This window comes from Suillus fuscotomentosus (genome assembly GCF_016647785.1).
Source record: "Suillus fuscotomentosus strain FC203 chromosome Unknown F5891scaffold_16, whole genome shotgun sequence".
Lineage (NCBI taxonomy): Eukaryota > Fungi > Basidiomycota > Agaricomycetes > Boletales > Suillaceae > Suillus > Suillus fuscotomentosus.
Window position 1 is genome coordinate 66,786 of NW_024539528.1, and position 130,336 is coordinate 197,121.

The 130,336-nt window shown below is 47.3% G+C and overlaps 40 protein-coding genes across 40 annotated transcripts; 18 read left to right on the forward strand and 22 right to left on the reverse strand.

Moving 5' to 3' along the window:
* Window positions 1-1,721: 1,721 nt before the first annotated feature.
* F5891DRAFT_1142974 (terpenoid synthase) lies at window positions 1,722-3,077 on the forward strand (the record flags this gene model as incomplete). The annotated part of the gene is made up of 5 exons (XM_041364940.1): window positions 1,722-1,893; window positions 2,051-2,225; window positions 2,280-2,562; window positions 2,617-2,882; window positions 2,937-3,077. The coding sequence occupies 5 exons, from the start codon at window positions 1,722-1,724 to the stop codon at window positions 3,016-3,018; spliced, it is 978 nt and encodes a 325-aa protein (XP_041228096.1). The 3' UTR covers window positions 3,019-3,077.
* A 1,407-nt stretch (window positions 3,078-4,484) lies between these two features.
* Window positions 4,485-6,111, forward strand: F5891DRAFT_1214829 (terpenoid synthase; the record flags this gene model as incomplete). The annotated part of the gene is made up of 6 exons (XM_041369289.1): window positions 4,485-4,667; window positions 4,712-4,750; window positions 4,860-4,984; window positions 5,047-5,329; window positions 5,383-5,648; window positions 5,704-6,111. 6 exons carry the CDS (start codon window positions 4,485-4,487, stop codon window positions 5,783-5,785), a joined length of 978 nt encoding a protein of 325 aa, XP_041228097.1. The 3' UTR covers window positions 5,786-6,111.
* A 698-nt stretch (window positions 6,112-6,809) lies between these two features.
* On the reverse strand, window positions 6,810-9,321 carry F5891DRAFT_1171897 (general substrate transporter; the record flags this gene model as incomplete). The annotated part of the gene is made up of 15 exons (XM_041365559.1): window positions 6,810-7,038; window positions 7,090-7,192; window positions 7,256-7,307; window positions 7,360-7,576; window positions 7,629-7,673; window positions 7,726-7,822; window positions 7,873-7,912; window positions 7,965-8,215; window positions 8,272-8,406; window positions 8,460-8,547; window positions 8,600-8,772; window positions 8,824-8,832; window positions 8,886-8,998; window positions 9,063-9,097; window positions 9,174-9,321. 15 exons carry the CDS (start codon window positions 9,319-9,321, stop codon window positions 6,919-6,921), a joined length of 1,626 nt encoding a protein of 541 aa, XP_041228098.1. The 3' UTR covers window positions 6,810-6,918.
* Window positions 9,322-10,035: 714 nt separating this feature from the next.
* Window positions 10,036-12,240, reverse strand: F5891DRAFT_141436 (Dor1-like family-domain-containing protein). The gene is made up of 2 exons (XM_041370636.1): window positions 10,892-12,240; window positions 10,036-10,839 (listed from the first exon to the last, which is right to left on the reverse strand). Exons 1-2 carry the CDS (start codon window positions 12,086-12,088, stop codon window positions 10,204-10,206), a joined length of 1,833 nt encoding a protein of 610 aa, XP_041228099.1. The 5' UTR covers window positions 12,089-12,240; the 3' UTR covers window positions 10,036-10,203.
* A 37-nt stretch (window positions 12,241-12,277) lies between these two features.
* F5891DRAFT_1022014 (uncharacterized protein) lies at window positions 12,278-14,164 on the reverse strand. Its single transcript, XM_041361213.1, has 3 exons — window positions 13,976-14,164; window positions 12,703-13,920; window positions 12,278-12,648 (listed from the first exon to the last, which is right to left on the reverse strand). The coding sequence occupies exons 1-3, from the start codon at window positions 14,015-14,017 to the stop codon at window positions 12,559-12,561; spliced, it is 1,350 nt and encodes a 449-aa protein (XP_041228100.1). The 5' UTR covers window positions 14,018-14,164; the 3' UTR covers window positions 12,278-12,558.
* A 1,644-nt stretch (window positions 14,165-15,808) lies between these two features.
* F5891DRAFT_1186164 (uncharacterized protein) lies at window positions 15,809-17,303 on the forward strand (the record flags this gene model as incomplete). The annotated part of the gene is made up of 2 exons (XM_041366659.1): window positions 15,809-15,993; window positions 16,049-17,303. 2 exons carry the CDS (start codon window positions 15,809-15,811, stop codon window positions 17,301-17,303), a joined length of 1,440 nt encoding a protein of 479 aa, XP_041228101.1.
* A 114-nt stretch (window positions 17,304-17,417) lies between these two features.
* Window positions 17,418-21,389, reverse strand: F5891DRAFT_1171900 (ARM repeat-containing protein; the record flags this gene model as incomplete). The annotated part of the gene is made up of 16 exons (XM_041365560.1): window positions 17,418-17,546; window positions 17,590-17,763; window positions 17,814-17,941; window positions 18,007-18,036; window positions 18,111-18,929; window positions 18,980-19,200; window positions 19,247-19,409; window positions 19,462-19,616; window positions 19,667-19,773; window positions 19,823-19,921; window positions 19,972-20,280; window positions 20,333-20,560; window positions 20,616-20,837; window positions 20,896-20,967; window positions 21,015-21,097; window positions 21,158-21,389. 16 exons carry the CDS (start codon window positions 21,387-21,389, stop codon window positions 17,418-17,420), a joined length of 3,171 nt encoding a protein of 1,056 aa, XP_041228102.1.
* Window positions 21,390-21,493: 104 nt separating this feature from the next.
* F5891DRAFT_1106512 (uncharacterized protein) lies at window positions 21,494-24,586 on the forward strand. The gene is made up of 10 exons (XM_041363657.1): window positions 21,494-21,849; window positions 21,903-22,097; window positions 22,147-22,223; window positions 22,271-22,332; window positions 22,385-22,515; window positions 22,566-22,654; window positions 22,706-22,821; window positions 22,873-23,825; window positions 23,881-24,131; window positions 24,193-24,586. Exons 1-10 carry the CDS (start codon window positions 21,640-21,642, stop codon window positions 24,437-24,439), a joined length of 2,331 nt encoding a protein of 776 aa, XP_041228103.1. The 5' UTR covers window positions 21,494-21,639; the 3' UTR covers window positions 24,440-24,586.
* F5891DRAFT_1171902 (uncharacterized protein) lies at window positions 24,587-25,639 on the reverse strand. Its single transcript, XM_041365561.1, has 3 exons — window positions 25,567-25,639; window positions 24,940-25,521; window positions 24,587-24,883 (listed from the first exon to the last, which is right to left on the reverse strand). The coding sequence occupies exons 1-3, from the start codon at window positions 25,589-25,591 to the stop codon at window positions 24,672-24,674; spliced, it is 819 nt and encodes a 272-aa protein (XP_041228104.1). The 5' UTR covers window positions 25,592-25,639; the 3' UTR covers window positions 24,587-24,671.
* A 41-nt stretch (window positions 25,640-25,680) lies between these two features.
* On the forward strand, window positions 25,681-28,427 carry F5891DRAFT_1022027 (NGP1NT-domain-containing protein). The gene is made up of 8 exons (XM_041361214.1): window positions 25,681-25,979; window positions 26,031-26,179; window positions 26,227-26,386; window positions 26,442-26,701; window positions 26,751-26,993; window positions 27,055-27,802; window positions 27,851-27,912; window positions 27,964-28,427. The coding sequence occupies exons 1-8, from the start codon at window positions 25,733-25,735 to the stop codon at window positions 28,078-28,080; spliced, it is 1,986 nt and encodes a 661-aa protein (XP_041228105.1). The 5' UTR covers window positions 25,681-25,732; the 3' UTR covers window positions 28,081-28,427.
* An 870-nt stretch (window positions 28,428-29,297) lies between these two features.
* On the forward strand, window positions 29,298-31,298 carry F5891DRAFT_1022029 (enolase). The gene is made up of 8 exons (XM_041361215.1): window positions 29,298-29,425; window positions 29,473-29,527; window positions 29,583-29,678; window positions 29,730-30,161; window positions 30,212-30,633; window positions 30,689-30,726; window positions 30,781-30,954; window positions 31,003-31,298. Exons 1-8 carry the CDS (start codon window positions 29,396-29,398, stop codon window positions 31,082-31,084), a joined length of 1,329 nt encoding a protein of 442 aa, XP_041228106.1. The 5' UTR covers window positions 29,298-29,395; the 3' UTR covers window positions 31,085-31,298.
* Window positions 31,299-33,651: 2,353 nt separating this feature from the next.
* F5891DRAFT_1022036 (terpenoid synthase) lies at window positions 33,652-35,084 on the forward strand (the record flags this gene model as incomplete). The annotated part of the gene is made up of 6 exons (XM_041361216.1): window positions 33,652-33,955; window positions 34,011-34,049; window positions 34,109-34,283; window positions 34,346-34,628; window positions 34,682-34,947; window positions 35,003-35,084. The coding sequence occupies 6 exons, from the start codon at window positions 33,652-33,654 to the stop codon at window positions 35,082-35,084; spliced, it is 1,149 nt and encodes a 382-aa protein (XP_041228107.1).
* A 2,756-nt stretch (window positions 35,085-37,840) lies between these two features.
* On the forward strand, window positions 37,841-41,137 carry F5891DRAFT_1022041 (uncharacterized protein). The gene is made up of 11 exons (XM_041361217.1): window positions 37,841-38,570; window positions 38,625-39,034; window positions 39,216-39,321; window positions 39,640-39,876; window positions 39,931-40,121; window positions 40,185-40,274; window positions 40,327-40,355; window positions 40,408-40,468; window positions 40,520-40,569; window positions 40,622-40,731; window positions 40,785-41,137. The coding sequence occupies exons 1-10, from the start codon at window positions 37,949-37,951 to the stop codon at window positions 40,701-40,703; spliced, it is 1,878 nt and encodes a 625-aa protein (XP_041228108.1). The 5' UTR covers window positions 37,841-37,948; the 3' UTR covers window positions 40,704-40,731; window positions 40,785-41,137.
* Window positions 41,138-42,748: 1,611 nt separating this feature from the next.
* On the reverse strand, window positions 42,749-44,864 carry F5891DRAFT_1022046 (uncharacterized protein). Its single transcript, XM_041361218.1, has 2 exons — window positions 44,452-44,864; window positions 42,749-44,404 (listed from the first exon to the last, which is right to left on the reverse strand). The coding sequence occupies exons 1-2, from the start codon at window positions 44,813-44,815 to the stop codon at window positions 42,855-42,857; spliced, it is 1,914 nt and encodes a 637-aa protein (XP_041228109.1). The 5' UTR covers window positions 44,816-44,864; the 3' UTR covers window positions 42,749-42,854.
* Window positions 44,865-45,025: 161 nt separating this feature from the next.
* On the forward strand, window positions 45,026-47,393 carry F5891DRAFT_1143002 (ammonium transporter AmtB-like domain-containing protein). The gene is made up of 7 exons (XM_041364941.1): window positions 45,026-45,263; window positions 45,328-45,343; window positions 45,394-45,464; window positions 45,522-45,938; window positions 45,999-46,412; window positions 46,461-46,777; window positions 46,825-47,393. Exons 1-7 carry the CDS (start codon window positions 45,200-45,202, stop codon window positions 47,065-47,067), a joined length of 1,542 nt encoding a protein of 513 aa, XP_041228110.1. The 5' UTR covers window positions 45,026-45,199; the 3' UTR covers window positions 47,068-47,393.
* A 1,362-nt stretch (window positions 47,394-48,755) lies between these two features.
* F5891DRAFT_1186174 (uncharacterized protein) lies at window positions 48,756-49,363 on the forward strand (the record flags this gene model as incomplete). Its single annotated transcript, XM_041366660.1, has 2 exons — window positions 48,756-49,162; window positions 49,216-49,363. 2 exons carry the CDS (start codon window positions 48,756-48,758, stop codon window positions 49,361-49,363), a joined length of 555 nt encoding a protein of 184 aa, XP_041228111.1.
* Window positions 49,364-49,738: 375 nt separating this feature from the next.
* Window positions 49,739-52,382, reverse strand: F5891DRAFT_1186175 (glycoside hydrolase family 47 protein; the record flags this gene model as incomplete). The annotated part of the gene is made up of 17 exons (XM_041366661.1): window positions 49,739-49,860; window positions 49,916-49,976; window positions 50,031-50,220; window positions 50,276-50,317; window positions 50,374-50,466; window positions 50,522-50,725; window positions 50,776-50,888; window positions 50,939-50,965; window positions 51,026-51,044; window positions 51,096-51,170; window positions 51,219-51,277; window positions 51,325-51,609; window positions 51,667-51,872; window positions 51,922-51,940; window positions 51,993-52,121; window positions 52,172-52,255; window positions 52,317-52,382. 17 exons carry the CDS (start codon window positions 52,380-52,382, stop codon window positions 49,739-49,741), a joined length of 1,794 nt encoding a protein of 597 aa, XP_041228112.1.
* A 275-nt stretch (window positions 52,383-52,657) lies between these two features.
* On the forward strand, window positions 52,658-54,502 carry F5891DRAFT_141962 (Clavaminate synthase-like protein). Its single transcript, XM_041370637.1, has 5 exons — window positions 52,658-52,951; window positions 53,000-53,062; window positions 53,114-53,731; window positions 53,787-53,981; window positions 54,032-54,502. The coding sequence occupies exons 1-5, from the start codon at window positions 52,805-52,807 to the stop codon at window positions 54,209-54,211; spliced, it is 1,203 nt and encodes a 400-aa protein (XP_041228113.1). The 5' UTR covers window positions 52,658-52,804; the 3' UTR covers window positions 54,212-54,502.
* Window positions 54,503-54,511: 9 nt separating this feature from the next.
* Window positions 54,512-56,666, reverse strand: F5891DRAFT_142044 (uncharacterized protein). The gene is made up of 4 exons (XM_041370638.1): window positions 56,513-56,666; window positions 56,347-56,462; window positions 55,634-56,261; window positions 54,512-55,571 (listed from the first exon to the last, which is right to left on the reverse strand). Exons 2-4 carry the CDS (start codon window positions 56,446-56,448, stop codon window positions 54,793-54,795), a joined length of 1,509 nt encoding a protein of 502 aa, XP_041228114.1. The 5' UTR covers window positions 56,449-56,462; window positions 56,513-56,666; the 3' UTR covers window positions 54,512-54,792.
* A 5,328-nt stretch (window positions 56,667-61,994) lies between these two features.
* On the forward strand, window positions 61,995-62,592 carry F5891DRAFT_948884 (uncharacterized protein; the record flags this gene model as incomplete). Its single annotated transcript, XM_041374832.1, has 2 exons — window positions 61,995-62,412; window positions 62,465-62,592. The coding sequence occupies 2 exons, from the start codon at window positions 61,995-61,997 to the stop codon at window positions 62,590-62,592; spliced, it is 546 nt and encodes a 181-aa protein (XP_041228115.1).
* A 1,004-nt stretch (window positions 62,593-63,596) lies between these two features.
* Window positions 63,597-63,937, reverse strand: F5891DRAFT_1022066 (uncharacterized protein). The gene is made up of 2 exons (XM_041361219.1): window positions 63,741-63,937; window positions 63,597-63,688 (listed from the first exon to the last, which is right to left on the reverse strand). The coding sequence occupies exons 1-2, from the start codon at window positions 63,875-63,877 to the stop codon at window positions 63,631-63,633; spliced, it is 195 nt and encodes a 64-aa protein (XP_041228116.1). The 5' UTR covers window positions 63,878-63,937; the 3' UTR covers window positions 63,597-63,630.
* F5891DRAFT_1022067 (Ca2+-binding EF-hand protein) lies at window positions 63,597-64,825 on the reverse strand. The gene is made up of 4 exons (XM_041361220.1): window positions 64,504-64,825; window positions 64,189-64,336; window positions 63,741-63,977; window positions 63,597-63,688 (listed from the first exon to the last, which is right to left on the reverse strand). Exons 1-3 carry the CDS (start codon window positions 64,760-64,762, stop codon window positions 63,890-63,892), a joined length of 495 nt encoding a protein of 164 aa, XP_041228117.1. The 5' UTR covers window positions 64,763-64,825; the 3' UTR covers window positions 63,597-63,688; window positions 63,741-63,889.
* Window positions 64,826-66,340, forward strand: F5891DRAFT_1022069 (uncharacterized protein). Its single transcript, XM_041361221.1, has 2 exons — window positions 64,826-65,388; window positions 65,443-66,340. The coding sequence occupies exons 1-2, from the start codon at window positions 65,026-65,028 to the stop codon at window positions 65,947-65,949; spliced, it is 870 nt and encodes a 289-aa protein (XP_041228118.1). The 5' UTR covers window positions 64,826-65,025; the 3' UTR covers window positions 65,950-66,340.
* An 87-nt stretch (window positions 66,341-66,427) lies between these two features.
* On the forward strand, window positions 66,428-67,331 carry F5891DRAFT_1186181 (uncharacterized protein; the record flags this gene model as incomplete). The annotated part of the gene is made up of 3 exons (XM_041366662.1): window positions 66,428-66,564; window positions 66,625-66,838; window positions 66,900-67,331. 3 exons carry the CDS (start codon window positions 66,428-66,430, stop codon window positions 67,329-67,331), a joined length of 783 nt encoding a protein of 260 aa, XP_041228119.1.
* A 233-nt stretch (window positions 67,332-67,564) lies between these two features.
* Window positions 67,565-70,326, reverse strand: F5891DRAFT_1127539 (uncharacterized protein; the record flags this gene model as incomplete). Its single annotated transcript, XM_041364190.1, has 5 exons — window positions 67,565-69,077; window positions 69,134-69,191; window positions 69,259-69,925; window positions 69,985-70,149; window positions 70,222-70,326. The coding sequence occupies 5 exons, from the start codon at window positions 70,324-70,326 to the stop codon at window positions 67,565-67,567; spliced, it is 2,508 nt and encodes an 835-aa protein (XP_041228120.1).
* Window positions 70,327-72,804: 2,478 nt separating this feature from the next.
* Window positions 72,805-75,633, forward strand: F5891DRAFT_1127540 (copper amine oxidase; the record flags this gene model as incomplete). The annotated part of the gene is made up of 13 exons (XM_041364191.1): window positions 72,805-72,909; window positions 72,962-73,150; window positions 73,219-73,238; window positions 73,292-73,458; window positions 73,507-73,643; window positions 73,700-73,879; window positions 73,911-74,031; window positions 74,087-74,241; window positions 74,326-74,367; window positions 74,423-74,600; window positions 74,659-75,318; window positions 75,386-75,422; window positions 75,474-75,633. The coding sequence occupies 13 exons, from the start codon at window positions 72,805-72,807 to the stop codon at window positions 75,631-75,633; spliced, it is 2,151 nt and encodes a 716-aa protein (XP_041228121.1).
* Window positions 75,634-75,784: 151 nt separating this feature from the next.
* Window positions 75,785-76,701, reverse strand: F5891DRAFT_142300 (uncharacterized protein). The gene is made up of 4 exons (XM_041370639.1): window positions 76,571-76,701; window positions 76,344-76,517; window positions 75,911-76,288; window positions 75,785-75,862 (listed from the first exon to the last, which is right to left on the reverse strand). The coding sequence occupies exons 1-3, from the start codon at window positions 76,615-76,617 to the stop codon at window positions 75,988-75,990; spliced, it is 522 nt and encodes a 173-aa protein (XP_041228122.1). The 5' UTR covers window positions 76,618-76,701; the 3' UTR covers window positions 75,785-75,862; window positions 75,911-75,987.
* Window positions 76,702-77,318: 617 nt separating this feature from the next.
* F5891DRAFT_978463 (uncharacterized protein) lies at window positions 77,319-77,776 on the reverse strand (the record flags this gene model as incomplete). The annotated part of the gene is made up of 3 exons (XM_041376795.1): window positions 77,319-77,362; window positions 77,424-77,630; window positions 77,686-77,776. 3 exons carry the CDS (start codon window positions 77,774-77,776, stop codon window positions 77,319-77,321), a joined length of 342 nt encoding a protein of 113 aa, XP_041228123.1.
* Window positions 77,777-79,260: 1,484 nt separating this feature from the next.
* F5891DRAFT_142468 (dynein associated protein-domain-containing protein) lies at window positions 79,261-84,582 on the reverse strand. The gene is made up of 17 exons (XM_041370640.1): window positions 84,283-84,582; window positions 83,688-84,227; window positions 83,258-83,636; window positions 83,112-83,205; window positions 82,961-83,052; window positions 82,724-82,860; window positions 82,377-82,606; window positions 82,107-82,302; window positions 81,595-81,768; window positions 81,335-81,534; window positions 81,075-81,244; window positions 80,924-81,023; window positions 80,757-80,877; window positions 80,474-80,702; window positions 80,057-80,419; window positions 79,925-80,001; window positions 79,261-79,872 (listed from the first exon to the last, which is right to left on the reverse strand). The coding sequence occupies exons 1-17, from the start codon at window positions 84,520-84,522 to the stop codon at window positions 79,432-79,434; spliced, it is 3,783 nt and encodes a 1,260-aa protein (XP_041228124.1). The 5' UTR covers window positions 84,523-84,582; the 3' UTR covers window positions 79,261-79,431.
* Window positions 84,583-84,844: 262 nt separating this feature from the next.
* Window positions 84,845-89,792, forward strand: F5891DRAFT_1186187 (raptor N-terminal caspase like domain-containing protein; the record flags this gene model as incomplete). The annotated part of the gene is made up of 9 exons (XM_041366663.1): window positions 84,845-88,216; window positions 88,286-88,394; window positions 88,442-88,565; window positions 88,617-88,741; window positions 88,790-89,007; window positions 89,058-89,275; window positions 89,324-89,446; window positions 89,496-89,704; window positions 89,764-89,792. The coding sequence occupies 9 exons, from the start codon at window positions 84,845-84,847 to the stop codon at window positions 89,790-89,792; spliced, it is 4,527 nt and encodes a 1,508-aa protein (XP_041228125.1).
* Window positions 89,793-90,294: 502 nt separating this feature from the next.
* Window positions 90,295-90,903, reverse strand: F5891DRAFT_978466 (uncharacterized protein; the record flags this gene model as incomplete). Its single annotated transcript, XM_041376796.1, has 2 exons — window positions 90,295-90,458; window positions 90,513-90,903. The coding sequence occupies 2 exons, from the start codon at window positions 90,901-90,903 to the stop codon at window positions 90,295-90,297; spliced, it is 555 nt and encodes a 184-aa protein (XP_041228126.1).
* Window positions 90,904-91,870: 967 nt separating this feature from the next.
* On the reverse strand, window positions 91,871-94,255 carry F5891DRAFT_1276902 (uncharacterized protein; the record flags this gene model as incomplete). Its single annotated transcript, XM_041370248.1, has 6 exons — window positions 91,871-92,485; window positions 92,533-92,675; window positions 92,725-93,433; window positions 93,489-93,514; window positions 93,573-93,642; window positions 93,689-94,255. 6 exons carry the CDS (start codon window positions 94,253-94,255, stop codon window positions 91,871-91,873), a joined length of 2,130 nt encoding a protein of 709 aa, XP_041228127.1.
* A 196-nt stretch (window positions 94,256-94,451) lies between these two features.
* Window positions 94,452-98,039, forward strand: F5891DRAFT_1106556 (uncharacterized protein). Its single transcript, XM_041363658.1, has 13 exons — window positions 94,452-94,554; window positions 94,610-95,319; window positions 95,378-95,787; window positions 95,979-96,084; window positions 96,402-96,638; window positions 96,693-96,883; window positions 96,947-97,036; window positions 97,089-97,117; window positions 97,171-97,231; window positions 97,283-97,332; window positions 97,388-97,501; window positions 97,557-97,811; window positions 97,921-98,039. Coding segments are annotated over exons 2-12 (1,869 nt in total). The 5' UTR covers window positions 94,452-94,554; window positions 94,610-94,739; the 3' UTR covers window positions 97,558-97,811; window positions 97,921-98,039.
* An 82-nt stretch (window positions 98,040-98,121) lies between these two features.
* Window positions 98,122-100,702, forward strand: F5891DRAFT_1022138 (general substrate transporter; the record flags this gene model as incomplete). The annotated part of the gene is made up of 13 exons (XM_041361222.1): window positions 98,122-98,351; window positions 98,530-98,564; window positions 98,618-98,730; window positions 98,844-99,016; window positions 99,069-99,156; window positions 99,210-99,344; window positions 99,398-99,648; window positions 99,702-99,741; window positions 99,792-99,888; window positions 99,968-99,991; window positions 100,044-100,316; window positions 100,388-100,528; window positions 100,580-100,702. Exons 1-13 carry the CDS (start codon window positions 98,291-98,293, stop codon window positions 100,700-100,702), a joined length of 1,554 nt encoding a protein of 517 aa, XP_041228129.1. The 5' UTR covers window positions 98,122-98,290.
* Window positions 100,703-100,922: 220 nt separating this feature from the next.
* F5891DRAFT_1022147 (uncharacterized protein) lies at window positions 100,923-102,728 on the reverse strand. Its single transcript, XM_041361223.1, has 9 exons — window positions 102,585-102,728; window positions 102,387-102,537; window positions 102,209-102,331; window positions 102,114-102,151; window positions 101,727-102,055; window positions 101,603-101,674; window positions 101,458-101,546; window positions 101,185-101,398; window positions 100,923-101,126 (listed from the first exon to the last, which is right to left on the reverse strand). The coding sequence occupies exons 2-9, from the start codon at window positions 102,527-102,529 to the stop codon at window positions 101,070-101,072; spliced, it is 1,065 nt and encodes a 354-aa protein (XP_041228130.1). The 5' UTR covers window positions 102,530-102,537; window positions 102,585-102,728; the 3' UTR covers window positions 100,923-101,069.
* Window positions 102,729-103,734: 1,006 nt separating this feature from the next.
* F5891DRAFT_1186192 (uncharacterized protein) lies at window positions 103,735-105,267 on the reverse strand (the record flags this gene model as incomplete). The annotated part of the gene is made up of 5 exons (XM_041366664.1): window positions 103,735-104,269; window positions 104,319-104,464; window positions 104,518-104,652; window positions 104,700-104,808; window positions 105,005-105,267. The coding sequence occupies 5 exons, from the start codon at window positions 105,265-105,267 to the stop codon at window positions 103,735-103,737; spliced, it is 1,188 nt and encodes a 395-aa protein (XP_041228131.1).
* An 8,181-nt stretch (window positions 105,268-113,448) lies between these two features.
* On the reverse strand, window positions 113,449-114,005 carry F5891DRAFT_917619 (uncharacterized protein; the record flags this gene model as incomplete). The annotated part of the gene is made up of 3 exons (XM_041373736.1): window positions 113,449-113,677; window positions 113,722-113,829; window positions 113,875-114,005. Coding segments are annotated over 3 exons (468 nt in total), but the record flags the coding sequence as incomplete, so codon positions are not given.
* A 628-nt stretch (window positions 114,006-114,633) lies between these two features.
* F5891DRAFT_978472 (uncharacterized protein) lies at window positions 114,634-115,287 on the reverse strand (the record flags this gene model as incomplete). The annotated part of the gene is made up of 3 exons (XM_041376797.1): window positions 114,634-114,748; window positions 114,836-115,008; window positions 115,051-115,287. The coding sequence occupies 3 exons, from the start codon at window positions 115,285-115,287 to the stop codon at window positions 114,634-114,636; spliced, it is 525 nt and encodes a 174-aa protein (XP_041228133.1).
* Window positions 115,288-121,099: 5,812 nt separating this feature from the next.
* F5891DRAFT_948633 (uncharacterized protein) lies at window positions 121,100-122,053 on the reverse strand (the record flags this gene model as incomplete). Its single annotated transcript, XM_041374820.1, has 1 exon — window positions 121,100-122,053. One exon carries the CDS (start codon window positions 122,051-122,053, stop codon window positions 121,100-121,102), a length of 954 nt encoding a protein of 317 aa, XP_041228134.1.
* A 3,674-nt stretch (window positions 122,054-125,727) lies between these two features.
* Window positions 125,728-126,087, reverse strand: F5891DRAFT_948501 (uncharacterized protein; the record flags this gene model as incomplete). Its single annotated transcript, XM_041374812.1, has 1 exon — window positions 125,728-126,087. One exon carries the CDS (start codon window positions 126,085-126,087, stop codon window positions 125,728-125,730), a length of 360 nt encoding a protein of 119 aa, XP_041228135.1.
* Window positions 126,088-130,336: the final 4,249 nt, after the last annotated feature.

Sequence of the window (130,336 nt, forward strand, 5' to 3'; positions counted from 1 at the left end):
TCAAATATAAACATAAATGTGAGTAAGATGAACACTGCTCTTTTTTTGTAATTGGTGTTGTTTTTGATATGAGTTGCGACGTAATAAGACTGTATGTTTCTGTAAATGGTTCATTAGCTTCTATTTGGGAGCTTCTGTGTTCTATTCTATGACTAAAATCTAGACCGCGAGCTAATGCTTCTTTCTTCTGCGTGCTTTTTTGTGTGATAAGTGTGTGATGCAATATCGCGCTGGTTCAGATTCCCTCTGTTCACCACAATGGACTAGGACGAAAGCAGTGAGGGGAGAACTCGATGATGCGTGATGTCGTTCTACACTATGAACAGAGTTTGGCTATGTGCGCGTGTCGCTGACTAAGCTATGGCTATCGCCGAAGGACCAACTGCCTCTTGTCTATGTCTCTTCCCTTAGTCTATGCCTTGGGACCCCCGGTCCAACGGGCTTTCCTAGAATATTGGCGCAAGATCGAATCAATTTTGCCTCTTTTCGTTACTTCCTCATTCTCAGACTCACGTACAGCTATGGTAAATTCGTCAATGGACTCATACGCGCGTCGTTATAGTTAGTTATTCGTACATATTGTCACTCCGTTTGTTCAATCCAGCGCAATTTTGCTCGCATTTGGGGAGTCGTATGTTTCGAACACGACTATTTGTAAGCTTTGCTCGGATTGGGTTTGGTCGTGTTTCCGAATCATTAATCCAAATACCTCACACTCGAGGATTCGGTTGTTTTTGTTTTTCTTCTCGCAGTCTGCGGTCTCGTTTCGGCAGTCTCTCGGTCAGGATCCAGAGCTTAGAAAACCTCACGCAAACGCATCATTTCTAGCACATCACGTGATCGTCGAAAACGCGTTTACCTGGTTCAAGTTCTGATTCAATCCCTGAGTACGCAGAGACATCACCATTCTCGTTCGGAGACCTGCATCTTTCCACTCGGCAATCACCGAGTAAAACAACCGAAACCCCTCCCCCCAACTGGCGAAATTCGTTTAAAGCATAGCACCACGTTAACCTTTAACTCTTTGTTTACTTTTATAAGTTAAAACTTGTATCGCAGATCGTTAGACATACGCACTATACACACCGTTCGTTTAATGCCACTCAGAGAACCTGAACGCACATTCTCGCGCTAACATCGTCTAACGATCTGCCTTAGTCAGCTTCAGCAAGACGCAGCATATAGTAAGCGTGCAGTTTGAGTTCTAACGCGAGCCTGCGAGCATAGAGCTCAAACTAGTGCTTACTAAGCGAGTGAGCGCCATAAGCCGTAACGCGTAATTATACGCGTACCTTGTCTTTATCTGGTCACTGGTTTTATTCAAGCTCTACGTCATACGCCTTAAAACATAGACCCGTGGAGGTCCCACCTCGGTGCGAATTTCTACAAATTCTGACGAACAATTGGCGGATGCGGTACGCCTGGCGGTTGACCGAAGTTGTGATAGCCGATAGTATTGGCTAACCTCTGACTAACCAAATTTTCTCCTTTTTTACAAGGCCTCGGACCCTACCTTTACGGTCTAGCATGGTGGTCACACATGCCGTTGTCGGATAAGTACAACGTACTGCATTCATTTATTCCGGATGTATATATGAAATGGGCCGATTCTGACCTGGGCACGTATATAAGTTCTGCGGGAAGCTCTTGACTGGACCAGCAACAATCCGCCCCTCTTTCAACTTTTTTCATTCCTCATCAGAAACTATATTTCGGAAGTCATGGATGCTCGCCAAAAGACGATATACCTCCCAGACACCATGGTCAACTGGCCCTGGCCTCGTACCATCAATCCTCATTACGAAGATGTGAAAGCTGAAGTCGATGCTTCATTCCGTGATTTCAAGGCACTGAGTCCTAAATCACAAGAAGCATTCGACAAGTGTGATTTTGGTTCGACCTATATCACGAGCCCTAGATTCAGACGATGATTTAACACATTTTTTCTTATAGCCCTCTTAACAGCACTGCTTTATCCCAAGGCACCACGAGGTTCGTACTCTCGCCATTGACGCACCGCATGACCCTGATTCCGTTTCTGAAAAAATAGAACACTTTCGAATTGCTTGTGATTTGATGAATTTATTTTTCATTTACGACGAGTACACCGACTTCAAAAATGATGCACTCACGAAGAATATGGCGGACATCGTGTTCGATGCCCTACACAATCCTCATAAGAAACGACCAGAAGACGAATGCATTCTGGGCGAAATTGCGCGACAGTAAATGCTTCTGAATTGTTTGATGATCATTGAAGTTCAAGGGGTTTTGAATAGATTTTGGGCTCGCGCGATCAAATCCGCAAGCTTGTCTTCCCAACGTCACTTCCTCGAGACCTTTCCTGCATACCTTTATTCAGTGGTTGCCGAGGCTCTTGATCGTGGACAAGACCATAGGCGCAGTCTCGATGACTACTTGAAACTCCGGCGCAAAACTGTTGGCGTAATACCTTCTTTCCCAATATTGGAGATGGCAATTGACCTTCCTGATGAAGTGTTCTACCATCCCGTCATCATGGATCTTGCTGAATGTATCACAGACTTAGTTCTGATCGACAATGTAAATCGGTATGGAGGACGTCTTAGTTTGTAGTACGCTCACGATCTTCAACAGGACATGATATCGTACAACAAAGAGCAAGCAATTGGGAACGAAGGCCATAACATCATCAGTACTATTATGTTTGACCTTGGCCTTGACGTGAGCGGTGCAATGGCCTGGGCAGCGCACTATCACACCGAAATTCAGAAACGATTCATCGACGGTCTTTCAAAAGTTCCTTCGTGGGGACCTTCCGTTGACGTCCTAGTCAAAGAGTATCTTGACAGGACAGCAATATGGGCTCGAGGAAACCATTCTTGGAGCTATGAATCTCAGAGGTGATATGAATTTCTCATTGGTAGTCGCATCACTCAACCCGATTGGAATTGCAGGTACCTTGCCACCATGGGCCCGGAAATACAGAAAACCAGGCTTGTCCCGTTGTTACCAAGCCCCGAACGCAAATCCATGTGAATATATCAGATCTTTCCAGATACAAAGCTCTTTTTACAGAATCTGGCACTAGCTTTTCCTGTATCTCGCAAATTTTGTTGTGATATATTACAACCATACTTGCCACTCACTCGGTCTCTCACATATGCCACTCTTGTCCTCCCATTTCTCTAGCTTTTAGCTGACTAGTACTTTTCAATGTTCATACATGACTTTTGTGACCTACTGGCAGTCGCAGTTACTGTAATGATATTACACTTAGGTTAGTATGAGAACTTTTTGCTGATGTCATTATAAACTGTCATTGATCGAAGCCTATAAGTTTACCTGCGCAGCTTGGACATAGTCTAGCCAATGGCATGTTTGTGCGCTGTTACTTGAAGGCCTACTCCCGATGTTGCCTAACCTTGACCCAGCCACATGGCTAGTACCGAACTTTGAGCGCAATCTGCGCTCAACTAACCTGTTGGCATCCAAAGGCGTATCCTGAGGTAAATGGGGTCACTAGCAATATTCAATCGGCGGCTAAATTCACTTATATATCGGTGTGGGGTGTGCAGATAACTATAGTAGGCACAGTTTTCAACATTGATTCTTGAAAAATATGGTTTGTGGCCGCTCATCTTTATGTCCTGATTCGTTCTCTTATCTTGTTTGTTATCGTTAGTAGGGCTTGTATGTGAACTTAGCGTTCCACGAATCGCGGAACTCTGATTTCATTCGCGCAAAACACAACATCATGATGTTCGACTCAGAATTGGTTGTGGGTGCACAGTAGTATCAATGTAAAGCTGTGACGGCGCGGGTGTCACGGATATTAAGACTAGATAAGTATAGTCACCTCAACCTTCACAAAGGTTTTTCTGAAGACATTATAGCAACACGACCATCCTCTCCAGTGATTTCCTAACACCATCATGATGGCCAGTATGGCTATGTAGATGATCGACCGTCAGCCGGTGTCTGCGTTCCAGAATTTGAACGGTGTAGATAGCTCGTCCCAGAGGGCGCTTGGAAAGCCCAATCTGGGTTGCACTATAGTCAGCATCTGACCAACGAAGGTTCCAGTTTGTAAGGCTGAAACTGACTCCAGAACTTAATGATTTGGTTGATCACGCTGGCAGTCCGGTAAGCATATGTTCCGGCCTATCACCCCATTTCAACGTTCATTCAGGCCTATCAAAGCAGAAGCCGTTAGTTCAAAAAGAAGCCTTGCGATAAAGACGATGAAGACGCTTTAACTAACCTCTGACTAACCAATTTTTCTGATGTTTCATCAGGCCGATCCTACTACCTTTGCAGTCTGACGCTGACAGAATCGTGGTTATATACCACATTCATTTATTGCAGATGGATATGTGAAGTGGGCCGATTCCGACCTGGGCACGTACTATATAAGTTCTGCGGGAAGCTCTGGACTGGACCAGCGACAATCCGCCCTTCTTTCAACTTTTGCATTCCTCATCAGAAACTATATTTCGGAAGTCATGGATACTCGCCCAAAGACGATATACCTCCCAGACACTATGGTTAACTGGCCCTGGCCTCGTACCATCAATCCTCATTACGAGGATGTGAAAGCTGAAGTCGATGCTTCATTCCGTGATTTCAAGGCACTGAGTCCTAAATCACAAGAAGCATTCGACAAATGTGATTTTGGTGCGACCTATGTCACGAACCCTATATTCTGACGATGATTAACATATTCTTATAGCCCGCCTATCAGCACTGGCTTATCCCAACGCACCAAGAGGTTCGTACTCTGGCAATTGACGCATCGCAGAACCCTGATTCCGTTCCTGAACAAAATAGAACACCTCCATAGCAGTTTTGACTTGATGAATTTATTCTTCATTTTGGAGGAATATACCGACATGGAGAATGAAGCAGTCACGAAGGAAAGGGTGGGCATCGTGCTCGATGCCTTACACAATCCCCATAAGATACGACCAGAAGACGAATGCATTCTCGGCGAAATTGCGCGACAGTAAGTGCAAGTACTTCTGACTTGTTTGACGATCATCTGAAGCCCAAGGGTTTTTTGCATAGATTTTGGGCTCGCGCAATCCAATCCGCAAGCCTGCCTTCTCAACGTCACTTCCTTGAAACATTCGATGAATACCTTAATTCAGTAGTTGTCGAGGCCCTCGACCGTGAGCAAGGCCGTAGGCGCAGTCTCGATGACTACATCAAGCTCCGGTGCGCAACTGTTGGGTTAAAACCTTCTTTAACAATATTAGAGATGGGGATGGACCTTCCTGATGAAGTGTTCTACCATCCCATCATCATGGATCTTACTAATTGCATCACAGAGCTCATATTTATCGATAATGTAAAGTGATATTGAGGGCGTCATAATTTGCGGTCTGCTAACATCCTTCACAGGACATGACGTCGTACAGCAAGGAGCAAGCGGCTGGGAACGAATTCCATAATTTGATCAGCATTGTCATGTTGGAACTGGACCTCGACAGTGGCAGTGCGATGGCTTGGGCAGCACATTATCACACTGAAGTTCAGAAACGATTTATTGACGGTCTTGCGAAGGTTCCCTCATGGGGGCCTTCCGTCGACGTCCTAGTCAAGGAGTACCTTAACGGGGCAGCGAACTGGGTTCGGGCAAGCCATTCTTGGGGTTTTGAAAGTCAAAGGTAATAAGACTTTCTCGTTGGTATGAACCATCACTTAACTCGATTGGAATTGCAGGTACTTTGGCACCATGGGCCCGAAAATACGCCAAACTAGACTTGTCCCGTTGTTGCCAGGGCCCGATCGCAAAGCCATGTGAATCTATTAGATCTTTCCACAGAATCTGGCGCTAGCTTTTCTTGTACCTCGTAAATTTCGTTTTGATATATATGTCACTGCCATGCTTCTCATCTAGTTTCTCATATATGCCACTCTTGTCCTCCCGTTTCTCTAGCTTTCAGCCGACTACTTTTCATATGACTTTTGTAACCCCACTGGCAGTCGCATTTACGTCAAATTTACGGTTATTTTTTGTTGATTATCGTTGAAGTAGGGGTTCCGCGGGCATTGTGTGCTGCTCTAGAAGCTATCGACAATCTACCAGTGACCCTTTCAGTAAACTCTTCAAATTGAAGCTTTCGCACAACTCGAACTTCATTTCAAACACCGCGCTTCGCCTGCCAAATCTACATCAAACCCAGATGCACTACGTAGCTTATAATTAACTTGAAGCACGTCACTAGACCATGTTCGTACTTAGCCGTCATCATCGCAGCCTGCTTGCTTTGCTTTAGGCTTAGGCCGCTGGCTCCTGTCCCACCGTCATCTTAGATCCGCTCAAGGTCACCCACCTTGCAAGCAGACTTGAGTACGCATGGGGACTACTTCCGAGCCCAAAATAACTCGTGGACGCTTTTCCCAAATTGCGATGGAGGGCGTACATAGCACATGATGCATCATGATGCTCCTGGACTCTATCACGACCCAAATTCCTCATGTTTCACCTTCAAGCTAATCTGATCCTGACACGTCTCTCAAGGTCGATTTGCAAGCGCTTTCATATTCACCAATGTTTCTGCTGTGTCTGTAGACGCCTCGAATCGGTGAAAATTTCTGTGCAGTCCAGTTACCTCCAGTATGAAATTAGTACTACGAGCACTTTCTAAATCTGATCGTTCTGGTCGATCACTAGTAGGCGTTGCAAACAACGTGAACCCCAGCTTGTAAGTGGATCCGGATGGTGCACGTCCTACTTCGCAGTTGTAGGCTTATAGTTACTATTGCCATGCCTTATTATGATTGATACCTGCCTCATTCTATGCTGTCTTCCCTCATCGGAAATAAAGTCTGTGAAAAAAACATGACTCACTCATCGTTTAGAATAACATGGTCAGCGTGCAAGTACATGGGCACTATCATATCAATACGTAGTATTGCGATGCATATATATCTTCAGGGTTTCTCCACCGAGTCCGAAGTTCCTTTCTCATGCACTTCGTGATGATGCTTCTCACTCGGTTGCCAGCCTACTGATCGCCAGGGCGGAATGCCAGAGCGGTACAACTCGTCCACCTAGTTGTTCATTAGATGAGCAGAAATTTAGAACGTGCAATGAATTATTACCTCTTCTAAAGTTAAACCTTTGGTCTCAGGAATGGCAAAATACACGTAGATGTATCCAAAGACAAGCATGCCGAAGAAGACCATCATTATCATTGGACCGATCCTAGTGAGGTGTTCAGACAACCGAGAAATATTTTCAGAACATTTAGCTGTAGCTTAGACTCACCGATCGACAATCCTTGGAGAGAAGAATGAAAGCATGAAGTTCCAGAACCAGTCTTGGACAAGCGTGAGTAACGAATTCAAATAGTGAAAATGGAGCAATCGTACTTGTCGCGCTGCCGAGAGCAATTGACTTGGGGCGCACTCGAAGAGGGAAAGACTCCCCAAGGTACACCCACGGAGTAGGTCCCCAAGTCGTACCGAAGCTGAACACTTGAAATACTGCAAAAGCGATAACGACGTCGCCCCCAGCTCTATTACGAGCAGTAAGTGCCGAAGTTGGTGTTCCGGTAGGCGCAAGGGTGGTATACCCAACCACAGCAACCTAGTGGAAGTATCAGTCCAACGATGTTTGTCAACGGATAGTGTGCACGAACGATTAGTGCACAGACAGCTTGGGCAGCTGCGCCAAGTAGAAGGGACTAGAGGAAAAAGTAAATTTCTCCTCCCACCGTTCGACGGAAGAAGGAATACCTTTCGGCGACCCCAAGCCTCGATAAAGTACAGTGCGGGGAGAGTTCCAAAAACTGACACAGCTCCAAGAACCGTCTGGATGATGTAAGGTGAAAGCCTGACATTACATGAGCTAAATTGGATTAAGTAGAGAAATTCAAGACTCGCCCTGCACCTGCACTCTGAAAGAAGGTATCTCCATAGTAGTCTGTCGACAATAGCATTATTGATAAAAAATAAATCAGCATTAGGGATCTTACAGTAAAAGTTCTGGCCGTTAAGCTGCTGAATAAATTGAAGCATCATGCCATTGATTGTCCGACGCCAAAGTGCATTTCTCGTTGAAAAGCATTCTAACCAAGTCGCTTTGCCACCCTCATTCTCTGCTCTGATAGCAAAGTCGAGTTCCTCGACAATTTCAATGACAAGAGGGTCGTCCTCAGGAACTCCGTTGAGTTCTGCAACTACCTTGCGCGCTTCATTACTTCGTCCAGTTCCTAGAAGGTGTCGGCTAGTAAAGGTCAAATTCGTCAGTTTGAAATGAGAAATTTTCAGCATTCCACGTACGGAGATTCTGGAAGGAAAAACATTCCAGACAAAAGTATGATGCCCCAGACCATTTGCAATCCAATAGGGAGTCGCCAAGACGCAGAGTTTTTAATTGTGTGACTTCCGAGTTCAAGTACATAACTCAAAAATATGCTAGATAGCAAGCGTTAGCGAGTGTTCCGACAGAGGAGGAGGACTTCACGGACCCCGAGATAATTTGGACTTGGTAGATGACCAAGATCGTACCACGAATAGCTTTCGGTGCCGTTTCTCCGTTGTACAGGGGCACAATAGCTAAATAGATGTAGTTAGATTCACACAGTCTTATCCTGACATCAGCACCAACCTGATAATGAACCAACACCTAAACCTGCGATATAACGCCCTATTACCAACTGAACAAGAGAGTATGTCGTGCCAGTTTGGATAGCCACGCCAACAGTAAAGATAGCCGACCAGAATAAAATGGATCCACGGCGTCCAAGCCGATCAGATGTGAATGCTTGAGCGATTGCTCCACTTTAAGCATCGTCAGATTATTATAAGAGTAACAATATATAGTTTCCCCACCAGAATGTGCTACGACGGGTATGAGTGTCAGCACAGAGTAGAATCAAATATCGTAGTCTTACCCAGCCGACAGAAGAGAGACAATGATCGATTGTCTCGAACTTGATAGGTAGTACTGACCATCCATTCCTTCTTGGCCGAATCGGCGAATAAAGTCTGGCATAATCAAACATCCCTAGAGTAGACGAACAGTTTAGACTCGGATGTGCCGAGGACTGAGGAAGTATGAGAGTACATACGGAAATGACACCCATATCATACCCAAACAGGAAGCCTGTATCACCGTATGTGTATCAATCTACTGCCCATGTAAGCAAAGAAGTGCTTTGCAGTGCTATTGAACGACGTACGTTTTATAGTGTGTATATGAAAACCGCGCACCTCCTGCAAGGAAGAGTTCGATGAGCACAGGATGGCAGTGACGAGAATGGACCCACCAAACGCAATGAAAATGGCAAGCAAAACCGCTCTACGGCTCGTTGGAACATCTCTTGCCATGATCTAGTAGGACAAACGTCTAAGAAAAGGCGGTTGGAGAGTGCTCCTGCTAAGCAGGTAGGCTTAAGTACAAGTTCTGAATAAGCGAAGTGAATATTCATCCATCGTGACGTATGACAGGATCATGCGGTCCGGGATCAAAGAGAAGGAATTCTTCGATCCCCAAAGGTACAGGCTTGACACACCCCGCACACAAATGAGCCAAGGGGAACCGTTTTGTAGGTAAGAAATAGCCAATGCATAGAGTTTTCCAAGGCCTTCGCTGCGCGCACAAGCAACCACTTATCTGGCCAGTCATTCTGAGCATCATTCAGAAGCAGATTGGTGCACAATACCCGCGCGAAGTTTGTGCGTCGGTCGGACCTCGGTACATTTTGAGGGTCGGTTTTTATCCCTGACTCAACGCGTGACCTGAGAGCCTGATGACACAGCTCACGAGCGCGTGAAATAGGGTCACTGGGCAAGATCACTGCTGAACAAGCATACCAGTATGTTAAGGTGGTCAAGGTATACTAGCCTTGAGTGAAAGAGTGCTAGTGCACACGTGAGTGAACGACAAGGCACGTGTTCTCAGCTTAGAAATAGGTGTGCCCCTGTAGCAACTACACTTAGCATCACTTGGTCTGGTGTCGCTCCTTTTCCCGGGGAGTGCTACATGCAAGGCGGCTGCACGTCGGAGCACCGTAGAGCATTCCTAGCAAGACATTCCCGACAAGACGGACACCTCGTATTTCAATATATATTTCCAAACAGAAAGAACCACGTAACTATGTGGGTGGCAATGTCGTTTTGGCTCATTGGTTCATGGAATCAAGAACACTAACAATCAGAGAAACAAATCAAGATCAAGGGCATCGATCGCTTTGCCATCGCATCTCTACATTATATTCCTGTGGAGCCTAGCCAACTCTCCCACTCTCTAACTATGAAAGACAGCTCACGTTTACCTGTTTCGCCTACAACGGGGTCTCCAGCTCCGTCACCAACAGATTGACGATTATTGAGCGAGGCACTGAAAACACCCTCCACAATAGCGCGTTGCAGCCAAGGAACAAGAACTCGGGTATATGCTGCCCCAGCTGCTTGCAGAATCTGTATCTCTTTCGCATCCCCACCTCGCCAGTCTTTGGCATATTGCAGTAGACCGTCGCCTGTATTTGCAAGGCACCCTTCGGCACCATCCACGACGCCCCACAACGCATCGACAGGCGCAAGCATGCGTAGCCTGTTTAGCGCACGAATATATGCGTTCAACATTTTCGCAAGCGGCGGGAAGGCGGTTAGCACTTGCGGCGGAGAATGCGAAGCATTGGATGGCGAGAGAGCGAGCGTCTTGAATGCAGGCACACTGTTAGGTGTAGCAACCAGCCAGATGGAAGGAGTAGAGGCCTTAGGTTTGTTCGTGACGTGCTTGGCGAGCACGCCAGACCATTCATGCTCCGCACCGAGTCGTACATCTCGTACAAACCCGCTGATGACTGATCGTGAAATCAGTGGTGATAGTAGCGCACGAAAATCCTGTATGCGCACCAATTTAACGCGAGATGAATGAAAAATGTATAACACTTACCATCCCTACGCGTGCTAAAGCAGAACTACAATAGGCAAGCTGTGTCGCAAGTGGTGCGAGGTGAGGATAAGCACGTTCAAGGTACGATCGGAGAGTCGGAAGGAGCAGCTCCAGAAGTGTGGAAGGCAACGTTTGTCTGATGATATAAGAGGATGTCGAGGCATCCTGATCTGCAGGTGGTGCTATCCGTGCTCCAGCATGCGAGCGGTCGAGGAATATCGTCGTATATTGCGTGACAAGATCGTACGCGCCTTCCCTCCAAGTGTCAATGTACTTCTTTAAGAACCGGGCGACGTCATCAGCCTCTCTATCAATCTCTCGCTCTCTTTCCTCTACAGTGCTTCCAGCCGGGAACTTAAACTCCAGACTCCCAGCATCGGAAGGTATACCAGCATCCCTTTCAATACCATCCAAGGTATCACGAAGGCATCCAATTCGGGCGCTGATGAACACGAGCGCTAGTTCGTCCTCGTGCATGGCCTTCATTCGACGAAGAAATTGTACCGCTTTCCAGAATGCTGGTAGCTTGCGAGCGGGTTCATATAACGTGTTCAGGAGGATGAGTTGCATGGAATGCAGCGAAGAAGCTATCTCAGCTTGCAAGGAATCTGCAAGTTGAAGTGGCAAACCGTGCGTGGCTTCTTCGTCACTGCTGGAACTCTTCCTACTTTGAGCGATTAGAGAGGACAATGCAGATGACGCGTGGGCAGCTAGTGAGAGAGCTTCTGCATAGAGCCCGTTGCGGACGCATGTGTCGATGAGAACTGGAACATCAAGCAAGTCACATAGTTTGTCGTGCTGCTCCAGTACAACGCGTGCTTTCTGTCTTCCCTCGATAACCTCCGGACCAGTCTTCTCGCGAAAAACGCGTGCGGCGTCATCAAGAGCTGGTAGAGCAGTGTTGATTAGAGAATTGAGTGACGTGTCAAACGAAGAGAGTGATGTCAGCAGCGCTGTTGATGTGTGGTGAAGGGAGAGAAAGGTCGGATAAGATGTATGTGTCAAAGCAGTGAGTGAAGAAGTCAATGTATGAGATTGCGTCGTGAGCGCGGTCGGCGTTGACAGTAAATCTGAGAGTGCATTGGTAGGTAATTCGGCGAGGAAATGAATATTAGAAGAGCTTGACGCGAGCAGCGAGCCAGAGAGAACGTCTGGAAGGCTCGACAGCTCGCTGGATGTCGAGACCGCCGTAGTCATCGTCGACTGCTACTCACTTACATAGTTCATTACTGTTCCAGGACCAATAAAATGAAGAGCGCACCTCGCGGGGGTCGAAGACTCGAAGCTAGCGTGTGTATCAAGAATTCAAGCACAATAACCACTCAAACTGGAATTATCTTGGCCGTTTATGACCGTGACCGGCTGACCCTTAGAACAAGACCATAACCGTGATCAAGAAGATAATTATTGCATAAATCACAATGGTCGAGCCCTCGTTATGTGCGGTAGAGTAATAATTCTGTCATATTGATGTATGTATAAGCTGATACGTATTCCGACAGCTACAATAGAAAATATTCATGAATGAATAGGGTGTGATTAGAAGATGATCATGATAATGCAAAAGCCGACGTAGAATGGGAGTCGTGTCACAGTATTGACAAATATATTGGTACTCGTAGGTAATGGGATTCTTCAAGTGTCATGATGGAATCACAATCGTCGGATTATGCCACAAAAACAGGGCAGATAGCAGGTTGCATGCTCTCGAGAGTCTGAATGCGTGGGTACGTCGGCGGCACAACTGGATCCCCGCGCTATTCGGTCGATCAATGTCAATTTTACAGCAGGAAAGAAGGCTGTTTACTCACTACCAACAAGCGCATCCTTCGCACATCCCGCGTTAGACGGAGATCAACACCGCGGTATGCGCACGCCATCTGGAGAAATGCGAACTGCGGATGACGGTGGCCGTCGCGCCAAAGGTTAACTGTTACTGCTTGCAGGTCGTCCCGAGTCTTGACGAGATCAACGATAGGATTGAGAAGGGTATCCAGGTCCAGCCCGAATGCTAGGTGTTGTATAGTCTCTGGCATTTGACGGCAAATGACAGGAGAAGACCATGAGCTCTCGGTGCGAAGCTCACGAAGAGAGCGGCATCGCATCGCCGCATGTGCGTGCTCATGCGTGGCAAAAGATGGAATGGCTAGCGAGTGCAACGTTTCGCCGTGCTTCTCGACGAGGAAGTCTAAAAGTTCGGGACTTGGCTGACGTTCTAGGTCAATGACTCGTAAACTCTTTTCTTCCGCGGAGCGATGCAAGAGCCAGTCAAGAAATTCCTTGGCAGGTTCTCTTTGGCAGTTCAAGCGCAGTTCTTCCAGAGCGCAGGGGAATGGTGGATACGTCATGCCAGGCGATAGAACGGGAGATGTTCCAGTGATGGAGAGTGATTTCAAAGAAGGCCAAACTTCAAGAAGTTGGAGAAGGGACTGATTGTTCTCGGACCAGTTGCTGAAGTTCAAAGCCGTGATGTGCGGGCCAGCAATAAGTAATGCTAGGGAATGCTCGTCAAAAGACGGGGCGGGACGCCGCATGCGTTCTTGGGCAGGACTTCCAACGACATCTTTACCAGCAGCCACGTAACCGTACTGAGCAAGGTCTAGCTCGTACAAATTGGGGCAATTAGCCACTGCAACAGCGAGTGACGATTGATTGAGGCAACCAGGCTGGTTATAATCAAGGACAGCACGCATTTGAACAACGGCGTCACCGAGTATTCGCCCGCGCGGAGAATTCCGGTTGACAGCGTGAGTAAATGAAGCAAACGCCGAGTGCGAGCGGAGGCGAACTCGTCGAAACAAAAGCTTTTGAGCATGGAGCGACCATGCTTTGCAAACAAGTGTGCACTTGCTTAAGAGGTCGATGTCAGGACCACCTCTATCATCGAAGTACGCGGTCTCCAAGATGGTCAGCACAATTTCAATAGGAATGCCGCTAGCAGGCACGCGCGGTGTTTGAATGTTGTCGTAAACTTCCGAGTCATGAGGAGGACTAGACGTGAATTTGAGTGATATTTCGTGTTCCACAACCTGCAGATATCGTATGTCAACCGTGCGCCCCGACGACCTGCATCAAACTACTCACCATTGGAGGCCCGGAATATGGTAAGTATCCGCAAAAAGTCATGATATTAGATCACTGATTAAGATACGCGATGTATAGAACAAGTGCTATTCAGTCAGCACTTGGTCAGCTTTGGCAGGCTGAATATTGGTTTCAACGCATTCCGTGGAACCATATTTATATGAAGGCGGTGAAATGAAATGACCACAGCTCATAACAAATCTCTAACACTGCCGCCGGAGTATGATGACGAGACGCGCTGTTCCGAACCTTGCAATGATGGTAAGCAGATGGGCTAATTACCTCCGTCTACACGGTTCACACCTTCCATTTTTAAATCTCAATAAATCGGAACGTTAACGAAGCTTATACGTTTACTGAAACGAGACCCTACGAAGAGCCCACAAATTCTCCGATGACGGTCTGTACACATCATCGATTGGGAAGTCTTCCTTCAATTAGGAAGGACATAGTAGGGACATGTAGTTCCCTATGCCTTCAGGCGACTCGGATTTATCGATATTCCCCTGATTCCAGTGCCATTGGATTACATCCCACGACTTACGGTCACCGTCCGTCATTATGACTCATTTTCATGTCTTCCGTTCTGTCAAAAACCTTCTTCCACTGCTAGGGGCAACCCACTGTCGGTTGTTGCCGCGCGGACGGCCCTCAAGCTTCTGGCGCTCAGACAAAAGCAATCCACTCCAGTCAATCACAATCGATAGACTAAATCCCCCACAACCCCGCTCGATGCCGCGATGACAATGTATAAATTAATCGCAGACGGCACATTGCTTCAAATCGAGTCGGACGTGAAATGATGTTCTACTCAAAGGGTTCTGGATTCTGCTTCAACGAGTCGGAGGCGAAATAGTATTTTTTTCAGAAAATTTTGGTCCTCCCCCTGATTTACTAAGGCACCCGCGAGTTTACACAGGTTTACACGCGACGGTCGTGTTCTCACAAGTAATAAGTTGTAATGAAAGCTCATGAAGGGCCGCGGTTGCACCCGCTCATTGAAGGGAGTTAGGGAACGTGCATTGGTGGCCGATCGGCAATTACGTTCTTGCCTGGACTGAGATCGTGATTGCAGCAAGAGGCCGCGCGTTGAGATTATCTCACTTGATCAGAACGGAGTGATGGAACAGGGGGGGGATTGCGCCACATGTAACAACTCTCAAAGAGATTACAGATATACTGGGGAGCTGATCGTGATACCGCTGATAGTGACTGATCTCGGTGAGGTTGATCACAGAGTGCATCAGCCGCTTTAACGTTACTGACGTCAGCGATAAGGGGACGTACACTGAGTCTGGGGTATATCGTCGATTGCTTTGAGATACAACAACACATGTATGACCTTCCATGACCGAGTGTAAACCTTGCTATTGTATCGGATCGAGCAGGACCGATAAACAAAAAGGCCTTGGAGTTGAATTACCATAGAACTCTACAAGTTGATTTGAATCGATCCGCGGAGCTCCCCTGAGCATGTCATGCGTCGTCTACGGAGAAACAATCACGCGAGACTTACACGAGACCATTCATTCAAAGACCTTCTCGTACTTGGCCGAGTCTTTTGTTTTCGTCAAGTACTTAACTTAACAGATCAGGCAGTATGTGATCGAGCCGACGCCTGCGGAAAGTTTGATTTCGGAAGTGACAAGTCTCAAAATTGCCATGTCGTACTTGGGTCAATTGAAGTTCGTTCGCCTGTGAAGATGCATCCGAGAGCGAGTTATGATCCGCACCTAGGTCGCCGACGGACCGGGAGCCACAATAAGCCAAACAATGACAAATATAGCTGTGGGATTCAGATTGCCGAACACTCTCAGAGGGACGTTGTCAAACATGTCCAAGTCGTCGCTATCCTCCGTTGTTTCAAACCTCGTCCGGGCGTCCATGGGGACAGCCGTTTCTCCGTCCATCACTGACGACGACCTTGACAGACACGTTGCAGAACTCATATTGAGGGAAGCCAAACAGAAGGCCGAAAGCTACGGCACCGTAGGAATTAGGGCATATCTTCCACCTGCGTGAGTCTACCATCTAAAAAAAATCAAACCATCAACTTATCAAAGATTTGTTTAGGCCTGACCCAAATGCGCCTCGCCCGAACAAGCGTTTCCTCAGTTCAATCATTAAGAGCACAGACGATCACAACAAGACTATACTTCGCGCACAGGCGCTTGCTGCACAGGAAATCAAAAGGGAGAAAGATGAGCAAGAGCGCAGAGATAGGAAAGCTCGTGCGGAAGAGGCTGTCGCTGCCGAACGCATGAGGAGACGGAGACCTGACCATGATGAACATGGTTGGGGTATTCGAAGGGAACGTGACCGACGGAGGGATAAAGACCGGAACAAGGGGAAAGAAAAGAGTCCTGGGAGGCATTACAAAGATGATAAAGATGATGACAGTCACTACAGAAACAGGCCCAGCAAAAGGAGACATCAATCACGTTCACCATCAAAGGAACGGAATAGTGATACGAAGCACAGGACAAGCAGCCGGAGATCACCATCTTCCGAGAGAGCTAGTTCTTTCGATCACCGTCAACATATAAGACGTAGACGACATGATGACGACAATCCCAGAAGGAAAAGACGCCATACGAGCCGTTCTACTTCTCCACGGCGCACCGACTCGCTAGCACAGCCTGTTCCAGGGATTCCGGTCTCCAAGAAAAGGACGCGATCAGTATCTCTATCTGATGATGATCATAGAAAGACCACCAAGCAGACGCGGCATTTGAGTCGTCGTACCACTCGGTCCCCTTCCCGGTCATCCCAAACATCCCCAGACGATGAAGCTGTGGAATCCACAGGGGAAATTCTACCTTCTTTCAAGGGTCAAGCAGGAGCTCCCAACGAATTTCCCAAACCGCCCCCTCGTACCTTTTCACCTTCCCCTCCACCACGCCGACCCCAACACGCAGTCACTTCGTCAGGTTCATACCACAGCGTTCGGTCACCGTCTTCGTCACCCCCTCCTTTACCGCCCGCGCGGCTTCCCTCAAAGATGGACAAATACTTTCAAGAGTCTTACGACCCCCGACTCGATGTCACAACACTCCCTGTCCCCACCGTACCTGCTACTGGCTTGGTCAGTGACGCAGAGTTCGAGGGTTGGGACGCCATGCTTGAACTCATTCGGCAACGGCGAGAAGATAAAGCTGAAAAGAAACGTCTTGAACGTCTCGGAATATCAAAAGACAAGGCCAACAAGAAAGGCGCAGACAGTGAAGTTGCTGATCGTTGGGCTAGTGGAGGGGATAACATTATGGACATCGAGTACAAGAAGAGGGGGACTGTTCGAGAATGGGACTTGGGGAAGGAGGGTTTTTAAGAGTTGCTTGTCAGCAATACTAATTTGTATCTACGGGACAGAATACCATCATCACATAACGCTCCTGCTTTCATGTACAATATGATTTCGTAGTAGGGAACAGACCATCCAAACTCAGTGATCAATAGCGTGGCGCACAACCATAATCTCCTCAGCCGACAATTGTTCCATGCTTGCGGAAAAGTTGTTGACATTGTGTGATGCGCATTCTTTGAAGAATGTCACCAAGTGCGCCTGAAATATCTGTCAGGCACGTACGAGTCACCGTTAAGCCAGCAACACCTACCTGCATGTCAATCTGAGAGATGGCGTCGTTTCTAAGGTCTTCATCATCCGTCTCTTCAAGAATGTCGTCATTATCAAAGTTGACGCCGCGGGGACCCAGCATCTCAGAGAGGAAGGCAAATTCTTCTTGCTTGAAGCCCTGATTCTGTTGCTCTTCTTCTGTCCATTCTTCATCCTGTATATCGTTTAGCAGGACATATAAAGGAGCCTGCAAACAGTACGTACACCATCGTCCGAGTCCACATCAAACTCGGCTTTGGGGATCGTCGCAGAGTCGCCCCCAGCTCTGAGATCGTGCACGAGGAGTTTAAGCGCCTTCACAGGGAAAGGCACTGATGTAAATTCATGTGGTGCTGCGCCGCCAAAAGTCAGTACCAAACGGAGCAAAAAGAACAAGAGATAGGCAAATGATGCATACTCGTCTTCGTTCGCGACCGGGTCATGATCACTGTCCCGGAAGCACAAGCAGAAACCGTTGAATATCCAGAAAAGAGTAATTCTTTATGCAGAATGAAGACTCACCATTCTTTGTCTCCGGCTTCAAGATAATATCGCCCTTGACCATCAATGATTGCAGGCTTGGACGACCAGAGGCGTACAATTTTGTGAGCGCCAGTGTGCTAACACGCGACTGCCAGAAGCCCTGGAACGTCTCTGCGTTCTCACACCACGTCTGGATGAGGATATCGAGACCGTTCCTGCCATTCGTCGTAGTAGATTCCAGCAAATACAACACTGTGTCCTGCTGGTTATAGGCGAGGAACGCGAATGGAATGACAAGGCTCTGGATGAATGTGGCCGTCTTGGCCGATAGGATCCGCAATACCATAGCTTGAAGAAGCTCTGGAAGTACTGGGAGAACAGCTTCGCCTGCATGACGCAGCAAGTGGATGATGAGATCACCAATGACCAAACCACCGGATTCATCGTCGTTTTGCAGGAGCTTCGCAATAACTTTCAGAATATGATCGAGACCGGATTGACCGGATTGGCCCCGCCATTCTAGGATCTGCCTGCAGTCTTTGCGGACTATCAAAGCAAGGCACGCCATGCCGTTTTGTAGAACATCACGATCTTCTGCTTCACTAAGGCAGCTAAACAAGCTAGGTGCTAGGAGAGCGAAGAAGCCGTCTCCAAGGCCGCCTTCGGGTGCACCACGAACGAGGCTTGAGATCAAGTCAATGGCAGACCCTGCTATCCAGGCTTCTTGAGGTTTGGAATTCGCGATGGCAGTACAAAGAGTGGGAAGCGCCTGTTTGACAACCGTTTCGTACACTCCTGTGCCAATCGAGGAGGCCAGCGAGGTGAATATTTCGGTGAAAATTGATAGGAAGATGGGATCTATGATCTCCGATTAGTTTGTTGAAAGGTGGAGGTGAGGTCTATTCTACCTTTGTTGTTTTTCGCCCAGACTTCCAGGACGGCCAATACGAGAGAATTGGACAAGTCAGTGGTGAGCCATTGAGCCCTGTTGACATCTAGAACAACCGACATCGTCTCGAGAACCAAGGATAACGTGTCCTCAGTCGTTACCAGTAGGAATGGCCCCAGGTCCTGTGCAATCCGCGACACAAAGGGCGTAATAGCCGACTCCTCCGCGCCTTCACAGAAGCTGCTGAGGTATTAGATGGGTGCCATTCGAAGTACACAACACATACTTGTGAATGGCTTTGACAGCAGATATTTTCACGGGAATCCCAGCAGCATTCGATTCAATGACATGCATAGCAGCTTCCAAATACTGACCAGCCATCTGTAACGGCAATAGCCTGGCAAACTGGCTCGCGAATACGAAACCTCTGCCTTGCAAGAATGGAAAGTCTGGAGAGATATCAAATAACGTGAACCCCACGTGAAGACGCGTGATGCATACCCGACTGGTTTAAGACAGACGGAACGACATTGGCAAGCAAATCCTCCACATCAATAGGCTTTGCTCGGCTGGAATCCTGTTCATTTTCAATGCACTCGAGGACATCTTCGGATTGAGAGCCAATCGCAGCCAAGGATGCTTCAAGTGGTTTCCACCTGTGCTCGACCAATTAGAGGTTGAACGCAATCGATTTTCAGCAGCTTACCAAGCAGTTGACCCATTTTCTCGTGCTCTCTGTGATGTTGCAATGACCTGATGAATCGTAGTCTGGAAGGTAGCACAAATTTGGGCGGGAGAACGGTTGAGAATAGTCTGCGGAAGACATGAGTCTTCTTTTAAATGGGTCTATCCCAGCACGCACATATAGCAACTCAAAGCCAGCGACTCTGACGCCATAGGCCTGTGTGTCATCTTCTTCATGTGCTACGAAAGCATTGGCATTTGTCGCCCACGTCTCTTCCTGTAGTCAATCAATCGACATCCAAAAGCAAAGACGTGGGTGGGACGAACGTCATCCGCCGTCATCCGTGAATAATTGAAAATCGCGGAGACCAAACTGTTCAGGTTCTCCATCTGAAGCCATTCCTTCGCTTTCCCCCCTCTGACAACATTCGAAACAAAGTCGAACAAAGGGCAGATGAGGTGCGGTATTTCTACTGTCTCCTCCTCTGATGACCCAGGGGCACTTCCGGATCCTGAGACGTAGAATGTATCATATGTTTCGGACATCACCTGAAGGTGACGCAAGGATGCATCTAGATAACCACGAACGTACGAGGTCATGGCACGAGGGAATGATGTGTGAATGACGTCCAGTGTCTGAAATTGCATGCATAAGGAAGCCTGTCGGATCGTGTATTTAATCAAATACCTTGAAGACCTGGATTCTGACGGCTAATCCATCCCAGTTATCCTCGTTGGATACGTCCTTCAAAGGGTCAAGGTTAAGAAGTACTTTGAATGCCTCCAACCAGACTGGCAGAATGGTTGCAGTAGCTTCCTTCACAGCTTGTGGGTGTTGATCTTTGACCATGTAGAGTGCTGTCACGCATTGACGAAAAACGGACACAGTTCGCGCCCGAGTCAAAGGTGTATGTTGCTATTCTCAGAATTTCAGTCACAAACAAAACTTCAGAACAGAAGTTGGATCGCACCTCCGTGGATCCAAGGATAGTAAGCAAGACGGGAAGAAGCTGTCGCAATACAGGTAAAATTTGATCTTCGGTGAGGTCCGATTTTATAAATTCGGTGAACACCTGCATCGCGCCATGCACAGCGTCAGAAGAACTTGAAGAAATCAAGGAAATAAGGGAGTTGAGTAGTTCAGGGTATTCATCTGGCCAATCGCAGTTCCCAATATATGACATTGTATGAGCCTTCGCATAAAAATTGAGATATAAGTGTTCCGATGGCTCAAGTTGGGTTGGGACTCACACATAAAGACCGGATTTTCCGATTCGAGTCTGATAAGCCTTGGAAGACAGCATGGCGTATTCGGGATTTGATCTGTAGAAGATCGATATGATGAACCCAGATAATGTCGAGAAGCATACCTCTACTGAAGGTGCGTTGCCCTTGAACGATTCAAAGTATGGAGACCATCGTTCCTTTACATATTTTCGGAGGACAATGCTTGCTGAGTGCTAGGTAAGATCCAAGATAAAGAGGCAAACATCGCAGCAAGAAGGGAAAGAACTTATCTGCCGGAGCGGGATATCAACGTCCTGTGCTAAAATAAGCTGGGCCAGAGCTAGAGCTGCCTCTGATGAACGCGTGCTAAACATCAGATTTGCAGTCAATGGTCGCGATTTTGAAAACCAGCCTTGATGGAGCAGAACCTCAGAAAGCTTGAGTTCAGCAGCGATCCTAGTATTTGCATCTGCGCTTAAAGTATCTGCCAGTATCTGAGAGACATTCACCGCCGCCATCGTCAGTGATGATGATATACTCAGAATAGAGCAGGAATGATATGCTAGGGTGCACCTCACGTGCAGACGCGACGCGTTTGAAGAGCGGAAATTGCCGTTTATTAGAAAACTCAGTGAGCCCAAGACGATGGAAATTGGGTTCCGACCGAATCCTACCGTCTCTTGTTTCTTGTTTCTTTCCACCGTCATCACAGTAACTTTTCTGTTATAATTCTTTTTTGATTGGCAGCATACTAGCAGTTCGTCGACAATGCGACCACGAAACTCGGTTGCACAAGCGCCCGTCGATAACGGCAAGAAGCCCCGCAGACCCCCCAAAAAGCGTATGCGTGGGTCTGACGTCGACGGAAATCAGCCAAATGTCGAAGTCATCAAAGTCGGTGCAAGAAGAGCTAAATGGCAGCCCAAGCCGGGAAAACTTGCCGCCCTGATGAATTTACCTCTGGACGTCTTATTCGAGGTTTGCCCCTTTTGCTACTGTCGCTATGTGTCTAGTATCTAAATATGCTTCAGGTCTTTGGCCACTTGAATCCTTTAGATATACTTCGTCTGGCTCGTACGACGAAAGAATTTAGACGCGTGCTCATGCATCGTTCTTCAATGTCCGTATGGAAAAACGCTAGAGACAACGTGCCAAACATGCCAGATTGTCCCCCTTTCTGGACGGAGCCCCACTATGCGAACCTAGCTTTTGATCCGCATTGTCACGTAGGCCCCCAATTTTAATCATAATATGCTTTCTTACATCTAGAAAAAGGAATGCGGTGCTCCTGGTGTGCGCAACGTCGACTGGCGCATCGGCAGGCGTATCTGCGCAAAGTGCTCCAAGACCTGGTGTGTATATCGGTTCAAACACTTGGCTTTGCTCATCGAGTCGACAGCATGGTAGATGCCTACCACGGGGAGTCCGTAATTAGTGGCCTTGTTCCGAGTAAATATGGCAGTCTGTATCATTTATCCGTCATCTAAGAATGATTTTGAGTTGATATCTACAGAACGGGGTCGTCTTCTATTCTACCGCAAGGATGTCGAAGAGGTCCAGAAGAATTTGCATCTCCTCATAGGTTCAGATGGGCTTGAAGCCTATCGCGAAGAGCGAAGGGCATTCGTCAAGGAAATGGAAACGGTGAGTAATCTTTTCCCTGTGATATTAGCACTGTAAACATATCTGTACAGCAAGCGAAAGCGTTAGAAGCATGGGCAGCATCTCAAGCTAAAGACCGTTCCGATCAACTAGAGGATGCTAGGCGGGACAGGAAAACTGCGTAAGATACAAAGTTCGTGATTGCCCCAACACTTAACCTGACACTTCCTAGGATCATCGAAAGGCTTACTGAAATTGGTTGGGGTGATGAAATCGAACATATCCCATACACAGACGATTTGAGCCATCACAAGTTAGTCAAGCAACCCACCCGCCTGACGGATCGCAGTTGGTTTTTTCCATTGATGATTCCGACCCAAATTCTTACTAGTTATTCAGTCTGGAATAACATCAAGAACGACATGATCAAGTACATGGAAGAAATGAAAACACGACGTCTTGAGCGCGAGCGCAAGGCCCTGCTTATTGCCCGGAAGCGTACCGCCATTGGGGCTCTGCGTCGCTATAAAATCGCTCACCTCCCATTCACCGGTGTTATGCCAGAGGCAGTGGACTTCTGTTCCTTCCCCGAGGTCAAGGCAATTGTTGAAATGCCCACAGAGACAGAAGTTACGGAAGCGTCCTTTGCGGAAGTTTCTTCCCGAATGCATGACTTAGTCAACTCCTGGCGCACTCACATCCACTCCCAGCTCAGGGCTAGAGTCAAAGATAATCTGCTTTTTGCCGGCAAGCGGCGTGCGTCTGCGGAGCGAGTGACATCGGATCCATTATACCAGGAGTACGTGGAAAGCCTTGGTGCTACTATAGACGTCAAAGGCAAGAAAAAGGAGGTATCGCTACCAGTGCCCGGTGACGCTGAGATCGATCAGATGATTCCCTTAGCGACGACTGTGTTTCACTGCAAAACATGCACTCCATCCATTGGACTCCCAGGTGATTCGTCCGATAGTGAATATGACGATTTCCTTGATATTCTCGGCGGACGTCGGTCCAGATCCGTTCCCCTCTTCTATCCCAAAGTCATGGGACATTGTTGCCTAACCAGATCGAGAACGCTGCCTTGGGACTATTTTGCCACGGACGACCCCAACTTCCGCATTGATTTTCCAATGAGCACCCGCACAAATTGGAACGCCCACCTCCTGCAGGTGGATGAACAGGCAAGCAAGGCTGCTCGTACCGTTGTGGAGGCATGCGGTGAAGATCCGCTCATCACCACTGCGACCAAAATGGATGAGTTAGATCCCCACTTGGCCTGCCTGGACTGCATGAGGTGGTCCAAGCATGAGGTGAATCAAGGCGAGGTACCCGTCTTCACTTGGCGTTCAGCGGTCTGTGCTTTACTATTCCGTGTCTCTGATTTCACGGCTTCTAACTTGTTTGTAGGTTCAGCACAGAATACGGGAGCATCGCCCTGACCGACAGCCACCTAAATGGAGGAGACTCGAGGGTGAATTACTCGAGGAGTCCAACCAGAATGCTCGCAATATGCATATACACATTTTCGATTTTCCACCTTTCGCAGATATCACCCAACCTGCTGCAGGCGTCATCTGGCTTTGCGTCCACTGCATGGATTTACCACAGGAGAGAGAATGCCATGAACTTGGCAAGATGAAGAATCACCTTTCTACAATGCACGTTCTGCGCTTTTTCTCGGCACTGAAGATATTGTTGCTTACTAATTCGTAACATTAGTCATGGCATCGAAGAGCCTGTGGAAGATCAAGACTATTACAAGGATTATGAAGCACCGCAGGGCCGCAGACCAGACTTCAAACTTTCTGATTCCGTAGTCACTTTGCAAATGGAAAGGCCACCTCATGTTCCTCTACCTGGGCATGGTTTCTTCAACTTTGAGGATGATGAGGATGATGATGATTATGGAGACTACGATGATGAGGATGACTTTTATTTGGGTAACTCTTTTTTCCCTATCTTCTGATTGGAACAATAGCATTCACCATAATTGCTACCCCTACAAATACATACTTAGCTTGAGTCTTAATATCACTGGACACATTTCTTGATACAACGAATTTTAACACATTCTACATACACATACATCCTCTTCTCCAGGTTCATACCAATGAAAGAGTTTTAATTATTGATGTCATTCAAACAAGAGCGACTCGCTTGCCGAAGTATATTAAGTGAGATAATTCTGTAGATGATGATCAAACTACCAGCTCTCCTTCTATACTCGCAGCGTCGAGCCCAAGTCGAGGAAGAATAGCTTCATATCGGTCACGGTCGAGTTTCCTCAAATATTTAAGTATCTTGGCCCGCTTGTGCACAAGCTGACGAAGGCCCCTGCGATTATCTATGTCCTTGCGGAAAGTCAAAAGGTGCTTCCATAGCCCACGTATTTGGATTGTCAGCAAGGCGGCTACATCCAGAAGGCTTCAGCATAAGTCAGCGGTGAAAAAATTCTGTGGTAAGCACCTTGCACTTCAGGGCGGCCAGTATCAAATGGATTTCCCGGCGGCGAAAATAAGCTAATGCAACGGCGGCGGTTCTCGAATGCGAGACCCTTCGCATTTGCGTTACGCAAATCAATAACCTTTGCGAACATGTTCGCTTTGACCTTTTCGTTTTCCATCGCTTCTTGCATTTCGCTAATCACGTTCTCGCTGAACTTGGTCACGCCCTCCTGAGCTGACAACGAAGGTAACACTTTGAAAAGCAGCTCCTTGGATCTCTCATTAATGCCAAAGCTTAGATGCGGCGGAAGCTCGATGTCGCCTTCGGGACTGTGAATGATCTCAGGGACAGAATCCGAGTATAGCGCGTCCTGCGTGATGACGGCCTTTGCAAGGGCACTATTCTGCCATTTGTGATCTTGCCCTGGACGGTGACCGAGAACAGCATATTCGCGTTGTGCATCGAATGCGAGCTTGTGATTTATGCGTGCCTGCACCTTGGAGACCTTCTCATAGTCGAGCTTGTTTGCTTCGACAAGCGGGCATTGAGAACTGCTGAAGTATGGAGTGATGAACGGCTGGACGACGCGACAGGATTGTGATACTACACTCTGTCAGAATAGTCAGAACATCATGGAACTGAACACACCGTTAATTAGGCAGGATTTCAACATAGCAAACCCAACGCGCCTCGTCCAGAAACTTGAGTTGGCAAGAAAGACTAATAAGCCGTGGGAATTTTTGTGTACATTTCTCGAGGTTTCGAAGATCAAGCTCAAGTCTTCGAGCGTCACGGCCGTATAGCACAGTGCACGATGGCGCCCATAAAAAAGACCAAGGCTTCACCCAAGGTCCGCTCTTCTGGATCCAAGGAACCATCACTCAAAAAAGTAAAAGGCGAGAACTTTTACCGCAATGCGAAACAAGTCTCCCGTCTCAAGATGTTGTCTGGGGGGAAGGCCATCCGGGACAAGGATGGCAAGATAATCCAGGCTGCTGCTTTTCAGAAGGGAGAAGATGAGACAAAACCTGGCCGAGTCCAGCCCGATCGTAGATGGTTTGGTGAGTTGCATCGGGATATGCTGTAGGCCCATTACTTATGAAAAATAATAGGCAATACGCGAGTGATCTCACAGACAGCTCTTGATCATTTCAGAACGAGTCTTTCGACGAAGAAAGATGACCCATACTCGGTGCTACTTCGCCGGAATAAATTACCTATGGCACTCTTGGATGATGCGTCTAATCCTAACACTCGAAAGGTAGGTTCTGGCAAATTTTATATTGTTTATGGGCTGATATTATACAGCGATCCCACATCGTAGAAACGGAACCTTTCAGTGAAACCTTTGGACCTAAAGCTCAGCGCAAGAAGGCCAGGATTGACGTGGGCACTTTTGAGGAACTAAGTAAATTAGGCGCAGCCGCGGCGGAAGACGCAGAACAAGCGGCCAATGCTCTAGAATTAGGTGCTTCATCACATGCCAATTCTCCCCAATCAATCACGTTCTGACGTTGCGGTAGCGCAATCTTACGAAGTCCCCGAACTGCAAACTCACGCAGACTATATTGAACCCATTTTCGCCAAAGGAACGTCAAGACGCATCTATGGGGAGCTGTACAAGGTCATCGACTCTTCAGACGTTATCCTGCATATCCTTGATGCTCGAGACCCCCTTGGCACCATGTGCGAATCCGTACTCGAGTATATGAAAAAAGAGAAAGCGCACAAACAAGTTGTTCTTGTCATCAACAAGTGTGACTTAGTTCCCAATTGGGTTACCGTAAGCTTCTAGTTATTTTATGTACATCCCCCTACTGAATGTGCTGCAGGCAAGGTATATTCAACATCTAACACCCCGATACCCTACAATTGCCTTTCACGCATCACCGAATCACTCATTCGGCAAGGGCTCTTTGATTCAACTCCTTCGCCAATTCTCCCAGCTTCATTCAGATAAGAAGCAAATTTCCGTTGGATTTGTTGGATACCCAAACGTGGGCAAGAGCAGCGTTATCAATACATTGAAGAGTGGTAAGGTCTGCCGCGTTGCCCCCGTGCCAGGAGAAACCAAGGTACGCGTCAAGAATGACTGTTAAACTGCCTAACTCAACATGTTTCACTTTATGAGCTTAGGTTTGGCAGTATATCACATTAACCCGGCGGATATATCTCATCGACTGTCCCGGGGTAGTCCCCACGTCCGCACATGATTCCCAGACATCCACTGTGCTCAAAGGTGTTCTACGTGTGGAGGCCCTTCCCGTACCATCTGAGCACATCCCCGCTCTCATGTCACGCGTCAAGCCTTTGTACCTCTCACGAACGTATGGTGTCGCCCTTCCAGACCCCGACGACCCCTCTCGCTCGTGGGATCCGGAACAGTTCTTGGACACTCTTGCGCGGATGAAGGGCCGACTACTAAAAGGCGGCGAGCCAGATGTAGATGGTGTTGCTAAAATCATACTGAGCGACTGGGTGAGAGGCCGAATACCATTCTTCGTGCCTCCACCTGAGCGGTCGGAGGATCTCAACAAAACTGAAGCCAAAGTGAAGGCGAGAAGTAAGGGCAAAGCGAAGGCTGTTGACGGCGGGACCGAGGTTCTGGCGGTCAAGCAGAACTTGAAAACCATTACACAGAAAAATACGTTCCTTGCTGAGGACGTGCAACCGTTGGACGAAGATGACAGCGAGGATGATGAGATTTCCAGCACCCCAGGAGATCATGCATTAGACTCGGACGAAGAGGATGAAGGTAGCGAAATCGGTAGCGACGAAAACAACGAAGACGAGGTCGAAGAATTATCTTGGAACGATGTCTTTAACGATGGGAAGGAGCCGGCCAGCGAAGCTGTTGAAAACGATTTGTCTTCGGCCGAGCAAGGTATGGTGTCATTTTGTCGCAATATCCGTAGGCTAATCACGTCTACAGGCGACGCATCCGATATAGCGGCCACTGCCCCAACAAAGAACCCACGCATGAAGACGAACAAGGTATGACCATTTCTCATTGCTGTCCGTTTCCTGCGCTAACCAAGTACGTAGAAAAAGGCAGAGAATTTCTACACTAACACTAACGTGAAGAACAAAAGTCGAAACAAGGCGGCTGTGATGAAGTCTCTTCCTGTGGGCAAAAAGGGTGAAGGACGTAAACGGCGCTGATACCTGACTAGATTATATGTTGCTGTACAAAGCGGTGTCTGATACCCTGTTATCATCCGGAGCTTTCTCGGTTCGTTTGAACGACTTGTAACCCTGAGCACACAAAGTCCGGACACCCTGTGAGGCACACGTCACAACCTAGTGTCGTAGCCGCATCAATATATAACGGCTTCAACATATCCTCACTCCCCCACATGCTTCCCTTCCCTCCTCTTATTAACTTCAACTTTGTCGGTTCGATCTCTTCGACATATCAACATCTCGTGTTTGAGCAATGTATTAGCTCTCCTTTATTAAGTTAGCAACACTTTGCAACAACTGTGTAGTAACCCTGTTACCGAAGTAGACCATGGCAGCTCCTTGCAACCTAGGGTGATTCCCTGAATGGCATCAAATTGATTACATCAGCGGTAAAGACCTCAACCACTCGGTACTCGGTAGGTATATCATTTCCGAACTTAAGTCAGAGTTCCTACCCTCGTGCGTCTCTATCCTGCGCTGTTCTGCCACGTTCGCTCCACTCCCTTTAACCACCACCGAGCTAGCTGCTCCGAATTCTGCGCTCAACCCCTATGTACGCTTTCGCTTCCTACGGTCTATGGACATACACAAGCACCGACGGACGGACCTCGATTGAGTCACCTTCACCACACACCACTATTTGTCTTCTTCATCCTCGTGTCCCCATCTCCCTCGTGTGTGCTACCCTTTCCCATGCGGAAATTTGGTGTAGTAGTACGCTATCTCCTTGACAGTGTTTTGTCCTTTACATATGATGAAATTTTAATCATGAACCAACTTTTCAAAATTCTCGTGTCTCTGGTTTGCTAGGTGAGAAGAACGTGCTGCCCGGTCTTGACATGCTGTTCCGAAAAAAATCGACTGGTGAAGACGACATAGCCAGGCTGCAGTAGGAAGGGGCGGGAGCTCGCGGCTGGCAGAGGAATCAGGATGCTGTGCGCAAACTTTGGCCGCGGGCAGAATATTTGAAGATAGAAAAATAAAAGCTTCGTATCTGTCTCCGACACAGTTTCCGGGGTCCAACCTTACTAAATAACGTCAGTTGAATGGTAAAATGGTTTCTGTAAAGATCTAGAGAGCCAATCTATAACAGGTCATAATCCCAACGTTCATCATAGCATTGGCAGGCACGCCGCTTGTAAGGACACTAGCTCTAACGCGTAACGTATAAGCCGGATTTGTGAAAATGGCCGAAATCTGGTACGAGGACTGCGTGGGAAAGCACAGAAGCTGATTATCTATAAACCTTCGACTGAGATTTCACAGAATCACCCCATCTTGACTTTTGTCCTTCATGTCTGTTACCAAAGTCCACGCTCGCCAGGTAAGTCAGTCATGTCTTCACTGCAAACTTGACTCGAATGCTTGCAGATCTTTGACTCTCGTGGCAACCCCACCGTCGAGGTCGACCTTTACACTGATAAAGGTACGAGATCGAACGCGATCTAACTTTGGGTTCCGCTCTTACACGTATTTCTTAGGTCGTTTCCGTGCTGCTGTCCCCTCTGGTGCATCCACTGGTGTCCACGAAGCTGTCGAGCTTCGCGATGGCGACAAGGCCAACTACGTGGGAAAGGGTATATATCCCGTTTCATGAGTACTAGTCATGTCCACTGAACATCACTCAGGTGTCTCAAAGGCTGTCAACAACGTGAACACTGTTCTTGGTCCAGAGCTGATCAAGTCTGGCCTCAAGGTCACTCAGCAGAAGGAGATAGATGACCTTCTGATCAAGCTTGATGGCACTCCTAACAAGGGCAAGCTCGGGGCCAACGCTATTCTTGGCGTTTCTATTGCCGCTGTGGAGGCTGGTGCTGCTGAGAAAGGTGTTCCTGTATACCAGCATCTCGCTGAGCTGGCTGGTGTCAAGCCCCCCTATATTATGCCTTGTCCTGCATTCAACGTCATCAACGGTGGTTCGCACGCAGGTAACAAGCTGGCATTCCAGGAGTTTATGCTTCTTCCTACCGGTGCTACTTCATTCACTGAAGCGATGAAAATTGGTACCGAGACCTACCACACGCTGAAGAAGGTCATCAGCGCAAAATACGGTATTGATGGTAAGTAATGTGTACTGTTATCCCGCTTGGGGCTGAATTATTTGCTCCAGCCGTCAACGTCGGTGATGAAGGTGGATTTGCTCCCAATGTCTCGGGAGCCGAGGAGTCTCTGGAACTGCTCACTGAGGCTATCAGCAAGGCCGGATACGAAGGCAAGATCAAGATTGCTCTTGATGTTGCTTCATCCGAGTTTTACAAGGACGGCAAATATGACCTTGACTTCAAGAACCCCAACTCTGACCCTCAAAAGTGGATCTCAGGCACTGAGCTCGCAGACCTCTACCTCAGCTACGTCAAGAACTACCCCATTGTCTCCATCGAAGATCCTTTCGACCAAGATGATTGGGAGGCATGGACTCACTTCACCAAGAATAGCTCAGTCCAGATTGTTGGTGATGACTTGACTGTTACCAACCCTCTTCGCATCAAGACGGCCATCGAGAAGAAGGCATGCAATGGTCTCCTCTTGAAGGTCAGTGTTCATAATCTTTCAGGCAGTACTGTCGTTTGACACTGGCACTTCTTAGATCAACCAAATTGGTACCATTTCGGAATCCATCCAGGCGTACGTTACTGCTACCATGAGCGTGCGTATGAACCTCGGCTGACGATGTTTTAGTGCACAACTTGCTCAGTCTGATGGCTGGGGAGTCATGGTGTCACACCGCTCTGGTGAGACGGAGAACACCATCATTGCTGACTTGGTCGTTGCCCTTGGAACCGGTCAGATCAAGACCGGTGCGCCCGCTCGTAGCGAGCGTGTCGCAAAATACAATGCATTGCTGCGCATTGAGTGAGTTTCTGTTTTGCACTGGAAAAAACTCTGTTGATCATTTGTCAGGGGCGAGATCCAAGACGGAGTGTATGCTGGCGACAAAGGTCTTTCCGCTGGTTTGGCGGCACCTGCTCTGCTCAAAAAGTAGATCGAGAGATGCATGGACCAGTGACGGGAAGCTCAACTGTATGATTCATAATTTAGGTAAATGCCATGTTGACAAGTGTACGTTCGATCATGACGATAACCCAAACATTTTCAAATGCCTGAATGCACGTCATATGTAACTATGTCGCGATACGTTGAGATGAAAGATATAGTATTCTTGTCGTTGTATTCTGTAATCGATTTGATTGCGATTACAGAGATTGAAGACAAGAATACCATTTCCCAGCAGAGCCCCCTGAGAGCATTCAATATTCATCTCCGGCACTCCAATGGATGCATCAATATGGTGGAGCTAGTTCCTACATCATCCGTGTCACTCCAGCGGGCTTACAAGAGATGAGGGGCACGCGCATCAAAGGAATATTTCTTCATCCAGACCTTCGATAAAGGAATAGAACAGCTTAGGCTGCCATGAGCCATAAAGAATAAGTATCAGCCCGAAGTAATAAGTCGAGGAATAACCGTTCGCGAGCAACGTCTAAAATAAACAATCTGATTGACCCTCGATGGCTTAAGAGCCCCGAAATTTGGTCTTGACGAAGTTGAGGTCCGGTATTACCTTGCCACACTTAATTCTATATCAAAGTAATACTCAGGCTAGAGTGGACTAGACGACATGCTAACTAACTAGCCCTAACCTAAGTGTTCATGCACATACTTGTATTCCCATCTTCTTCTTTCGTCCGTCGTTTCTCGATCGCTGACACTGATCTTCAAGTTCGCTTTCTGTTCCATTGCTATCCCCCAGCCTGATTTTTGGAAGGAGCATATGATGATGCTAATCTTCCATATTTCACTTGGCTATGTCGTGTCCGAAGCACAGGGCATTCCATTTGCATGATGGTGCACCTACACATCTACTACTAGGTATCGTAAGCCCGCTGGTACGAGAGTTCCCATAATCGACATAAATACCGTCCGAGATATTGAAAGACAAGCTTTCAGTATCACTGCCTTTTGGCGTGACGGTTAAGCGGGCGACAGTCTTGATTACTTACAGGTCCCCGAAAATATTGTCACACAGGCAGCCAATATCAGTCTGCGAGGTCTGGGTTAAACATCCATCTGGACAGGGAAAACGACCTGGATATCGATTGTGCATGTGTCCGCCTACAAACTTGTCCTATTAAACCATTGCTGTATCCACAAATCAAACACTTACCCATATCAAAGTAAGTCGATCTTGTTCCAGGAATAACAGAAGCCCTGTAATATTGGCAAAAGGAGTGCGGCAGACGGTCAGTGTAAGCAGGATCCGAGAAAATAATGTCTCTATCGAAGTGCAAGCAAATTACCGAACCTGCCTTGCAGATCAGAAGGTCTGGTGAGTCGGGATCATATATAGTTTTCTGAGTGAGCAATGACTTGCTTATTGAAGTCCCAGATTTGCACGTAGCAGCAGCTGTCAGCGGAGAGTACTCCCAGTCTTTGTCCAGGCTCAAGAGTACGATCTCAATTGCGGAAGATGATCATAGGCCATTTTACTACCAAATTGAGACACGCCAATTTTGTGGCTCGGGTGCTATAGCTAACGGCATGTTTGTGCATTGCTTGGCCTATTGCGTTGTTACTGTTACTTGAAGGCCTACTCCCGATGTCTGATCCAGCCACATGGCTACATACTACTAGTACCGAAGTTCGAGCGCTATCTGCGCCAAACTGACCTATTGGCATCCAAAGGCGTATTCCGAGGTAAATGGGGTCACTAGCAATATTCAATCGGCGGCTAAATTCACTTATATATCAGTGTGAGGTGTGCGGATAACAATAGTAGGCACAGTTTTCACCCTTGATTTTTGAAAAAACATGGTTTGTGGCCGCCCATCATTATGTTCTGATTCGTTCTCTTATCTTGCTTGTTATCGTTAGTGGGGCTTGTATTTGACCTTAGCACTCCGACGAATCACGGAACTCTGATTTCATTCGTGAAAAATACATCATGTTCGACTCAGAATTAGTTGTGAGCGCACAGTGGTATCAAAACTTCTATCGATGTAAAGCTGTGACGGTGCGGGTGTCACGGATATCAAGACTAGATAAGTATAGTCACCTCAGCCTTCACAAAGATTTTTCTGAAGACATTATAGCAACACGACGATCCTCTCCAGTGATTTCCTAACACCATCATGATGGCCAGTATGGCTATGTAGTACCGACCGTCAGCCGGTGTCTGGTTCCAGGATTTGAACGGTGCAATCTGATATCTCGTCGCTCGGAAAGTCCAATCTAGGTTGCACTATAGCATCTGACCAATGAAGGTTTCAATAAGGCTGAAATTAACTCCAGAACTTACGTGACGCTAATGACTTGGTTGATCACGCTGACAGTCCGGTAAGCATATGTGCCGGCCTATCAGCTCATTTCAAGGTTCATTCAGGCCTATCAAAGCAGGGGCCGTTAGTTCAAAAAGAAGCCTTGCGACAAAGACGATGTAGGGAAGACGTTTTGGTTAACCTCTGACTAACCAGTTTCATCAGGCCGATCCTACTATCTTTGCAGTCTGACGCTGACAGAATCGTAATTATATACCACATTCATTTATTGCAGATGTATATGAAGTGGGCCGATTCTAACCTGGGCAGATATATAAGTTCTGCGGGAAGCTCTGGACTGGACCAGCGACAATTCGCCCCTCTTTCAACTTTTCCATTCCTCATTAGAAACTATATTTCAGGAGTCATGGATGCTCGCCCAAAGACGATATACCTCCCAGACACTATGGTTAACTGGCCCTGGCCTCGTACCATCAATCCTCATCACGAAGATGTGAAAGCTGAAGTTGATGCTTCATTCCGTGATTTCAAGGCCCTGAGTCCTAAGTCACAAGAAGCATTCGACAAGTGTGATTTTGGTGCGACCTATGTCACGAACCCTAGATTCTGACGATGATTAACATATTCTTATAGCCCGCCTAACAGCACTGGCTTATCCCAATGCACCAAGAGGTTCGTACTCTGGCAATTAACGCATCGCAGAACCCTGATTCCGTTCCTGAACAAAATAGAACACCTTCGAAGCGGTTGTGACTCGATGAATTTATTCTTCATTGTGGAGGAGTACACCGACATGGAGAATGAAGCAGTCACGAAGGAAAGGGTGGACATCGTGCTCGATGCCCTACACAATCCCCATAAGATACGACCAGAAGGCGAATGCATCCTCGGCGAAATTGCGCGACAGTAGGTGCAAGTACTTCTGACTTATTTGACAATCATCTGAAGCCCAAGGGTTTTTTGCATAGATTTTGGGCTCGCGCAATCCAATCCGCAAGCCTGCCTTCTCAACGTCACTTCCTTGAAACATTCGATGAATACCTTAATTCAGTAGTTGTCGAGGCTCTCGACCGTGAGCAAGGCCGTAGGCGCGGTCTCGATGACTACCTCAAGCTCCGGCGCAAAACTATTGGCGTAAAACCTTCTTTCCCAATATTGGAGATGGGGATAGACCTTCCTGATGAAATGTTCTACCATCCCGTCATCATGGATCTTGCTGATTGCGTCACAGAGCTCATAATTATCGATAATGTAAATTGATATTGAGGATGTCATAGTTTGCGGTCTGCTAACATCTTTCACAGGACATGATGTCGTACAACAAGGAGCAAGCGGCTGGGAACGAATTCCATAATTTGATCAGCATTGTCATGTTGGAACTGGACCTCGACAGAGGTAGCGCGATGGCTTGGGCAGCACATTATCACGCTGGAGTTCAGAAACGATTTATCGATGGTCTTGCGAAGGTTCCCTCATGGGGGCCTTCCGTCGATGTCCTAGTCAAGGAGTACCTTAACGGGGTAGCAAACTGGGCTCGAGCAAACCATTCTTGGAGTTATGAGAGTCAAAGGTAATAAGACTTTCTTGTTGGTATGAACCATCACTTAACCCGATTGGAATTGCAGATACTTTGGCACCATGGGCCCGGAAATACGACAAACTAGGCTTGTCCCGTTGTTGCCAGGACCCGATCGCAAAGCCATATGAATCTATTAGATCTTTCCAGATACAAAGCTCTTTCCACAGAATTTGGTGCTAGCTTTTCTTGTACCTCGTAAATTTCGCTTTGATATATATGTCACTACCATGCTTCTCACTTGGTTTCTCATATATGCCACTCCTCCCGTTTCTCTAGCTTTCAGCCGACTACTACTTTTCATATGACTTTTGTAACCCCACCGGCAGTCGCAGTCACCTCAAATTTACGGTCATTTTTCGTTGATTACCGTTAGGAGTAGGGGTTCCGCGGGCATTGTGTGGTGCTCTAGAAGCCATCGACAATCTACCAGTAACCCTTTCAGTAAACTCTTCAAATTGAAGCTTTCGCACAACTCGAACTTCATTTCAAACACCACGCTTCGCCTGCCAAATCTACAGATGACTACGTAGCTTATAATCAACTTGAAGCACGTCACTAGACCATGTTCGTAGTTAGCCGTCATCATCGCAGCCTGCCTGCTTTGCTTTAGGCTTAGGCTGCTGGCTCCTGTCCCACTGTCATCTTGGATTTGGTCAAGGTCACCCACCTTGCAGGCAGACTTTCGTACGCATAGGGACTACTTCCAGAATAACTCGTGAACGCTTTTCCCGAATCGCGATGGAGGGCGTACATAGCACACGATGCGTCATGATGCTCCTGCACTAAGCCTAAGCTGAAAGTTATATCACATTTGCTCATGAATGCATATCATATCTCGACTCAAATATTCCTTGGGCCGAGTATGAGAGCTTCCGCACTAAGTGGCGCTGATTGTGGTTCTCCGTATGTCACAATGCTTCTGTTCGGATGTATCAGCGCTTCAACCCTCTGATAAACAATTATAGAATGATAGTCCCGACAGGACTAGTGTGGCATGAATTTGCAAAGTTCGAATCAATGTTGACTCAAACATTCCTAGGGCCGAGTATCGCTCCTACGGGAGCTTCTGCACCGGACGTCGTTAATTGCGGTTCTCCGCATATCATGCTTCTGTACGGATATATCAGCCCTCTGATAGAGGTAAGCAATTATAGACTCTACAGCAGATTGTCACGGAGCTTGGGAGTTTAGGCTATATCATGTGGAATGGCTTTCAACGAGCAACGCGAGCAGAATCGTCATGGCATGATCCACTCCTCGAGTTTGGTTAAGTGACTTGGTGCATGCAACTGCTCGCCGTGCGGGTTAGTGACTGCCAATCGTAGTTACAAGTTCTTCCTCTGAATTCGGCAGGGTGATGGTGGAAGAGGTCTTGCATAACGGCGAGATTGCTGTCGCTACTCTGCGCAAGCCAGTCCGTCCTTAATAACCTCGCGGCCTAATGATACGCCCACTCAGCTCCTAGTACTACCCCTAGATGTGACGAACGAAGCGCAGGTAAAATCTGTCTTCGCACAGGCTAAGGATGCCTTTGGGCACATCAACGTCGTATACAACAACGCGGGGCGGGCAGTATGTCAAAAATTGAAGGGAGTGTCGTTGGACTTGCCAGGATGCCAATTTCTGGGGCGCAGTAACAATAAGCTTTGAAGCGGTTGGATTCTTTAAAGAAGAGAACTCGAAAGGTTGTGGGGGGATGCTCATCCAAGTATCGAGCCTGGCAGCGACCACCGCAGTCCCGCTTGTCGGGTTCTATAACACCACGTGAGTGGGTTGGTGCTGTCTGGGTAAGCGTCGCTGAGACATTTGTTGTTCGTAGAAAAGCAGGTAAATTAGTTGTGTTGCTTATGGCACATTGTGTGCCTTCGATTCACCACCGTTAGCCTTGGATTCGTTCACTGAGGTTCTGGCACAGGAAGTCATTCTCGCTTGGAAGATTCGTGTGAGTAATTGATTCGGAAGGGATGACTGCTGAGTGGCCATACAGCTCGTGAGTGTTCACCCAGGTTGGAGTCTGAACACGCGCGCTCATTATAGTATAAGCAGTGAGATGCTCGAGCCTCCAGCACCGTATGCATCGTAACCAACAGCCGTAATGACGAAGTTTCGTACTATATTCGATGCGTTCATCGGAAGTGATGCGCTGGCTGCCGTTAAGGTTGTGACAAACGCATTTGGTCGGTGACGATGAACGATGCGCAGAGGGCATTCCAGTCCTTGTGAACTTGCATATGGGCATGAACTTTCTGGAGTGTGCACTGCGTGCATGTGAAGATTGGGCGGCTGCATGGTGAGCTACTGTAGAATACGAAGGTTGTGAGTCTGAGGAGTCATGGTCACAGTCACGGTCACGGTGCGACACGCGCCTGCAGTCGCACACTCCGAAGGCTGGGGCCATAATGTTCATTTATCAATGCCATACATGATACTACTAGACAGGGGATTAATACCAGAAGGACTTCGAATGCCTACTACCTTCTCTTCTCTTCGTCTCATTGGCATCTCTGAGCCTGTTTCGGCCCCGACAACGCCCCCATCATGATGTACGGGGTGTCAATGCCCTATCTCGTCCTCTGCGCGGTTATATCGAGCGCCAACACAACATCTTATTATTTCAGGATAAGTTCTCCTTTGTAATCAACCTCTTTTTTCTCGCGTCTCTAGAAACGTGCAACTTCGTCAGCTGAGAAATACCTTAGATTGCAACACTGTATGGGGTCCTTTTACTGCAGCCAAGTTTTCAAACGCTTATGCACGCCCAGTCCAATTGAAAGAATCGTACACAAAACGTAAGTATGTGGATTTAACGTTCTTCAATTATTGGAGGCAGGGCGCAACTCAAGGCATCCTAATTTCATACTTACGAGCTCGAATCCTTTTACAGACGTCTTCCAAATGTCTTCTGTTCATCTGTTCAGCCCCTTATCACTTTGGGCCCAATTACCCCCCACTGCTGCTGTGTCATACACTACATCCTTGGAGATACCAGGGAATGGTACCCAAAAACTCATTCCGGCGGAGATTACACCTCGCCCTGCCTCGCGAAAACAGTCTTATGGACCCTGTCGGATGTTGCTCGACGCCTGACCTTGAGGACGAATTCGTGCCATCGCTGAGTCCACCACTACGTTCCGCATCCCCTGCCCATATCGAATCGGCTCTACCCTCCAATGGGTCCTCCCAAGAGCCTGTAGCTCAGTCTTGGCGACGTGCATCTTCGTCAATCGTTCCGGCCTCACTGCGGCCAAAACGTGCTCCTGCCCTCCATTTTCAAACACCCAAAGATCGCTTCCGCGCATGTGTTCGAAAAGTGATTTCCATACACCGGAAAACAACAATCCTTTTGGGCTTCGGTCTCGCCGGTGCAGAACCTGGTGTTGACCCGCGCAGGCAGTCCGCATATCTCCATTACGCGCACATTCGCGAGCGCTGCGAGATCCAAATCGCCGACTATAGTACCTTGAGGAGTAGCTTTGGAAATATGGATAATGAGCGTTTTGTACAAATGTTAAATGATAAGAGAAGTTCGGAGAGGGAGCCATGGGTGAAGGTGAGGTGGATAAACGTGTGCGGCATCAGCTGGGATGTGATGAGTGCGCTTGCCCTGAAGTATGGTATGTAAATGACTACGATACTTCATGCGGGGTGTTGATAGTAATCGTGCGTAGGCCTTCACCCGCTCGCCCTCGAAGTTGTCCTGCACAAACACGGACACACGCGCTCCAAAATGGACTACTACAGTCAACACCTCTTTATCCATGTCTTATCTCACACACTCGCTTCCTCCTCTTCATCTCCAAACCCCTACACACCAGAAGGCGAAGACCCACCACGGAGCTACTCACCAGGTCCAATGACGCCAGGGGACTACCACAAGGAGTATTTCAAGGATGACGGCATCCATGCAGATGCTGGGGATGAAGGTAGCACGATGTATGGCGGCAGTGCGCCTGCAACCTGGCGACTTGGAAGCACTATCAGGAGCAGAACGTCAGCGACAGCTGACATGGAAAGTGTAGCAAGGGCCAGGGATGATGGCTTAACTCCGCTAACATCCGCTACACGGAAAGACAGCGCGGTGAGTTGCATCTCACATTTTGCGTTTTTTCTCGTTGTATCTTCATTTTTATCGCCGACCTGCATTGACTGGATTCATCATATTTCGATTTGCACTTTTGTCGACAGTACTTCTCTACTCTTTTCTCTCCAAATCTACACAGTCCCAAACCAATACTCATTATAATGTCCTTCCTGCGCAGTCCCGAAAACGCCGGGAGAAAGCTCAGATGACTCTCACTGATCTAAAGAAGGCAGGCCGCGTGAACGTTTGCATCCACCCGATATCAATTTTCTTATTGAGAGATGGTGAGTGCTGTACTCATTTGCCTAGTTGTGTCATCATTGTGTGGTTTTACATTTGTTTCCTGCCACATTCTGTCCTTCCTTCTCAGCATACTTGTCTTGTCATGCATCAATTCATGCCGATCGAACTGCGACACATCCGGTGGGCTATGTGCATGATGCTTTGTGTTGCATATATGTCGATTTTGAGCCAACATCGACCATCGAGTCACTAGTATTATATGCTTTTATTTTCACGCATATACCACGATTTGTGTGCATTTTTGTTCTTGGTTTGACGTATATGCTTCGAATAACAAAAGCTGACTCTATGTGACACAGGCACAGTGATATCTGTCATGCCGTCCAATTTCATCGACTTTACAGGTTCCATCATGGCGCGTCTCCGACAGCCTGACACGGGGCTGCGTACATCTGCAGACCCCAGTCTACTCGTTCAAAGTCTGCTCGACCTCATCGTGGACTCTGCACTTGAGGTGGTGGATGCATTCCATGAGGAGATATTACAGCTAGAATACGATGTGTTGATGAAGCCGGATATGAAAGTGGTTACAAGGCGTGCGCATTATTTCCCTTGCCCGTGTCTATTTGTGTTGACAGCCCTGAAATCAGTACACATTCTTTCCGGCGATTTGATGTTGCATAAGCGGACCCTTGGGCCCCTCAAGACGGTTATTGGTGGGCTACGACGGTATGACGAGGACCGGTGTGCTGCACTTCTCTCGCCTGCTGAGAAGTGGGTTCAAGAGCAAAGCAGAGAGAAAGTGAAGGGTTTCATGTCCCATAAGAGCAAAATATATTTGGTGTGTCATGACCTGTCTTCAGCCCCTTGTATAAGTTTTGGCTGAGGTGGGATGCGGTGGCAGGCGGACGTACACGATCATATGGAATATGTCCTTACAAGCATGGATATGTTCGCGGGGATCACAGAAAACCTGATCAACTACACGTTCGATGTGCGCAATTACTTTATCTCATTTTTTTCGTGCTGATTGACGTGAGTGACAGATGAAATCATACGAGATGAACGTAACCATGTGCGTGTATTTTAATTCCATCGGGATGCTTCGAGTTGATGTCGACTCTCAGGCGCCGCCTCACCCTCGCAACTCTCATATTCCTCCCGCTGACATTGCTCACGGGTTATTTTGTGAGTTTCTGCCCACTTCACTTAGCCCACCGAGTTAAACGTATTGCATAGGGAATGAATTTCAAATCTATGTGGAGTGTCAACAACCATTCCGACGCCCTGTACGTATCCCGAACTCGCGCAAAACTCGAACTGACGTATGCACGCGCACAGATTTTGGATGATTGCAATCCCTGTCACGACATTCGTCATGCCCTTAGTAGTCAGACTTCAAGCGTACTACGCATCATGCTGAGAGGCGGTGGGCGGCGAAGTTATTGATGGTGCGTTATTGCTTACTTTGTTGTGTGCTTATATGTTTATAATTGCCTGATAGACTATCAAGGGCAAGTTGGCGTGAATGCCACTGACAGATGCCACAGCTCAGCGCGGTTGTATTGCCCGACTTTACGCGGTTTGTTGTTTTATAGATTTCGGAGCATTCACTTGTTCGATCGGGCTGGGTATGTCTTGTTTTCTTGTTAGAGTGTAACTGTACTCGCTCGAAACTTCTTGTTCTTGACGTACCGGTCTTTGCTAAAGTAATTACTGCAAGTGATTCCCGCTGCGCAGTAAAAGGACATTCTGTACGAGTTTCCATCTGCTTATAGAAGATTCCTTTTTGTGTATCCATATGTAGTATTGTGTATAATATGTCGTCTATCTTGCCCTGCGAAAATAACATCTAAGTATACGTGCATGGTATGTATAATTAACAGATGCTCAAAGAGCTGTACTGAAACGAAAGATAGGTTGAGTGTGAGGCGTTGGCTGCATACAGCAGAAATCAGAATTCGCACACAGGTACTAAAAGTAAACATAAAAACTTGAGTTGTGTCAATTGAATGAGTCATGATTGAAATTGAGTACAGCCCAGTTGTGCGCACAGTGGGACGTTGGCTGTCGTTAAAAGCCATATGTAACTTGATGTAAGACGAAGTAGAAATTAAAACTCTAGCGGGCAACAAACAGTGTGAACATTCACAAAAGTTTTAACATGCGCGGATGCAAAGCCCAACAGGTCCATTGAGTATCAAAGGCACATGGTCCTGGCACTCCTGTGGTTGAATTACTGAGGGAAACTTCATAGCGCCGCAGCCAGTGCTTGAGGTCTGAGATATTAGACTACACACCCGCCGGTAAACAAAGGTTTATCACCTAGAGGAGTAGGCGGACCACGGTTACATTCAAAAAGTACCTCGATAACACCTGTGTATAGATATTAACGCGAAAGCACGGACCAACGAATCTGTCTGCGATACCGCAGTCGTCGACCAATCTTTCCCCTTGCACGCAGGTGACATGCTGATTTTTCAAGTGTGCACGCACAAGTTGGAGTACCCTATCCTACATGGAGCCTACGCTTGACGCGTGTGGCTCGGGAGTATTTCAAGTTGTACTTCATCACAATCAGTGGACCGGTGAGTTCTTGCTGGCGATTATGCTGATTGCGGTGCATTTACAATGTACATGCTTTATAATGGCGTGGTTCTGCTGCTGTAGTAGATGATGAATGTTGAAGATATGGTGGGTCGAAATTGGGAAGAGATTTCCTCACAGTAGACAGCTTCAGTAGGAGATATATCCACGAAGTTTATCCATGATGCATGAAGGAACTCTTCTGTGTGATTATGTTTGACGCTTGAACGCTGTGGTGGCACGTGACCGTGAAATACAATTTCAAAATTTCTAGCATGCACTACGTCGGCAAAGCCTTGTCTCTCCTACAGCCAGAATACATAGAAGAGGAAGACTGCCCTATATTATCCCTCTTTCATATGGTCTAAGTATCTGACATATGTTTCGGCTGTTCGGCTAGGATACGCTGGGTTTGTGAACATCGATCGACAGCGCATGGAAGGAACCAGCGTGTGCTCGATTTCATGGGACAGTGGGAGGTCCAAGTAACTAGCCATGGACAGCAGCCGCAGCTGATGCGTACCCGCCATCTGGCTACACCACAGCAGCGGGAGTCATGATTGTATGATCTGTGGCGGCAGTAAGCAACACATCCTGCTGAATACTTGCAGTCTCCAAGTCAGTAGGCAGAATTCATGCACGTAAAATCGATGCAATTATTCATTATGGGTCCCTGGCCGCTTCCAGTTACCGATTGTTCCTCTAGACCTGCGCAAAGGAGTTCGAGCGGGCATTCAAGATTTCGTGAGCATGCAAGTGGGCATGAGATTCACCGGAGTGTGTGCAAAAATTGGGCGGTTGCAGGGCGAGCTGGTGTGGAATCATGGTCGCATTGTCTCCAGGGTTAGTAGTTGTGTGTTGGTTGTGTATATGCACGAGTGCACGCATGCTAATAACCATTTGACAACATCATTAAAACTAACTTCGAAGCACTATAGTTAAACGATAGCTAATTAAGGTGGCTGTGGTCGCGCAGCTATCCTGCACTTCATTGCGATCTCCGTATGCTCTCCACAAAAGCAAGAAGATCATCTTCCAGCATTGGTTTCAATCCGTAATCGACGTCCAGCTGAAGGTCCAAAAGACGGTGGTCAAGTTCTTGGACCAACTCAACAGGTGCAGCAGGTCTATCCTCTAGTTCAAGCTGGTCGAGCCATGACCGAAATGTATGGATCTCAGCATCTTCTACGTTGACGTTGAGATCAGGACCAGTCATCTCTCCTTTTCCGACTTGCTTGGGAGGTTTGAAACGTACAAATGCATACGTATAACATCGATCTCTTTCATTCCCAGAGCTGTCTCTCGGTGGCGTATGCAACGCAAACACCCAGCCTTCTCCTTGGAGACCTCGCAGTGAATACTGCGGAATACACGCGACCTCTCTATTCTCGCTATGTACTTGGCGGAGCCCAGAAAACAAAGTGGCAGGAGTGACAGTGGATACGTGCTCCAGGGGATCAAGTTGCCATGGGAAATCTTTGGGGCCAGATGCCACATCTGAGATAGCGTGGGTGATGACAGTTGGCTGGAACAATGCTACGAGATCGAGGATAGCGTGGATGATGTCAGATGACTGGAACAATGGCAGTGTGCACGCAACCGGATGGCTATGCGTGCCTGAGGCTTGTATGTAGGAGAAGGCAATGGGGTAGGGCGCGTTTTCACAAGTGAGGGCCAGAGGCTGCAAAAGAGAGGGATGTAATAAGGTATCGAGTGAGCGAAAAAGATGCCCGTTGTATCCCAGGAGCTTATAAACGTCGTCATTTTCTATCAAGGGGCAACCTAGAGCTATTAATTTGTTCAGGTGTGGAGCAAGCTGCAAGATCCTTGGGACGATCTGCGCCGTGAGGTAGGAATTATGGGAGAGATCTAGTATTCTCATTTTGTTCCCATGTATGTTCAATATTTCTTCAACCTGATCGTCTCGTACGGCTATCTCCGCAAGTGACAGCACGCCGTTGTTGTCGCTCAACTTCTTCACGACAACACTGTGCAATAATGGCATTCCGTTGTGAGGAAACGGCAATAATTCATGCAGGGCGCCATAAACTTGAAACGTTTTCCCAGCCTGCCAGAGTTCATACATCTGTTCGATGTCATACGTGTCATGGGTGTCCTGTGTAATGGTTATGGTTGGAATTTGCGCATTCGATTTCGTCATTAGTTCCGGTGCGACTGATTGTAACAGAGGCATCCCGACAAGCTTTCTGACTTGCTCGCTGATCGTGAAGTCAAAGGCCTTAGATCCCGAAGAAGCACAATCTTGGGGAATTTTAGTCCTCTTGTATTCCTTTGGCCAAACTGATATCAGAGTGTCCAGGCTTATGAGCTTCACGCTGTCAAGTTTTGTGACATGGCCATTGTCGTGTAAATTACCGTCCGTATACGCATGCAGATATTGGCGCGCAGAGAGCGGCATACGTGGAGATTGGATAGCTTCGTCCTCATCATTGCTTGCCGTCCTTGTAACGTGAACGAAGCAATACGTCGGCGACCTCACCGAGGTGAGGTCAATCACAGTAATGTCTTGTGGATTGTCTGCTGAACAGACTCAATTGTCGTCTACACTTATACGAGGTGCAAACCTGCACTATCGTTTCCGATAATCTCATCGAGGGGAGAATATTGGCCATACCCAACATTTGGGTTGCCAGGGACGATAAACTTTGTGCTCCAGCACATAGCCATGAGGAAAGTAATGAACGGGCAACATATAGCCGGTAGATCCTCGTGGCTGCAGTACTTGTCATGCAGAGCGCTTGTTTCTGACTCTATTACTTCCTTATTACTCCCATGTTTCATCGTGGCAAGAAAGCGAAGAAGACAGCACAGCGCTATTGCCCCTTGACATTGCATGACGTGACATGCTGCCACACAGCGGTACTTGGTAGATCCTGAGCCCGCCGTACGGACGCGAGCGATGACGAATATATGTTGTCGTTCACCCATTGGAAGTCTGAGTGACAAGAAGAGTAGGGAAGTTAGGACTGTAGTGAAGACTTCGATATCGGAGCTTTTCGGACGACTCGGGGACTAGTGGCGTCAAGCTGTGCATGTCACGGGTCCGCGTCACAACCGCGGCGGGCGCGGCAGGGTCGGCAGGGTCGGAGGACGTCAAAATAGTTGCGCCCAGTGGTTAAAGCTAAAGCTTGTTCTTATCTAAACTTGCCATTTGTTATCCGACCAATGAAATTTCATCCAACCTTTCAAGTTAACGCGCATGTCAGGCCTTAAAGCTTCAGCATCCAGCGACGGTCAACTTGTTACTCGGCTGAACAGACTTGGACCTGACTGCCTGAATAGTCAGCACTAAACGTATCTCCTTGCCACACCATGTTCAACGTGATGGCCCTCAGAGAGAGCGTCTGGGAAATGTTGGACGCTAGTTTGAAGAAGAGTGAGTTCCACAACCATCATAGTGACCAGAGTACAACATTAATACTGATTATCTTGTGCTACAGGAGACACTACCACTCAGTGAGCCAATAGCACTTCTGCCGTTGCAGTATTCTCATTGGATACCACAGGTTCGACCGTGGAGACATCTCTTTCATAATTATCGCAGGTGCCATGGTATTCTTTATGATACCAGGGATTGGTTCGCAATTTCTCTCACATCGCATTTCCCATCCGTTCACTTACATTGTTGTATCAGCCTTTCTATATTCCGGATTGTCAAGACGAAAGTCCGCTTTGTCTCTTATCTGGGCAGTCTCTGCCAGCAATGCAGTCTGTATTTTTCAGTGGTACTTCTGGGGTTACTCCTTGGCGTTTTCGCCAACTGCCACCAACGGATTCATAGGCAACCTTGCCAACTTTGGTCTCATAAACGTTCTTGGCGACCCGTCACCAGGTTCCCCATTAATTCCTGACCTGTTGTACTCATTCTATCAGATGGAATTCGCATGCGTCACAGTAGGAATCCTGATGGGCGGGATCGCCGAGCGTGGACGGGTTCTCCCGGCTATGATTATCACATTTTTGTGGATGACCTTGGTTTATTGCCCCCTCGCTTGCTGGCCGTGGAATATAAACGGATGGGCCTTCAAGTACGGCGTTTTCGATTATGCAGGTTAATTAATTATGTTTACTGCTGTATTGTTCTCTCTGACATTGTTTTTCATTCTAAAAGGTGGAGGCCCTGTGGAGATAGGAAGCGGGATAGGAGGACTTGCCTATTCCTGGGTGCTTGGCCGCAGGCAGGAGAAGGAACTCCAAAACTTCAGACCGCACAATGTTTCCATGGTTAACCTGGGTACATTCATGCTCTGGTTTGGATGGCTCGGTTTTAATGGCGGTAGCGCTTTTGGAGCGAATTTGCGCGCCATCATGGCGGTGTGGAACTCTATGCTTGCTGCCGCATTTGGCGGTATTGTTTGGTGCCTCCTCGACTATCGTTTGGAGCGCAAGTATACTATGGTCGGGTTTTGTTCTGGAACCATTGCAGGTCTTGTAGCAGCCACGCCTGCTTCAGGATACATCCATCCCTGGGCGGCAGTCATTATGGGCATAGTCACCGGCGTTGTGTGTAATTACGCAACTAAAGGTGAGACTACTGGATTGTTCGGAAGTGCACTTATTGACCGACCCTAAGTTAAATCTCTTATTCATGTGGATGATGCACTCGATCTTTTTGCCGAGCACGCTGTCGGCGGGATCTTGGGTCTCTTGGCGAACGCCTTTTTCGCTTCCCGTTCCATTATCGCCCTGGATGGCGTCAACCTGAATGTTACTGGTGGGTGGGTCGACCACAATTGGAAACAACTTTACATTCAAGTCGCCTATATTTGCGCGGTGTGTTCATACACGTTCGTTGTTACTGCTCTCATCGTCAAGTGCGTCGACTGCATTCCTGGCCTCCACTTACGCACAACGGTTGAGGGTGAAAAACTCGGTCTTGACGAAGTCGAGGTAAGCCTTATTATACTTGATGTTATATTGGTCTAATAAGAGCCCAGATCGGTGAATATGCGAACGACTACATTGAAGTACGGCGTCACTTCATGGACTGGACGACATTTGGCAACGGTACAAGTGCACACCGATCCAGCGTCGCTGGTGATAAACACGACCATCCAACCCTCGCACAACGGGATCAACAACAAAACTTACACATTGAAGAGTCAAATCCCGATACTAATAGTGCTGACGAGAAGACCCTTGATCTCCCCCATGCCGACGCGGCCTCGGTCTCTTCTTAATTGCAGATCTATTTCGGCATCTTCTTTCGTCTGTTGTTTGGGTTGTTGTGTACACCAATCTCCTTATTCTGTTTTCTATTCCTATTTCCCTGCATAATTATTGGAGGGGCACGTTGCTAACCTTCTGTACTTCACTTAGCTATAGCGCATCCCAGAAAGAGGGCGCATCCACAAAATGGTGCATATGGTTATTTAAATATCTACTACTAGTATCCCCCAAAAAGAGGGCGTATCCACAAAATGGTATATAGTATAGTTACCTACACATCTACTAGTGTCCTCACTACATCATAATATTTATCGCTGCTGGCGCAGTCAAGATTTGAGTCTGTTAGTTCTGAGTCGATATCCATCTGGAGTGGAGAAAGGGCCTGGAAATTGATTAATCGCGCTTGTGTCCGGCTACAAATTGGTCACATTAAACCACCACTGTATTTACAACAGAAAATGCCTACTCATGTCAAATTCAGTCGATTTTATTCCAAGAACAAACAGAAGCTACGCGCCGAAAAAGGCGCACGAAAGACGATTGCAGTGTAATGATGATGTCTTCATCGAAGCACGACCGGGCTTGCGGATGAAAAGGCCTGGTGAGTCGGAGTCGTACATACCTTCCGAACAATCCGCTTATTGAAGTCCCAAATATGTACGTGTCCATGTAATCCTCGGTGGATATTTCTTCCAGTCTTTGTCCAGGCTCAGAAGTACGATCTTGGGGAAGACCATCATGATAGGCCATTTTGCCACCGCACACGATGACTCCGAGTCCGTGGCTGGTGATGCGGAAAGAAACATGTATGTTGAGGTCCCGGTCTGACCAGGATATCTCCACAGGCATCTGAGTGCAGCACGCACTGTTCCAGAGAAGATCTGTGCTGTGGAACGATAGACAGGCTAGACAGCTGCGTACTATGCAGAGGATGAACGTTTGAACGGTGGCACTTTTGAAAGAGATAGTTAATTCGGTGTTGCAGCGACGCATCAAGTTCTTGTAATGTACACAAGGTTACGAAGCCGATGGCAACAACCATCTGTCATCGATATCCTTTGTGCAATAGTAGACAAATGTACGATTGCCAGATTTTTAAAATTTCCTTGACCCTCACGCGATAATAATTAGCCACGTTCGCTGCAGGAGAATGCCCAATTACAATGTCTAGCTGCAGACGCTTAGGCTGCGACCGCAACATCCTGTAGAGGGACCAGGGTTGACATCAGAAACCGGGGTTGAGATGACAAGCTGCCTTCGGGTTCGGAAGAGTTGTGATCGTAGTTGCAGTCCCGAATGAAGAACGTTTGTCCAATCGGCAAACTAGATAGACTATTCATTCGGAAAGAGTAAAATATAACATACACCCGAAACCAAATCGCCGGATGGCTGTGGAATGAATGAATTTTTATTTGGGCGCATCATAAGATTAATCACGTGATACGATATAATCGGAGATTCCTAATGAATTTCCTATTTTGCGTTATCTTGGTGGAGTGCTGGTCATGACAACGTTCGTCATTGGTAAAAGCCGTGGACCAATCTCAGCTACTGTTACTTCCGCTTCAAACCAGTAGCCGCGGTTCTGACATATCTTGGCCCTTAAGGATCAAAGGCAATGCTCCCGCCACCGCCGTCACCGTGGGATATCGCTTCCACCTATCTATATAAGTGAGACATCGTCCTTCAACCCTTCTACATGTCTACCACATCCTCCGAGAAATCCCCAGAACAGTCGCATGAGACGGTAACCAATCGTCTCACCGAAGTCGGTGCAAAGGACCAGCGTGCCTATGAGCGCGCTAGGCACCAGACCAAGGAGCGGCGGGAGTACGCACAAGTGAAGGAGCGCAAGGAGAGAACGGTTGCTGGAGCACCAGCACCGGCCCTCAAGGAAGGGCATGCCAGCCGAGCTGCTAAGAAGGCTAGCTTGGAACTCTGGGACAGCAACGAGCTTGACTCTCGTATCCTCATTGGATCGGGGCGTCCTGTCAATGTCGCACCAGTGCCGAGGAACAAGTCTGGTTTCTCCAAGATGGCACTTGCAGATTTTGTGACGTTCAAGATCAAGAAACGGTCCAAGGCGCAAGGTACAGTGCTGCCACAGTTCGTTTGTCATAATTCTGACTCGAAGTTGTGCATAGATGCTGACTTCGAAGTCCTCCACCTGTTCGTTCAGTCATTGCTCTTGATGACTTTGGACATGACATTGAGATCAATGAGCCCTGGGAATTCATTTCTCTCGCCCCTGAATCACCCGCCTGCAAGGGCCTGTCATACGCTCAGGCTGCTGCTTTGACGCTTTAGATTATGCCATTGTGGTTGATATTTGATTAGTATCACACCACATCACACCACACCCATTATGACTTAGTTCATTCCTAATTCACTCATTACGAACTCACGCTATATCTTCGAGCTCCACGTCGTATCGTCTTGGTCCTTGTTATAATTCTACTTAATGGACTAGCTATGGTGGTTCATTTAGACTCGGGGTATCAATATAATTGATTGGTGTTGGATGCTGCCAGTGTTTCGAGGGCGCCGAAGGTTATCAGTGCTGAAAATGGTAAAGCTGAAATTGTCCCAGTATGTATGTCTCGATGGAGCTGATAAGCTTATGAAAGCTGGATACATCAACCTGCTAATAATATTAATCTGACCATGGTACAGCGTGAATACTTAGGAAAAGCCGGTGCGTATAGTTGGATTAAAGACAGGCAGAGGATGCGCCTGTCCAAATATGAGTATATGCGGAATGACAGATGCATGTTTCAGACTTGCCTCCGTGTTGAAGACATAGTCTGTGAAACAATGTGATACATGAGCTGCGTCTTGTCAATTGAACGGGGGACTCACCGTTGAGAGGAAGTACACTTGAATCCGCAAAGAGTAGATACAGATACTTTAATGTTTCGCTCTGATGAGAAAACTGAGTCAGCTACGATCATGTGGGAAGGACAGAGTCACACACCATCAAGAAAGTCTCCATTTTATCGTCATGCTCCACGGGAACTTGATCCACATTTATCACACTCGCATACCCACCTGTCGGGATACGGCAATGCTTTTCGATGGCCTGAAATATCGCCCAGCCGTAATCGCGATACTTGGGATCACCAGTGAGCCTGAAGGCAATGAAAATGGATTCGACAGTTTCCGGGCTGCAGTACAAATTGAATCCTTTATGAGTGAACGGCGGAACAGGAAAAAACATACCGGAGGATATATCGGGCATCAAAAGGAGGTGGGGCGTTAGGGCTGGTAATTCACAAGCAAGTCAATGTACAGCTCGAGTGGCAAGTGAGTCAACATACCGCGCGCCTTTGATGTACCAGTCTGCAGGAACTGCTGAATCATCCATCCCGTCGCCCAGAATGCGGAAGTGCGCAATCTCAGGCGCCAGGCCGCTGACCGCCATGTTTAGTGCACATGTAAATATTACTGAAGCACATCGAAACATACGTTTGGGTGTCATGTGTGGCCATACATGTGTCAATGAGTTCCACTCCTGTAAGCCAATCACGTTCGCCTTGGTTGGTGAGTTCGTCGGTTGACGGTGGAATCGAGACATTGTGAGTAAGGGCACCGGACGTCGTGGCACCGAGCATAAGGGAACCACCAAGGAAGCACACGAGATGATCCTGCTTGGGCGTTAAACGCCATCCACTATTGATCACATTAGGGCAATTATCATCGAAGAATGAGATATAGCCAACAGTTCCCCATTTTGAGTCCGCTCTGGGTTAAGTTCAGCGGTGTAGAGAAGCTGGCTGGAAAGCCCTCGTTTTACCAGATGTGTTTGGATACCTGTCATCGCAGTGTCATACATCTAAAACGTATGATGAATGATGTATAGACCGGACTGTCAAATGCCTATACCTCGCGATATACAAGCTCCGTTTGGTTCTAAGGGAATTATCAGACTTTCCAACATCGACCTTTCCTGTATACTACTACTATACTTACAGTTTGCAAGTATTGTTTCCTGTGACTCAAAGATGAGAGCAGCGTTAAACTTAACATTATGTCAACTCACAGTAGATATTCGTAGTAAGAATCCCCGCGAGATCCTAGTCGGATCGGCGAAGTTTGGTAGCGACCCATTTTCGAGCTGGCATGTGAGCTGTATGCTTGGCGATTTTATGAATTCAAGACCTACTCAACAAAGATGGGGACTAGCCCGCTTGTCATTGCGCTTGCCCTCAGGACGGCCATTACCTGAGACAATGTAGAATCTAGTGCATAATCTCAAGTAAAATACTCACCTTTTCAGCCTTTTCCCAATACGTATCCTCATCGGTAAGGTACGCCAGATAGCGGAACTCGAGTTGTAATGTTGAAGCTTCGGCCGTACTGATCAATCCACCAGTATCCCTATCTGGCACACCTTCTCGAAGCGCCAGATTGATTAGTGATAATGGAAGACCAGACTCTGTCTCAAAAACGGGTAGGATGCGGCTACCGAGTTCCTGAGCCTTCTCGAGAAACATGGGGTCATCCCCAGACAAATGGTATGCCGACAGTAAGCCTCCTAGGACTCTGATTGTGATCTGATGATCGAAAACACATCAAGTCGCCACTATGTTATGAAAGTATTTTCTACTCACCTCAAAGGTATTGAAATTACCATCCCGTTCGAATGAGAGCTTGTCTGCCACCCATGCCCTTGCACGCTGGTACTCATCCTCCAGCCCCATGATAATCATCGTGTCGATAGAATCTACCACAGTATACCCGATAGCCCCCGCTTCAGTTAGATTCGAGCCAGTATGCGCGATCGGATGGTACTCGTCATCACCCATGGCGTCTCTTTCTACTGAAATCAGTTGTTTAGCCCATAACTATATGGACTGCGCTATTACCGTATGCAAGCCACGCATGCTGAGGCCAGGTGTCAGTCCACGAAAGGCTGAGAGAATACATGCTTTCGTACTTTGAAGGCCTCTACCACTGCGTCTCGTTTTGCTTCGTCTGCGGTGAAGGTGGGGACATAGTGCGTTGGAACTCCTGGTAGATGTCTGGTAGGTGCACCGAGGAGCGGGCTCTTCACTAGAGCTAGAAACTAGTAATGGGTAAGTAGAATCCGCCAACTCTGAAAGCATTTATACAGACATTGTAAAGTGCCAAAGCCAACACGGCAGCTAATAACATATACACTTTAGGTAATGCTGGGCCGGACTTGGCTTCACTGCCCGTCTGCATGGTTGGTGCCAAGTCATTAGCGTATCAGCGACCGAAACAACTGTCAAGCGCGCACATCGTGACCATTTGTGAACTCGGTGGTGGCTGCTTTCTTCCTCTGTCTGACTCCTAGTTCTTCCATGACTGCAAGTGACAAAGTGAACTAAGCAAGCGTGGGCAACTGGTCAACTTCCTTTCGCACTTGCCTAGGCCCGGGGCAAACCGATATTATAGTGCTTAACGGCAACTTGACGGGCGTAGCTGGTCCGCATGCCTGGACCGCGCCTCCCGTGACGCGCCACCCGTGACACGGCTGTGACGAGAAATAACTCTATATATATCCTAATTTGTCCATCTGGACATATCATAATTACATAAATCCTTGGTTGCCCAGGCCCTCCCGCAGGTTTGAATACACTCGTCGCTACTTTTGGTCCCGCTCCTAATACTTCACGTTCGGCGCCGGTTCGGGCCGGCGACATGTTTGTAATGAAGATAAGGCCGGATCAACCATCTTTCTGCTCGACTTGACTTTGCATTCTCATATCTGATTTTGAACGCAACATGGCTATCGAACTAGCACCAATCCCCCTCCCCGTCACCGCCAGTCGTACTGATTTTGACCCCGATTTTGGTCGGGAAGTCAAGGGCGTGAAGCCTGGCGAACTAACTCCTGAGCAATTCAAGGAGATCGAGACAGCTTTGTACACTGTAGGTCTCGGATCTTGACCCGGTGCACTTGACTTATGTACTTCGCAGCATGGAATTCTGCTATTCAGAGATGTTGCACTGACACCGGAACAACAGTATGTTCTAACGAAGGTAGGCGAATTCATTGACATATCTTTCAATGCCGTTCTCAGGTTCAGATAGGCTTTTGATCCTGAGGCCGAATCATACGGACACGGTAACAACAAGACGCAGTCAACTAAGAAGTCTATCCTTCATCCAGATCTTAAGACGATTCCCCGGGTGCCCCAAGTTCAACTCATTGGCAACGGGATGGTTTACAACCATGAAGGCCTTGAATCTGCTGCTCTCAAGCACCCCTCGCATACAACCTTCCACAAGACCCGTGTCTCTCCTGAAAACGAGGCCCTGGGCATCACCAGATTCTATCGCTGGCACATAGATGCTGCGTTGTACGATTACAATCCACCTCGTGCGACTACCCTCTACGGCATCACTGTGCCTGGGGGTGATAGGCAAACTGTCAGGTACAGCGACGACGATGATCCATCCGGGGAGATCCTATCTGTGCCTCTCGGGACCACAGCTTTTGTGTCAGGAAAGAAGATGTTTCAGATCTTGCCGCCTGAGTTGAAGAGCCTTGCCGTTCGGACTTCTGTTCGGTACGCACCCCACCCTTACGTCTGGATGGCACCTGCCCGTGCGAAGTCGGACGGTCTAGGAATTGTGAACGAAGGTCTAGAATTGCCTCTGAGCGAACTTCCAGAGTGGGAGCAATCGAAAATTAAAACGCTGCCTATTGTACGTCCTACTTCCATTCCGCGGACATGAGTTTAAAAAAGCTGAGCACGCTTAGCTTTGGAAGAACCCTGTCACAGGCGAACTACACTTCCAAGTGCATCCTTGCGGTGCTCAAGAACTTATCGTGAAACCCTTACCGCTTGGCGCTTCCCGTGAGGGTGCTTTATACCCCGATGGAGAACATATCAAGGACCTTGGGAAGGTTCGCGAACTTCTGCACTCGATGCAGCGGCCCGGTATTGCCCCCGGAGTATTATTTTTGCTTTCTTTTTCTCTATGTGAACTGATACGACTGCTTAGTTGGTGTATCCACACGATTGGAAGGAACGTGATCTCGTCTTATTCCACAACCGCGGTTTGCTTCACACCGTCGTCGGTGCTTTCAAGCCCGATCAAGTTCGCGCATTCCACCAGTGTAACCTCGCCGCGTCCGATGTTCCCACTGGCCCTACAGAGCAGGATATTATTGCATGGGCTTGAAGTACGATCACATGTCTGAAACAGTCACTAATTGACCATTCGCGATCGGAAGCATATATATGCGATACTATGGAACTATACAATATCAATATCACGTTCACTTTGCCTCGATACTCGTGCATATGCATTTATCTCTTGTAATCAATGTACTCACGATGGACTACCTGGTCATCCTGTATCCAAACTATAGCGTTGTCCAAACAATTTGTACTACAACTATCCAGGTATCGCAAGAAAAAACATGACCAAGACAGGGCAGGCGATGCGAACCGTACCCGCAATTAGGGCTATAGAGACCAGATAACTAAGTGTGTGAAGCTAAGCGGATCCAGAGGGCATAGAAGAGGAAATCAAGAACTGGTTCAATCGAACGCGGACAAAAACGCGAAGACAAGTTTTAACGACAAAGAGGATAAAGGAATACGAGATCAATATTAAATCAATTTTGTAAACGCAAAGCATCAATGAGAGACAGGCGACATGAAAGACACATACAAGACAACGACCGATGAGAATGATCAACATATAAGGCAATCAACGTTATCCACGGCGACGATTCATTGGACGAGGATGCGGGAATATCAACAGTTGTCATTGGATTTAGGCTGCGCGGTTGGCGGAGAATGCGGAATTGACTTGTGGGCTTCGTCAGAACCTTCACGAGACATGGATGAAGGCGAAGGACTAGAAGATGGTCCAGGTCCTGCAGAGACAGGTGTGCTATCTAGGTGTTCATCAGCAGGTACACTGTTACCGCGTGCCATGTCTTTCCTAGGCACCAGGGGAGCGGAACTGAAAGCGTTGCGGAAGTTGTACATCGAGCGGAGGTCGCTGAGACTGTGTGTTGTCTGACGATGGTGACCCTCATCCTCAGAGACTTCTGTTTCCTCCTGTTCGTGATCTGTCTCCTCAGCCTCCTCACCCATTACAGTCCGGAGGGAGGAGACTGCGATGTTGGTATTGTTCATGAAGCCAGCGGCAGCCGGGCCGTGATAGGAAGATGTTAAAGAGGTAAGCGGAGGAAGAGAGTAGGTGCGTGGAAGAGTAAGAGGAGCGCTTCGGCTCGCTGCTCGTGAAGCAGCAAGACGTGCCGGATGGATCGGTGGGGTGGACGCAGCCGATTTAGTCTTACGTGCTGGGCGGACTGCTCTGCGGGTGCTGCTCGTCTTAGATGAAGAGGCGCGCTGAGCCGCTGCAGAGGGACTGCCGTCATCAGGAGTAGACTCTGCGGTGGTAGCCGGATGTACGGAATCGACGGATGTCTGAGAAGAATTGTCACCCTTGTGGACACGTAGATGTTGAAGCAAATTATCATTCCGGTTGAAACGTTTGTCGCACGTGGGGTGAGGGCAGTCAAATGCTGATCGTGACGGATATTATTAACAAAGTCCGGAGATGCGATGATGCAACAAAGAGGCTCACGTTTTTCATGTGTATGAATAGATCGGATGTGCCGTTTGAGATGCTCTCCACGGCTGAAGCACTTGCCGCAGTCTTCCACTTTGCAGACATAAACGCGTCCCTTACGTCCCTCAGTTGCTTCTCCTTCTACTGCGGCATCGTCGCCGGCGGTAGGGACGCGGCGACCGCGACTCTTTTTTGTCAGGTTCGGAACGGGAATAGGGGGGGCCGTGCGTATCCTCGGTCCACGACGTTCAGAAGTAAATGAGGAAGAGGAAGCGTCAAGGAAAGTATATTCCCCGGGCATTGGGGTGCCACTGGGTTCGAATGGAGGCGTGACTTCCTTTAACTGAGGGGTATCCTCAACCATTGAACCGGGAGACGATTCCGGGATCAACACGGTAGGTTCCATCTTGAGAAGCTTCGATGGCACGTAAGTTGGGTCTTGATCTGCCTCGACGTCAGTTTCGTCGTCGACTGCCCGCGCGTCGAAGGATCGTTTGAGAGAAGCACTAGATCCTCTATATGGCGTGTCTGGGGGGTCACCTCTGCCGTGCTTTCCCCAACGAACGGTTGGACGACCTGTTGTTTGGGAACGCGTTACTCTTCGAGAGTTCGGATTTGAATCGGTTGAAAGATGTAGAGAGTCCTGTAAGGGATTATAATGGAATGTAAAGAGTGGCGTTATCCTGGTAAATATTATAACGGAATATAAAGCAAAAAAAGATACTGACCAAATTATTAGGTTGATTAAGGTCTACTAGAGTGTCGTCGTCTGGTAAATGTGTTGATAGAGCTCCGGGAGATTGGTTGAATTGAGATTCAGGGCTTTCCATCGTTTTTGCGACGCCTGATGGGAGAATGAGAACAAGGGGCTTTTCGGAGACGACGACTGCTCACCTCTTCGACAAGATTTATCCAATGCTGTTAAAGACTAATTCTACGGTATAAAGCAGCGTTGAACTGTGTTTTCAAACCAACAAAATTTCCTTGCAAACGAACTCTGGCGTAGGGGATTTCGGACAGGGGTCCTTCGTTGTTTTTTTGCCAAACTACCCCGTTCACACGATCGAGCCCTATCCACGTGTTCAACCGTGACGGTCCATGGACCACTCGTATCATAGTCCAGGGCCGTCATGATCACTACGGTGCACAGCGGGCGACGCTGTTAACGTCTATACTATATCGTTCTGCGTTAACTCTGCTTTGAGTCCAGTGATCTTCATACTAATACACTGGGAGGGTACTCGGTGTTAGCTCCCACTTTTACCAGATTTACCAATATAGGCATCCTCTGCTCTGCTGCAGGTGTATCGGGACCACTACTGCTGGGCACTTGAAGCGCCTGTTGACGCCTCCACAAGATCCACTCTCTATTTCCTGCCTTGTCTCAGCAGTTGCCGAACTGAAGTAATAATTTGCCTTTACCGTCATGTGGCAGCTACCAGCTTCGTTTGGCACGCCCCTTCGTAGCTTTGGTTTCGGATAATCTTGGCCTAGATTGTGTGTTCAAGGATGTACGTATTGTGATGATAATCTTTAAGTTGTTGACGCGACTCAGTCTCAAGGCGATGTATTTATTCCCAATTTCCGCACTCGCGTCTACAACGGGCTGTCCAAGTAAACGACATCGTCGCGATACTCTCCGTTCACTTACCGGTGCTTACTTCCCTGATTCTTTAAATCGCCGTTTTCCTTGTTTTTTTACTATTAATAACGTTCTCATCCATAGCTCCACTGGCCGGATCCAACCTGAACAGCGTGTCTTGGTGTCTACAAATGAACAGTGCCTGTTGGTTTTCGCACATCCGCGGCATCGACTGATGGGATGTGTCAACCTTCCCATGGACGATGGGGCGTCATCTGGTACTGGGAACTGAAGCCACAAGCCATTAACTCATCTCAAGGCCACAGTGACGTTGCCTGCTTGCCAGTCACTTTTCTCGAATGCGTGCTTCACGATAAGGTTATTTCTTCGAGGCTATGCACGTACACTCGCTAGAATCGTTGTGTATGTTCTCCGCTGTTCCATATCCACACACTACTAATGTATGCATTTGCTAATGTAGCAATTCTCAAAGAATCACATCGTCGGGACCTGCCGACTGATTGTGAAGTCATGCGCTTCGGCATTGTCCTTATTTCCTCTCCGAGTCAACCCGCACAGTTATTATAGTGTTCCAAAGAACGTGTCGACTTGCCTAATGGCAATACGGCGATTTTATGTTTTTGGAATATATTGGTAAGTTAAGGGAGCCTATTTACTGTTCGGGCGCTCATGTTACGCTGACTCAACATGAAGCAGGTTTCTGTATTTGGTGATTGTCAAGTATTGCCTTCGCTGTTTTGAAATTCATATCAATAATCAAGATGCAATTGGCTGTAATTGAATTTGAGACCGTCAGGACACGCAGCACACACTGACGTTCACGTCAATTTCGCAGTCAATCGGCACCTAAGCTACTTTTTGGATCCAGGGATTATTGCGACATCACCCTTGGATCAGTCACCGCACGGCATACTCATGCTTGCCACTGGCACAAATCCAGCAAGGCTAGCTATTGGATTAGCATGGTTCCCCCGGTCTTCAGTTCTAATTCCATTCGACAATGCTAATGACCTGTCAGTTCGCACAGGTTTCCGCTTAATAATCGTTGGCGCTCCGTCCCAACTATAGCGCCACCACTCTTAGCCTGTTGAATCGGACGTAACTCGGAACTATGTTGGACAAGTGTTAGACAGCTGCGGTGCTTGTAGACCGCGCAGATGAATCATCCATCCGCAGACAAGGTCAGGGTCGTCTATTACTGATCTTTGGTGTATTAAAATGAAAGTTGCCGACTGTCGCTCCAGATCAAGTTGTATGCTCATTCGAATTTTAATTAATTTTATGGCTATCTGATGGGGCCTTGTCCGCTTACGTCCCGTGCACACTCGCTCCCGCCAAAATGGCTAGTCAGAAAATGATTTGCCGAATTCAGCTGTCTGGCGGGCATTTCCATAACGCCCCTGCTCTATGGAGATAGAACAGGCGCTTTAGATTCGAGTATCAACCGCAAAAAGGAAGGTTGAGCGGCATTGTTGATTCTTGGCAAGTCTCTATCCAGGATCACAATGGCGTGCACACGCCTGCCAACCGACCTCTTCATAAATGAAACCATCGATTAAAATCGATATGCGGCGCGATACGAATGTGATTCCCAGGGATGTAGTCGTTCATGTCAAGTGCCATGAATAGATTCTGGTCTAATTTCCCGTAGAAGCCAATAAATAGATGATACACACCGCAATCAGGGTGGCTGGGGTGATTGAGAAGTACGTGATTGGAAAGGGATGGTGAGGTCTACGGCAACGCAGTATGAATTTAGAAGGTAAGTAGCACGGTTGGTGTGGGGACCTGCGGGAGTGGATTTCCGATCCATAGATATGAAAGTGCGAGGTGAAACTCTCAGGGAGCTTCTCGAGGAATTCTTGATTTACGTCGCTTTGCCACCCCTGGCGCGACTGACATGCGGTGACAGGATGGAGCGGAAGCCTTTCCTGGGTAACGGACTGATTAGCTACCGTAAAGAGGTTTTACGCTGCAGGGAGGAGTAAAATATCAGGCTGCAGGGAGCCGAGTGCCTCGCGTTAGGAAATGAGTGGTGTAGACGACAGATAGATCAAAGAAGCCTGAGGTAGCTTAGGCACAACTTTGTACCTAAACTAACGATATCTCTGTGAGTATAGAAGGCAGCTCACGAGATCCCTACCTGTGCAAAATAAAGCACGAAGAATACTCTGACGTAGAGATGCTCTTCGAGAGGGCCAAAAGGGTAGAACATCCGTGTGATTTGCAAACCCGTTACGATGATGATAACGTAGATGAACGTTCACGGCTTGAGATCAGCTGCTGTTAGATCGGAGCTTCCGCACAAACCTTAGATCAGGCTCTAGCCTGAGATGGTAGCTGCTGCCTGCCGGTGCTTGAGAACCGTAGCTCTCCAAAAGAGCAAAGATTGTCGAAAAGTGTTCAGTAGCCTCGTGCTATGACCACCGAGCATGACTCGGATAATGTGGCTATACTTTTCGATTGAAAAGGACCTCGTCCAGAGGATAGCCATTAAGGAAAGCTGGTACCGAAAGATCCCCATCGAAGAACTGGCAATCCGGCAAAGTAGGATCAACAATAGTACACAGGTAAGGCTTCTCTATGATCGCAAATGAGTTTCGCTAAATCGTTCTCTTGACTCCGTATCACTACCAGGTTCGTCGGCGGTGCAAGGTTTCTTTATGCTGTACTAGTGGCACTAAGGTTGCAGTACTAGATTCTCGGTTTATCATCTGCTCTCGTTTCGTAGGCTGTCCCTCCTTCACCTTCACCTTCAAGTTCATCGCCGCTCAGAAACTGCGGTACTCATTGACAGAAGTTGACTCTTTTATTGTTCTCCATCGCTTCTAACAGAAACATCAATTTGACGAACACTCACGATTTTTGAACACGACGTGACTCATTTGAAGAGCAGTGCACTCTGGCAGCAATTTGCTCCACAGCCCTCGATCACATTTCCATACAACTTTCTAGGCCTCGGTGTCCCGCCGTCGACCAACGCGCTCCCCGCGATTGTTCCATTCTCAGATCTTTTTCCCCCTCAATTGTAAATTACATTCACAGCCACACGATCACATCCGCTTAAGGTACCTGAACGCGACCGCTTGCCTTGTGCGCGAACCTGGCGATTGTCCTTGGTATGACCAATAATTTCCAACTCAAATCAATTCCCTTATTTTAATGTCCTCAGATAAATCTGGGCTTATATTCACTCCAGACAAGGCAAGACCGTATTACAACTCTGTCCTTAAATTCAAATGGACTCGAATATTCGTCCCTCTTATTTCGACTCTGCTCCTTATCCTTTCCCCCATCAGCCAGCCCCACGACAACAGTCTGGACGTTCGGCGGCTGTCAACATGACAAGCTCCCCGTATTTCACTCGCACGCATTCACATTCTAGGTCTAGTCCTAGTCTTGGCCATTTCTCCCCCTCTATTCGTTTCAATTCATACTACTCTCTCGCACAGCAGTCGCCATATCCCCAGCCACTCCCAGACTATAGCCCATTCCCGTCGGACAGTTCAGCCGCTTCCGCTGAATCTCCGCTCTCTTCATCCTCGGCCAACGAGAGTCCGCTTCCCGAACCTCCCATCGATTCAATGGAGAACGACACATCGCATGTTGTTGGTGATGATTATTACCCCTACATCATGACCGATGACCTGGTCGCTACTGGATACTTGTTCCCGCACGCTCCACGGGCATTCCTATCGGGGTATGTGGCCGAGAACCCAGAGGTGTATAAGCAGCCTGTCGCAGCGCCGCTGCCCATGCCCTTGTCAGTCGCAATGGGGTATTCTTATTCACCTGAAGCGAAGAAATTCCAACCGTTGTGTCCTCCACCGCAGCAGGAAACGGATCCTCAGCAATACAGCAACTCCTTGTATGATTCTCCTCCTACACCCGCAGCTCATCTCACCCATCCTGTGGGGAGCGATGCACACTCTTATCCACAGGATTTTGATGCTGCATACCAGCCGCAGGCGGCCACAAGCTCTTATCATGCTTTCCCGGCTTCGGTCCCCCCAGCTTCGCATGCCTGCTACCAGCAGCCTCGTCAGAACATCAAAGTAGAAAGCATTAACGACCTTGTAGCTTCTTACAGCCCACCAGCTGATATCTCCAACTCGCCCACCAGCTTGACAATCTACGATGGTCTTTTTGAGACAGGTGCGTACTCGTCGAATGTTTGGACCCCTGTACCTGACGTCCTCAGCATCAGGCTCACCCCCAATTGGGCAGCACAACACTGGTATGTCGGAACTGGTAATGCACTATATACCAAGCCAAAGCAATTCGTTGTCATCGATGAGCATGCCTGTACTGCCTGCGCCTGTTCCGCGACAAGCGTATCTTGGATCATCCATTGTCAGCGATTGTGAGCGCACGTGCCAGGAACAGGAACAGCAACGACAGGCTTTGAGAGTTCAGACACAGGGTTTGCAGGAGCAGAGAACTGTGCGACCTGCAGAGGTATCACCCGTGATGGGGTTCACGGATCTACCGGAACCTGAGGATGAGGATGCTGAAGGCGAGCCAGACATTGCAGCTTTTAATCACCATGGGTCCAGCTCCAATGGTGGACATAGTTCAGGGAAGCGTCACTTCATGCCACAGGGCTTCATGCAACAGTCTGGTGAAACTTTCCTTGTCGAGAGAGACGATGATTTCAGTTTGGACGACGAAGAAGACGCAGACGGTGTTGATGAAGTTGGCCTTGACAACGACGATGATTACGGCGCGGAAGAAGTACAGGATGATGATGGAGACGGCGACTTCGTACCCCACATGCGAACAACGTCAAAGAACACGCGAAGCTTACGTTCTCGATCTTTTTCCGGCAGGAATTCGGCGCGGTACCATCCCTATGGCTCAGGACTCCCACAGCCTGCACCAAAGCGTGCTGCGAAGTCACCTCTTATTGCTGCCTCCACTTTGACGCCAGGCTTGTCATCTCAGGTAGGAAAGTCTCGCAAGAACGCACGGTCCCTCCCTGTTCCCGTTCCAGTCCCTAACCTCACGAAGAAGTCGAGGGGTCGTCGCGTGCCGACTGTGAATAATGCCGGCGGCAGCGGTCGGGCCCGAGGTTATAGTGACCCCCTCGGAAGTCGGATCTATTTGTGTGACATTAGCGGTTGTGGCAAGTGTTTCGCAAGAGGAGAGCACCTGAAACGACATATCAGGAGCATCCACACCAATGAAAAGCGTAAGTTAAATTTTTCTACCGTCTATTCCATCGTTCTTATCAACAACGGCAGCGCATAGATGTCCATACCCTGGTTGTGGAAAGGAGTTTAGTCGGCACGATAACCTAGGCCAACACATGAAAGTCCATAAGGATCTTCCCAAGTTGATGGAGAGGATGGGTATGATGGATGACATTTAATTGCATCCACCGTGATTTCGACAACGGCTTCAGGTTTGTCGTTGGTTCGGAATTCCGGACGCGCAGGACTTGCGCGTTCTCCGTATATTCTTCTGCGGTGTAGTCGGCTTTTCGCCAGGTCTGGCCATTGCGTCATTGTTCTTCGACCCACTCTTTCTCTTACTCGCTCTACGACTCTTTTTCCATCTCTCGATCCCGGCTCATCTCCTGCACCCGAAATTCATTTGATGACCCCTCATTTTCTTGTTCCTTCCATGTTTGCATTGACCGTCACAATGCGTCCTCATTGCCACACGTCGTCCTGGTTAGCTTATGTCTGCCATTCGCTTCTCTGTCATGTCATCGCCACTTTCAAAGCACCTACATTCTCGTGACTCTCGCCCCGCTCCTTCGCATCATCTCCATGTCGACGGCTAGTATGTCGCTATCGTCGCCACACGCTCTCGGCTCTCAGTTACCCGGAGCTCTTGTTCTATCCGTAGAGCAGTCTTTGTTCGCTGCAGAAGACTGCGCCCACTATGCGCCGATTACATGCCATCCTTGACGAACGTTTTCTTGACATCTACCGACGCTGCCACGAAAATTCAATGCCCCATGCCAATCCTGTTGTATCTTATCCCTGCATTCCATCGCCACGCTGTATCCTTATCACTCATCGCTTGCACTATCATGGACAGCATTTTTATTTACCTCTCATCATTCTCAGTCGTATCCTAACGCCAGTCTGCGTATGTAGCCATACGTTATGGTTGTAAAGTATTTTACTCGGGTGTTTATTTTGGGGCTTTGTTTTACGGGTTTTGTTATTTTCTTAGTCTTCTTTGGGGAATTATAGGCCCTATGATCAAGGCTATGTAGCCACGAGTGGACAATAAATGCATGTGTTTTTATGTGCCATCAATTCAAGCTGCGCCGTCCGGCAGCCTGTTAGCTTCTTCTTGGCAGTCTCTCAAGTTTTACGGCTCCCGATCGTGGTTCGCAGTGGGGACCAGGGCCGCGTCACAAGGATTCATAGAATAGACATAACTCAGCGGCGTATTACATATCAGCCGGTAGCTGTACAATTACACGAGGGATTCTAATGAACATGGCACAGCTGTTTATATTACGAATAAGAGGGCGCCTTTCTTGGTTAGAAAATGACTCACAGGACGAAATTCGTGAATGTTCCAGACAGAGAACAATCGCAATATATTACTAAACAATTGGGAGTTAATAGATAATAACCAGCCAGAGCGGGTATAACAGTATACAACTCGAGAAAATAGGAAGAGGTGACAACCATCAAGGAAGAGAGCTATGCATCATCTGTCATGATGGCGAAAAACTCTTGTTCGTTAATCTCTCCATCCTGGTCGAGGTCAAATTCATCTATCATTGCTTGCCTGCGAAATGGAAGAACAAGGGGTGAGCAAATTAGGAACATCACGAACGAAACAAATCAGTCACTGCCAAACGGCGGTGAAGAAAAAGCGGAAATGCAAAAGAAGGAAGCCGATGCAGTAACGAGCACGAAAAAGGGTTACTGGGACGAAGTGCCTACGTGCCTCTCGCAGACCTTGCACCCCAAAACGAGAATGAATGGAATTTACTCACAATTCATCATCTTCCAATCGGTCACCGATCTCTTTTGCGACACGTCGAAGATTCCGCAGACTAATTTTTCCTGTGTTGTCATCATCGAACAATTGGAAGGCTCGGCGGATTTCATCCATCGGATCTCGCGCCAGGATCCGTTCGCTCACTAGGTAAACAACGTTAGCAAAAAGGGCGCGCAATCACGAGAGAAGGCGCTGTAGGCGTGAGAGATCCTATTTTATGGAGATCCAATCATGTAAACATGAGACGCGTGTTGGGGATCTGGCGCGGACTCATCGCTTGAGTAGAATTAATGGAGCTGAACTACTCAACTGATTTTTGCAAAATCCTCAAAGTCGATTAGACCATGGCCGCTCTTGTCATGATCTCGTAGTATCTTCAATACTTCTGCTTTCTTCATGTCAAAGCCGAGGGCGCGCATCGCTACCTTAAGCTCGTGATAATCCAGCGAGCCATCCTTGTCCGTGTCGAACAGTTCAAAGGCCTCTTTTATCTCTTGTTTTTGTTCATCGGTAAGCTCGGGACGTGTATGCGTGCGTCTCTTGGCTTTTTGCGCGGAAGCAGAATACATGGCGAGCGGATTGAGTGTGACGTTTAGCTCAAGCAGTTCAGTGGTGGCAGAATTGACGTTTGTTTGACGCCGACGCGTCTGGGACCCCTTGCACCACTACTATAAATGCCAGCGCGACTCGCGTCTGAGTCGAGTCACTCAACCTTTTGTCGTTCTTCGAGAACCATCGGGAGTCATTACGACGACACAGTCACTATAAGTTCTTGAGGTACCACTAACACGCCTATAACAACTCAGATATTTTCAGTATAGCTATCCAGAAGATGGCTTACTGTTCTCGCTGTGACCGCTCTTTCAACTCCCGGCCTGCTTACCACCAGCATCTCACAGACTCCCCCAATCACTGGGAATGCTTTCGTTGTCAACAGGACTTTGACTCTCGGCTAGGACTTAAAGAACATTACGTTCAGAGCCGCCGCCATCACTACTGCCAGTATTGCAACATCCATTTCGACGACTCATCGGAGCTACAGGACCATTACGAATATGAGCACGCTTACTGTGGCTCTTGTGACAAAGTCTTCAAGAACGAATTAGGCTTGCACGAGCATAACCGGCAGAGTCACGCCAACGTGTATTGTGTTCTGTGCAAAAGACTCTTCCAGACTCCAAGCAACCTTCACTCTGTAAGTTTCACTTCATTCTTAGGCCTGCGCAAAACCTGACCTACGACGAACTAGCATTTGAATTCTAGTACACACCGCCCTAAAGACACTATCTGCCCCTTCAACGGATGTGGCTTGGGGTTCATCAACAAGTCTGCACTCATTCTCCATCTTGAATCCGGCTCATGCCGATCAGGCGTCAACCGACGCGTCGTTGACAACTGGGTCCGCGCCAATGATCGCTCGAACGTGATTACCAACCCAGCGCGACTCATCACTGCTGGCGAACGTGCCAACATTAAGCTTATCGCTACAGAGCAGTCGTGGAACGGGCAGGCCTATGAATGTGTTCTTTGTCACACGCAGTACCGGGCGTTGATGGACTTGAACCGTCACTTGGATAGCCCTCGCCACCAGGAGAAGGTCTATCGGTGCCCTCTCGATACCTGCCGGAAGCATTTCGTCTCCCTTAGTGGATTGTGCCAGCACATTGAGAGTGAGCGTTGCGGTGTGATGAAGTTCAGGGCAGTCCGAGACGTCATGGATAATCTCCTCAACGGCGTTGCCCGCATGACATTGTAACATGGTAAGTTCTACATGACCATTGAAGGTCTACAGGCTATAACCGGATACTTCGTATCTAGCCCTCGTGTTGTCTGCGTTCCTTCACATGCCATATCCACATGGTTTCGTCACAGATAATCACTTTCTACTCTTCTACTATACTTTTTTTTTTCATTTTCAACCGGCATTACCGCCTCACCTATTGCAAATCACTATCTGCGTACCTTAACATCCTTTTTGATAAACCAATTATGATAGTTTTGCCTGGTCTGGCCAAAGCAGGTTTCTTGGTCTCCCTCAGTCGTACATGGTAGTCATATCTTACATACGTCTTTACTTTCCGCGTTTCAATTGCGCCGTACTGTGAATCAAATCGAAGTTGATAAGTGGTCTCGTAATCCCGTCTCTGACTCCATCCTCACTGTGCAAGCGGAGGCAAATACTCTAAATGGGACCGCAATCATCCAACCAGCGTGAATTGTAAATGTTTGCTCTCATGCTTCACCCCTTCATTACCCTGCCCCTTATTGTGCTATTCATTTGCGAGGAAGTCATCGCCAACACGGAAATTATCAACTTCCTTGCCGCTGAGGAAAGCAATGTCGACTTCTCGTCTACCACGGTTGACAGCTGGTAAGTTCGAACACGATGCTTGGAGCAGCTCCTGGTGTCTTGACGCAGTCCTGCGTGCAGGCCAGTTTTGAATTACAAAAATAATCAGGGGTATTGGAACGTAGATCCCCCTCTGCTCGACACGCCTTTGCAGCAGGTATGCGAGTCAGAGACAGGCATTGATCCGGCGAACCCCTTCTCATGCCTTCATGAGCTCTGGGTAGCGCTAGATCTCGATGATGAAAACTGGATGTCCTATTCAAAGTTTACGCTACGTCTATCCTGGCCTGCTTCCGTGCGTCGCACGCTTTTTCATTCCAATCCCAATCCCAATTCACAGAGCGTCGCTATTACAGTCCCCCGCGGATTTTTTGCTTGAAATCCACAGTCCTCAGGCGATCTTGACCCGTTTGTCTAGACTACCGCAACAGTCAGCGATAGACGATGCTTCCATCACTACGCCGCATTTATCGCGCACGGGTTTATCCACTACTCGCCTCAAGTACGCCAGGATACGAGTCGTTGATACTGGCATACGCACACCCACACGCACACCTGATCTCCCTGTTTCGGCTGCTCGACCGATATCATTCATTCTCGTTCTCGAACAACTCTATCTTGGCGTTATACCGGCTTCTCTCGTTCCTGCTGCGTGTTTCCTTATCCCCGTTCTGGCCTGTGCGGCTCTAGCCACACCGTGGATACTTGGTTATCTCGATCATTTCATAAAGGAGGCTAGACAGGAATTGCGCGATTTTAGCACAGTTGAGGAAAAGAAGGAACACTGAGATGTGTTAGTCGTGCGGTATACATGCATTTTTCTCGATGCTGTGGCGTTTCATCTCGACCGTGGGCGATCCAGCACTCGTGATACAAACACTGTCATTTTACGCGCGTCAAAGAGAATCCATTTCATACTAATAGATCGAGTTAGCATCTCGGTAGACTACGGCGTGTGCCTGACCAAGAAATACACCGTCTCTCCATCAAAACCAAGACTCCGCCACAGGTGTGATTGATATCAAGCAACGCTCTCCAATTCAACAAGATGAACGGCTGCAAACCACGCAAGGATGATTTCCACTCGTGGGCCGTGCAGCGGTATGTTGAAATTTAACGGCTTCTTTTTGTTCCCAGCTTTGATTTTTTCCGCTGCTGCCTTCTCAGCACGTTCCTTTTGCCTTGCAGCTACAGGAACAAGCAAAATTCTGGCACAATCCAATGCCTCTAGAAGATCCTCACGACTCCCACTGAATGTACTAGAAGGGGTATTTCGTCCGTTGGTGGGCAATGAGGAACCCGACGGGATTTGACATGTGTTTGAAAAAGATGTGAAAGCAGAATAGAATTCTGCGTCTGCAGAAGACGTAGACATAGTATCGGTCGAAGACATCGGCGGTGAAGGGGGCGGTGGAGGCTCAATTACAAGCCGGTTTGTCGCCTTCTTACCCTGTATGTATGAATGAGGTTGTACACCGGGCATCCACCCACTAGCAAGGCGTTCGAGGACCTCGATAAACTCGGCTTGAGCCATCGAACGTGGAGGTAAAAACACAGGGTATCCCTCCAGCCCGTCTACAACAACTGCAGTCCGCGAGAAAGTGGCAAGGAGAGTGGGTAACTCGGCGAGCATAAGTTGGCAAATAAGGATACTGAAGTGGGACTCCACGAGTAAGGGATGATAGGTGGTGAACATTGGCGGGAGAATGGAGTCGACATGTGCGAGACCAGTGGCGGTTGACATATGAATATTTGGGCGCACCAGCTCAGTTAAAAGGAAGGCAACCTCCACCCTTTTGGCCAGATCTGCTTGCATTGGCGCAGGACCTTCTAGAGTGTCAAAATGAGAGAGGAAGCGTTCATGATCACGCAAGCTCTTCTTCAGGAGGGAGTGAATATTTTCACGAAACCCGTCGTTTGCCAGAACTTGCCGGTACGCCTGGGCTTTGGGGCCATCACTGCGTCCCAGCGGTCCGTCAGGATTCCCCATCTCGACTCCCCCGTAGCGGCCATTAGAGAGGTAGCAAAGGCGCATCTCAGCTCCATCAAGGGATGAATTGACCTTGCTGACCCCCTCGAGCCGCAATACGGCAGATTCAATGAGGTACACGGCATGCTGCAAATACGCTGCCCCCCTCAAAAATAATAACTGTGGTTCGATAGGGTCTGGTGCGTCTGGCAAAACCGAAGGATGTAAGAGTAATGGCTCCCCATTGATTCCTTGGATATTAGTCCCATTCGCAGCGGCACTGGTACCACTAGGGGGCGCCTGTCCGTGAATTTTATTGGAGCTCTTTTTCTTTTTAGTAGCTTTCCCTCGAAGCTCGCGGGAAGAAATTAAATCTTGATGTGCGGTACGCGCTTTTCTCGCCGCACGGGACTCTCGTAGCGCATGAGTAAAGTCTTTTGTCGCCAAAGAATACTCGTCGCGGAAACAGTGGACTATTCCACGCGTCCGATGATATTCCAGGCGCTGAGGATAGGCTACAATCAATTCATCAAGCACTTGCGTTGATGTGGAGTCCGCAAGTTGCCTATTAGAACTGAATTTAAAAAGTCAGGCAAAGAATTATATACGCGTTGCACGAACCGGGAGGGGATTTTTTCATGGAAGAAATGAACATATCGTGCATCAGCGTCGTTAGGATCTGCGTGTGAGTCGCATCATTAGCGCTGCGCCCCAATGAAAAAATTGATGGGGCCTCCTGAACATACCATACTTGAGAACTTTCTCAGCGATATCATCAAATACGCTTCCTCCTTGCATCACCATGACGCTGCTGGCAATTTCATCCGCCTTATAAGCGGCTGCAAGCTTCTGAACAGCAAGGGCTCTAAGCCTATGTATGCGCATTGCGCTCATAGCGACATTCCTGCCACCGCCGATGTTATTGGAGCCGTCAAAGCCCAGCCCTTGAGCCGTAGCCCAGGAATTATTGATTGGTGTACGTATAGAGCCAGCAGCAACAGCCGAGAGACCAGAGGATGCGCGTACAGAAAGTTCAGAAGCCTCATCAATGAGCCTCCGAATCGCTGCAACGTTCCGAAAAACGCCAGGGTCAATGGGTGGCGGAGTAGCTTTACCCGGAGCAGGCAGGGGAAACGCAACTGTCTGTGAGGTCGGAATATACGGCGTTGGTAGTGTGGTCAAAGTGTTGCCTGGTGATTCCGGAGGAGTATTATCCTTGAGTGAATATAATATGCGGTCGCGGTCACGGTCGCGAAGACGTGGCGTCGGTCGTGACTGGATGTTTCCGAGTGAAGTCTGGGACGAATAAGCAAGAGCAGGAAGCTGCGTTTCCGACGAAGACAGAGTGGCAGGGTCAAGATTGAGGACAAGCAACGATTCCAGCAATTCCAATGGAAGTTGCAGCCACGGGCCCTGGTATAATACGCGAAGGATCAGTTCCGCAGCCTCAATGAGATAGACAGCACAGTTACGTGGTAAGAGCTGATATATTTCCAATGCTTGTTTCTACTAATACAAAGCACGGAAGCACGCTCGAAGTCAGGTGAAGGGGATGCCCGTGATTTTGCCGGAGGATCAATAGCTTCACGAGTCTTTGGCTTCTTTGATTTTTTCTTCTTCTTTTTCTTTTGGCCCGCCTCCGAAGGTAAAAGGTCGCATGAGGATGAAAGTCCAGTGGAGGAATTAGTAGTAGCCGAGGACGTTATGACCTGGGTAGTGAACTCTATGGACTCGACTTGCACGCCATGTAACGGTGTGGTATCGTCCTGGGAAATGAAATCCATTTCCGACGACAAAGGGTCCTGCTTCGACATCGTCTGCGACGGTCAGGATGAACTTGGAAACTAGATGGAACAAGTAGCCTGTCGCTAGTCAGCTCTCTTTTCACCAACTTAATCAAGAATTAGGGATACTTTCTTTGGAAAACATTTCTCACGGTCTTGATCGACTACGTTCACTGGTACTTGCGATTTGCTCATTGAATACAAGCTTAAACGCTTGCGCTTATTCCTTGCATGATGCACTCAACAGTGGGCCAAGATAGATACATAGAAACGGCTCTGACATCAAGCAGCTTCAAAATCACATCATCTCAGACAGATCTCACATGCAGTTCGCATATTCGACATGTAAACAATCCTTCGAAAGGTTAAGTTGGCGTGTAGGAATGATTGTCGACTTTGTTCAACAAACAATCCCACTTCCTTCTGTCCCCTGCCACAAGGAACGTGCATCAACGATCCCGCAGAATCTCGTCAATAGATCCATGGGGGTGTGAAGGCACGACCCTCGATCAGGCATTTTTTCCACCTATGACTATCTGGTATTATCGTTGATATCGGGCGTCCCTCTTCATTCTTGGTCCTTAGTAAGGCTGCGAGTTTGACGGGGAATGGAATGGAATGATAAGGGCAGGATGAGACACGGAGAAACTTCGGTGGACTTGGGTAACTAAATGGAGTATTGGAGTATGCGAAAAGTGTTAAATACTGAGGATGGATTGACTGGTTCTACGAAAGTTAGCTGGAGTTCTTATAAACAGGGACAGGTATGAAAGCGTGGGTGGCGTGAAGGATGGGCAAAACAGAAAGAAGGATCGAGTTAGATATAAGTGGATTTGTGAAAGGACACCGAAACGAGAAGTGGTGCATACGATTGACATCATTCAAGTTGTTGAAATGATGAGTCCGTCCAACCGACTCCAACGGTCAGGGTGAATGCAAAGCCTTCCTTGCATTCTTGCATATCAACAGAGACGTCGCCAGCCGCCGCTCGCGTCGGCTGGCAGTGCTCTCGTAGGGGACTACGTACGTATATAGAGCGCCACGTGTACTTGTGTATCTCCCTCTTGAAGTTAAGTCACTTTTTGAAACGTACTAGGCTCAGGGAGTCATCGGGTAGGATAGGCGTCGCCAGTCAAGTAATGACATAACAAGCGAGGATCGCTAAACTGATGAGCGCCAAAAGATTGTGAATGGTCTGTTAAGCCTTTGTGGACATGGAGCAGTCCTAAGGCCTTGAGCAGCCTTTGGTTTAAGGCTGTTCCAGAGAGTACTGGATCAAGAGTAGCGCACGCGTAAATGGGATCCTAATTTGGTATATTACGTCATGGTCGATATACGTTGAACACGCCAAGTCGCGTAAACATTCTGGCTTTATTTTGTGTGCCGAGCACGCGGCTCCAACTGACCGACCGGAAGCTTTGAAGGTCCCCGCTTGTTATCGAAGAGATAGAAGGCATTATCCACTTCCGCTATACACGGAAGATTGTTGCTCATAACAGGTTTCAAGATAACAAAAAGTCACGTTCTCGAGCGCGGGTTTTCCTGGTAACTCTTACTGGATTCGCCCCTGCCAGTGTTTCTTGCTCAGCATCGCCATCTAACTGATTCGCCCTGCCTCCTCGTCGTAATCGTAGTTTTCCTTTCCGGAGTCCCGGCTACACATCTACCCAGCTGATTATGACACGGAGCGCCTTCCTCGAGGGGCGTTGATCAACCGGGTCCTGTAAAAATGTCGAACGTAAAGATGGGGAATTGAGCGGCTTCCGCATACTACGGCACTCACATGACATCAGTCTTTGAGGCCCATCAGAATTCAGCATTATGCCCCTGAGGCCTCGAGGGCCTGAGGCATGTTAGAACAAAGCCTTGCCTTGTGGTCCTCTGTGTTGGCGAGGTTTTGGTGATGACCATCTTGCGCCAGATGCTTTGGTTATTATAACCGTGTAGGCATCAATTCTGTGGCGTCTCACGCCCGAACCTCGTCTCGCATGTGATTCAGTCGAGCTCACGGATTGGGAAACCGGGATACCAACATATGTCTTCCTAGGTCCATGTCCGAGTTCTTCTTCAGGATATCCACTATCTTAGCACCGCTCACGAGACCTACTTGATGGCTCTTATCCGAGGCAACCAGTTCTTCAGCAGTGTTATTCTTTGAACCTGGTAATCATGTTTGCTTTGTAAATGATCATGGATGAAGCAGCAACGCTTGGGTGGTAGGATGAGTTGAATGGTAACCGGTTTCAATCCGGTTTAGTGTGGTGCGCCTTCTCTGAACCCACACTCTCGCCACTAGTTCGCCTTATCAAAATGTTCTCAGTCATATCTTATCTAAGACACGTTTCGGTATCCTCCTTGCAGGTTGCATCGTGCCCATTTACTCTCGTATTTATGATAAGCACTTATAACCTAATAATTACAGTTTTTTTTATTACTGACCTATAAGAAGGGCACACTTCGACCCCCAGTAGCCTATCAGCCTCAATACTTCCGTGTTCTCTCCTCAATATGGCTCCTTCAGCCTCTCCTGCAACCGCTACGACGGTATACACACCCGTGACAATAAAATCAACCAAGTTTAAACACCCCCTAGACCCCTTGACCCCAGATGAGGTACTGATTGATTGGCTTTCTGCCTTCAACGTGTCCTCATTCCCTCTTCTAGATCAATGCAGTGTCTTTGGCGATCCGGCTTTACACTACCGCAAATACACCAATCAAGGCCGTCCGCTTCATCACTTGCACTCTTGTCCCACCTCCGAAGAGGGCCGTCCTTGCGGCACTAGGAATCCCTTTGACACCGGGCGCCCAGCCCGAAGCGCCCACTCCGATCGTCAGGAAAGCCGAAAGTGATGTACGTAATAAAAATGCATTTAACATTCTACTCCTTTTTTTCTAACCGCCCACGGGCCTACCACTTAGTTCTTGGACGTCGTCAACGGGTTCGTTATTTTGTACAATAATCGTGATCACACGACAACTCATCCTAATATAGGGGTACTTTCAACGCTATCCTGTCTCTTGATGATGGCACGTGGAACGTCGATACCTGCGGGTTAGTCGCAGAGGGCTCAGAACCTCAAATCTCTCCAGAGGAGCTTGCTTTCTGCGAGCATGTTGTGCGCAGAGACGCCACAGTTCAAGCCCTTGCGAGAGAAGTCGGTAAGTGCTGACTCGGTGTGACCCGGCATCCTGCTCACTGTCTCGTAGGAGTGGAACCCCACCAAATCTATGCTGACGGCTGGGCCATCGGTTATGATGACCGCTTCCCGAAACATACTCGCTTGCAACAAGCTTTCGTCTTCGCTCGTTATTCTGAGCATGAGAACCTTTATGCCCACCCATTGGTTGGTTTTTTTTAATTCATTTGCTGGGTTTGTCGACTTAATATATGTGACTACAGGATTTCGTTGTAGTCATCGACTCCCTCGCAGAGAAGGTTATCCAGATTGACTTCCCGCCAACCTACAAAAGGACCGAGGATGGTTCTGTAGAAGTTGGGTGTCTCGAGTACAGAGCCGTGCCCATTGTCCGAAGACTCTTTCACCGAGTCAAAACGAGAGCGCATTCCACCCCCTGTCCGGTCTTTCGATTTCCTCCCGGATCTCCTCCAGGCGGACCCGACTCACAAGCCTCGTGATGATATCAAGCCTCTTCACGTTCTCCAGCCCGAGGGCGTGTCATTCAAGATGGATGGCAATGTGCTCGAGTGGCAAAAGTGGAAGATGCACATCGGTTCGTCATTTGTCATACTCAGCCTTGTTGTTTATCTGAGATGACATTCATGCAGGATTCAGCCATCGTGAGGGTATCGCACTTTCGACCATTACCTACAACGACGACGGTGAAATTCGTCCTGTTATGTATCGTCTGTCGCTTGCAGAGATGGTTGTTCCGTATGGTGCACCAGAATTCCCTCATCCTCGCAAATTCGCCTTTCGACAGGTGAGTAGTATCCCGAACATCTGTTGATGGGCGTCTCAAAGTTATTCTAGTGGTGAATATGGCATGGGGACGATGGCAAACGAGCTTTCCTTGGGCTGTGACTGCCTTGGACAGATTCACTACCTCGTACGTATCCATAACTGTCATTTCATGCGATAGTGTCTCACCGATTCTCCTCCAGCCCGGCGCGTATGTCACGCATTCCGGGACTCCGTTTATAATCAAGAATGCGATTTGTATTCACGAAGAAGATGCTGGTGTTCTTTGGAAGCACACTGACTATCGTCCCGGTGGCCGCCACCAGACAGTTCGCAGCAGGCGTCTTGTTGTCAGCATGGTCTGCACCCTTGCAAACTACGGTATGTTGACTGGGACACAAATCTGGCTTGTGGTGGCTGAGGTTTCCATTGCAATCAGAGTACATCTGGAACTATCATTTCTATCAAGACGGTAACATTGAAATTGAGATCCGTCTTACCGGAATTCTGCAGGTGTATGTCGCTGCTCAAGACGAACCCAACCCTTACGGTACGACTATCGCTCCGAGTATCAACGCACACAACCACCAGCACCTGTTCTCCGTTCGGGTCGACCCGATGGTCGATGGCCTCTACAACTCGGTCGTCGAGTCCGACATCGTCCCTCTCAGCGCCCCCACTGGCTCGAAAGAGAACTTCGCAGGCAACGGTTTCGTTGTGAAGGACAAGGTGCTCAAGTCTCAAGTGCAAGACGGCGCGCGCGACTTCGACTGGGCCCGTGAACGTCGTTGGCGCATCACCAACCAGGCAAGGACGCATCAGTCATCAGGCAGGGATGCAAGTTATGCTATCATGATGAAGGGAGGTGTGCTTCCACTTATGGCGCATACTGACTCCTGGGTTGCTCGTCGTGCTTCATTTGCTCACAAGACGTTATGGGTTGTAAGAGATAAGGAGGGTGCAGATGGTAGCAGGATGTGGCCAAGTGGAAAGTACGTCCCTCAGACGCGTGAGGAGCCTGAGGACTCTGTTGGCAGATGGGTCAAAGATGGAAACGGAAGCATCGAGAACGAGGATATCGTGCTCTACCTGACTGTTGGTGCGTTGTACCCTTGCTCACATTCTTTGGTCATTGGATAAACGATATCCCCCCACCTCTTTCGTAGGCACGACTCACATTCCTCGCCCTGAGGATTGGCCTGTGTGAGTACCACTCACTGCATATACGAGTCCGGCCACCTAACGCTCCCTCAGCATGCCAGTTGAGCACGTTAATTTGATGTTCAAACCTAACAATTTCTTCACGAAGAATCCGAGCATGGATGTCCCAGGAACAAATGACCCGATGAGCAAGCCAGCCTTCAATGGAGCGAATGGCGCCAACGGCTCGAACGGCGCTTGCTGCTCCCATTAATGTGATACCACTCACCCGACGTTTTCTTGGTTCTGCGTACTCGGAGGACACCAGTGTATAACATTTTTTTCACCGCTATCGACTGCCCATGCGTGTATCAGATATCTCGAGTACCTAGTATGATTTCTCGGACAAAGATCCGAGCGTTTAATGTCTCCACTGTATTACCTATGCTTACTTGGATAAATTTCCAAGCTACTTAATACGATTTACTGCTGTCATCTGTGATCTGGCGAGAATGAGGGAAATTTGAGATTCAACGAAAAGGTGGACTTGCCTTGGGATGGATATCCACATGTAAATGTTTTCGAGCGCAAAAGCGCGATCCTGGGTGCATCCTGAAATTCCTCTTCTTCAAAAACTGAGTCCCTGCATCGTCGGTCTCCTCGCGTCTTCTTCTAATTTCCACACCTGTTTCTGCTGATCCACGATTTGGACACCACTGTCCTCAGTAGACTCAGCATCGACCGCTCTCAACGTAGGCTTCACACCAAGCGAAGCGCACAACGCCTTATATCGCGATCGAATCTGGCGCTGCAGCTTCGAAATATCAATCTCTTCCATCGCACCAGAAGCCACCGCATCAGCCGAAGGATTTATCCGTGGGAACTGCGATACAAGATCAAGCAAATACTTGATATGATGCACCGCGCGTCTGCAAAAACCAGAAATCAGATATCATCAGGGCGAGCAGAAGCGAGTCAACGCACTGATCGTCCCGTCCGTGCTTTGCGTATATCGCTTGCCAGGTGGTAGCGAAACCCTCGTAGAAACCGATCTCTTCCCATATCTCGAAGCCTTTTTCGCGTCCGAGGGCTCGACCTTCGATCAGGCCGTGGATGCGTCCGTGCGCAAAGCCGTCGGTGTACCCGGCGTCGTAGAACCTGAGACTTGCTCTTTAGAGGGATCTGGCAATTACAAAAATAATGAAGCCAACGTCTGTTCCAAGTGCACGAGTGCTTCGAGATCAAATTCATCAGCCATAGCTAGAGGGATTGGCGGTGCTTGAGTTGCATAATGTTGAGTTGTTTGGCAAAGGCTTTAAAACCTAACTGATACAAACAAACTGATGGCACATCGCGCGATGATATAAAGATAAAAAAGTTGTCAGTCCATACATGCTCATATTGATTGTCCATGTACATGACGTTTACTACCTTACCCCCTCCTCGTCTACAATATATAAGTACGAAACGGTTGATCCCGCGGAACCAATTCGTGTGACTCTCCTGTCTGTGCTGCACCTGTGCCCGTGCTGAGCGCTGAGCTCCACCTGTCGTCTGGCGCCATGTGCGCTTGACGTCTATCCTCCTAACTACATACTCCTGTTCTAACTCATCCTGAATTCTCTCCTATAGAAAACTTTTGCGCTTCGACCACCATGGCCTCCGCATGCTCCTTTCAAAACACGCTGCGTTTGTTTCTCACACACTAGGTTGGGTGTTCGAATATGGTCGTCTTTTGACCAAAGTAGATTTCACGAGACATCGTAGCTACCCGGAATTTCCATCGTGTCTAACCCAATATAAATACGAATTCTGGTTTACATCAAGTACTAGTACAAGTTGGGACTGACGATGTTCTAACACCCCTTGCGAATCATTGCCTATTTTACAGCTGAAAAACAATAAGAAATGATAGTAGAAACAAAGAGCAGCAATACCAATAGCTCTCTTAGATACATGTTAGTCGTCACGCCTCTTGGCGTTGGACTGGTAGCCAGAAGCTTCTGTTGCGATAAGTGTTACACATGGGTGATCGATTAATCCACCAGGCATATAATGACTTACCTCTCTGGTGGACATGGTTAGGTTCAACATCCTCACGCCTAGAAGGCGAGTCGGGCGAGTCGGGAGAATCGGGCGAGTCAGGGAAGTCGGGGCAGTCGGGTGAATCAGGAGAGTCAGGAGAGTCAAGCGAACCAGGCGAACCAGGAGAACCAGGGTCCCTAGTGTCAAAAACAACGATGTTACAGGGAAGTCCGTGCTGAGCCAAAGCTGTATAACATATCAGTATCACTTCCACTGACTAGAGTGGCGCGCAAGTGCTCACAAGTACAATCCGCCCCCATTTCTGGTGTGGGATATGCCACAACAATAGTGGCAAAGGTGACGAGCATCGTGAAAATAAGTGAGGGCTGCATGGTTGGAAGCAAGAGTAAGGGCTATTCGAAAGCTTTCTTGGCTTACTGTTTTTATACTTTATCTCGCAACGTTCTTTCGAACTACCTGAGGAGAACAGGAGGTCAACTTCGATCAACACATGAGCGCTCAACTACACGCGGACATATCATAAGACCGAGAGGATACCCGGGGTTATGATAATCAGGACTCTTCGTTTACAAGGCGTCATAATATGATCCGAGCCTGTCCTTGCTGGTGCGAACTTCAAATCCCTTCTCTTCAGGTTGCTGTATCGATTGCTTATGCGAGGCCGTCATGAGATAACTCAACCCAGTCGGATCGCATGCAGGCGGAATGGCAAGTAGACTGTAGCAAGCCCATCTGGTACCTACAAATAAGTACAATTACGCCTTATCATGGCTGGCCCAAAATGCTATTCGTTCTGAGGAGTGACGTTATAAGGGAAGTCATGGCGTAATTTGGGCTCTCTCACTGAACAATTCGCTTCTAGGTCTGAAACTAAACGAGGCCCTATCGTATCTCGTTAGCAAAGAGCCAATGGCGGTGGAGAGTAGCAGCCGCCCATGGCTAGAGCAGACGTAAGTCGCGAATGTTTGGTGCAGAAGTAGGGAACTTACCGTCCCGACTCGCACCTCTCGCAAACGTCATCTCTGGAAGGTGGAGCCTTGCCAATGGGTAAGAAATTCGGAGTGTGATCGTCAGTGCTCGTCTAAATCGATTCAACAATGTATAATTACAACGGATAGTTAAACTGTAAGATAAAAGAGCTCAAGGTGGAACGTACGTAGTCAAGCCCCTGCTAGTATTTACGCCATCCAGTGCTCACCCGCATTATTCTGCAAGATCACATAATGATAGCTGAAACACAGTCGGACATTGATGGGAGAAAGCCAGAGAAGTGATTGAATTCGAGGAACCCCGGACAGAGCCTCAGTGTTATTAAGCGTAAACTTCGTTTGAAGCGTTAATGCGGCATTTGTGCGGGCCGCCTTTCTTTCGAAAACCAAGAAATGTGCAGCCGTGGCATGCTGCGGATATAGTAGGGTCGAAACACGGGATTCAGAACATCCGTACTGCCGATATGAAGACAGACTAGTACCAGTGTTGATCATGATATATCAGAAGCCCAAGTTTTGCTCGTCGCCATCATCAAGAGTCTAGGGGGGCGGGGGGCTCGTAATACATAGTGGTATACAACCTGATATTAGTGCCGTGGATGCGTCCGTGCGCAAAGCCGTCGGTGTACCTGGCGTCGTAGAACCTGAGACTTGCTCTTCAGAGGGATCTGTCAATTACAAAAATAATGAAGCCAACGTCTGTTCCAAGTGCACGAGTGCTTCGAGATCAAATTCATCAGCCATAGCTAGAGGGATTGGCGGTGCTTGAGTTGCATATGAGTTGTTTGGCAAAGGCTTTAAAACCTAACTGATACAAACAAACTGATGGCACGGTGACACTGCACTGAGCTTCCTAAGGCTACAACTGAACATCGCGCGATGATATAAAGATAAAAAGTTATCAGTCCATATGCTCATATTGATTGTCCATGTACATGACGTTTACTACCTTATCCCCTCCTCGTAATACATAGGGGTATACAACCTGATATTAGTAGAGTAACATAAAAAATGAAGCAAGGTATTAATGAAACCCCTCATAACGCATTTGCACGATCCAATAGGCCTCTGACGCGCCTGCTAAGTCTCTCGGCCTCTATTTTCCGATCAAGGACTTGCTGAGCAGGACTATCCTTCCTCCGCATCCACATCTTCCCACCTTTACAATCACTTTCTGCTCTCTTTGCATGAAGAGCGGATAGGTCAACAACACGAGGCGATGAGGAGAATTTGATAACGTCCCGGTAGAGAACCTTGGTTTCTGTGGCGAGCGAGCGAATGGTAGGAGGAGCGGATGGAAGTTCCGTATCGGATTCGTCTGTGTCGGATTGTCCTGAGGGGTCCAGTGGAGGTGTACGTACACGACCGATAGGTTCTGGGAGATGTGGTAGTGCTTGTATTTCCTTGAGCAGGTCCTGGCCCTTGAGATACGAGTTTTCTGTGCGCAAGAAGCGGACGGTGCCACGAAGAGCCTCGATCTATGTGAGAGTCAGAACAACAATGATAAGATGGCTCTAGACCTGCACGGACCTGCTCCAGAAGGTGTGATGTCTCCACATTACCCTCCATGGGGACATTCTCTGAATCGACAGGTTGTGTGCCAGCAGCTGGATACGGCAAGTTATCGGACTGTGCAATTGACCCCAATACAAAGAAACATACCTTGTCGCTCTGAACCCGCAACCAACGCCTTCAGTTTCGCATTGTCTTGCTCGAACGTATCCAGGTCTGCCTGCAGTTGCTCCATTGCCTCTTCGTATGCACGTTCCTGCTTGCGCGCTTTCGAGAGCTCAATCTCAAGATCCCCGATGGTATCCGCTTGCTTCTTGACCGCTTCCATGCGCCGTTCCATGTGCTCGATCTTCACCCCTGACTCCTGTATCACTTGGTCTTTCGTCTTGAGACTCCGTACAAGTCCTTGTATTTCTTCCTGCAGCTGTGCAGCTTTCTGCTCGGCTTCAGCATTGATGGCCATGCTGGCTCTGATCTCCTCAATTCGTAGCACCCATGGTGGTGTGCCGGAGACTTGGTCATCGTTAGCATGATATTTGACGAATATCAGAGTTTAAAGAAGCCTACTCTTGAACACGTTCTCAGGTTCCATTGCCAAAGGGAGTAACTTGTTGCACTCCGCTGATAACTGGGCAATAGCTTCACCAACCGCCTCGAAGCACGAGGTCCCAGGTTTCATGTCCTTGGCGACAGTGGACATTGCAGTCTGCCTGGCGTACGACAACACCGTTGCAAGCTGAAACGGAGCCTTGGCACTACGGGCGTCGCTAAGGTGTGGAATTACTTGTTGGGCGAGCTACAAATGTACAAATAAGCAGTCTTCCTCAGAAAGGGGAGCGAAAACACTAACGGAGATACCAAAGTTGACTAGCTCGGGAACTGCGTTGCTGAGAGTCTTGAGTTGCTGAACGAGATGTGACTTGAGTGCTGAAGACTCCTGGATAACATCATCGAGGCGCTTTGTAAGTTTCCTGCCAACCGCTCAGCACATGTCCGCAACGCAACAATCGATCTTACCTAGACAGCACCTTGGCGCTCTTGCACTTTTCCAAGAGTTTCTGCAAGGGCTCGATGAGCTCTTCCTCGGGATCGTAGCCACCCATGTCGAGGACGATATCTGTGGAGTAGTTTGTGTAAGCGATATCGTGGCAGAGGCAGTGTCACGTACCCTCGTCATTGAGAATGACAGCAACGGACGTCTTCGTGAGCCCGATCGAGGCGGCAAATACATCGAGATCATGGTCAAACGAAAGTGCATACCCGAGTTCGCGCTCGCCTAGATCCTGTTCGAACCCATCGAAATAAGTCTCTGCCAGATGATCGAATTGTGCTAGCATCCTATGTCAGAAGTAAGCGTTGTCTGATTCGTTGACATGAAAAGGCAGGGAAACGGAAGTCGCGAGGTATCAAAATGAAGACTAAACGCACTTGAGCACGTCACTGACGAATTCCATCTCCCTAAACTCATCCCGTCGGAGAAGATCGATGTGTAGATCGATGCGTTTCTCCATGGGGGCAATCTCAGGGTATATTCGCCCGATATTGAGGAACGATGTAGGGTCACACCGCCTGAGGATACTAGCGAAACGTTTGCAGAGCGTGGAAAAGGACGCGGCACGGCCGCGCATCTGTTATTAGTAAATAAATGTTACAAGTGCCGCTGTTGAAAGTCAGAAAACACAACGCACTTCACATATTCCAACAAGCGTTTCCGAGACGACACCATTGAGCGAGTCTGGTAGACCATGAGCCAGTCCCACAATAGTGTTGATGAGGTCGGTTTTGTACCCCAGGCGTGCGAAGAAGAGATAACAACTTGTAGCGTCGCTGTCGGACTCGACGTATTGTTGAGGTAGGTAAGGCTAGAAAGTGAGAAGATAAGGTGCAAGTCGAGGAGGGATTAGAGCAAGTGAAGAAACACAAGAAGATTAAGGGAGTGATGAGAAAATAACGGACAGGACAAGAAGAATGAAGAAAATATGGGGTCGAAAGGAGACAGACGAATGAAGTCATAAAGCGGAAGCGCGGTAAGGCACGACTTCATACTTGCATTGCCCTGCACACAGCTTCTGCTTGACGAGAAATAAACGCAACTAATGAAAGAAACGGGGGAGAGGGTGAAAATGAACAGGAAAGTCGGAAAGCAAAGATAATGAACAGAGGAGGGTAATGTTCCCAAACAACAAAAAATGAAGCCCACCTGCACAATTCCCAACAATTCTCCCCTCTCCCTCGCCTCGAGCTTCTTGATCTCTAGCTCTACTGCCCTTGCCTGGTTTTTAGCAGCCGAGGATTGGAGTTTCAAATTCAGCGACATCATCGTTGCCGTCTGGTGCGCAGCCGTAGCAGACTCGTGCTGCGCTGTTTGCGTCGCTGAACGCATGGAGTCGAGTTCGCTGGTAAGTGAATCAGCATGACTCCCGCGAAGACAAACAACTGAAGAAGCAAGCGAAAATAATAGGAAACCCACCCTTGCATATCTGCAACAACTTCCCTAAACCTCGCGATCGTCACATCTGCGTCTGACACTATATCTTCAAGTAACCCAACTCTGACCTTCTCTTCTCTCAGGTCCTTCTCGCGATCTAAAATTTCGTCTCGAAGCTCACGCTCAACTTGAATGTGGTTCTCTTCGAGTTCGTCTGTGAGTTCCTTGAGGGCCTCTAGGTCTTCAATCGTGACGCGCTGTTCTTCGATTTTCTGGGGAGGAGGATAAGCAGGTGTAAACGAGGCAGAGAATGGGTGACATTGTGTGATGGAGGATAGATATATGTTAAAAACAACGTTCCTGAAGGGAAAGGCAGAGATCTTACACACCTCTGAAAGCGATAAATTTCGTTCTGTAAGCTGCACGAGCAGATCTTCTGCTCCTAGTGCATCATCAAGTTGTTGTTGTAGCGATGATATCTGCGTTTCCGCATTGGAAAGCTTAATTAGTGTTTGTTCGTATTGGCCTATTGGTGACGTCAGTTTAAATTAAGTTCGAGGGAAGGAAAAAGAAAAGGGAGGCAGAGAATGGTGACGATCAAGATGACAGGTACTAAAGGGACATGCCTTGTAGGTCATCAATACTCGTGATGTCTTTCTCCATCTCTGCTATGCGGCGGCGCTGTTCTTGTTCTGTCTCCTGCGACATGTCGCGAAGGCTATTTCAGCGCACAAATCATGAAGAATTCGATGTAAAAACATAACAAATATAACACACCGTATAAGCGCCTCCTTCAATCGCTCGTTCTGTTTCTCAAGCTGGATATATGCGAGTGATGTCTTAGCGTTTGAATCACCATCTCTGCCCGAGGCTACAAGAAATAATCCGTCAGCCAACCCTCAAACCCAACACATTATACTAACCACCATCTTCCTTCATGACATCCAGCTCCACTTCAACGCGAGCAAGCCTTTCCTTCACCTCCTCCAACTCCTGTTCTGCTAATTCGGCCTTCTCCTCTGCAACCTCCTTATCCAACATCGCCATTTCCAGCTGCTCTTGTGAATCTGCACCCCTTGTCTCGCCCAAACTCGCAAGTTGCTCTGCATCTGCTAATGCACGCTTCGTTGCAATCAGTTCAGATTGGAGGGATTGTAGTTTAGCTTGAAGTTTGGGGCGCAGGGCAACGAAAGACTCGGCGTCTGCGAGGCGAGTTTCAAGCTCACGAATGTGTCGAGCATCATCAGCGCGTTTAGCTTCGAGTACGCGTATTTTCGCATGCACGGCAGAATCTTCAGTACGCTAGAATTTGATTGAAGTGAGTAAATATGAAGTATATGCACGTGGACTTACGGTTATGGGTGATGTAGGTTCATGCGAGGGGACACGAGAGATGGAAGGTGACGATATCAGTTTCGTACCGTTTAGAGATGGAGAGTCGATTGGTGCGGGGGGGTGCAGAAACGTGCGCGCGACAGGCGAAGGTGGAGGTGGAGGCTCCACGGCCGCATTCTTTGGTGGCAGTGATAATGGGGAGGACGTCCTCTGCACCTGGACGAGAGCCTCCTGTGAAGAGGACGGCCCGACCTTAGGGGTCTGCAAGGCGGGGCTCAGAGGAGTGGAGGATTCTGCGGATGGTTGACGGGGAAATGATTTACGATGTTGAAGAGTTAAAGATGGAATGCGCTTCGCGGGCGACGAGGTAGCCGTGAGACGGGAATTGCGTGGGGTAGCTACGGCAGAGGCGGAAGAGGCTGAAGGCGTGGCCTTCACGGGACTGGACGACCGGGAAGAAGACCCTGATGCGCCATTTGAACGCAGTGATGCTGCACGCGAAACGCCAGTGCTAGGGGTACGTTGATGACCCATGACTGTTCGAGCGACCTGCGTTTTCTATGAATACAGGCCAGGTCAGGGTGGCTCTGGTAAAACAACTATACGGACTCACAGGAGGCTGTGGTTCAGGCTCGGCATTAATTACCTTGACCTGGCTTGGACGAACGAATACGCCATGGTTTGGCTTGCAAGAAAAGTAGGTGAGACCTTGGAGGCTTCCATCATTCTTGCCCTTGGGCTCATTAAGCTCAATACCAATCCATTTGCCCGACGAGAAAGACGTGGCGCCAGAAAACCGCACTATTCCACGCCCCGCCGAAACTTCGACGAGCGCACCCACTGGCGGGTCCATCTAAAATATGAAAGACAAAGCGAATGAAAGTGACGGTAAAGATTATTGTGCCAGTCTACTAAAACGCGTCTTGCCAAAGTAGCCGAAATGGTCCATGTCACGTGGCGAGTAGGTTACGAATTCAAAAGTCCATGGACCAAGTCCACGAACCCACCGAAGGTGATCGGACAAGATCAATCACTGTACTATTACCACACTACCGACTTCTACTGTCATGCAAAACGGTCGGAATGTTCAAGGTTTGCTTTAATTATCATTCTTATTTACATTACATGATGCAATTATAGACCTCCTGGGGTTCAGAGAGCGACAGAACTCAGACATGGGCTCGGATGTCCTCACAGAGCGCGCTTGGGGTTCTACCTCCACTTCCGATCCATCGTCGACGCGCACTACAAACGGTGCTCATGGATTGCGAACAGCATCAGATGCAACATTGCCCGACCCAACTCCGATTATTCCATATTGGTCTGCAAAGCGTCATCTCACATGTGGTAATCCTGCCCCTCGTTCATCTTCAGCACGTCTCTTTCCATGGCGGGGAAGTGCACCCGGAAAGCTCAAGACCGCAAATGCAGCTCTCGTCCTCTGTCTGAACATTGACGTAGACCCCCCAGATATAATCAAGACTAATCCCTGTGCAGCGCTCGAATGCTGGGTCAATCCTCACTCCCTCCCATCTCACAAGGCTCTCGAAGCCATCGGCTCTAACCTCCAGCATCAGTTTGAGGGTCTGAGTCTCAAGATCCCTTACAAACCGATCCTTGATCCCTCCTATGAGGACCTCCGCCGTTTCTGCCTCACTCTCCGTAAACAGGCCAAAGACGAAACAGTTTGTTTTTACTACAACGGTCACGGCGTTCCGAAGCCCACCCCCAGCGGAGAGCTTTGGTGTTTTAACCGGAACTACACACAATACATTCCCGTCTCGCTTATGGAGGTCCAGACTTGGCTCGGTAGCCCAGGCGTATATATTTGGGATTGCAGTGCTGCCGGGCACTTGCTCTCCAACTTCATCACCTTCGCTGAACGTCGGGATCAGGATGCGTTCACCACACGTGGGGGCTACGCAGACGGCATGCAGCCGTACATGAACTCCCTTCAACTCGCCGCGTGTGCTACCCATGAGCAACTTCCGACATGTCCGGAGTTGCCAGCAGACGTTTTCACGTCATGCCTAACTTCCCCCATCGACATCGCGCTGCGATACTTCATCATGACCCATCATCTACCAAATAACATCACCCCCGACATGGTCATGCAGCTACCAGGAGATCTCAAGGACCGTCGGACACCTCTTGGCGAGCTCAACTGGATTTTCACCGCTATAACAGACACCATTGCGTGGACCACGTTCCCTCGGGACGTGTTCACGCGGCTGTACCGCTCCGACCTCCTCATCGCAAGTCTCTTCCGAAATTTCTTACTCGCAGAGCGCATCATGAAGAACTACCACTGCACCCCACACACACACCCTCCACTTCCAGCAACAAACACTCACCAACTCTGGGCCGCATGGGATTTAGCTCTGGACACATGTCTACGCCAACTGCCTGAACTTCTCGCGAAGAGTCCAGGCGCGCCCAATAGTCCCCCAAGTCCCATTATCGGCACAGGCGCGCGCTCGGGACACAGTGGTCAGCGCGGATCATCGGGTGCTCCGAACATGGAGAAACCTTACCAATATATCCCGAGCCGCTTCTTTACCGATCAGCTCACTGCGTTCGAGGTGTGGATTTCACGCGGTGGTTCTGCACTAACAAAGCGTGGTCCTCTGTCACTACCTCTCCAGAACGGCGGGGATCGCTGTGACACGCCTGACGTTGTAAATGGAACCACTGCCCCTGATGCTGATCTTGTCCCACGTAAACCCCCCGATCAGCTCCCCATCGTCCTGCAAGTGCTGCTCTCGCAGCCCCATAGACTTCGGGCCCTGATTCTTCTTTCGCAATTTGTAGACCTCGGACCCTGGGCCGTCAACCTTGTGCTCACCATTGGAATCTTCCCATATATATCTAAGCTCCTGCAAGCCGCAGGCCAGGATCTGCGTCCGGTGTTGATCTTCATATGGGCACGCATCCTTGCAGTAGATCCCAGTGTTCAAGTCGACCTATACAACACCGGGGGATTCAAGTACTTTGCGAATGTGCTGGCGACGCAGGAAGACAACGAGCTGCCTAACAGCAGTGAACACAAGGCTATGTGCGCATTCATTCTCAGTGCCGTTGCAAGAGACTTCTATAACGGCCAGATGGCATGCTGGCGCGAAAGGGTGTTCGACGCTTGCTCCGAGCGCCTGGAGGAGGGCGACTTTCTGCTGAGACAGTGGAGTGCGCTATGTATTGCGCAAATATGGGACTCCAATGATGAAGTCAAAGTGTATGGTGTCGATAGCGGGATTCAAGACAAGCTCATTCTCATGCTGTCTGACGACTCGCCTGAAGTCAGAAGCGCAGTCCTATACGCACTCTCGACTTTCATGGGTGCGGCTGGGGGCAAAGGTCAGGGTGGCGCCGGGACTGGGACTCAGTATCAGCTTGAAGAGCGCATCCACTTCAGGATGGAGGTGGCTGTTGCAACTGGAGCCACTCTTGCTGTAAGGGATGATGCAAGCCCAATGGTGCGTAAGGAGTTACTCGTGCTCATAAGCTGCCTTGTGCGCGAATGGCGCGGGCACTTCGTCGTTTGCGCGTGGATGTACTGGGAAGAAGACCGGCGATGGCGCGCAGGTGAACCACAAACCCATCATCATCATCATCATCATTATCATCATGCGGAAGAGGAGGTCACAGCTCAGGCGCTCGCTGAATGGCTGGACGGATTTGGCGATGACGAAGGCTCGAGGGAAGAAAACCGAGTGTTACTCTCGAGCTTTTTTACAATCTTTGTGGTGCTCATGGAGTTGACAATTGACCCATACCACGAGGTTGCGACACTCGCACAGACCGTGATGGACTACATTTTCGCGCTGCTCCTCGCATCACCTTTTGCAAAACTTAACCTTGTCCCCCCACTACCCGTCGATCACAAGCCCGCTGGTGCAAATGGCGTGCACTCACGTGTGAGCTCGGCACAAGGATCACCGCTGATACAACACCCGCCCTCACCGTCATTATCCCGTCCATCAAATACGCTCAGGCGCACGTCATCCTTTGCAAACACACTGCGTCATCTTGCAGGGGGTATCCCTTTCCCCAGCAGCGATGAGGCACGCGCCCCGCCAAGCCCTGTACCATCCTCGCTCTCCCGCTCTGATGTCCTTGCTGCATCCCGTCCCCCATCACCAAACTTCAACGTTGCACAGTATGCTTCGCCCTATTCACGTCCGCCAACGCCATCAAGGGATAAAGAAAGAGACTTGGCTTCGCCTCCGGTGTCACCAACTGCAGGGACTGCGACCTTCTTACCTTCGCATGTGATGGAAGCGCTTGTTGAGGAAGATATGGTGCGTTTGCGAGCACGACGTCGGCAAGGAGCACATGGGCGTCGTTCCGCAGGATCGGGGCTCGGTCACGCAGGTGGTAGTGCCGGCGGTGGCCTGAGCAGTCCATGCGAAAGTACATTCTCTATGGACTCGAATGTCAGCAATGTGCCGCTTGGCTGTGGGACCGGTAATGGACTGCGTGATGTACTACCTTTGAAAAGCTCGTTTTTTGCTTGGTGTTGCGAATACTTCACGGAGCCGCAGATGCGGGTACGTGCGATGTGACATTCGTGGGTCCTAAATGTTGATACTGATTGTGCTCTTGTCTTGTTTTTGCAGCAAACGGAGGCGGACGAACCAGGAAGCGTGCAGTACAATTACCAAGTGTGGAGGCAACAGCGAAATGAGCAAGTCATTACAGAGACGCAGAAACAGGCAATAGTTGCTGGTGCGTACTATGTCCCGACTGTGATAATTAACGCCAACGCTGCGCAGAGAGTTCAAGATGGGATCGTCCTGTGGCCAACCTGCACGTGAACAGTCATCCCTTGTGCATGGCAATGCATGCGTACGACCCCCACCTAGTTATTGCGAATGACAACGACATGATCAGGTTCGCGTGTGATTTATCTTGTGCTGTAATGACCCTATTGACGCAATCACACCGCAGTGTGTGGGATTGGACACAACGCAAGCGCTTGAATCACTTTTGCAATGGTAATCCTAAAGGCACGAGCATCACGTCGCTGCAAATAATTAACCAGGATGTGGGCGGGATTATCATGACTGGTGCAGGTTCGTACTTGACTTCTTCGTAATCTCAAATACTTATAAGTTGTGTAGCTGACGGCATCGTGCGTCTATACCGGAATTATGATCCCACAGTGAACCAAGGTCCACTCCAGATGGTCAGCTCGTTCCGTGCACTGCATGAGTTGATCCGGGTGCGTAGGGGTAGTGGCCTCGTGCTAGATTGGAAACAATCGGGTGGCACGCTGCTGGTTGGGGGCGACTCTCGTATCATCCGTGTATGGGATGCCCACACGGAGACTCAAGTCCTGGTAAGAGGGCAATACTTCGTAGTGAGGACTAATTACTCATGACTTCAAAGGATCTAGAAACTAATTGCGAGAGTCCTGTGACGTCTATCACATCTGATCAGGGCTCGTCGTCCACATTCATTGTTGGCTTTGCCGATGGCCTGGTCAAAGTTTTCGATCGTCGACTAGAGGAAGAGGACGCTATTGTTAGATCGTATCATGACCATCACTCATGGGTACAGAATGTCAAATACCACCCGCGCATCAGCGGTCAGTTCTTGTCTGGAAGGTGAGCTGAAGCTGTGTAGTGTGTGTACTGAGACTCACATAAATGCAGCCTCGCTGGCGAAGTCCGTCTGTGGGATTTGAGAGGCTCTGATACAGCGATTCAGGCTTGGGACTTACACCATACGGGCTTGTCTGCGTTCGATGTACATTCACAGACGGGCGTGTTTGCCACGTAAGTGCGATTCTGTTTTAGGAAGAATGGTTGGCTGACTAGGTTGCAGAACATCTGCTCTTACTCCTGCCAACTTTAGGCACCAGCGGCTTATGGTACACTCTATATCAGATTCATTGTTACTCTCCACGCTTAGCCTACCAACGGGCCTCAACGCGCATCCCTCTCGACCACCGACGCCTTATATCCCTAGGCATACGTCTTTCGCGTTCCACCCAATGGAGATGTTGTACGCTATTGGGCAGCCTGATGGTTCTGGTGTGTTGCACGTGTTACTTAACATGAGTCAAACCGCTAATCACTCCTTGAATATCTAGTTAAGATCACTGGATGCAAACTCACCTAGAGAATGTACATTCATGAATACCCGCACATCACCATCATCAAATTATATGGTGGCCGTGTCCATTTTCCTCATTTTCACTGCTTTCTGTAAGCCCGCTGGACTTGCGAACGCTTTTTCTTTTTGCAACGTCCTTATATCTCAGCTCAACTAACTCATAATCAGATCTTTCTGTAAACTATTACGCCCTGATGTATCCCCAAATGATCGAAGCAAATTAGTCTGTCCGATAGCGAGTTGAAACTGTCTTGTAAAGCCCAACCCTTCTGGCTCTACATGTTCCTGCAAGTGCATAAAATACCTATAATTGATCCTACAAGTCCAGATACACCGCCCACAGTTCAGTAAGAGTAGGTAAAATTATAACGAGGACCAAGACGATACGATGAGCTCGAAGATGTAACGTGAATTCGTAATGTTAATTAATTGATAAGAGAACTAAGTCGTAACGGGTGTGGTATGATGTGGTATGATACTTATCAAACATCAATCGCAATGGCATGATCTAAAGCATCAAAGTAGTAGCCTGAGCGTACGACAGGCCCTTCCAAGCGGGCGATTCGGGGGTAAGAGAGATGAATTCCCAAGGTTCATTAATCCCAATGTCGTGTCCAAAGTCGTCAAGAGCAATGACCGAACGAACAGGGGGGAGGATCTCAAAGTCAACATCTACGCATAAGTTCGAGTGAGCATTTTCATAAACGAGATCTTGCAGTACCCTACCTTGCGCCTTGGATAGTTTCTTGGTCCTGAACGTCACGAAATCCGCAAGCGCCATCTTAGAGAAACCGGATTCGTTTCTCGGCGTTGGTGCGACATTAATGGGGCGACCGGATCCAGTGAGGGTACGAGGGTCAGGCTCATCGCCATCCCAGAACTCCATGCTGGCCTTCCTGGCAGCCCGGTTTAAGTGCCCCTCCTTGAGCGCTGGTGCTCGTACCCTCGCCGCCGCTCTCTCTTTGCGCTCTTTCATCAGCGCGTGCTCCTGCCGCTCCTTCGTCTGGTGCCTAGCGTGCTCGTATGCACGCTGATCCTTCGCATCAAGTTCAATGAGACTATCTTCCACCGTCTCACGCGAATGCTGGAGGGACTTCTCGAAGGATATGGTAGACATGGATGGTTGAAGTTCTCAAAGGACAGAGTACTGTGTCTCACTTATATAGATGACATCCCGCAGCGGTGACGGCGGCGGCGGAAGCATTGCCTTTGAGGGTCACAGCACCACGGCCAAGTACTGGTTTGAAGTGGATGATAAATAGCTAGGATTGGCTCACAGCTTTACCAAGCTAAGGCTACTGTGGCCCATAGGGCCACCCAAGACAACGAAACTCCGATCGTAGACGTCATACGTGACCACGTGACTCCGTGTGTTTGAGTCTTGCCTTCATCGGAGTGCCGGAGATGGATGCCCTGAGCACTACTGGGAAGTAGTATTCTTATCCTCAATCACCACTGTAACCGCAATCGACAGTAAACACGATCGTCTTCGAAATGATCCTGTAGCTCCACTTCCTAAGTCATTCTGCCGGACAATGACTACGTAAAACACCTTGTTAAGGCCTACAGTGGAACTAGTAGTCCAGGAAGCGGCAGCGGTACCGAAATTGCAAACTCCCAAAGTATGCAGCTGACTCGGTTCTCGAGTGTTTAATATCTTACCTTACATAGTACTTAGAGGTCGCAACTCACCACCATATTTACCTTGACGACAACATGACCGATGCGAACAAACCTCCGACTCGAGAGATTGTCCACGTCCATGTCACTCACCCAGACCGCGACAATCTTTTCCGCACCGCAGCAACTCCCAGTGATTTGATCAAAAAGAATGTGAAGACTTTCGGCGTACAGTGTGCGCAATGTCAAAAAACATTGGAGAAACTTTGGAAATGTTCAAAGGTGCTGGTGGCTGATACATCTAAATCTATCACAGGCGCTTATCACATGTTTTCGTAGTGCAAGGGCGTCTGGTATTGCTCAAAAGAGGTATGATCTGCGGCTTGGAAAAAACAAGGTGGCAGCTACATGGTCAAAACTACGAGACGCCAAGCTGGTTCTTTCTGATACAAACAATAAAAAAATCAACCATGTCGAGGCTTCCTCTTTGGCGAAGGCGATGTTTCTTCTCTCGGTCTGGGCCTCTTCGGCTTCAAAAGGTCGGGGAGCGGACAAAGTTCTATACCAGTAGCACGCTGTTGCGCACCATCGAGATATTCTGCAGCTTGTCTGTGGATATCATTCAGAAGAGTGTCGTCAAGCGCTAGCAGGGGATATTTTGCCTCCGCCTTTCGATAACCATGTTGGAGAGCACCTGCGAAATGAGGAATACAACCGCCAACATCACGGCATGTCTCTGAAAGGACATCATCACAGACGGTTTGAAGATCGCCAATAATGGAGAAGAACTCCTGGCGTAATGGGCTGCCGACCGTACCAGGGAATGCCAGCTGGAATTTTTCCCACTGAGCATCAAGGGAATGGTTGGCGTCTGTCGTGTTCGTGTCCGTGTGATAAAAGAAGATCCAGGTAAAAGCCCACCATACGGATTCGATGTCGTGCAGGAAATTCATGCGAAATGGAGGGCGGGACGGGAGGCTTGTATCAGGTTTTCTACCAACTGGTCGGACGTAAGAAGTTGGTGGGCGGAAAAGGTATTTCTGTCTTTCTACTTCCACCGCCATGAAATGGATTGTTCCCTGGTGACGAGTTAACAGCGAAAGAGATCATCTTCAAAAACTCTTACCGTTCGAACATCGTGAGAAGTTTGTGAATCTATCTTCTTTGCGTACTCGAAGTCACCCAATTTCCCGATACCCCCGACCCAAATTACGTTCCCGACGCTGAAATCGCGATGAATCCAGCCTGCTTTGTGCATATAATACAGGGCTAAGGCTGAATGAGCGACTGAGGAAATGAGTGACAGTGATTTGCTCACCCTTAAGTCCGTCAGACAAGCAAGTCAGGTTGTCGGCCAAAGAGGTGACATCCTTGACAGCGACTCCAACATCATTGAAGACAGTGCGAGTATGAACTCTGCGTGGGATGCCGGTGTCATTTCGCGCAATACCGCCCAATTGTGTGGGAAGAAAGGCGGACAGTCGACCAGAGTCGGGTATATTGCCTGCGCTAGGTAAATGTGGTCTTGCAGAGAGGATGGGCTGGAGATCGATGGACACCCACTTCCAGCTACGATTATGCTCTTCTCCAACCAGCGGGTCCAGCGTCACGTCTGGGGTATCGTCGATCATGACATCCTTCCAGAGTCGGATTCCAACAAAGTACCTCTTGGCATCCGCCAACTCCTCCGCTTGCAGCTTCTCCGCACAGGAAGCCAGGATGCTTTCTAGGATCTCGCCCTCTGATTGACGTTCAACTTCTCTCCATGAATCTTTAATGGCAACCTTCTTCCCCCCGGCGTCCGTGGCTTCGTACACACGAGTTCCACGCCCAACCATAGAGTCTGCGCCATAGGTTGCAAGTTCACGCGTCGTGGTGAACACTTCGTCCCCGATAGTGAATTTATATTGGATTTTCTTCCCGTCACGGATCCGCTCGACAGTGGGGTCCCATCCGAGCTCATTTATAGTAGAAGACGCAGACGCAGATCCAAGAGCGTAAAAGAGAGAGATAACACCATCGATGTTCTAGATGTACCATGCCTGTTAGTACCCTGACACACAGTGCGATACGTTTGCATACCTGAAAAAAGTCGATAGGTTCTGTAACTGCGAGGCACGCACGGTTACTGAGCCAGTCTTAATTGCGTGTCCTCGATTGTGATACCGAATGCAAACCGCCTACAGGGATCCTCCTGCATGATACTGTGAAGGCTCCAGATTATATTCTGTTCATCCTAGAGGCTTTATGAGCGGACGCCGACAAGATCTGCAAGAACTTACGTCTCGGAGAGACTCGGTATCCTGTTCCTTCTTGAACTCGAATGGTACGGCAATGTCGAACCAATGCATCTTGGCCTCAGATTGTTTATCGCTAAGTACAAGGTATCCATCAGGCCTGGAAGTATTGTTGCGCTGCGAGAGGGGTGTTCCGTTTGGGTTCGCTAGGAAGGATACTCTGCGATTCGGGACTTCTGCCAAAATTTCGGAGATGATGCGACCGAGGGGCTTAAACACATTCTCTTCGGACCCTTTCGATTTGGCAGGTGGGGTAAAGTCCGTCCATCGCAGGCCACTCTCGTCGTCGGTGAGAATCTTGCTCTCTTTGTTGGTCAAGTTGTTGCGTATTCGCGGCAGATCCTGCTGAGAGGGCATGGCACCGACACATTTCACTAGGCAATCGAACGGAACCTGCAGATACCTTCCCAAATCAGCGAGAACAGCAATGCAACCTAGTTTCAGATCCCCCGTGCGGTAATCCGCTTGTGACGTATGACGAGCGAATACAGCTGTATCTGGCGGCAGCATTTGTGACTTCTGTGATTGTGGTGTATGAGGAGGGGTGACCATCGTGATTCGATGAGGCAAGTAAGGTCAATTTGGCCTTGGGGAAATGAAACTACACAAGAACAAGACTCACTGGAAACGAGAAAATAGTCCTACCCTATTCCGAGATAGATAATTGAGTCTCATCGCCAGCCGATTAAATGAATACAAGTACAATCACCAAGAGTCTAGGCGCCTCGTTGCGTTTAATTGCTAGCAACTTGTCTGTAAGCCTGAGTACGTACACAAACGTGGATTCAGCGTTTTTGTCGGAGACAGGGCGCAACTATGCAAGACCTTCTAATAGTTTCATACTTAGCCTAGTATGAGCTCATATCCTTTTTCAAACGTCTTCCAGAAATCCATTTACCCCTGCAGGCTGCAGCCCTTCAAATCACTTTGGGGCCGAATTACCGTTCACTACCGGTGTTTCATACACTTGTTCTAACTCGATTGAACATACCACTGGGGAACGATAAACTCATTCTGACGAAGATTACAACTTGCCATGCCTCGCGAAAACAGTTTCACGGACTCTGTCGGACGTTCCTTGACGCCTGACCTTGAGGACGAATTTATGCCATCACCAAGTCCAGCATTGCGTTCCGCATCTCCTGCTCATATCGAATTGTCTTTACCCTCCGATGGATCCTTCCAAGAGCCTGTGGTTCGGTCTTGCCGACGTGCATCTTCGTCAATACTTCCGGCCTCGCTGCAGCCAGAACGTGTTCCTGCCATACATTTTCAAACTCCCAAAGATCGCTTCCGTGCATGTGTTCGTAAAGTAATTTCCATGCACCGAACAGCAACCTCCTTTTCGGGCTTCGGTCTCGCCGGTGCGGAACCTGGTGTTGACCCGCGCAGGCACTCCTCATACCTCCATTATGCGCACATTCGCGAGCGCTGCGAGATCCAGATCAACGACTATAGTACCGTGAGGAGCAGCTTTGAAAAGATGGATAATGAGCGTTTTGTACAAATGTTCAAAGATGAGAGAAGTTCGAAGAGGGAATCTTGGGTGAAGGTGAGGTGGATAAGTGTGTGCGGCATCAGCTGGGATGTGATGAGTGTACTTGCCCTGAAGTATGGTATGTGAATGGCCATGACACCTCATGCGAGGTGTTGATAATCATTCTGCGTGCGTAGGCCTTCATCCCCTCGCCATCGAAGATGTATTGCACAAACACGGACACACGCGCTCCAAAACGGACTACTACACTCAACACCTCTTTATCCATGTCTTATCTCACACACTCGCTTCCTCCTCTTCATCTCACTCCTACATACCAGAGGACGAAGACCCACTACGGAGCTCCTCACCAGGTCCAATGACACCAGGAGACTACCACGAGAAGGGGTACTTCAAGGATGATAACTTACATGCAGAGGCTGGGGATGAAGATCATACGATGTATGACGACAGTGTGCCTGCAACGTGGCGACTTGGAAGCACTGTCAGGAGCCAAAGGTCAGTGAAAGCTGACATGGAGAGTGTAGCAAGGGCCAGGGAGAACGACTTAACCCCGCTGACATCTGCTACACGGAAGGAGAGCGCGGTGCGTTGTATCTCTCGCATTTTCCGTTTTTGTTCATTGTATTTTCATTTTTTCATCCCCAACCTGCTTTAACGCGATTCATGATGTCTCGATTTGTACTTTTGTCGATGGTACTTTTCTACTCTTTTTTGATCTCCACTTAATCAATACAGTTCCAAAGTAATACTCATCATAATATCCTCCCTGCGCAGTCACGAAAACGCCGGGAGAAAGCTCATATAACTCTCGCTGATCTAAAGAAGGCAGGCCGTGTGAACGTTTGCATCCACCCGATATCAATTTTCTTATTGAGAGATGGTGAGTGCTGGACTCATTTGCCTAGTTATTTCATTATTCTTCCACGTTCTGTCTTTCCCTCTTAGTATACTTGTCTTGTCTTGTATCAATTCATGCCGATAGGAGTGTACACACATTCGGTGGGCCACGTGTATGATAATGTATGATGCTATGTATCCCGATTTTGAGCCAACGTTCACTACCGAGTCACTATATGCTTTTATTTCGACGCATATATTACAATTTGTGCGCATTTTTGCTCTTGCTTTGACGTATATGCTTCGAGTCGAAGCTGCATCTCAGTTTCGGATGATAATAGCTGACTCTACCTGACACAGGCACAGTAATCTCTGTCATGCCGTCCAATTTCATTCATTTCACAGGTCCCATCATGGCGCGTCTCCGACAGCCCGACACGGGGCTGCGTGCATCTGCAGATCCCAGTCTACTCGTTCAAAGTCTGCTTGACCTCATTGTGGACTCTGCACTTGAGGTAGTGGATGCATTCCACGAGAAGATATTGCAACTAGAATACGATGTGTTGATGAAGCCGAATATGAAAGTGGTTACAAGGCGTGCGTATTATTCCCATCGTCTGTTTCTGCTTGTGTTGACAGACCCGAAACTAGTGCACATTCTTTCTGGTGATTTGATACTGCATAAGCGGACCCTTGGGCCCCTCAAGACGGTCATTTATGGGCTACGGCGGTACGACGAGGACCGGTGTGCTGCCCTTCTCTCACCTGCTGAGAAGGAGGTGCAAGAGCAAAGCAGAGAAAAAGTGAAGGGGTTCATGTCCGATAAGAGCAAAATATACCTGGTGCGTCGTGACTTGTTTTCACCTCTTTGTATAAGTCTTGGCTGAGTTGAGATGCGGTGGCAGGCGGACGTACACGATCATATGGAATATATCCTTACAAGCATGGATATGTTCGCAGGGATAACAGAAAACCTGATGAACTACACGTTCAATGTACGTACTTGCTTTATCTCGACTCTCTCGTCTTGATTGACGTGAGTGACAGATGAAATCATACGAGATGAACGTAGTCATGTGCGTGCATTTTTTATTTCATCGGCATGCTTCGAGTTGATGTCAACTATCAGGCGCCGCCTCACCCTCGCAACTATCATATTCCTCCCGCTGACATTGCTCACGGGTTACTTTGTATGTTTCCTGTCATCTCACTTACCCCACCGAGTATAACGTATTGCATAGGGAATGAATTTTGCATCAATGTGGAGTGTCAATCACCATTCCGACACCCTGTACATATTTTATCTACTGACACAAAACGCGAGGCTGACGTATACACGCACACAGATTTTGGAAGATTGCGATCCCTCTCATGGCATTCGTTATACCCTTATTTATGTGGTCAGACATAAAGCAGGCTGCGCATTACGCTGAGAAACGGTGGGCGGCAAGGAGGTCATGGTGCGTCATTGCCTGGTTTTGTTGTGTATTGTGTATGTTAATGATCGTCTAATAGACTACCAAGGCAAGCTGGCGTGACTGACCGATGCCCGCAATATTCAACGCGGTTGTATTACACGACTTTACACGATTGTGTTTGGTAGATTTCGGAGTATTTGACGTTGCTTGCTTGCGCACTAGCGGCGATAGCTAGAAATACTAAGTGTGGCCACTACGGGACACACTTCTTTCTAAGCTGAGAACACATGCCTTGAGTGGAGTGGACTAGCACTCCTTTGATGACATATGCCTTGACCGCTTGAACATACTGGTATGCTTGTTCAGCAGGAATCTTGCCCAGTGACCCTATTTCCCGCACTCACGAGCTGTAGCATTAGGCTGCGTTGAGTCAGGGATAAAAGCCGATTCTCGAAACGTACCGAGGTCCGACGGACGCACAAACTTCGCGCCGGCGTTGCAGAGCAATCCGCTTCTGAATAATGTTCAAAATGACAGAGTGGCCAGCTAAGTGGCTGCTTGTGCATGCAGCGAGGACCCTGGAAAACTCTATGGCTATTTCTTAACTAAAGAACAGTTTGCCTCACCTCGTTTGTGTACAGGGAAGCGCGTCGGGCTTCGCATTTGGAGATCAAAGAATTCCTTCTCTTTGATCCCGGACCGCATTACCCTGTCATGCGTCATGATGGGTGAATATATTTTACTCCGCTTATTCAGAACTTGTACTTAAGCATGCTTGCTTAGCAGGAGGACTTTCAACCGCCTTTTCTCAGATATTTGTCCCAGTAGATCATGACAAGAGATGTTCCAACGAGACGTAGAGCGGTCTTGCTCGCCATTTTCATCGCTTTTGGTCAGTTCACTCTCGTCACTAGTACTATCCTGTGCTCATTGAACTCTTCCTTGCAGGAGGTGCGCAGATGTCATACACAGAATAGAAAATGTACGTCATTTATTAGCAACTGCAAGTTTCCCATTTCTTTGCTTATATGGGCAGTAGATTGATATCCATTTAATCAAAATGGTGATAGGCTTCTTGTTTGGGTATGATATAGGCGTCATTTCCGTATGTACTCATACTTCCTCAGTCCTCGGCATATCTAAACTTTTCTACTTCAGGGATGTCTGATTATGCCAGATTTTATCCGCCAATTCGGCCAAGAAGGAACGAATGGCCAGTACTACCTGTCAAGTTCGAGACAATCGATCATCGTCTCTGTTCTATCGGCTGGGTAAGACCGCGATATCTGATCCCACTCCGTGCTGACATTCATACTCATCGTAGCACGTTCTGGTGGGGAAATTATATCTCGTTGCTTTTAATATGGTCTGACGATACCTAAAGTGGAGCCATCGCTCAAGCGTTCACATCTGATCGGTTGGGACGCCGTGGATCTATTCTGTTCTGGTCGGCTATCTTCACTGTCGGCGTGGCTATCCAGACCAGCACGACATACTCTCTTGTTCAGTTGCTCGTAGGGCGTTATATCGCAGGCTTAGGTGCTGGTTCATTGTCAGGTTGGTGCTGATGTCAGGATATGACTTTGTGAATCTAACTACATCTATTCAGCTATTGTGCCTCTGTATAACGGAGAAACGGCACCGAAAGTTATTCGTGGTACGATCTTGGCTATCTATCAAGTTCAGATTATCTCGGGGTTCGTGAAGTCTTCATCCTCCATCGTAGCAATAGGTAACGCTTGTTACCTAGCGTATTTTTGAGTTATGTGTTTGAGCTTGGAAGTCACACAATCAACAACTCTGCGTCCTGGCGACTCCCTATCGGATTGCAAATGGTCTGGGGTATCATCATTTTGTCTGGAATGTTTTTCCTTCCAGAATCTCCGTATGTGCAACTTCTGAGAACCTCTCATTTCAAACTGATTTGACCTTCATTAGCCGACACCTTCTCGGAACTGGACGAGGTGACGAAGCGCGCAAGGTCATTGCAGAACTCAACGGAGTCTCAGAAGACGACCCTCTTGTGATTGAGATTGTTAGGGAACTCGATTTTGCTATCAGAGCAGAGAATGAAGGTGGCAAAGCGACTTGGTTAGAATGCTTCTCCACGAGAAATGCACTGTGGCGTCGGACAACCAATGGCATGATGCTTCAATTTATTCAGCAGCTTAATGGCCAGAACTTTTACTGTAAGATCCTTCGTGCCGATTTATTTTTGACATCTGATGGCTATTGTTGACAGACTTCTATGGCGACACCTTCTTTCAGAGTGCAGGTGCAGGGCGAGTCCTTAATCTCTCCACTTAATGTTGTTTAGCTCATGTAATGGCAGGCTTTCGCCTTATATCATCCAGACGGTTCTTGGAGCGGTGTCAGTTGTTGGAACTCTCCCCGCGCTGTACTTCATCGAGACTTGGGGTCGCCGAAAGGTATTCCTTCTTCCACTCAACGATCAGAGCAGAATCTTACATTTTTCCCAGTCTCTGCTCCTTGGCGCGTCTGCGCAAGCTGTCAGATGTCTGTGCACTAATTGTCCATGTACATTATTCGTTGGCAAACTGTGCTGGACTGATACTTCCGCTAGGTTGCTGTGGTTGGGCATGCTACCCTTGCGCCTCCTGGAACGCCAACTTCAGCACTTACTCCTCGTAATAGAGCTGGGGGCAACGTTGTTATTACTTTTGCAGTATTTCAAGTGTTCATCTTCAACACGACCTGGGGATCTACTCCGTGGGTGTACCTCGGAGAGTCTTTCCCTCTTCGAGTGCGCCCCAAATCAATTGCTTTCGGGTGTGCGACAAGTATGATTGCTCCCTTTTCGCTATTTGAATTCGCTACTCATGCTTGTTCAAGACTGGTTCTGGAACTTCATGCTCTCGTTCTTCTCTCCAAGGATTGTCGATCAGTGAGTCTAAATCACAGCCAAAGATTCTGGGACATTTCTCGATGTTTGAACACTTCGCCAGCATTGGTCCAATGATAATGTTTGTCTTCTTCGGCATGCTTGTCTTTGGATACATCTACGTGTATTTTGCCATTCCTGAAACCAAAGGTCTAACTTTAGAAGAGGTGATAATTCGTGCGTGTTGTCAATTGCTACCTATCTGATGAATAACCCAGGTGGACGAGTTGTATCGCTCTGGCATCGCACCCTGGCGATCAGTAGGCTGGCGACCAAGCAAGAAGCATTATTATCCCGAAGTACATGAGAAACAGGGGTCGGACTCTGTGGAAAATTGCTAGAGATATAAGTATATATGCTGCCATATCACGTATTGATATGATGAAGCGGATCGCGATGGAGTCCAGGAGCATCATGATTGGGCCAATGTTGTGTCATGTGCTATCTACGCCCTCCATCGCGAATGTTCGGGATGGGTATGTCTTGTTTTCTATTTGTTGTTAGAGTATAGCTGTACTCGGTCTAGATTTGTCCTTGTTCTTAATGTGTCGGTTTCTACAGAAGTAATTTCATGAAGCTACAACATACAATACACCCAACCTCAATATTCAATACAAGTACCTTTCTTCCACAATCTTATGCCTGAAATCTGACTGCATCTTTCTGTTGGTTCGAATTGGCTATTGACCGGGAAAGACAATTCGTAGCCTAAACCACTGTCAGAGTATGCTCTGTCCCTCGGCTTCTAGCCCACGTTTCTGGTCCCTACAATATTCCGGTATCTATGATCACATTTGCTGCAACAGACTGATGGAGTGCTTACCAATCTGTTATTGATTCTGTGATTCTTGATTCTTCTCGCGAACCACTCTGCAGCAGTAGAACCAGTCTCGAAATTTTTGTCAGGTCGCTTCTTCACCGCTTCTGCAATAATATGGCTGGATTCGACAAGAGCCCGCAGGACCTTCGAGTTGCCCGGGCGGGTGAAGAAAACCAAGGACCACCGCTCGTATTCAGCCTGTACACCAGGAGGTGCACTATCCACGGTCATTCGACAGATTAGCAAGATTGACAATTCAAGTACTCATGCACGCACACAACACGGTGAATGTTAGATTGCAGGACGCCTCCGCTGAAAAGGGATAACGCATCTCCAATATTGCAGACCGCGTGTCCAGGGATGGGCTATCAGTAGGTAAGTGTCTATTGTACATGCACGCGAGCACCAGACTCGTGCTCACTCGAATGTAGAACCACTCTTCATGACCGGGGGGAAGTACTTGGAGTCCACCGAGGCGATTGTGTAAGAAGCTCTGGTAAAGTTTGATTAAGAAGACCAAACCCACGTGGTGTCCAGGTACCCACCAGGCTGCTGATATCAGTATGCGCACCTATAGCAGGGATTTTCGCTGCTTCTTTGATCTGCACAGGATGGTTACGGATACATCTAGTCTCACTACCACTATGCTCCTCCATGTCATGCAGACTCTCCAAAGTCCCTTTCAGCAGTCCAAGCTTGTCGTTGAATATAGACAATACAACATATGTCACTTCGAGACCTTTGCGGGCAAATGGTGCAATCGTGTTTTCCATGCGGGCATTTACGGTTGATGGGTAGGTGCGGTGAATGACCTGTGGGTATGCCAGAGCATCATCCTTAGAAACGTTTATGAATTCGACAGAGTCTAAGGTGCCTGCATTTGCGTCAGCCTACTACCGTGACTTAGTAGTAGATTGGTCTAGAAATCCTACCAGCTGCATCAATCGCATTAGCCCCTGCTTTCTTGTATCTGATAAGGAATTCATATAAAAGATAGGCGGCGCTCATGAGCTAAATGAAAACCAACCCGAAAGATCGACCGCTATCTCCTTGCTCGAACGCCATAAGTTCTTCGAAGGGCAAAGCCATTGTCTCAGCTCCCATATCAAACATCTCGCTGACTTCTTGGTCTGCGCCGTGATTCTTTAAACTGTTAGAGAGTTAAATCCGGCATAAATTCAACAAAATATTTGAATATGACGTACTACCAGAATCCGATAGTCGTCGCAGCCTCCCACAGTCGATTTACTTCCTCCACATCTCCAGCCTTGATGAGCTCATAATCAATAATCAAGAGTGGATGTGTTCGAACATCATTGGGGAAAGGAGGAAGAGTGCTTCCAGGCATAATATGATCTAAATAAGGATGTGAGAATGGTCATCGCTATTAAGAGTGGATACACCAACTTTGAGTAGAGGTGGTAGGGTAAGTACTAGAGAATGCTTTGAAAGTGCTATGGCAACTTGAAGGCGACCATTATATACTATGTGAAGTAGTGCAATCACCACCTGACTGTGATGAAAACAACGCTTCTCTCCGGGACTAGCGGACCTCGAACATCAGCAAAACCGTCCAACCTATATATAACTTTATATACACATGTAAACACTGTAACACAGTGTAACAACTGTGACCTGTATCATAACAGCACGACGAACTGATTTTTATGATATAGCCACAGCCACGTTCCAGAACATATGACATACTCGCTATCATGTTCTAAAGTGCTGTAAGATTATATTGTCTTATATTCAGTTATAATATACAATCACAATGATATTCCATGACAACCACATATCATTGAGCTATATGAATACATGTGATACAGTGGGATATAATCTAATGTACTAGTGGCAACCTTGCACCTAGTGATGTCTCAGCTCCAAGCTGCATTTTTCAGAAAATGAGCATAACATGCTGAATAAAATTCCTAAATTCATGAAAATATTCATGGAAATAGATTGAGCCAAAAGCCGGGAGGCATCTGAGGGGAATTCATACTATAATGCATCATTGTCTTGCTATGAAGCAGCTCAGAAAATGACTCAAAATCCAAGCCATTTGCTGAGCTGCTTCATAGCAAGACAATGATGCATTATAGTACGAATTCCTCTTAGATGCCTCCCGGCTTTTGGCTCAATCTATGTCTATAAATATTTTCACGAATTTAGGAATTTTATTCAGCATGTTATGCTCATTTTCTGAAAAATGCAGCTTGGAGCTGAGACATCACTACTTGTACCGATCGTCTGGACATGAGCACTGAATTTGAAAAAAGCGATCGAGAGTATATGTGTGATGTCATTGAAGAGTGCAGCGAAAAACGAAGTACATGTGAGGTTATTGAGTCTGTTAGGGTAGTACACAAGCAGACAAGCAAATGAGTTGGGTAATGCGAATGCGAATGGAGACGGTGAAAACGATGCGGAGTAAACCTGATACAAGCAAGCGAAGGTTGTAAGTATTGAGCAGACTATGAGAATCTTGTGACTCACTTACTATTTCTTGGACTTGCGTTTCGGAGGCTTCTTGGATGGCACAGAAACACTCTTTCATTTGTGCTTAGCAGGCTGGATGACCTCAGCTTCATCTTCTTCCGTCAGAGGGCTGTTGTTGTCTAGAATGGCTACTTGCTGGTGCTTACATGACTCGACAGGAGGATCAGGGGCAGGGGAGCGTGCAGGCAAGGCCGTCTCCTTCTGTGAGTTGACAGGAGGATCGGGGGTAAGGGAGCGTGCGGGCAACACCGCCTCCTTGCGCTTGCATGCAAGGCCTTCGTCATCCGATTCCTGAGATGACGAGGGAGGAAGTGGTGAGGGCTGCTTGTCCTTGTGAGGATCAGCCAATCCTTGCGCTACAGGAGAATCTGGAGTTGCCCTATCAGGAAGAGGGGGTAAGGACCTGCTACACGACTCTTGTTGCTGATCGAGTGCTGAAGACTGCGCAGATGTTGTGTCCAAGGATCCGGAAGCCTGTGCTGCATGTGCAGCAAGTTGCTGTTTGATGGAAACCATATCGTTGTCCTCTGAACACTCGGCGTTCGCAGAATGACCGGCTTTAGCACCATTCTCATTGCCAAACAATTTCCTAGATCCATTAACACGTTAGATAAGATAATAGCTTAAAAATTACTCACCCATTGTAATGTCCTAGCAGGGAGTCAACCCACTCCCCATCTATCCTCCCCCAAATTAAGTTGACTATTCTAGTGTAATAGTCAGCATAATAGAATAAGGAGTCCCTATCTTTCCATTTGTCGAGCGAACTGATCGCGAAGCGAACCTGTACAGTACAGACTAAGTAAGTGAAGTCCACATAAAAAAAAAAACACTTACCTGAACTGTGGCATATGCGATATGCTCGGCCTCCACTTCTGTCATCCCATGGAGTTTGGCATTGCAAGTGCGAGTGCCATTGGAGTGGCCAGCCCTTAGTGCGGATGACGGGGATGTAAAGATGTGTTTAGTAACCTGTATATATTAGAGTCATCCAAATATAATTGAATATAAAAACATACTCGTTCCAAAAGATACCCGCAAAAAAGCCCTTCAAGTACTGTATATCCTCGGTGAGCTAGTGCTAGAGCTGAGATGAGAGACCGCTGCTGCAAAGGAATGAATGTGCTACTACAGGAACCATGTGCATGTGTGTATCATCTGACTAAGCTGTGGGAACCTCCGAAAGCCTAAATCTCCGCAAGCCTAAGTCTCCGAAAGCCTAAGTCTCTGTACCCTTGTCCTGGGACCCCTGGTCCATGCACCCCCCTAAAAAAATGATTGGCACTGGCCTCGATGCCATCCTTGATCCTGTCTCATTTCTTACTCTCCTTCTGCTTCGCTATCATTCTCTTCATTGTTTTCTTCCTCATTATCTTCTTCCTCCTCGTTGTCTTCTATTTGTTCTTTTTCTTTATTTCTTTCTTCTGTTGTATGTTCTTCGTCCTCCTCTGTTTTGTTTTCTTCTAATCTTTTTTCGTGTTCCTCTTGTTCCTTTGCTAACTCGGTGCCTAGACGTGGTGTGAAGGCTCTCAGTCGTCTTGCACTGAAATCTCCCTGTAACGGTGTTCCCTTTAGATTTTCTAGCATGTACAAGTTCCATGCTCTTGCTCACACTCTTCTTGGAACGGATCATTTCGGTATGAGCTTCCTTTCCGTTTTGAATGTATAATCTAAATCATTACAGTAGACCTGAACCAATTGACCTATTTTGAACGTGACTTCACCTGGTGCCCGTTGCAATACTCTTTTATTGAATCTCGCCTTCCGCTTTATGGCATGTCACACAACTTTGTCATATCCATCTAACCTCTGTTGTTCCACATAAGCTATTTGCGCTAATGCTTCTGATGAACATAGTGTTGATGTGCTTTCCTCTATCATTGTTAGCGGGGTATTGATAACTAGTCCCAATAGTAGCTCCTTCGGTGAGAATTTTCGTGCTGGCAACAAACAATAGTTAAGGGCGTGGACTGCATCATTGATGTGGTCTGGCCATGACTTAGGCAATTTGTCCCAAGCTATTTCCTGTTGCTCATCCTCTCCTATTTCAGGCGCGCACAATCTTTTCAGTACGTGTAGCAATAGCTTGTTCATACCTTCTACTGAACCATTGACCCAGGGCGAATATGCCGCTACTGTGTGCAACTTGCACTTTCTTGCTTCGCAGAACATTCACACAGCATTGTTATTGAAATGTTTGCCCCCATCCGCCATAAACATCTCTGATGGTGTGAATGCACTGAAGATATTGGTTAGACTATCGACTGTGGTTCTTGCGCTACCCGCTGATTTATACTTGAAGACCCAAGTATGTTGTGAGAACATGTCGAGATACACTCCTAGTGTGCTATACCCTCCCTTCCCTTTCGGGAGAGATAAGTAATCCCCGACTAGGAGTTCAAATGGATGTCTTCTAGTGATAGGTTCAAATAGTGAGTTTATGTGCATCGGTCCAAAATTCTTGCACTTAGTGCATTCCTTGATAGCTTCCAAAATCGACATGTCTAGCTTTGGGCTCCATATGCTGTCCAGAAGAGCAATCTTGATAGTGTCCCTCCCCCAATGTCCGCCTTCCAGGTGCATTTTTGTTGCTCGTACCTTTGCTTCTTCTCTTGATATACATTCTACCTTAGCTCTAGCTCTTGTCGTTGTTCCGCTGTCTTCTTAGATAGATGATCTATAGATAAACACCTATAAAACCAAATATCTCCACGGTCAGCGATTCAGACAAATACCAATGACTGATAACGTGGTCGTTCGTGGGTGGCTTGTCTTTGCTCCTAAGGTATAGTCAGCAATGTATAGCTCTGCACAACAGTCAGCAGTCAACAATCAACAGTCAACAGTCAATCCAACAGTATGGATATGAAGCACAATGATAACAGAAACAGAACCCAATTGGTCAGCGATCAACAACAACAACAACCAAACAACAGCAAAAATATCAAGAGACACAGTCACTCTAACAGTATAGAGATGACACAATACAAACAGACACTCCTCCTAACACTTCACACAGCAACAATGATTCATACACAAACTTAGTGCAGCAAGTTGTGCGGAGTTACAATGATAATCCCCCTCAAGAACAAAACAGGTGAGACTACTGTCAGACCTAGTCAGAGCTACCGTAGCACTCTTAGCCTAATATTGAACCTGCTGCCAAGGAACTCACAATGAGTATTCAAACAGACTCAGGAATGGGCGGCCTTGGACTTCAATACCAAGTCCCCTTTTCAATAGCTAAAGCCTAACTCACAAATGACTACTTTGGCCCAGTATAACACGCAGATGTCTGAGGTCAGCGATTCACTGTCAACACCTAAAGTCTCCCCACAAGACTATCCTAAGTCTTCAGTGGACAAAAGAGACAACACCAAACTTCTGGGTAAGAATGAGACTGAAACTTTGATACTTGAGAGAAAGTTGATAGGAAGGAACAACAACACAATCAGACTGCTACCACAGAAACACCAACACAGTCACGTTCACAGAGACTGTTAGCAACAACGATCACAACACACAGAGACAGCGAAGAAAAGAGATGGTCAGCACACACAGTCACCAACACACCACACTCAAACTTGAGAGACAGAGAGTGAAACAGAGAAACAGAGATGTTAGTTTCACAGTCACAAATCTCAGACATGTTTCCAGAGAGACAGATAAAAGAAAAACAATCACAGAGACAATCTCAGCGAGAGACACAGACACAGACACAGAGAGAATAAGAAACAGGGAAATAACAGAAAAACAATCAGAAGAAACAAAAGGAAAATAAAACTAGATGTTCAACACAGTGAGCTCAGATATGTTGTGCTGGTTGTTGAGCACAGTGAGCTCCAACCTTGAACCACACTTGCTGAATGCTGATTCACACTTCATTCACAATTTTATTCTGAGAGGGTAAAAGTGGCACTTGGGCATGCATTTATTGGGCAAGAAACAGCTCCTTATATAGACAAATTGGTGGCTATACTACTAGTTTCTCGTACTTAAAGTTGTAACTTTACTGTGATAGTACCAAGTCACATGATATCTTTGAGTCAAAAAGTAAATATTCATAACTCTTGTTGGTATAATGATGAGCCAGCAAGAGCTGTGTATAGCCCATGGGTCAGGTGTCCCTTGATGACTCAGCTAGACAAGGAGTGAGAAAGTGATTACATATTGTGTACATATGTTTGTGCAATCTGTGGCTGATAAATTGATTGGTAGCATAATGACATAAGATGCATATTTAAGGATTTGTAAGCTTTCCCACAGGGTAACCTTATGCAAACATATTTTTCATAGTCACCTGATATGTGTGAGAATCTTTCTGAGTCATCCTCATGGCTGACTAAGCAAAACTCATTGCAAAAATAAATGTACAAAAATATTCAGTCCACTCGTGTATAATCTCGTAAAATGAAAAAAAAATGAAAGATATTCCCTTAGCCTTAGTCTGACTTCAGATCACAGGAAAAATGATTTCATAGGGCATAGGGCTCATAGGAGAGTATTAGTCATCCATGCACTGAACCAGTTTGGTGCAGGTCACTGCCATGTACTTTTCAGAGCTTCCCATCTTCTATGATGTATTGGGATGCTCTATGCCTTGCTCTCTTTTTCTCCCATATGTCCTTATCTTGATCCAGATTTTGTATTGCATCTACGACTTCCAAGAATACTGGTTCTTTGTTGAATCGTTTACGGAAATTGTCGATTTCCATATTGACCAATTCCACGTGCATGATATCATTTGCTAATCCTATCCTTGCTTCCCAGTCTTCTTGTACTGTCCATTCACTCCCGTCTCCTTGAATGGGTTGCATGTTCTCCCATTTCCTGCTAAGGCCATCAGCTACTATGTTTAGCTTACCTGGTACGTGTCTGACGTCCACTATATGATATGCTAAAATTCCTTCTTGCCATCTAGTGTGTGCCACATTCATATTCGGATTTAGTAGCGTGTCCTTCATTGCGCTGCAATCTGTTTCGATTTCGACTGGAAATCTCCATATTATACTTGAAAATTTATCTAATCCAAATTTCAGCACTGCAAACTCCAACAAATACGACTTATACTTCCTTTCCGTTGTCGATGTTCGTTTTGATGCAAAACCTAGTGGATGCATTCGTTCTACCCACCTTCCTGTCGGTGTTTGTGTCCTTACTCTCTGTGATAGTACCGTCGCAAAGCCTTCTAGACATCTGTCCGACGTGACAACAAAATGTGAGCCATCATATCTTGGTGCTTGTAATACTGGTCTTGATGTGATCACTGTTTTGAGGTCTAGAAATGTGTTAGTGTGTTCTTGAGTCCAAATATCACTCAGCTTGAAGTTGCTCATTGTTCATCGGTATGTTGCTTTTGACATGGCATTGTCCACTGGTACTCTAAGCAACAGATTATGAAGTGGTCCCTCCCTTTTTGCATATGCGCTTATTAGCGTGCAATAGAACCCTGTCAAACCTAAAAATGACACTAAGTTTTGTGCATCCTGGGGCTGTTGCCATTCTACAATAGCTGTAAGTTTCGTTAAATCAGGCTTAACTCCATCTCTTCCTATTGTTCCCCCCGCAAACTCAGTTTCTGTCATGCACAGCTTGGTTTTGCTTGGTGCTATCGAGAACTTACATTCTTGAAAGCGCTTGAATAGAACTGTTAGTTTTTCTATCATTTCTTTGAATGTACTTGCTGCGCATCCCCCATCGTCCATGAACAACTCCATAAAGTGTGTTACCAATAGATCATGTAGTCTTGCCGCTAACACTTCGCAAAAGGCTGTTGGAGCTCCCGTTATTCCCATCAGCATTCTTTGATACCAAAAGTACCTGTGTCCTTCAATATAAATCATCAGGTATGGGCACCACTTTTCCGGTACTTCTATGGCATAGTATCCTGCTGCGAAATCAAATATTGATATGAAACGATGACCACTTAACCTTTGTTGTTTTTCTAGAATATCCCCTTGTGGCATTGGTGCGACTTCCGTTACCTTATTGAGTTATGCAAAGTTCTGACAAACTCTCCATTTCTTCGGTTTTCTCTCTTTTGGTTCACCCACTGCCGGTCTTGGTACTTCTCTCAGTGGTAACTCGAACACTGGGCGCATTCCTGCCATCCTGTGTTGATTGTTGATCTGTTGTTTGAGTTCGTCCCACATCAAGCCTCCAGCTTCATGTGCCTTCTGAGCGATGACTGTTGTCACTGCACATTTGAGAAGCTCCGGTGGTGCCCTTTCCACTATTCCTGCTACGAGCATTTCGCTCACTCTCTCGTTGTAGAACTGTGATTGTTCCGGTGTCAGTTGCTGCTGGTGTATCCTTAGATTAAATACTGCGTCGTCCGGGACATTTAAGTTCAATGTTGCTCCTGGTATTGGGACTACTTCCTTTAATGTTAGTGCGAAGTTATCCGCATTTCTCGCTATCAATTGTTCTAACTCCTTTCATTCTTCCTCTGTTGAGTCGTCCCCGAACATTATTTGCCGTATGATTTCCTTCACTCTTATTGGATTGAATGGGTCCAATTGACGAGTGTATAGCGCTGCATTCCCTTTGATTGGTTCCGGTTCTCGAAGTTCTTCCAATATTTTGTCCTCTATCTCCTCCGCATCTTGTTCCAATAATATGTTGGTGCTGACCACATGTTCTGTGATCATTGGTGCATTAATGCTTTCCTCCTTTTTCATTGACAAATTCTGATTGACTTCCCTCGCAGGGAGCTCTTCACTCCCCCGTAATGTTTCTTTCTTTAATTCTTTTCTCCCTGTTCCCCTTTCCATTCTCTGCACCATTGGTCTCCATTGTCCCATCGGTATTCTCGACTGACGTCCTCTTTCCTGTGCCCTTTTCACTCTCATGCTTTCAACTTCCTCTCTCTGCTGTTTCTTGTCCAGCGTTAAGTTGACTCCTTCGTTTTGCTTCATCATGTGCTGATCTTTGACTTGATTCTCTAGTTGCGCTTCTTGTGTGCCTCCTGAAATTTTCATCCTGTCTGTTGCATAATCGTGGACCGTTGCGAATGCTGGGAGCATTGGTTTTCCCAGTAAAAATCCCCAACTCCCTCCGCTATCGAAAACCTCGAATGTACTCTCCATTGTTATCCCATTTATTCTAATGTTTCCTGTCCATTTAGCAACCAAATTGATGATGTTTCCATTCGCCATCTGTAGATTTTTGTTCGATTGGCCATAATTGTGTAGTCTGTGCTTGATTTTTTGAAATATTGATGAGCACATAACGCTAACCATTGCTCCGTCATCAAATAATGCTGATTCTAACCATTTCTCCCTGTGGACCTTCCAGTTCGATTCAATGTATGAATGGAACCGCCTCTCTGTTCTCTATTTGTGCTTTCATCGTTTGTGGGTGTCCAACCGAATACAAGTCAACTATCTCGATTGCGCTGCGAGAATTGGTGATACATGTGACATCCTTAGCTATGGATTTAGCATAGAGTTCAGGGCTATTGGTCCTGATCTTTTCCTCGCATCTTGCCTCCACACATGCAAGGACTTTGATTTTGTCCTGCGGGCTCTTGAAACTTTGGGTCGACATATTATTCTGTTTTACGTCGACCCCTCCCCTTTTCCCTGTTGCTCCGAGATTTCTTCAATCCATGCTCCTGTTGTCTCATAGTTTCCATCAATAATGAGCGCTATGGTGGTCGCTGTCGCTCGATTGAAGGCTCCCAACACTTTACTTGTGATTGCTCGCCATGCTGCCTCTTTCCTCGAAAGTCTCTCTGTGTGGTCTGCTGGTAAGATGCAGTTGCGCCCATTATGTCCATGTGTTCCGCAATTAAAACATTCACTTGATGCGATGGCTGCCATCCCCGGCTTGAGCAGGAAGCCGGTCTTGTGTGAAACTCTCGTACTCTCTCCCCACTTCACATTCCACTGTGCAATTTGCGTTCTGTATGCCGTGTGCCCTGCTGGAGTGTCTGGTTGATGAACAATTGATGAAACAAGTTGTCTAATCGTGTTCTTCATGTCCTCTGTTATGATGAGTGGTTGTGCGCTTGTGAATGGTTGACGACTAATGGTAGATGGTGTAAGCTGATTCGTTTGTTGTGCTGGTACTCGTGCCACATTACTGTTGTTTAACGGTGTCGTGGCTGATCTTGGTGCCATGATTGACATGTGAGACAATTGGTTCTGAATTGCCATGATTGGGTTTGGTGTTGTACCCTGCTGTTGCAACCGGGCTACATCTGCACACAACATGTTAACTTCATGTTCTTGTTTGATGTACTGCTCCTTCTTTTCCAGAAGTCTGTTGCCCTTCAACTCTTTAACCTCTTTCGTGAACACCTCCCAATCCGCATATTCTTCATCTTTCAGCAAGTCTTTGATGATGCTTGGCAGCTGTCCTCTAACTTGCCATATCATCGATGTGCTTCCTTCTATTCCTGTGCTTGTTGCGAGCTGTTGTGCCTTAGTTGCCCATGCTTCGTGTGCCCAACATTCTTGATCGTATAACATGGTCTTCATCCCCACATCCACATCCGCCAAATGATGGTCTAATAATTCCCTTTCATATTCTGCTTTTGTCTTCTTCGCGATCATGATGGGTGGCCATCATGCTTCAAAAGCTACAATGAACAGGACCCATGTTGTCTTGTTTGTCCCCGTGAGTCCTTTGAACCATACCTCTGCCTCTGATCCTGTGCTGAGATAATCTCCAAATGCCTCTAACTTATCACTGCTTGTGATTATCGCCTGCTGTTGCATTGCCCGATTGAATGACTTAAGAAAGTCCACTGGATTTTCTGTTTTGCATCCATCGCCATGAAATATCTGCGGTGTCTCCATAGGCATGTACTGTTTTGGTTCTGCGATTGCAAAGAACTTGCCAAGATTGTAGTTTGGTGTTGTGAAAAGCGATGTAAACAGTTCTGGCTTTGCGTACCCTTGTAGTTCCAATTCGAGCTGAGATAAATTGAGGTCCAAATTCGGTACATCTAACTCAGACCCTGCCCTGTTACTTCCTGAGCTATTGATGCTCGTGAGTGGAGAATTTGGAAATTGTTCTGGTGTGTCGAGTGGGGATGAAGCTGTGGATGTATCCACTGACCAGTTAATTTTTAACCGAACATTGGTTACCGCCTTTCCTGTTTCTGTTCTAGGTCTCAAACCGCTATGCATCAGTTTTTTGGTGAAATTTCATGTAAATGAGTAGAATAGAACACAGCCCTTTTTGAATACTTGTGGTTTGTTTGACAAACACCTGTTGTTTATCTTTATCTTTCTTGGTCGTAATACAACGTAATACATTGTCTGCAAAGCTTTTCGCAAATGGTATTCTGCTTTGCTTCTGATTCTGATGCTGTGGCTATATGCAAGGCTGCTGCTAAATCCAACGATCTGAAGATGCTGAATGCTGCTAAAATCCTATGTGTCTTTGGTTCGAAATCGCTCTGTTCACCAAGATGAGCTAGTGCTAGAGCTGAGATGAGAGACCGCTGCTGCAAAGGAATGAATGTGCTACTACAGGAACCATGTGCATGTGTGTATTGTCTGACTAAGCTGTGGGAACCTCCGAAAGCCTAAATTTCCGCAAGCCTAGTCTAAGTCTCCGAAAGCCTAAGTCTCTGTACCCTTGTCCTGGGACCCCTGGTCCATCGGAGTTGAAGTCCTCGCATGCAATATCGCCTGGATAGAGATAGGTGGGCCACAAGGCAGCGGTTACCTTCAATGACCCGCTATCGAATTTGCTCTTCATCCTGTAGTACCTACCGTTAATACAATTGACTGAAAAAAAAAGAACATACCTGTGCGGATCCTTGATGTAGTCGGTCAGATATTTAGCTGGACAAAGCATTTTGCCCAGCTGGGTGTGGTTGAACCCCATTTGGGCACGACTCTTGCTGTTGTCAGCTATTGGAGGGCGGACAAGATCTTTGTTGGGGTTTGGGGCTGCATATGAGCCCATGCGTGACCTGAGGCGACTTGCATCCTCGGAGTGTGTGTGATTTATCATATTTTGCATCTGTAAATAGTTAGCTCTGATTACTATAATTGAAACTGACGCACCTCGCTGATGAGTTACATGAGCTCCTCGCATTTTTTCCTCTGGCCAATCAGAGTCCCAAGATAAGGGGCATGTTCCATGACATGTTTGAACATCCACTTGTACCGCACACAAGTGAGTTCATCACTAAAAACAATATTAGTGCGCATATATGTGGTCATATATGCTCACCAGTCATCCAGAATCTTCTTCTGGGCGGCCTTGATTTGCTCTTCTTCTTGTTCATCTCCGTCCTTGGCTGCTTCTTCCTGCTCTAAAAGTAGACATACCTGGATCACCTGCTTGAGATCACAGAACATGTCTAGGCCGCGTGGGATCCAGCGTGCAACATTGACACATTGCTCCTGCGGCATAAGGACTTTATTATGCGATCTTCTAGAATTTTGTTAATTTGATGTTTGGAATGAATACGAAATCTCTCACCTGTTTGCCTTTTTACTCTTCTTTTTGATCATTACAGGGCTAGTATGTCTCCTATATGCTGCAGGTGAGTGCTGATCAGAACAATGGATACTATGTTGTCACTTACCTGGCCTTTTTGGACTTATGTCCATCCTTATTGGATGATTTAGACGTGTGTGACATGTCCCTTCCACATTTGCTAGGTACCCGAGGGGGTGGTGTGCTAGGAGGAGTACTGATTGTGGAATATTTGGAGCTCATCGATGAAGAGCTAGATCCCAAAGATCCAGATGAGGAAGCGGACGAAATTGAGTCAGAGTGTTTGCGCCGAGCCATGGTGTTGGAGAGAGAAAGAGAGATAAGATTACACAATATTCAATGCATTATTGATATGTGTTATTGATAATTGTTTGTTTATATAGACCTATTAATAACATATTAGATTCATATGATGCGACACGCAAATACAAAGTAACATTTGAGCAAGGTCTCGTAATATACATGTAGTACACTAAGAAAAATGAAGTGTTACACAATCTCCTCATCTGAGGAGTCCAAGTCTGGTGTTTCTGTTCTTGCCTTGACATAATAACTCCACAGCACAGTAGGATTTGCAGGATCAGGATTGGGATTCCCAGCGCACCTGGTGAGAAGGTCACAAGGAGACGCAACAACTGGCCTTGAGAAAGGTCACTGAATTAAAATTCCAAATGAAATACTAACAACTTACTGCCATTCTGGATCGATCACGGCAAGATTTTCATCCTCTGTGTCTTCGGTTTTCATCTCCACGTCATTCCTACCCTCCTCCACATCTTCAGTTTCCAGCTCTGAGACACCCGAATCCATTTCAGATTCTGTGTCAGAATCTGCGCCCTGTTGATGTATGTGAAAGACTATTTTCTAAGACAATGATTAGATTAGTTTTCAAATGAAAAAAAATACCTTGGGACCTGGAGAATCTAGATTGAGATTAAAGCAGTAAGTATTGTCCAAAGAGACTGCATTCTGGATATCAACGAATATGACATCCCTGAAGACATTTACCACAGATGTCCAGGCTTCGTTGGCAGTAACATTAGACATTGATAATTTAATGTTGATAAAGATAGCAACCGACACAAAAGTTTCATACAATCGGCCAGGAGAACCCGGCAGAGACTGAATTTGAAAATCAACCATGATTGTATGTTATATGTTATATGTTATTACTTACGATCACATGCCCTTACTTTTGATCGTATGTTGATCAGGTAAATCTCAAACTTAGGAAACTCTTGGGCTAACTTCATATGCATAGGTCCCACCTCTTCCCTGGTGTAATTATCCCAGGGAGGATTCACATACCACTCGGATGGAATTCCAGTGATTCTATCTCTTGAAACTTGAGGTGCGTTCTGTCAATTTTGGATATGTAGTGCATCTTTCTAGCTACTCGTATACTATTTTCAATTCAAATACATATGGTTTTATATATCCTTGCCTGACTCATAAGTTCTGAAACATTCCCTGGTTCTGGCACCCCATGCGCTGCGATCTCAGCTGTCTAGCTTGTGCTTCAACATTTAGTTCGCGCAAACAGCTATCAGCCCATACAAGCCAGTGCGCATACAATTTCTCCCTTACTGATCAAATTTTCAGTCAGAAATGCAAGTTGGAGAAGAAGAAGAAAAGAAAAGACAAGAGAGCTTGTCATGACAAGTCTCCCAATCGTGTTCCTGAAGAGGTTGTAGTTCCCAATCAGCAAGATGTCATGTCTTTTGATCGGGAAGACGATGTATGTATTAATTTGATTTATCAAGTCGGGTTGTGCTAACTACACATTTGCTAGATTGAAATGGGCCGTACACCATCCCCTACACCTACACCTATTATGTCCAAGTGCTCTGGCTGAACAATCTGCATGTCCACTCGCTTCGCAGACTTCCTGCCAGGGTCTGCAACTCACCTTGCCCATATGCCACTCTCCGATCGTCAGCAACATTTACATCACAAAGATGTCATAGTGGATCAACATATGGACCTCCAGCCTCATATGCCATCCCCACAGCAATCAGAGCACGATGACCTGCCCCTTTTTATCCCCTTCGAGACCAAACCTAACAAAGCAGGCCTCTACCGTATTTATCCCACCCGCCCTAGTGTACTCCCCAATGAAAACACCCTCAAAAATTTTACCGATGCTCCCATGCTTGCAGGAAGTGATCAGCTTCCTGACTCAAGTCGCATCACTGAAGTTTTGTCATCTAAGGAGATCGGTCAAGATGATCTCTACGCAGCTTTCTCGAACCCTACTTCTGGCCTACTCATGGCCTATCATTACTCTGGGACCGGCCAGCAGTCCATCGCCAAGCTACAATGTCTTACCAGTTTCATCAGTAATCCGCTATTTGATCGCAGCAATGCTCTTTCATTTTCCCATACCTGGGAATCAAAGAATATTGATTCATACTTGCATGACAAGTCTAATCCGTTCCGTGAGGAATATGGCTGGTGCAGATCTGCCATCAAGATCAGGCTACCTAAAGAGGGTAAGAAGTGGAATACTGAGACTGAAGCTCCAGAGCTCGAAATCCCCAGAGTCTATCATCACTCAATCACTGACATCATTGAGTCTGTTTTCCAGGATGACATTGCGAAAACTTACAATATGACACTGTATCGCGAGTCCTGGAAATCTCCGGACAGTTGCGATGTCGAGATCTTCTCAGAAGCATACTCCAGCACCAAAATGGTGGAGACATCAATGATCCGCTTTGTGAAGCCAGAGATGACCTCAAGTGCATCGTCGCATCACTTATGTTCTGGTCTGATGCTACCCATCTGGCGAATTTTGGCGATGCTTCACTCTGGCCTTTTTATTTATATTTTGGCAACCAGTCAAAGTATACTCGAGGCAAACCGACTGCCTCCATGTGTCATCATGTTGCTTACATTCCTTCAGTAAGTTCCTTATTTTTGTCTACCATGAATACACCCAACTCTAAACCGATCTTCAGTTGCCCGATGATCTGCAAGATCAGTATAGGGCTATTTTTGGTGAGCCATGTACAAATCAGGTCTACACGCATTGCAAGCGTGAGCTGATGCAAGCCATATGGGCTCTACTACTAGACAAGGACTTTATGCATGCTTATGAGTATGGTATGGTAATCAAATGTGCTGATGGGATCACTCGTAGAGTGTTTCCTCAATTCTTTACATACTCAGCCAACTATCCAGAGAAGTAATATTAATTCATTCTTGGACGCATGCATATTAATGCTTCTCAGAGTTATTCTCATAGGTATCAAGAATCTTGGACAATGCCTTTGTCCACGCTGTCTCACAAAGAAGGACGAGGTTCCATTGATGGGAACAAAGGTGGATATGAAACATCGCATCAAGCGTATGTGGAAGGACGACAGGATACACTGCCAAGAGGTCGATGACACACAAGTGCTCATTTTTCAGGTGGGTGCACCTGTTGATGTTCGTACATTGACTGACTTCTTACTAATTGATGATATTTGATACATAGAATTCATTTTCTGACAAGCTATCACCTTACGGATTCAATCATTTTCGCATGTTCGTGATCAATGAACTTCACGAATTTGAAATTGGTGTGTGGAAGGCCCAATTCACACATTTAATGCACATTTTGCATGCAGTCGGTGGAGATGCTGTCCAAAAACTGAATGAACGGTATGTATTCTAAATTTTTCCATACATCTACTAACAGATCTCAATAGATATCGTGCTACGCCAACCTTTGGTAGAGGCACAATAAGAAAATTTAATTCAAATGCATCCGCAATGAAACGCCTAGCTGTGAGAGATTTTGAGGATCTTCTGCAGGTAAGTGTCAGTTCCAAGTTCCTCGATATGGTTATTGATGATCTGGTTTTATTTTTAGTGTGTGCTTCCTGTCTTCGAGGGCTTACTGCCAGACAGCGATAATATGATGGTTCTAGACCTTCTGTTAGATCTGGCGACTTGGCATGGCTTCATGAAGCTGCACATGCACACCAAGGACACCGTAAACTTTTTCGACACTGCCACAGCTGTTCTAGGGCAGACCATATGAAAATTCGCTTGTACAACATGTAAGGTTTACTATACAACAGAACTACCTCATGAGTACGCAACATGTGAACAATGGGAAGCTATGTTAGCTTCCAAGCTTACCAAAACAGACCCGAAAGGCAAGGGCAAGGCAGTTCCATTCGATCCAAAGCACAAGAAACTCAATCTCAAGACCTATAAGTACCACGCATTGGGAGATTACCTGGATACAATCCGACAGTTTGGAACTACCAATAGTTTCAGCACGCAGCCAGTAAGTTTTAATTTGAAATTTGAATGCATTTGTAAATACAAATTGATTATACTAACTGAAAATCTACTAGGGTGAACTTCAGCATCAGCGTGTAAAACACTGGTATCCGAAAATGCCCAAAGGCAAGAAGAACACCGTGTCAAGTATGACATGGATAGAGACCCAGGAATGACTGTTTGGAAAGATTGTCAAGGCATGGACTACACTGGCATCAAGAGAAGCTGAAGCCGGATCACAGCGCCGCCAATGAGAACACACGTCTCCAGCCGATCATCACCATATTTCCAAATATGCCAGAACCTCGTATGACCTTACCAAATGGCTCAGTGAACTACCAGAGGACAATCTAGCAGTAGTGGTGCGTCTTTTTTCAAAACCTTTCATAGTTACTTCATTTGATGTGAGGAATAGGATTTTATTCCAAAACTCAAGGACCACCTACTCTCACATCTTCAAGGAATCGAATATACAGGAGATGAACTGAATTTTACTGATGAAGAACACGCACAGATCTTGATCGCTAACAACAAACTCCACAAGCACAGTATCCTCCGGATCAACTACACTACCTATGATTTATGACAAGAGCAAGACTCACTCAACCCATGTACCCGTGCCGACATCATGGTTTTGTCGCATGAGACCAATGACAATCGACACCCCTATTGGTATGGACGGATCATCTGGATCTTCCATGTCAATGTTTGGGACCACAATGACGCCTCCATGGAGAAACTGTGCTGGATGGACTTTTTATTCATGCGATGGTTTGGACGCGATGCAAATTTCTGATCTGGTTGGTCTGCAAAATGATTGCCTCACATTGGCTTTCTTAGAAGTGAGGATCCCAGCGCATTCGGCTTTCTGGACCCTGACATCATCATTCGAGGTGTTCATCTTATTCCGACATTTGCATTGGGCAAGACCAAAGAACTCCTTCCTATTTCATTTGCTCGACATGATGCCAATCTACATCAAGATTGGTCTTATTTCTATGTAAACATGTGAGTCTATCATATGTATCTAAGGCTAATTAATTCATGCATATATTACTAGGTCTGTAGATAGAGACATGTTTATGTGTTACCAAGGGGGTGGTGTTGGCCACAAAGTTTCCCGCGAGTGGGATGCCTTTTTACAGAGTGATGGGGTGCAGGTGGTGGATGAGGCAGAAGAACAGGAGGACAAAGATGGGGAGGATGAGGAGGATGAGGATGAGGGAGAGATCGAGGCAGATGAAGAATCAGATGAAGACAATCCTGATAGGATTGAGGTGGACGAGGGAGAGGAGTTGGATGAAGACTTCTTGGCAGCAGAAGGGTATGGCACTTTGTAGTTTCAAGTATTATACAATCTTTTTTGATCCAGTCCATTGCTCAATCATTGATCTGTTGTTAATATGATCACTCTTGACTTAAACGGAAAGTTTGTTCCAATATGTGTTTTCATGATATAATATCATTGGCAGCTTACAAGTACAATACAATGTTCTTACCACCCTATGACTACAATATAATACTCTTACCACCTTATAACTACAATATAATGTTGCTGCTACTATATTTCACCTGCACTAAGGGTTATGTAAGGGTGGCGACGTGTTTATAATATGTCATGTTTGTATGATGCATGCATACATGCGTCATAATACTCGAATGTTTTCACAATTCCTAATCAGGTAATGTTAGGTGTTGTGACATTTGAAGAGTTTTGCTGATGAATGTATGATGACTATGTACTTGTTTATGGTTTTGATCCTTGCTTTCATTCTTATCTATTCTACCACTGCAGTAATATCTATTAGTTTCTTCCTTCTGGAACTTTGCCGGAACCTCCAGATCTATCTTAGGGTGTCGCTGACATTGGAATGAAAGCCCTTGTGATCACAGAATCGTCTTTATTCTTCGACCCCTATTACTGTAGTATTTCACTTGATTCAGCACCACCTGTTACATGTGACACACTACATCATTTCGTCACCTTGGCATTTGAGGGTATGACACATGACAATGCAGAAAATTTCGGCAAAAGTTAATTTCGACTACACAACAGCAAGACAGAGCATACTGAGATAAAGACAAAAGCATAGAATTTTCTGCTGTCTGTGACACTTTATAGGAATTTGTCAATTTTTGATGTGACCTGTGACAAGTGTCAAATTTCAACCCGGCAGAATGGCTTGTGACATGTGACAGACAAATCAATGAAATACTACTCTATGTCTCGGTTTGCAAAACAAAGGAAGGGCTTGATTGGTAATCTTGCATTCAGTAAAGACAGTGGGTAATGAGTAGCTAAGGCTAGGGCAAAGGCAGTCAATATGATATAATGATTGGGCAAGGTTTATCTAGACCTTCAACTGAAACACTCCAAATATAGGGTTAAATAAAGCCGATTCCCCTGCAATTAGGAGCGAAATGACACAGAAGGCATTAGCTTGACCCCAAATATTAGGAGTATCGCGGGTACTCATGACTTAGGATGGCATTGCATATCTCGTGAAAGGTTCTAAGACCGGTTGGTCTTGTAAGTATGGTGCCAGAATGACGGTGTGCTTTCGAAGGTAGAGCACAAAAGCATCTGAGCTCCACCTCCCCATCGTCTTAACAGTGTCAAATGGGACACCACAAAGTAGATATTCTAGCGTGCCACCTATGTGGATCCCATGACCTTTTAAATCCCCCTGTCCCAAGTGAGTATCGCCTCCTTTAAACACTTGAGAAACGTGCTGCGAGTGAGAACGCGCAGACCCAAGACATGTCTCCAGCTGAAGAGCGCGTCCGAAGTAGAAGGGTTATTGACATGAAGGTGATTGGTGAGAGCTGCGAGAGGGTCAACAAGACCAGATTGTGTAGCCCAGTACACATCTTCTCCAATGGGGGACATCTTAGTCCGCAGTAAGTGAAAGACTGTGACATTGAAGCCATGACGATCTACGTTGTGATGAATGTCACCGACAGTGATGTGCTTTTGATGATCGAAGCCTTTTAACGACGGTACAGTGAACTCACCCGTCTGTGCAATAGTGAAAAAGGAAGTTGTCAAGCATGCATACACTGCTGCGTGTAGAGGCATTGAAAGGTCTAAGTTAGAGCATAGTGCTAGCAACAATGCGACAGTGAAGGGCGTGTGTTTGGTGTGGGATGAGGACAGAGGTGCAAGGGATTTAGCACCTTCTAGTGTTAAAGATGCTTGGGCTTGGTCAATGGACCAAGGCAAGCTGTGTAGCAAATGCCAGGCTCGAATGCTGTAGAAATAACTCTCTAAAGTCTTTCCTGAGTGCATACCAGTGCACACGGCCAAAAAACTTAGCACTAGGATAGAAGACGCCAGGCATCTTTGACTCTCTGGAATGTTGCGCAAATTGCAAAACACATGGAAGACGAGCAACCCCGATCCATAGCATTCATGAGTGTTGGGTGCGTGAGAGTGAGTGATGACTACCAAAATGCGATCTATGTCGCTGTCCGTTAAAGGCACAAGGCACCCAGTATGATCCATGCAGTGACTGAGAAGCGATGGGTACCCAAATTGAAGATGATCCCGCGCTAAACAATGCGGATGAAGAGCAGATGGAAGGGGGGTGAGAGATGTAAGATAAGGGCGAGGTTGCGCAGTAGTTGTCATATGTGGCAATGGTTGCATCTCACTGAAGTGACTGTGTGGTGTCACTCCAGATGTCTCTCCAACCAACTCATCATGAGTAGGTTGGTTGGGGAGGTTACGGGCGTGAACGACGCAGTTATTGAGGTCGGTGTCGATGAGGAGCTTGGAGAGCTCCTTTGGAAGTGTGATGGGTGGCAGGAGTAAGCGACTGAGGTGGGAAGATTCCCCTTGATGGTCCGTTGGCAGGGTTGTCGCGGCTGGGGATATATTGAGGATGGAAGGAGTACATGTTGTCAAGGGTGTCAAGTTTTGCATGAATTCTTCGAAAAACACCATTGGTTTCTCGATTGCGGCTCTGCCCGTTTTTCCAACCTTTAATGATTCCCTGATTGTCACAGTAGATACAGAAGTGACGATGGGTGGAGTGGAGAGCAAGTTCGAGGATGGCAAGGATGAGAAGCTCGAGCCCTGCATATTCTGCCCACCCAATATCGCGTTGTCCATCCAAAGTTTGCCATCCGGGTCGAAGACTCCAGGCCCTCCAATACCCATTGACAACAATTGCAATGCCGATGGATGTACTTGCGTCCGAGAATGCATGCATGTCGACAAGGGATGATGGTAGTTTGATGGACTGCCCGACGAAGGGGCGAGCGAGTAAGGTGCACCACCAGTCAAGATCATCTTCGAGATGTTTGACTGAGTGGTATGGCACGAAAGGACAGGCACTACAGATGCTAAGCATGGCCTCCAAAGAGGTGAGGTAGGTGCAACCTGCGGGAACAACAAGGCATGCATGTAGTAGCTTGCCATATGGTTGTTGCACGTCGAGTAGAACGTGCATTTTTTGAGAACACCAGGTTGTGATTGCCATCTGATACTTTTCCTTCTTCCTCCCCAAAAGCTCAACAGTGAGCATCGCAACATTCCAGAGTAATCCAATGTATAGGACAAAGAAAGCGAAGGCTGTGTCTTTGCTGGGTTCCCAGGGAATGTCCAGTGAATCCGACATACGATCAATGTCGGGGAAGGCATAAGAGAATTCAGAGTTGAGGGAAGAGTGAGGGGAATGCGATGAAAGATTAAGTAGGGGAGAACTGCAGTCCTCGGCATACACGGTGTGTGATCCATCAACAAGTTGGCCTCCTTTGTACCAAAGACGTCCGCCGGAGTGTTCCTTCCCGTTGCTGTCGAGAGAGGTACTAATAGACTGCCTAAAATTGTTATAACTAGCAAGATACTCTTGTCTGATGCAAAAGAGCAAGTGGTCATCAACCCACTTGGTAATGGGCCCAATGCCTTCTGCATGCAAAAGGTCAAGTCCAGTGTCAGCAACATGTCCGTAAATGCCTGCGGATGATCCCATACCAAAGGACACACAGGTGTCAATGCAGAACGATCCATTGGGTAACTGTACAATGGCTCCAGGCCACTGAGAGTAGTGTAATGGTATAGTGCAATATGCTTCTGCAACATCCCATGTGGCCGCTTGAGAACCTGGAGGCAGAGAACAAAGAATGGTGCATACAGTGTCGAAAGTGCCCCATGTGCAAGGGAAGTCATCCAGTTGAAGACGAGAATTAATAGACACATGGGGATAGTCCCACAAAGGAGTGAGAGGGAACAAAAAATTCTGGATGACACGGAACTTCCCAGGCTTGTCTGACTTTGGTATGAGCAATATAGGGGACGATTGAAACGGACCAAGTAAAACAAGCAAATCGTCATAAGCGAAGGGTCCAATATATCGACCAGTAGATAGTTCTCAATTAAGTATAGAGTCAAAGGCATCAGTGAAGGTAATAAGGGACACGTTGTTTTTTGGGCATTGAGTGTGGTTAAGCTTTGGAATACCGAGAATGAAGCTGAAACAAAGACTATGTGGTAAAGTGGGGTAGACACATAGAAGATTATGTTTATGAAGACGAGCCTCTCAAATATCAGACTTATATGGTGTGAGCGGGTTTCGACATCTGTGTGCGAGGGCACTGCTGAGCTCCATGTGAGGTTGCAAGACACCCCGAGCACACATGTCTCTCATTGTGAGAGGAGCTGGAACAGCTTCGGGAACGCTGCCAGTCCAAGCATAAAGGTTTGTCTGACCCTCAAAGCAAGAGCTGACGGTTGACGCGAGTGGTGACAGAATTGTGAGAATTGTCCCAGAGGCGCTCTGCTGTACATTCGATGAAGGCATGAGATTTGCACCCCAGGCAGACCGTGCACACTGCTGGGGGGCGAGTGCTGTGTGCGCGGTCTTGAAAACCCGAGCTAGAAGTAGATGGACACAAGGAGCAAGGGGTGCGGGTCTTTTTGGAGACTTTTGGGGGTGCTGAATGATCCCTAGCACTTGGGGATAAAGGACATCTCATATGATGAGCAGAGTGATATGAATGCGAGCCTCCACTGTGGGGTGTGGACTCAATGTCCTGAGATTGAGTGCAATTCCCAGCACGGTGTGAACATGAACGCAAGGCGAAACACAAAGAGGGACCACAACGCAAACACGACATCGCAAGGCAAAGGCAGGAACGATAAGGATGTGTAGAGAGAACATGGGATGTATCAGAGTAAGGCAGGATAGGGAGCACAAAGAGAGCATGTCAGCGAGAACACAAGCAGAGGGAGCCTAATCACATACCGTGCATTCAACTATCATATCCTGCCATCTCATGTCTCAAAATACTCTATCATATGTGCGAAGGAGAGCTGAATCGTCAATAATTGATATATCCCAGGCTCCCTTGGAAAGGGGGATGGTGTTGTGCCAGGCCCGGTGAAGGTACAACTATTCAGATGGTGAGTCTGAACAATGTGTTGGGTCTTGCAGAACCTAGCTGCTATTTGACCCTAAAGGGTTTCTGGACCAGGCTCAAGGCTCAGAGGAGAGGAAATATCATAGAAAACTACTGAGCACTGAGACTCATACTGGTAACTGGTGAAAAGATTGATTGATTATGTAAGCTACAAAAGTGCCAACATAAGGTAAGGTAAAAACAGTCTCCACAAGCCCAGCCAGAAATGAATCCCTACACCGGCACTGTTCCTCCTGATAGATCAGGATGGCACATTGAGCGAGGGGGTCAATGGAGGTCCAGTAATGATGAAGCATCACAGCTCCCCAGAAATGAGCTAGCATTGTGACACGCTGAACCGGCCAATCATATTCTTCTAAAGTGGCTATCAGATGTGGCACTGCTTGAGTGAACTCAACAGTTGAAAGATTGCGATCAGCAATGACAGTGGAGGAAGGTTTTGTTCCAGCAGTGGTGACCCACACAGTGGAACCATTGTAGGGATTCATTTCTGGCTGGGCTGGTAGAGACTGTTTTTACCTTACCTTATGTTGGCACTTTTGTAGCTTACATAAGGAAGTTATCTTTTCACCAGTCACCAGTATGAGTCTGAGAGATCAGCAAGTTTCTATCATATTTCCTCTCCTCTGAGCCTTGAGCCTAGTCCAGAAACCCTTTAGGGTCGAATAAGCAGCTAGGTTCTGCAAGACCCAACATTATTCAGACTCACCTATCTGAATTGTTGTACCTTCACTGTCGGTACTGGTGGTGAGTAGCATGCCTTGTCAGTCATGAGTACAATACGTAGAGTGCACCTCTTGAATACCAATATTAGTCCAATAGTACAATTTGACATAGTGACCTTTATCAATCTTGTGAAGTGCAAAATCGGAAACTAGGACTTCAGTCATCAGTGGTGTCAGGACACGGACACATGGGAATGGGCAAGTGTTTGGACCGATTCTTCTTCTGCTCGTCGGCTTTGTTGGTTTCTTCATCTAACCAAAGAGCCTGTTGATGATGTTTGGCTGCGTCTTCGGCTAAGCGCTGTTGTTCAGTTTGAAGATGTTTGTCTTTAATAGTTTGTTGTTGCCATTGGGTGCAAAGAGCATTGTTGGTTGTAACCCAAACATTCTGAAGAAGGTCTGCAGCTTGGACCTCGGTGATGGTGGGTGTAACAAGGCTAGCACGACTGGCTTGGTATGGATCACTGAGGAAATTCGGACATACCAAGAGACTAGGGTCTGAGTGTAGCCATTGCATGAAGATTGAGAATGAGAAAGTACAAGACAGATACTGAATTTCGATGAATTAGAAGTTTTTTAGACAGTATTCCTAATGACAACCTTCAGTCGAAGATTGATAGCGGAGACGGGAGTGAAGAAGGGAGTAGTTTGATTTGCTGACAACATAGACTTTATTTGTGTCATGTGCTCGTGCCTCGCACTTAGCTAGAATTCAAAGTATGTTGTCTACTACCAATTCACTCAACGTCGACCAAAACATGTCCTGCTCTTAATAATGGAGATGCACCAGCATTGTTCCAGCTTCTCATGCAGCTCATACAAGGACAACAAGACTTTGGACAGGCTGTGACCCAGATTTGAAACCAACCTGCACCAGCGTCACAGACACAACCTGCAGCACCCCCTAAAGCATTAGTCGCAGAACCTGATGCCTATGATGGAAAATATGACACCTTCAATCTTTTTATGAGCCAGCTCTATTTATTGTTCCCTGCCAAACCAGCCATCTACGTTAATGACCTAAATGAAGATTGTTACTGCCCTATCCTTTTGGAACCTCGCCAGGGAAATGGTGGGGAACACTCAAGACAGATCAGGCAAGATAACAGAACAAAATGGTGTATTTGTAGAATGTAATATGGGGGAGCAGATGATGGTTGGTTTGAGACCTGAGTCTGCTTCTACATGACATAGAGCGGTGGAATATAAGGGGAAGAGTCATGTGATATAATATATGGTAAGCAATGACGTGATGCATTCTGGTTGTAGTAAGCAGCAAGCTTACGCCTGTGGTTATGTATAGAATTGAATAGACTTTAGAATAGAATATTTAGTCATTAAGACTCCTCTGTTTGTAACTACATAGTACAATATATATACTCCGCGTCGCAATTACTAATTGACACCACTCCGGCTATTCCTGGGTAAGTCGGTGTTCCCCACATTACTCATTCCTATACATATTACTAAGCTTCCTTTCTTGTGCTCATACAGTCATTATGTACGTCTAAAGTCTAACACTCCCCCTCGAGCACATTCCATCATCAGCTTCTTCCTCAGCTCCTTGAACCGCAGTGCCGGTAGCACTTTCATAAAGACGTCCACAACATTTTTGGCTGAAGGTATGTACTGCAAATCTACAGTTCCATTTTCGATTACTGACCTGACAAAATGATAGCGGATATTGATGTGTTTTGTTCGAGCGTGGAACTTATTGTTCGAGGCGTGGGCGATAGCGCTTTGATTGTCGCAATGAATGGTGATAGGTGCATCTTCCCTTTCGTACAATTCCTTCAATAATGACTGAAAATGCAAGATCTCTCTTGTTACAGACGTTAATACAATGTACTCAGCCTCCACTGTTGATAGCACTATTATCGTCTGTTTCCTTGCGCTCCAGGCTATTGGCGATCCATGGAGCTGGACCACATATCCCAATATAGAGTGTCTATGGGCTTGACTTGCCCAGTCCATGTCCGCATATGCTTCTAGGTCCTTTTCTCTCCCTCCTAAGGTAAGTTTTGCATTTCTTGTTGCTTTCAGGTAGTGGATGACACACTTTGCTGCTTCCCAGTGTAATTTCGCTTGTTCTCACATAAACTGCAACAGAATCAAGATGGCAAAGGCTATATTGGGTCATGTGCATGTCACTGCATACATTAGCAATCTGATAGCCTGTTGATATGATATGTGTTGTTCAGGTATTTCAAGTTTGGTGCCTGGTGGATGGTCTGACTGTGTTTTTGTTAATTGTACAGTGGCTCAAAAAGTGTCTCGATGTTTGTAACTTTTCATATAATTGCTTTCTTATGAGCCAGGATGTGGGAATATGACTGAGCTATAGGGAGATGTCAGAATGCTATACTTCTCAGCCTTATTTATGTTCCCTATAGTGTGGGAAGCTGATGTCATCATGTGCAGATATGGCTATTTTAATTTGGTGACTCATTGAGACACCTTTTTGACTTTCATTTTGATCAATACAATCTCTATGATTGTGATACTTTATGTGACATCCTATTGCTCTAATCACTTCTGCCACTCTTCTATACATGTTATCTATCAAATTTGAACATTTCTTCTTAGTACTCCTTCCTCACTCTGCTGCAACTCTATCCTATAGCTGTAATAGCCCCTATGATGGGTTTTGATAGGCTGCAGCCAATTTCTTGAGTATTTTCCAGAGACATTCAATAGGGCTGAGGTCCAGGGACTATACTAGATATGATAGAACATTGATGTTATCATCTTTGGACTGATGTTGACTAAATTGAAAGTTCATTTCACATGACTAAAGATCTCACATTCACCATAGTCTAACTAGACAGGCTGCTAATGCTACTAAGGCCACCCAATTCATCAATTCTATCATCTCCAGCACTGTTTCCACTCAAACCATCAATAATACTTTTGTCATATCCTGTATTCCGGACCTACATCTAATAATATTCCCACGCCTCATCCAGACCTTCAGATGTCCTATCCATGTCTCCAGTCCTCTATACTATCCAGATCCCTTTACCTTTGCAGCTAGCCTGCATCATTCATCCTTTGTCATATTGCCCTAATATCATATCTCACATATCCACACATCTTGTCTGGACCATATCCAATCCAATCCAATCCAATCCGACGTATAGATACATTTCCAATCTGATATATGATAAGCTTCTTAATCCATTTCCTGTGCATATAACGTTAACACAGCCTATCTGGTATTTCCTTGTTTCCAGTACCTTGGTCATACTTATTACTGGTATGCTTACTGATCTAATAACCTATGCTTCATTCCGACTTGTGTTTTATAACTTTGCTTATGCTTCATACATAGCCTCAGACCTTTGCTTACCGATCTTTCTGGTAGTCACTTAGGTATATAAACTCTTGTATATGTCCTGTAGTTCCTCAGTCTGAATATCATATTAGTCCTCGCACTAGATCTCACTCTAAGTCCTTCATATCAGCTCTAGTCTTCCAACTTAGTCAATATCCATCTCAGGCCTAGGGAGGAATTCCCTAGGCCGTTGTAAAGATACAACAATGCCTGATACTATACAAAGGAAGTATCAAGCAATATAAAAATGTTGTAGTGGTCATGCACAGTCTAGTCTGCTATACTTGTAGGACAAGTGTGTTTGACCCAAGGGGTTTGCTATTGGAATAAGATTATAGTTAGTCAATTGATAAACCGTCAAAAGTCCGAGCACGAGAAACAGAATCCAAAGGTATAATTATGAGTCTGATGCCAAAGTGTTGGCCGATGTTTTCAGGTTCAGCGGGTTTATGTCAGGTTAGAAAGGGATTGTCGGGTATAACAAGCACTATGCTGGATTATCAATAATGACAGGTGTTTTGGATAGAAAGAAAGGTAATATTCACAATGGTTAACTAAGAACTACGAAATATCGGGTTTGACCACAAGGCATCAGGAAATGACTCCCTACTCCTTGGATGATAAATGTGCTATGAGGAAAACCAATATATATATAAGTATAAGTACATAGAAATCCGGAATCCTATAGGCAAAAGTAGTGGCCGAAGAATTTTGGGTCCAATGTACATGTAATTAGACATGAGGCACTGTGGACTATGGGAAAATATGTAATAGTGCAGGCTACAGGCATGAGTAATGTGCTGAAATAATCAACTACGCACCTAGTGGGGCTAGCTGACAAGATAAGACATGGATAGGGCAAGAGCATGGGGAAAACATCGGGTCCGATGCGGCCTGATGCATCAGGTCCACAGGCCAAAGCATTGGATCTGGTGGGTATGTCATCGGTTGCATTGGGAAGTGATTGTCGTGCAGCAGACATTTGATGTGATGTGTGAAATGGCTGAATATGTGCCTAGCATGAGCTCGAGTGCTACATTTGGCTGAGGTCCCGTGTAGAATTCCACATTTGACCATGAGTCTATGAGCTAATGATACAACATTAGACTTGAATTTGATGCATCAAATTGAACTGAACTCACCAACAACAAAGTCATGAAAAGCACAGATCAACTCCTTCCTAGAGCTGAAGTGTGACAGCGGTTCCCCACAAGGAGTCATGACAAGCCATCAGTGAAATCAATTACAGAACCTGTGGTCATCCCTATTGTCTGGGTCAAACTTCTGATAGTGATCACAAATCTGTGTTGTACAGTCAGGCTCCCCATCATACATGACATCCCAATCATCTACAAGTTGGACAACATTAGGGATGCCGTGGACTTGCTTGAGAACAGCCACCTTGTGATATCTCTTTGCCTCAGGCACCCAA

Coding starts and splice junctions, on each gene's coding strand:
- F5891DRAFT_141436 (XM_041370636.1), bottom strand. CDS start 12,088: ATGACTACGGCGGTCTCGACATCCAGCGAGCTGTCGAGCCTTCCAGAC. Junction 10,840..10,891: donor CTTTAGCACGCGTAGGGATG/GTAAGTGTTATA, acceptor GTGCGCATACAG/GATTTTCGTGCGCTACTATC.
- F5891DRAFT_1022014 (XM_041361213.1), bottom strand. CDS start 14,017: ATGACTTTTTGCGGATACTTACCATATTCCGGGCCTCCAATG. Junction 13,921..13,975: donor CATATTCCGGGCCTCCAATG/GTGAGTAGTTTG, acceptor CGATATCTGCAG/GTTGTGGAACACGAAATATC. Junction 12,649..12,702: donor GAAGGATGCGCTTGTTGGTA/GTGAGTAAACAG, acceptor TCGACCGAATAG/CGCGGGGATCCAGTTGTGCC.
- F5891DRAFT_1106512 (XM_041363657.1), top strand. CDS start 21,640: ATGCGACCACGAAACTCGGTTGCACAAGCGCCCGTCGATAACGGCAAG. Junction 22,655..22,705: donor AGGCGGGACAGGAAAACTGC/GTAAGATACAAA, acceptor GACACTTCCTAG/GATCATCGAAAGGCTTACTG. Junction 22,822..22,872: donor CACCCGCCTGACGGATCGCA/GTTGGTTTTTTC, acceptor CTAGTTATTCAG/TCTGGAATAACATCAAGAAC.
- F5891DRAFT_1171902 (XM_041365561.1), bottom strand. CDS start 25,591: ATGTTGAAATCCTGCCTAATTAACG. Junction 25,522..25,566: donor GAAATCCTGCCTAATTAACG/GTGTGTTCAGTT, acceptor GACAGAGTGTAG/TATCACAATCCTGTCGCGTC. Junction 24,884..24,939: donor TGGCCGCCCTGAAGTGCAAG/GTGCTTACCACA, acceptor TTCTGGATGTAG/CCGCCTTGCTGACAATCCAA.
- F5891DRAFT_1022027 (XM_041361214.1), top strand. CDS start 25,733: ATGGCGCCCATAAAAAAGACCAAGGCTTCACCCAAGGTCCGCTCTTCT. Junction 26,702..26,750: donor TAGTTCCCAATTGGGTTACC/GTAAGCTTCTAG, acceptor AATGTGCTGCAG/GCAAGGTATATTCAACATCT. Junction 27,913..27,963: donor CACGCATGAAGACGAACAAG/GTATGACCATTT, acceptor CCAAGTACGTAG/AAAAAGGCAGAGAATTTCTA.
- F5891DRAFT_1022029 (XM_041361215.1), top strand. CDS start 29,396: ATGTCTGTTACCAAAGTCCACGCTCGCCAG. Junction 30,634..30,688: donor GCAATGGTCTCCTCTTGAAG/GTCAGTGTTCAT, acceptor GGCACTTCTTAG/ATCAACCAAATTGGTACCAT. Junction 30,955..31,002: donor AATGCATTGCTGCGCATTGA/GTGAGTTTCTGT, acceptor ATCATTTGTCAG/GGGCGAGATCCAAGACGGAG.
- F5891DRAFT_1022041 (XM_041361217.1), top strand. CDS start 37,949: ATGGTACCCAAAAACTCATTCCGGCGGAGATTACACCTCGCCCTGCCT. Junction 39,035..39,215: donor CTACACGGAAAGACAGCGCG/GTGAGTTGCATC, acceptor CTTCCTGCGCAG/TCCCGAAAACGCCGGGAGAA. Junction 39,322..39,639: donor AATTTTCTTATTGAGAGATG/GTGAGTGCTGTA, acceptor TATGTGACACAG/GCACAGTGATATCTGTCATG.
- F5891DRAFT_1022046 (XM_041361218.1), bottom strand. CDS start 44,815: ATGGGTGAACGACAACATATATTCGTCATCGCTCGCGTCCGTACGGCG. Junction 44,405..44,451: donor TATCGGAAACGATAGTGCAG/GTTTGCACCTCG, acceptor TCTGTTCAGCAG/ACAATCCACAAGACATTACT.
- F5891DRAFT_1143002 (XM_041364941.1), top strand. CDS start 45,200: ATGTTCAACGTGATGGCCCTCAGAGAGAGCGTCTGGGAAATGTTGGAC. Junction 45,465..45,521: donor CTTTATGATACCAGGGATTG/GTTCGCAATTTC, acceptor TTGTTGTATCAG/CCTTTCTATATTCCGGATTG. Junction 46,413..46,460: donor GTGTAATTACGCAACTAAAG/GTGAGACTACTG, acceptor ACCGACCCTAAG/TTAAATCTCTTATTCATGTG.
- F5891DRAFT_141962 (XM_041370637.1), top strand. CDS start 52,805: ATGGCTATCGAACTAGCACCAATCCCCCTCCCCGTCACCGCCAGTCGT. Junction 53,732..53,786: donor AAATTAAAACGCTGCCTATT/GTACGTCCTACT, acceptor GAGCACGCTTAG/CTTTGGAAGAACCCTGTCAC. Junction 53,982..54,031: donor GGCCCGGTATTGCCCCCGGA/GTATTATTTTTG, acceptor ACGACTGCTTAG/TTGGTGTATCCACACGATTG.
- F5891DRAFT_142044 (XM_041370638.1), bottom strand. CDS start 56,448: ATGGAAAGCCCTGAATCTCAATTCAACCAATCTCCCGGAGCTCTATCA. Junction 56,262..56,346: donor TTAATCAACCTAATAATTTG/GTCAGTATCTTT, acceptor AATCCCTTACAG/GACTCTCTACATCTTTCAAC. Junction 55,572..55,633: donor TATTCATACACATGAAAAAC/GTGAGCCTCTTT, acceptor CGTCACGATCAG/CATTTGACTGCCCTCACCCC.
- F5891DRAFT_1022066 (XM_041361219.1), bottom strand. CDS start 63,877: ATGGTTGTCACCTCTTCCTATTTTCTCGAGTTGTATACTGTTATACCC. Junction 63,689..63,740: donor ACATTCACGAATTTCGTCCT/GTGAGTCATTTT, acceptor TAATATAAACAG/CTGTGCCATGTTCATTAGAA.
- F5891DRAFT_1022067 (XM_041361220.1), bottom strand. CDS start 64,762: ATGTATTCTGCTTCCGCGCAAAAAGCCAAGAGACGCACGCATACACGT. Junction 64,337..64,503: donor TGAGGATTTTGCAAAAATCA/GTTGAGTAGTTC, acceptor TTGTTTACCTAG/TGAGCGAACGGATCCTGGCG. Junction 63,978..64,188: donor CGATTGGAAGATGATGAATT/GTGAGTAAATTC, acceptor TCCATTTCGCAG/GCAAGCAATGATAGATGAAT.
- F5891DRAFT_1022069 (XM_041361221.1), top strand. CDS start 65,026: ATGGCTTACTGTTCTCGCTGTGACCGCTCTTTCAACTCCCGGCCTGCT. Junction 65,389..65,442: donor CTCCAAGCAACCTTCACTCT/GTAAGTTTCACT, acceptor ACGACGAACTAG/CATTTGAATTCTAGTACACA.
- F5891DRAFT_142300 (XM_041370639.1), bottom strand. CDS start 76,617: ATGGCTGATGAATTTGATCTCGAAGCACTCGTGCACTTGGAACAGAC. Junction 76,518..76,570: donor CTCGTGCACTTGGAACAGAC/GTTGGCTTCATT, acceptor AGCAAGTCTCAG/GTTCTACGACGCCGGGTACA. Junction 76,289..76,343: donor AAGCACGGACGGGACGATCA/GTGCGTTGACTC, acceptor TGGTTTTTGCAG/ACGCGCGGTGCATCATATCA.
- F5891DRAFT_142468 (XM_041370640.1), bottom strand. CDS start 84,522: ATGGACCCGCCAGTGGGTGCGCTCGTCGAAGTTTCGGCGGGGCGTGGA. Junction 82,861..82,960: donor GAGTATTGATGACCTACAAG/GCATGTCCCTTT, acceptor CGTCACCAATAG/GCCAATACGAACAAACACTA. Junction 79,873..79,924: donor CATCACACCTTCTGGAGCAG/GTCCGTGCAGGT, acceptor ACTCTCACATAG/ATCGAGGCTCTTCGTGGCAC.
- F5891DRAFT_1106556 (XM_041363658.1), top strand. CDS start 94,740: ATGCCTCGCGAAAACAGTTTCACGGACTCTGTCGGACGTTCCTTGACG. Junction 96,884..96,946: donor ATAAGAGCAAAATATACCTG/GTGCGTCGTGAC, acceptor ATGCGGTGGCAG/GCGGACGTACACGATCATAT. Junction 97,118..97,170: donor TACGAGATGAACGTAGTCAT/GTGCGTGCATTT, acceptor GTCAACTATCAG/GCGCCGCCTCACCCTCGCAA.
- F5891DRAFT_1022147 (XM_041361223.1), bottom strand. CDS start 102,529: ATGCCTGGAAGCACTCTTCCTCCTTTCCCCAATGATGTTCGAACACAT. Junction 102,056..102,113: donor TAATGCGATTGATGCAGCTG/GTAGGATTTCTA, acceptor ACGCAAATGCAG/GCACCTTAGACTCTGTCGAA. Junction 101,547..101,602: donor AAGAGTGGTTCTACATTCGA/GTGAGCACGAGT, acceptor ACCTACTGATAG/CCCATCCCTGGACACGCGGT.